Source organism: Labeo rohita, chromosome 2 (assembly GCF_022985175.1).
Source record: "Labeo rohita strain BAU-BD-2019 chromosome 2, IGBB_LRoh.1.0, whole genome shotgun sequence".
Taxonomy (NCBI): Eukaryota; Metazoa; Chordata; class Actinopteri; order Cypriniformes; family Cyprinidae; genus Labeo; species Labeo rohita.
Genome location: NC_066870.1, coordinates 18033403 through 18177581, shown reverse-complemented (window position 1 = coordinate 18177581; position 144179 = coordinate 18033403). Strand labels below are relative to the sequence as shown.

The 144179-nt window shown below is 36.9% G+C and overlaps 3 protein-coding genes across 4 annotated transcripts in view; all 3 read right to left on the bottom strand.

Moving 5' to 3' along the window:
* palm1b (paralemmin 1b) overlaps positions 1-5855 on the bottom strand; it is a 24592-nt gene extending 18737 nt beyond the window's left edge. The window contains exon 1 of one of the 2 annotated variants that reach the window (XM_051093368.1): positions 5433-5855. The gene's annotated coding sequence lies outside the window, so the exon portion shown is untranslated. The remainder of the gene's footprint in view (positions 1-5432) is intronic. The other variant, XM_051093377.1, reaches the window with a different exon arrangement.
* A 12369-nt stretch (positions 5856-18224) lies between these two features.
* plppr3a (phospholipid phosphatase related 3a) lies at positions 18225-34880 on the bottom strand. Its single transcript, XM_051097090.1, has 8 exons — positions 34505-34880; positions 29291-29394; positions 26357-26542; positions 25978-26107; positions 23606-23801; positions 23052-23109; positions 21012-21185; positions 18225-20273 (listed from the first exon to the last, which is right to left on the bottom strand). Exons 1-8 carry the CDS (start codon positions 34530-34532, stop codon positions 18957-18959), a joined length of 2193 nt encoding a protein of 730 aa, XP_050953047.1. The 5' UTR covers positions 34533-34880; the 3' UTR covers positions 18225-18956.
* A 15029-nt stretch (positions 34881-49909) lies between these two features.
* Positions 49910-115765, bottom strand: grin3ba (glutamate receptor, ionotropic, N-methyl-D-aspartate 3Ba). Its single transcript, XM_051125862.1, has 10 exons — positions 115213-115765; positions 84264-84901; positions 72665-73757; positions 69956-70101; positions 65692-65807; positions 60003-60154; positions 55377-55541; positions 52015-52085; positions 50517-51056; positions 49910-50403 (listed from the first exon to the last, which is right to left on the bottom strand). The coding sequence occupies exons 1-10, from the start codon at positions 115663-115665 to the stop codon at positions 50220-50222; spliced, it is 3558 nt and encodes a 1185-aa protein (XP_050981819.1). The 5' UTR covers positions 115666-115765; the 3' UTR covers positions 49910-50219.
* Between the last annotated feature and the right edge of the window lie 28414 nt (positions 115766-144179).

The following is a 144179-nucleotide window of genomic DNA, read 5'->3' as shown; positions in this document are numbered from 1 at the left end:
AAAATTTAAATAAAAACTGTACTTTACAAAAAAACATTATTCATTTAAAGATTCAATTTAAATGTATTGTGTTTTAACATTAATTTATATTTAATTTAGTGATTCCTCCGCATACCACTCATACTCATACCACACTTCGAAAACCACTGCTCTAGAGAATGCTAACCAGCCATTTAAATGTAAAGCAGCAAGCTCATTGGCTGCATTTTTAAATAATACGGTCACTTCAGAAAAGTAACGTGTTAGTATTGTTTTATTATCTGTTTCCATCACCATGTTTTTATGTGCATTTTGAAGTATCGCATCAGAAACAAGTGATGCAAACTCCATTTCCAACTCCAAATCCCTTAATTTGGTTGGCATGGCTTTGAATTTGTGCAAAAAATAATGGGTGATAGAAACACATTTACCGAATAAATTCCTCCATGTGCATCAAAATATTCATGTGACTTTGCGCTATTGGATGGCATAACCTGACTAACCAGTGGACCGATCTCGATGCACAGCATCTGAAATGTTATGGTCATTCTGAAATGCCCCAGCAAAGTGTGTCATCAAAGTATTTCTGTATAACTGCCTCCCAGTCTTACACGACTGCGTTCCCAAACAGCAGGCATCCACCTACGAAAGCAATGACTGCATTTATTGTGTTTCGTCTGCTCGCTCTGAGGCCCAAGTAATTTATTATATATGAAAATTATTATATTCAGTGGCTTCTCCTATTTTTCTTAATGCCATTTAGTGCCAGTTTATCAGGGAGTGACGATTTTGTTCACTTTGACTTGATGGATGGAAATGGTGCTTATTAGCAATTGTTTTGTGATATTCCGATTTTGCGCATAAGTTCAATTTGCAACTTGGATGGAAACCCAGCTATTGAGTTTTCAGAAAGCTGTTTTATAAATTAAACATTATTTTGTATTATTATTATTAATGACGATAAACAACATACATGTGATCTTACCAGTTGCTTAGTTGGGTTTATTCAACTAATCTGCAATAAATTTCACTAGCTCTAAAACTCTATGCAAATTAGTACAACACTGCATCAGTGGTTTAGGAATGGAGGAATGAGGAGAAACTCTTTGAAAAGTTTCAACACCATGCAGCCATTTCCTTTCGCCACATCTCATTGACAGCATTGGAAAAGCACTTGGGAGTCCAGGAAAAACACAACACTGGCCAGCATTATCCAATCTGTGAAGTCTCCACTGTGGGTGCACTTATCTTACAGCTTGTTTCCCCTCTCTAGTCCACTGCTGGGCAACACACTGAAGCCATGCTGTGACCTTTTCACTGGTTCACTCTCTGGCCAACAAAAGTGTTTAAAATGCCAAAAGTGACAAAGAGCAGCCAATAGATAATCATGGCTAGATTTCTATAGAGGAAATCGAATGCTTGAAAAAAAAGAACATAAACCAAAGGCTTCTTTTTGTGTGTATGGAATAAACTTTGGGGTGACAAAAATGTCAGGTCCTATTTATGCATTGCGTTCCAATTACAAATCACAATGACAATTACAACAAAGCAGGCCCATCTTCATGGTGATGTAAACCTCTCCTGAGAGTCCTGGTAGATTTTAATGGCTTGCAGGATATATAACTCAATTTTAAGGCCTGCTACATTAAGCAAATCATGCCATCTGAAGGGATTCTTGTTACTGCAAACTGCAGATGTTCAACCAGTTAATTTGGAGTGAAACTGTACAGCACTTTAGGAAAACAATCCAGGCTAATCTTTGAAGCTTTCTGGTGGTGATTAAGAAACAAATTAGGGGACATCTGACACTTACAAAATATGCGTGTTCAAAAAATCAAAACTTATCTTCTACGAGCTAAAAAGGCCACCCAAACTAACGTACAAACATGAATAGAGTTACATACTAAGTGCTATTTGATTGCAAGGAATGTGGGAGGGAGACCTGAGAAACTTCAACATGAAGATTTTGAGAAGGACCAGCTTGACTGGTAAAGGACGTACCAATAGTTTCACACACTCCCTTTTTCCTGAGACATGCCATGAGCCAGGGCCCAATCAACCAAGGGGAGAAAAAAAAGGAAGGGAGAATACTAACCTCCTAAAGCTGTTAGACCATGATACATATACATTGCAAACATATAGAATGTAGGTCACCTTTTTATAGCTGGTAACACTTCAATAGTTTCTCTTGCTGCAACCTTCTTTTTTTAAAAAGATGGGATTTTAGAAATTACTGTTTTACGATTCATAAAATTTAAGTGGATTTTCCACCCTAAGCAAGCGTAGTCCATAACCACTTTCCAAAATATTTAAATGGACATTAGCTGTAGTGAATAGTCTACTCTAAATTGGCCATTTGTGTAAAAAATGAGTCGTTAAGTATGCACTTGTGTTTTGTAGCAGTCATTAAGATATTTTCATAAGGGATGGAGTGAGCAGGAAGGGCTTGAGTAAATGAGGAGAGTCTGTTATGAGCTATTATCTGCTACAGAGTTCTGATAGAGCACGGAAGAGATATAGGTGAAAGGTTAAAACATCAGTGACAGTCCAGGGCTGTTCAATTTTAACCGTGCCAAATCACGGCAGCTGTCAGGAGTCCTTGCTGCTGGATGGCTACACCCATGAAGTGACAGACCCATGTGACCACATAACTACTTGCGTAATACCATATTTAATGTCATTTTTAATGCCATGTCATATTTAAGCAATGGTGTAAAATATATAAATGCACTGATGTCACTGAATATACATTGAGGGGGGATTCTTACATATAATACTGATTTTTTTAAAAACTGAAATGAATTACAGATTTTTTCCGTAGCACTAAAATCCTCCTCAGCAAGGAATGTGGGCTCGGGACCCTGGCAGATAAGGGTTGCTGTGTTGGAAAAATGGCATAGATAGTGTTTGAGTCTTTTTTGGAAGCCTGTTTGAAACTTAATTAAGTAAAATATTAAGTAAAGATCATGTTCCATGAAGATATATTCAAATTACCCTACCTAATTTTTGATTAGTAATATGCATTGCTAGTATCTTAATTTGGACAACTTTAAACATGATTTTCTCAATTTGTTGATTTTTTTTCCCCACCCTCAGATTCCAGATTTTCAAATAGTTGTATCTTTGCCAAATATTGTTCTATTCTAACAGTTTCAAAAAATGGACCCTTATGACTAGTCCCAGGTCACAATTTTGGTCTAATATTTGTGAGCAAGTTTCAGTAGCTATTAGTAGCATATTCGTATAAAAATACAGCAGCTTGACAGTTTCACAATTTCACACGTATTAAATTCTACATGCAGTACAGCCTGCAGCATTCCACAATATAGTGACAGCTATGAGGCAAAACACCTGTTTATCATATCACTGCACAACATTTTGGGTCATTATTGTTGTTGCATAGCAACATGTGTTACGTCAGGGACTACACTATATCTTATAGGGGAAGCATGGCACTTAAACCAACGTTAATGAATGAATATAACACTGTTTAATGAACATATGCGCAATGAAACGGAAGAAATTACATATTTTTTTCCGTATTGTGACGTACATCCGTGTATAAAGGATTGGGGTTGGATTTAGTTCAGTTCATCAGCAGTTGGGTGGATTTTGAGAAGTAAGTGTTGCACTCAAAAGTGGAGGTGGATGAACGCAAGCTTGCAGGGGTTGGGTTTTAACCAAATTATATGATTGGAGAAATCCTGCATATGTCAGACACAAGTTTGTCGTTTGCACCAGGTCAAGTTACAGCATTTTCTTTAAACATTGCGAGGTCAAAAAAAAAAAAAGAATAATAAAATAACATAAATACAATTTAAATGTAACATATGCTTCAACAAACTGTTCACAACAAGACCTATAACAGTTAATTAGAAAATAGAGAGGGTGAATTTTCATTCCATGCCAATTTCATTTTTTAATATGTTTCAAAGGGTTGCAGCGCTTGAAGTGTTAGTTCACCAAAAAAAAGAAAAATCTGTCATTAATTACTCACCCTCATGTCGTTCCAAACCCGTAAGACCTTTGTTCATCTTCAGAACACAAATTAAGATATTTTTGATGAAACCTGAGAGCTTTCTGGCCCTCCATAGACAGCGAGGGTCGCAAAGAAAACAAAAATAACTACTTTATTCAATGATTTCTTCTCTTTTGCAACAGTCTTCCACCATTAACAAGAGTGAGCGAGAGCAGAAAATATCTTCGTTTGTGTTCTGAAGATGAAGGAAGGTCATACAGGTTTGAAACGACATTGGGGTAGTAAACAACGACAGAATTTTGATTTTTGAGTGAACTATCCCTTTAAGTCATTTATAGCAATACCTGCATTGCTTCAACAAAAATGTGAAAGCCTCAAGCATTATCAACCACAGATCTTGTTTTAATTATGAATTAAACTATTCTAAACACCCATAAGAAATTCCCAAGGGCTTCTAATACTCTAATTCTAAAGCTGAATTAAATTAAGAAGGCCTTCCACAGAGCTTCTGTGGTTTTTCATAAACTACTATTGTACCCTAGGTGGTAGCATTTACAAAATTCATAATAATGCACTGTAACTTCTAGAGCACCATCCCTAATTGCAAAAGCACCTCATTGATTTTCTTTCCACAAATCTGCTTTGGTGGGTCCATTGACCTAGTGCCTCAAATGTTCATGGGAGCGTAAACTTGACTGACAAAGCTTTGGCATTGGATATGTACCAGGGTTGACATCACCGTCCAATTCCCCCTTCATGTGCGTCTTGTTATTCTCCACACAAAACAATACACTTTACACCTATCAAAGAGAATCTATTTTCGTAACGTGCATATATAAAACGCTTCACGGTTCCTATTTTGCCCTTGGCGAAAATAAAGCATTTCCAGCTGGGGAATGAACGCACCATGGACGCGGTGGGTGTGGAGAAGATTTGACACAGAAAAAACGCACCAGAAACCTGTCAGACATTGAAGCTCAACGTGAAGCGTATTTGATTCAACGCGCGGGGAAACAATTTCAGATTTGAATTGTTAAATAGCCCAAATCCAATTGAAAACAAAAAATATTTTACATCATATGCTGCTAAATCCAGGTCTACACGGCCATATTGGATCATCCCACCCATTTTCATCAGTGCATTACTAGATGTGGTTCTCCCACACCCGAGCACGTACACGGGGATGCGCTGCAAAACGCACCAGCGTGTTATTGGGCCACAGAAGATACTTTGAAACATATGATTAAAGACATAACCTTTACATAGCTTATTAACCCATCTGTGCTCTCTGCGAAAAGGTAAATGTAACTTATCTCGCATTGTTACATTGCAATCCTGATTGTTGCAATGCATTCAAACGATTTAAAGCGCCATCGCAATGCCAAGCCTTCAGCATAACAACAAAACAGAGATGTCAGGAACCTAAAACCAAAAAAACCCACAGGAATTTTTTTTTTCTAAAATGAATACTTACTCAGTGGTCAAAGCGTTCCCTTTTGATAGCGAATGTCTCTCTCGCGTCCGCTTAGAAAAAAACAAACCCCCGCTCGGAGGCGTAAACGATACAGGCGATCAATATGACTGGGCTACTACTATCTAATGATGGGCATTAATTCGGTTACTCTCCAGGGTTGCAAATACGGCTCTTGGCGGGGACGTGTGGTCTTGGTTGTTCCGGGGAGCGGCGCTCAACCCGACGGTGAATGTGTTCTGGCGTCCCTTTGCAGCAGCAGATCTCTCACATGGCTTCAGGATGGAGCGCCCGAATGTTGACTTCACAGCAGCCAAGCCTTTGTTTCCCGCGCGACAGTTATTCAGCGAGCGTGTTAAGGGCAATGTCTGGCATCTCCTCCTCCTAGTGAGAGTGAGAGGAGATGCTTGGATACGCCTCCCTCCGGACATTTGAGGGGCTGTATAAACGATGTAAACACGGGCTCAAAGCATACGCCAGATTCATTCTAGTTTTACAACTGTGTCGTAGCTTTACGTTATTGTGTGTGTGTTTTTTTAAATTTCCTGTTATTGTTTGTGTTTACAAGTTACTATTTTAACCGTTCACTTACCAATTCTCATTAACTCCTTATACAAGTATCTTTTTACACCGTTAATGTTATTAATATCATTCAAATTGTAAATTCACGCTTTCTGTTCAGTATTTACTAGTATTATGAAGTGAAAATACTTATATTTATCATATTTATCTCTTTACAATAGCTTTATTTGTTAACATTAGTTAAATGCATTACTTAATATGAACTAACAATCAAAATACTTCTAAATAATTTCAATATTTGCTAATATATTAAAATGAGAATGTAAATCAAAAGTTGTTTCTGTTAATAGCCTATTTATTAGACATGAGCTACACTACCAGTTATGTTTTTGAACAGTAAGATTTTTAATGTTTATTAAAGAAGTCTCTTCTGCTCACAAAGCTTGCATTTATTTGATTCAATGTACAGCAAAATCAGTACAATTTTGAAATATTTTTACTCTTTAAAATAACTGTTTTCTATTTGAATATATTTTAAAATGTAATTTATTCCTGTGGTTTCAAAGCTGAATTTTTAGCATCATTACTTAAGTGACGTGATTCTTCAGAAATAATTCTAACATTCTGATTTGCTGTTAAAAAACAAAAACAATTATTATTATGTTGAAAACAGTTGAATAGAATTTTTTTCAGGTTTTTTGAATAGAAAGTTCAGAAGAACAGCATTTATCTGAAATAGAAATCTTTTGTAACATTATAAATGACTTTATCATTCCTTTATCCAAAAAACAATATACTGACTACAAGCTTTTGAATGGTATAGTGTATAATGTTACAAAAGCTTTTTATTTCAGATAAATGCTGATCTTTAGATCTTTCTATTCATCAAAGAATCCTAACAAAATGTACTTGACTGTTTTATATATTATTATTAATAATAATAATAATAATAATAATAATAATAATAACTCAGCAAATCAGAATGATTTCTGAAGGATCGTGTGACACTGAAGACTGGAGTAATGATGCTGAAAATTTAGCTTTGATCACAGGAATAAATTAAATTTTAGAAATAGAAAAATAGAAAGCAGTTATTTTAAATAGCAAAAATATTTCACAATATTACTGCTTTTGCTTTTTGCTTAGGCTTGGTGAGCAGAAAAGACTTATTTAAAAAAAAAAACTTTAAAAATCTTACTGTTCAAAAACTTTTGACTGGTAGTGTAACTTATAAACAACAATTAACAGTTATATTTTTATTATTTGTTTACGTTAACAATGATGAATAGACACTGTAACAAATGCTCATTGTTAGTAATTAACTAATGTTAACTAATGGATTTTCTGAAGTGGAATACAAAACTGAGTTTGTAATTAAAAAGCCCAGCACACCCAGGAGTCGTGAGTGACTGAGCAAATATTCTGGGTCATTCACGGTTTAAAGTGATCAGATCATGAGGAATCAATGACAACACAGATACTGTTAGTCTTGAACACCAGAAGAGATAAAGATAAGAATAAAAGTTTAACTACCTTGTTCTATTCCTAGCTGTGAGTAGCTCCTGTTGGTCTCCGCATTTCCTTCTGAAGAATTCAGTAAAGGAACAACCAAATAAAAATCCCAAATCATTTCAGAACAGCATTAACTGTTTCAGCACAGTTTAAATCTAAAAACAATCCTGAAATATACAGGTAAAGTGCATCCATCAGTGCATGTGAAGAGAGTGTTTACACAGGACTTTAAAACAACATGTCAGTTTGGCTGGTTAACTTGTTCTCTTCAGCCCCTGCTGGTATTTACTGGAACTACATGATGGCAAAAAGCCTTTTTCTACACAGACACCCATTCAAAAGCTTGTGTTGTAAATAAGTATATTTCAGTGTGTTAACTACGCAGCTGCCACAGAGATTAACTGAAATGCTAAGGGATACATTACAGACATCCTTAAGCAGACCTGAACCAAAAGTGACTGCATGCACACAGAGCATTTCTGTAGGGTTCTGATTGGCTAAAAAATGTGTGGATGTAAAATAAAACATGCTTCTGTAGTTTAAAACATTTTTTCCAGGCTTGTCATGCTAATGTGCATTTGCATTCCACTGTAAACAGAAAAACAGAATGGCTTTGATTGGGTTTTAGCTGAATGGGACTCTGAGGTGCCGATTTATGTTTCTGCTGGTGGTTCTATAACAGCAGTTTTAAGGGATTAAGTTTTAGTTATTTTGCTTCCCCTCTTTTAACAGTTTTCGTTTTAATTATAAACCTGCCGATTTTAAACAAAGTGAACAGGAAAATTCTAATAATGGAGTATTGTGTGTATTACCACCCAATGTGAGATCCACCAATCAGAGAGCTTTCCAATCGATTTTTTGATTGGTTAAAATTAAAGGGGTGCTATTATGCTTTTTCACTTTTTGAATTTTAGTCAGTGTGTGGTGTGTATCTTTGGGAGTAAAAAAGATCTACAAAGTTACAAAGCTCAAAGTCCACTCCAAAGGGAAATATTTTGTTTTTTAAAAAAATATATTTCCAAGAACTACAATAAACAGCTCCTTTGGACTACAACGCTGGTTTTCCGCATGCAATGATGTCACAATGCAGTCTATTAGAATATCATTAAATTAAATCCCGCCTGCAGAAATTCTAATTGTTGGGGGGGCATGGGGGGATTATGTTTTCTGCTAATGTTAGGCTGCTTTTAGCCTTATGCTGGCGCTGGTTTCGGGCAATGAAACTAAGCATGTAACATAATTAAATAAATTAGCACGATAATGTCATGTATGTGCGATCTCACAGGGTGAGGATGGGACTCAGCACTACTGTAGCGTATTATTTACTTACCCTCCATGCATCCTAGGTGTATATGACTTCCTTCTTTTAGACGAATGCAATTGTAGTCTAATAAAGTCTAATAAAGTGCATCCCTCTATAATAAAAAGTGCCTCACACGGCTCCCGGGGTACTCCTGTAGCGAATCAATGCAAGGAAAACCATGATAAGGATCATCAGTCACACCCCATTTTCACGTTCAGATTAAATGGATAAAGTGATTGTTGCTGCAGTGTTGTAATTTTTTTTTTTTTTATTTATTTATTTAGTTTTCATCATAAAACATACTTATTTTGAGACACTGCAGCCACCAATCAACTGACTGTATCTGCTCCTTACAAATTCTAGACTTAGCCTACTATGTTTGTTAAAGGGATAGTTCAACCAAAAAATGAAAATTCTGTCATCATTTACTCACCCTCAAGTTGTTCCAAACCTGATTGGACAGTTCTGGAATCCACTGACGTCCATACAGTGTGTGCATAATTAAGCAAGTTGATATTCTGATCATATTAAAAAAGCACATTTTACCAAATTCAAACCACGCCAATCTTAATAACTATTATTAATTTTGTATCGATTCATATATAAGTGATATATAATTTTCCATGAAGGCTGGAAGAGAAAAACTCTTTATATTAAGATGTGCATATTAGGCAGGATTTCTTTTACAGATGAAATGAGCCAAAAAAGACATCAGACTGAAAAGTCAAAATTATTAAATGCCCATAAGAAATATTAAAATCTAATGCAATACAGAAATTAGAAATGTTAAGACATGACGATTGGATGGCAAAATGCTCATTGGGCCAGCACAGTCAGAAAAAATAGGTGGAGACAAAAAGGACACATGCAAAAGAATTAAGAAGGTGAAGAATTAGGTGTGAAACCTTTAGGAACCATCTAGTCCAGTGCTACCATTTTCCAAATCTGCAACCTACCTGGAGTCTCCAGAAGCACAAGGTGTCAGATTCTCAGAGACTTAGGAAAAAAAATTAACTATGACCCTCATTTAATTAAAATCACATGCTGAAATGTTGTGAAATATACGAAGACTGATTTTTGATAGGCTTTATGGACAGATAAGTTGAGAGTGACTCTTGAAGGACCAGCACCACATCCTCTTGTATCCCTCTTTCTAGGATTTATATTCCAGAATCTGGCAGTAAGTTTTGGGAGTTCATTTTTAGTCCATCTCCTATTCTGAAAGGTCTGTCTTGCAGAGATGGACTTAAAATGAACTCCCAAAACTTGCTGCCAGTTTCTGGAAGAAAAACTCCAACAGTGGTACAAGAGAATGTGGTGCTGGTCCTTCAAGAGTCACTCTCAATGTATACTTATCTATAGTAGTTATTAAGATGGACAAAATGCTTGGAAAAAATATGATCAGAATATCAACTTGCATAATAATTATGCACGCATTGTATTTTTTCCATACTATGGAAGTCATTGGGGACTGGCAACTGTTTGGTTACCCACATTCTTCAAAATATCTTCTTTTGTGTTCAGCAGAAGAAACAAACTCATCTAAGTTTGGGACAACTTGAGGTTCACTTTTGGTTTAACTATCCCATTAAGTTTGTGTGTTTATGTTACGATAAAATATCACCTGGTGAAAAAAATAGCATGATGTTAGCTATGTTTTGATGCTGGGATGCTGGTTAGGTATGTTTTGATGCTGGTTTAAGCTGGTTCTTAGCTGGTTTATGCTGGTCCTTTGCTGGTTTATGCTGGTCCTTTGATGGTTTATGCTGGTCATGTTGCTGGTCAAGGACCAGCATAAACCAGCTAAGGACCAGCATAGACCAGCAAAGGACCAGCATAAACCAGCAAAGGACCAGCATAAACCAGCAAAGGACCAGCATAAACCAGCAAAGGACCAGCATAAACCAGCTAAGGACCAGCTTAAACCAGCATCAAAAAATTCCAACAGTGGTACAAGAGGATGTGGTGCTGGTCCTTCAAGAGTCACTCTGAATGTATACTTATCTATAGTAGTTATTAAGATGGACAAAATGCTCTGAAAAAATATGATCAGAATATCAACTTCCCTAATAATTATGCACGCACTGTATTTTTTTCCATACTATGGAAGTCATTGGGGACTGGCAACTGTTTGGTTACCCACATTCTTCAAAATATCTTCTTTTGTGTTCAGCAGAAGAAACAAACTCATCTAAGTTTGGGACAACTTGAGGTTCACTTTTGGTTTAACTATCCCATTAAGTTTGTGTGTTTATGTTACGATAAAATATCACCTGGTGAAAAAAACAGCATATGTTGTTAGCTATGTTTTGATGCTGGGATGCTGGTTAGGTATGTTTTGATGCTGGTTTAAGCTGGTCCTTAGCTGGTTTACACTGGTCCTTTGCTGGTTTATGCTGGTCCTTTGCTGGTTTATGCTGGTCCTTTGCTGGTTTAAGCTGGTCCTTTGATGGTTTATGCTGGTCATGTTGCTGGTCAAGGACCAGCATAGACCAGCAAAGGACCAGCATAGACCAGCAAAGGACCAGCTTAAACCAGCATCAAAACATACCTAACCAACATCCCAGCATCAAAACACACCTACCAGCATATGCTGTTTTTTTCACCAGGGCAATCACAGAAGAATATGTAAATATTGTATAGCCCATTTACTGTATCCTTTGATTTATTGGTAGGCTATAAAATGCAAGTACAAAAGCAAAATCTTACTCCCTTTCTGCATACCCCTCAAAATGATTTTGAATTAGCGATATATTTAGCACAGCACAGAAGACAAAACTGCAATAACTCAGTCTCCTGTAGAGGGCGTAAAGGCTCCATTCATGAAACTCATATTTTCTCAACTGCAAGAGAGCATCCGTTTGCATACTTATAGACTATGATACACACGGGATTTGCCCTATGTATTTTCCTTATACTTAAGATTTATTTTAACTGAGCTCTGTGTTTTCAGTGTTTCGTGTTTCCATCAAAATACTGAATATGCTGCTGCAGATTTTGAATCCTAGAGGAAATTAATGAGCAAATACATTTTGTAATTTGCAGTGAGAACGAAATGCAAGGCGGTAGAAATACGCTCAACTGGGAATTTACAGTGGTGAAATTATGCAGTAAACGTAATCCATCTTTATCGCAATGGTTCTCATCCTCTAAAAACAATATTAATTACTTTTGAGGACAGAGTTTTGCTTTCTATAGTCTGCACATGCAGACAAAATTTCCAGAGCAGTTTTGTGAACGCACACTATTTCACTTGCCACTGCTTATGAAATTGTATTAATTAGCATTGGAAGATATTACTAAACATATGAGAGAATTTGTGTTTCTCTTTGTTCAACATGAATGAATTGCACCTTAACTGTGTTCTCCTGAGAGACTATGACTCATAAAGGCTGTAGCAACCTACATTTGTCTAGTTCTGCGTGCATTTGTGTTTATGAGCCAGCATAAATGTGAGGAAATAAAGATGTTAGTTATCCCTCTCATAACTTTAATATGAACCAGTCTGTTTCTGACATTTGAAGGTCAGTGCTTGAGCTCCACTATACAAGGCCAATTCATTTAGTCTCTGTTGTAAGAGGGAGGGGTAGAGGCAGAAGAAAAAAGAATTGAAGACTCAATCTCAAGCCTGTTAGTACTGCAGCAGCAGGAGTTTGCCATAGGGCTATCACACCTTAAGATCAAACAAGTGCTGTATCTGCTCACACTGAAGACTTATTTTGGAATAAATTGAGTTCAATCTAATGCTCAAGGTTTTTTAACGATGTGAGGGATTTGTTTTCAGCTTAAGGACACGTTCAGGGGCGTTTTAAGGTTAGAAAGATGAATGGTAGTTTTTGGTTGATAATTGCTGTATTACTATTATGGGAAATGAGGCTGAAACTGCTGCTTTGTAATTCATTAAACAGAAAGGCCTGCACAGAGAGATGAATGTAATTAAAGAAGCTTTGGTATTGCAGTCTGGAGGCCATCACTCTTCTCCTTTCCATAACACAGACTAGACTACAAAGAATACATGAAATTTGACATCCTTTGCTATTGTCCTTGTGAAAACGAGTGGTGTGTCATCCGGAGCACAAACTGTTGGCTTGCCTAGGACTTTTTTTTTTACCAGCTTTCTGCTATTTTCGTTCAGAGCATCTGTGCCACACAAATCACCTGGGTTTTGAGCTAGGAGAGGGTAGGAATCATGCAGTGGAGACCCAGTAGCAGATTTCAGGACAGTAAAATCTTTTTGTTTGTTTATTTGTTTTCATTTTTTCAGCATTTTTTAGTTTCCTCTTAATCACAGACCCATCTTAATTACTAGACGTGATCTGCACCCATTGAATCACTTAAAGTCCACTTCCAGAACAAAAATTTACAGGTAATGTATACTCACCCCCTTGTCATCCAAGATGTTCATGTCTTTCTTTCTTCAGTCGTAAAGAAATTATGTTTTTTGAGGAAAACATTTCAGCATTTTTCTCCATATAATGGATTGCTATGGTGCCCCGAGTTTGAACTTCCAAAATGCAGTTTAAATGCAGCTTCAAACGATCCCAAATGCGGTTGTAAATGATCCCAGCCGAGGAAGAAGGGTCTTATCTAGCGAAGCGATCGGTTATTTTTATTAAATGAAAATATCGAAAAACTCGCATTTTGTCCCTCAACTTCAAAAATCATTTCAAAATGATCCTACATCGCTGCAGAAGTACTGACCCAGTCTTTGGAAAGTGAACATGCAAATAAGATCGAACACCTTTAACAAAAAAAGGTAAAACAGCGATATAGGACGATTCTGAAGTTGAGGGAGAACATGAGATGGGAGTTTTTTGACATACCCTAACTGTCACGAATCGGAAAAAACTGCAGGCAGTGCAAGACAAGACAAGCGTTTGACATTAAGTATATAAATTGTATTATTTTTATGAAAATAACCGATCGCTTTGCTAGATAAGACCCTTCTTCCTTGGCTGGGATCATTTACAACCACATTTGGGATCACCTGAAGCCGCATTTAAACTGCATTTTGTAAGTTCAAACTTGGGGCACCATAAAAGTCCACTATATGGAGAAAAATGCTGAAATGTTTTCCTCAAAAAACAATTTTTTTACGACTGAAGAAAGAAAGACATGAACATCTTGGATGACAAGGGGGTGAGTACATTATCTGTACTATCTTTGTTCTGGAACTGGACTTCTCCTTTAAAGGGACAGATCTTTGTTCATCTTCGGAACACAATTTAAGATATTTGTGATGAAATCCAAGAGCTTTCCTTGTTTAGTCAGCAACACAACTATCACCTTCAATGCTCAGAAGTAAGGACATTGTTAAAATAGTCCATGTGACATCAGTGGCTCAACCAAAATTTTATGAAGCTACAAGAAAGCTCTCGAATTTCATCAAAAATATCTTAATTTGTTTTCTGAAGATGAACAAATGTTTGGAACCAGTAATTAATTTAAAAAAAATCATTTTGGGGTGAACTGTTCCTTTAATGATGTTTTGAATAAAATAAAAACTGTGTGATTAGAGAGGCCACATGTCTCACTCTCAACAAGCCAATTCATTGAAAATTAAATAAGTGCTGCAGACAATCCAGGCAGTATTTGAACAGTAGCAATACTGCAAGTGATGTTTAGGCCATTAATGAACAATTCACACTGACTTTTCCTTCCTTATTATCTGCCTGTGAGTGCAGAACATGAACACATAGACAAGCAAGCATACAGTATTCCCAATTATCTTTTGTAAGAACAGTGTAAGTGTGTCAGAGCGTCAGCCTGCAGGACATGCTCACAGCGATATTACCGTTTAGAATCTTCATGCATCTGCAAGCAAATTCAAATCAATTCACTCATGCTCAAATCACCCTTTAGACCGCCTACACTGCATATTATGACTGTGAGATGTAGTAGGCACACACATGTAAATGAGCGGGCCAAGTCAAGTTGCATTTTCCATTTTCAATTTTAGTCTTTCATGTTGTATACTTGTTACTTTTAAATAAAATGTATTCACTATTTGTTCTGAATAGCAATTCAGAAACTGAAATAGCAATAGAATGTGATGTTTCTCATCAATTATTTGAAGTATGCATTCAGCACACACTTGCTAAATAGGCAGTTGAGATGGTTTGAGAAATTTAGTTTTAGCTTCTCAGATGCTCACATTCACTACAGTGAGTGAATTTTGAATGAAGCCTTTTGTTACTGAAACAAAATGAGAGACAGTAAAACTTGATTAAGCCAATTAGAGTTTGTTCTTGCCTTTCCATCTGTGGTCATGTAATGTGTGCCAGCTTCTCCATTTGTGGCTTAATCTGTTCGAGTAAGAGGTTCTTCATCTCCTTTTGTTATTCTCTTCATCTGGTTAATGGTGAACCTGCATCCTGCAAGAACATCTTCAAGATAACAGTAATGCTCTATCCTATTAAGACTCTGTATATCACTGTGTCATTGTGGCATAGCGAATTAAACTGTGCACTGACTGACAATTTATGTAGTTAGTTTAGGACATGATTTGCCAAAATGACTTAAAATAACAGTGCAACCTGTAACAAAAAGTTACAAACATTAACATTAGCTGCTTAATCTTGGTTGATTGTTAGTTTCTTAACTTGTATTCATAATTAAGTTTTTAAACCTTATACAGTTGAGCTGTATAAAAATATTATGATATTTAATTCATAAACATGCATTTATAAATTAATATTAGACTATTAAATTCCATAAAAATAGTTTATTGTTGGTTTAAAGTACCTGTTGCATTAACAAACTAATTACAGCTTTTGGTAAAGTGTTGCTAATGACAACCATTAAAGGGATAGTTCATCCAAAAATAAAAATTCTGTTATTAATTACTCACCCTCATATGAGTCATCCAGACCTTCGTTCATCTTCAGAACACAAACTAAGATATTTTTGATGAAATATCGAGAGCTTTCTTAACTTTTAAACATTGTGTCCTGCAGGACAGTTTTGGTCTTGATTGATAGAATGAGTATGATCTTGACATGCTTAAGACACCGTTAGGATACTCAACTGACTTGATATCATCTTACAAATCTGACTGCTAGCCTTCCATTCTAGTCCAGAATGTCTTGCCCCACTGCTGTAAGTAGCTCAAGCTCTATATGTTTCTTCTTTTTGCTTCTTGTAATGTTGAATCACCACAAGGAGGTCAAGCCTGTGCTGTTGGAGCGCCACATACGAATCAGAGTCATTCCACAGAAGCCTAGGCTGCAGATCTTTTTATGACCCACTAAGGCAACATTCACTCTTTATGTGGAGCTGCAATATTGAGTCACAGGCTGACTTGGCCCAGGGCACTGAATGTTTAATGCACTATTCTGAAATGAGTATATGATTTGATCACCGTCTTTACAACAGGCATGTCACGCCATATTCTTTCCAACTCTTTTAATAAACACGGTCCTTTCCTTAAATAGCCACACGCTAGGCCTCTCTTAGGATACTTGTGTCTTCAGCAGCTTTGAATTATTCATTTGTAAAGATTAAAATCACATGAATTATGTTGGGTGTCTTTTTTAACAAATTCATTAAAGATGGCAGATACTGACCCATGTAGTAGTGATTTATAAATCTGAAGAGATACTTTCTTACAACCTAAAGCACACATGATTTATCATTCCTCTCATAGAAGAGCAAACATCACTCAAAACTGCATAAGTAGTTTTTTGTTGAATTCTCATGTATGATTTGAAACATGCTGTTGTGTGTCTGTTTAAATCTCACACAAAATTTTTAAAGAAATCCTGGCTTATCCACCTTTTTTCCTGAGTACTTGTCCGAGTCAATAATATAACGTTAATATTACATAACGTAATATAACGTCACTTTACAGTGTTGCAGTGTGTTTTTGCAGTAACTCACCTGTCATAGTTGAATGAGTGGGTAGGTGACATGAAGTGACGCAAGGATGCATTGAAAACAGATGAGGGCACATATACAGCTCCCGATGAGGGCAAAGTTCACGGGATTTCGTCCATGCTCATTTTCTTTTGTCATCGTGTATGCAGATTTGCGTGTACAAGTACTTTACAGGATTTCCTTATGCTTATGCACAGCTTTAAAATAAATGATTGAACATTGTTTAAAGAGCAGGTCATATGGGCTTTCGAAAAATATATATTTTTTGCAGTTTGTAAGGTTGCTATACTTAAGTGTAAACATTCTGCAAAATTGTTCATTAAAAAAGTGCATGATAAATAAACATATTGTCTCTCAAAAGAAAGAGTCAACTCAGAATCGCCTTAACGAGTCGTTATATTTTCAGATCTTCTGCCTGTTGCCTATTCCTCACTCTGTAACATATTAGCATAATCCCCGCCTGCCTGCTAAATACAAACATGACCTGCTGTCCACAATCACTAGCCAAAGTTAGTGTGTTTACATCATGTTGAGAAGACGATGTTTCACAATACCACAGCAATACAATTTGAACGTTTTGTTGTGTGCTCGTCATTTTACCGATGACTTCTTCTCTAATCTTGGCGAGTTCAACGCGGGATTTGCTAAACACTTTCCTGATAGCACACATACATCACAGAGATGTCTTCTTGACCTCTGCATTTACATCAAGAAGACATATTTTTTTAGAGTGTTTGCTCATCTGCAATACGTCTGTAGGACGTTTCCTATCAGATGTCAAACAGACGCCAATTAGATGTCTTAAGATGTTTATGATTAAGAATGTACGTAAAACTGACATCTTACAGACGTCTGTCTGATGTTTGTACACAGCAGATGCTTTCCAGATCAAGTGATCTTTAAAAGACATCTTGCAGACATACGTGTGATAGCAATGTGTAATAAGATAAGTCCATACTTTCTTTATTTGGACCAACAAGCGGCTATGAGCCACAACCTGTAATACGTTATGTGCTCAAAATATCACGTTTTTTGTGCTAAAATGTGATGTATACCTAGTGCAGCTTTAGGTTTCCAGTTAAACCACAATATTAGTATAAAGTGTATTGTTTAATCAGTTAGTCATGCTAGCACTCCGCTAACATATCCACCATTATGGTTTTGTGAAGTGTTTCGGACACATTGTATATGGAAAAGCCAATCACAAGAGACTTGGCCAGCTGACCAATCAGAGCAGAGTAGGCTTATGGTAGGGTGCGGTTTACAGTCCTTAAGCTCAGAACTACTTTAAACTAATCGTTTTGAAATCATTGCATTGTTTTATGACCTTAGATGCATTTACACCTGCTGTGGGGAAATCAAACACAATATTGGGACACTTTAAAATACCATATGACCTGCTCTTTAATATAAAATATCTATAATATAAAACCAAAACTGCCTGAATTTACATTTATGAAAATATAGAAGAATAGAAGTAAACACAATTTCACTTATTTTTAAAAAGTCTGAGAAAGTCAAGGATTTTCCCACAAAGCGATTATCAAAGCGATTATTCACTAGATTAACCGATTAAAAGCAGATAGTATTATTACAATTTTATTTTTCAAAGTTTGTTACAAAAACCTTAACATTGGGCAGCGAAATGAAACAGACCATCCCTGCTGATATGTAACAGTCCATCCAAGGTCAAGAAGACACATAAATAAACACACATGCAACACGTACAAACAAGCAAGAGTACTTCATATTTTAGTATAAAAAGGAGAAAGTGACTAGGCCTACTTAAAACTGATTCCATACACAGCAAAGTCATGAGACTGCTTTCCTGTTCATATTCCCAGGATAAAACTGTCCCCAATGAGTAAAGAACTAAAACACGACTTCTTCTTGTACAATACAATGTAAGTCTTTGTGTATGAATCAAACCTCAAATGTAAATATGGTTATGTTGTTATGTCTTTACTCAAGAGAACTTAGCTTCTTGAAAGGGGCAACATTTTCTGTACTTCAAATTTGTGAAGATGAAAAAGAACAGAAACTCTTAATGTATTAATTACAACTAGATTATGTATTTCATTTTTTGAGGTTTGTGGGTGATCTTTCCTCACAGACTGTGCATGTACACTCAACGGCCTCCTCAAGTCTGTGTGATCCTTCCGGTGCTCCACCGCACTAATCCACCCCAGATGCTCCATGTGAGATAACCAAAAAGGCTGTCCTCTCTCGCCATCCACTGAAAACACAATTATTCACATTGGGTTCCTTCCAAAGAAAAGTCTGTAGTGTCCCTGCTTTGGCCTACAGTAATATCTTCAGTCTTTAAAAGGTCTGTTTGTTTGCAAGTTCTTAAAGAAGTGGTCCGGCTCTGGGTGAGGCTGCCCAGGCTCCCAGTCTTTAGCTGAGATTGAGGACTTACGATGAAGCGAAGAATCTCGACTGAGACTGCTGTCAAGGAGCAGGTCAGGATGAGGTGGCGGAGGCAGGATCCCTGGATCAGGATCACTGGTTGAGGAGCAGAGGGAATCTGTTTTCATAGGACGATAATCACGGATGCATTCCTGCCTGGGCAGTGTCCGGCTGGTCTCGTGGACCTCAGTGCCGCCATTGGAGGTGCTCCTCCAATCCCAAGTGTTCCCGTTGCCTGAAGAAAGACGGACCACTGGGTGATGTGGAGCATGAGCGTCTACTGTGACAATGCTGCTTCTGTCTTGCTCTGATGGGATGCGGTAGTACGGAGACTCTGAGCCAGTGCTGGAGGTGGCACAGGATGAGGCGGTCTCGGAGGACTTTGGTGTGGTGATGCTACCCGGACCGTGTTGCTTAGACATGGCAATAACCTGCATAACTCGTGGCTGGTTGGGTAATCGTGGAGGTTCTGGCGTGGCAGCAGGTACCGGACCTCCTTTCTCCGTCATGGACAGCCATTTAGCCCGTGTGGTGGCGCTTTTAGGAGACACCGGTGGTGGTCTGGTGGCTTCCTCTGGGATATGAACTAATTGCGGGGCGCCAGGCCTCTGAGGCATCATCGCCCTGGCACCTCCTGCTGTTGTTGTTGCTCCTCGGTTAGCTTGCACGGTAGGATAAAGAGAGGACGGCATGCCCAAATCCTCTGAAGCTTCTCCCTCCACTCCGTCAATTCCTTCTGCAATTGCTTCTTCCTCCTCTTCCTCGTCTCTCAAGCTAAGACTGCGCATTTCCATTGATTTCTGCTTCCATTCGGACACCAGTTGTTTCGACCGCTGAGAATCCATTGGCACGTGGAAGGTCATGTGACGCTGAGCAGGCTCCTCCATAGCATTGGTGTTAGCACGGGGCAGTGTGTTACTGAAGGTCACCATGGTCTCCTTCCCCATTGGGCTGCGAGGAGCCAGGAGTTCGACATCTGCACTAGCTCTCTTCAGGCTGCCCATTGAAGCCTTCTCTCGACGCACCTTGCGGTTCAGGCCAGCAACATGTGCCGGGGCCGATAACTCATCGTTGCTCTCAGAAGCATGGGCCTTTTGGTACACCGAGTCGTGGCCTCGCTGTGTTAGTTCTCTCAGAGGATCTTTTTGTGGAGGAGGTGGCTGCTTCAGTGGCTTGGGGGAGGACTCTTCATTGGACCTGAAGTTCCCCACTGCATATAGTGCCTGGAGTGTGAGAAACAGGTGTTATTGTAAGGTTAATGAAATTCCACTAATTAATCAGAGATTTTTACCTCATGGAGAGAAACTAATTAGACTGAACGCATACACTAAATGTATTTGCACACTATACTCAAATGTGCTTACTGAACAGTTCATTTTAGAACACTGGCCATTAATAATTGAGAGTTGGTTCTCATTTGCATTAAATTTCCTCATGCTGTTCCAAACACATAAGAACTTTGTTCATCTTCGGGAACACAAATCAAGATATTTTTGATGAAATCCAGGCTTTCTAACCCTGCATAGACAGTAAAACAACTACAATATTCAAGGCCCATAAATGACATAATTTTCATTTTTGGGCGAACTATCTCTTTAAGTTTTATTACTTTCACGTTTTTTTTCTGCTGACTTTTTCTTTTACTTATTTACTATTGTAATACAAATGACATTTTTTCAGAAATTGTTTTAACCCAGAGAGATTATAACACAAAAGCATATCTGAGGAAAGAGACAAAGCAAAGAGATGACATGGAGAGAGTGAAAAGGAGCTGTGAAATTGTTCCTGATGAATCCTGCAGGATTTCTCTTCCTCTAACAGAAAGGAAATCCTAAATATAGAGCTTGCAGTCGGCAGATTATAAAACAGTGAAAAGAGGAAGATAAATAAGTCTTGATATCCTCTGCCAACCCAAAATTCTAGCTGTCAAAGCAAAAGTTGTTCTAAAAACGAAGACTTACTAGATAAACAGCAATGCCAGCTCCAATAACAAAGCCCACGTAGACGTCAATCGGGTGGCTCCGATACTGGGTGATTTGGGTCAAGCTTGCCAGGGCTGCTGCTATGGCGAACGCAAACACCAGCACAGGCTTCAAAAGCTTGGTGCTGTCCGATATGGTGGCATTGAAGTACATCTGAGTGGAAAAACATAAGTTCACAACATGAAACAACTGCTCTGGTAAAAACCTCATAAATATGAAATGAAAAAAATGTGGGTTTCGCTGTTCTGTTGTTCTGATCAAGCTGATGTTTCATTGTAAACCCTAAAGTTTTCCTTTAAACTTCTTTGGCTTTAAAGTCCATAAAATTAAAGGGATAGTTCACTCAGAATGAAACTTCTGTCATTAATTACTCATCCTCATGTCATTCCAAACCTGAAAGACCTGAAAGACACATTCAAGGTCCAGAAAGGTGGTAAGGACATTGTTAAAATAGTCCATGTGACATCAGTGCTTCAACCATAGTTTTATGTCGCTATGAGACTACTTAATGACTTTATTCAACTATAGAGTGTTCTCACGATGTCATCAATTGGCCAAATTGGCCATTTTTGCTGATTATTGCTGCTTAAAAAAATGATCAATTATTGTTATGTTTTTGGGATGTACTAATCGGTCAGAACGGGAAAAACATTTGGAGTATTTTTTTGGACTGCCAAAAATGATAACAAATCAAGGAGAAGAGTGGAATAAACTGTCTGAGGAACAAAAGGCGTTTGTGGTTGGCCAAACTGAACCAGGATTTCTAGGGCAAGAATCTTGACAACATTTGTGTTTGTTCCCATCATTTCCAGACAGGTAGGTGAAATATTAGGCTAATATCTTAATTAATACTGTTCATACGTATATTTACCACCTATTAATTTTAATTTGTCAAAATATTGCAATCCTTCCTGTTCTTTTCTATATGATTTAGCAGCTTCCACACATTTTTTCCATGGTTTGGACAGCATAAATTAGCAGAACAGCATATTCAATAGTACATGAACCGTGCAATCCATGCTGTTGTTTACATCCAAATATCGCCAATATGGCCACGCATCCGGGTCACTGACCAAACTGTGATGTAAATGTAAACCCTCTATTTTTCTTTTCCGTGTCAGGCTCCGCCACCATTCATGACAGTACGGTTGAACCACTGATGTCACATGGACAATTTTAATGATGTCTTTACTACATTTCTGGGCCTTGAATGTGGTAGTTGTGTTGCAGTTTATGCAGCATCAGAAAGCTCTCGGATTTAATCAAAAATATCTTAATTTGTGTTCCAAAGATGAACGAAGATCTTATGGGTTTGGAACGACATGAGTGTGAGTAATTAATGACAGAATTTTCATTTTTGGGTGAACTATTCCTTTAATAGAGGTTGTTTCTTTTTGATTATTGTTGTTTTTATTTCATCAAGCTTGTTCAATGACTTTGTCCAAGCATAATTTCCCTTCTATTCCATATGCCATAAGATATTTTTAAAATATAATTTAGAATTTAGTTAAGTAAAAATAGTGATACTTTAATCAAAGAATCTAAGGGTTAAATTTAGTTCAGCCACTTAATTTTACTGATATGGTTAAGTTTGATCTTTGAGACACACATACAGGATAACACTAATTCCAATAAGAACTACCTAAAATACTCCGAATGTAGTTACAGCAGCTTGACTGTCTCTTAACTATCCAGAGAGAATGACTTCATTAACAGTTTGAATCACACATTGAGTTCAACGAGGCATAGCTAACAAAAGAAGACTAATGAGCATCTCAGACTCTACGGCTGCGAGACACCAAGCTGGCTGTGGCCTATATATTCTGCACTTATTAGGAAATCAGCAGAGGTCAATCAGCAGTTGACAAGTTTCTGCGCCACTTAATGCTGATGCTGGATCCTTCTAATAACAGTGCTAGCTCAGTGATCACAGTGGCAGGGTTTTTCAAATTACAAGTATTTTGCGTCAGATCATTTTTAAAACAAAGTTCCCTAAGAAAAGTAAAAAGAAATGCTTACCGAGATGTAGACGGCGGCGAAGCCAGACAGAGTGGCGTGTTGGGAGGGGAAAGTTTTCCTGATAACACAGAGACAGACAAAAAGAGGAAAAAGTGTCAGTGACTTCAGTAACACATCACTTGAATTATCACAGAGCACAGCCGAGAGTTTTAGCATGTGAGGAAGAAATGTAAATGAGCCGAGGAAGAGATGCAGGAGGAAAAGTACTGTGCTTCAGTGAGCAAAACACCATTTCATATCTGTTTCATAGCTTCCTTGTTTTGTGTGTTCACCTGACAAGGATTTGGGGCTAAAAGAGAATCAAATCCATTTGTAATCCTTGTAGGGAAACACTGCAATGGGATAGAAACTAAAATCTTGAAATAAACATAAAGAATATCTATTTTTCATCCTGTTAGGTCCACACATTGTATATACAACACATTTGGATTGCATCCAAATGAACAATACTATGTGTTTTAGCATGTATATATGCAAATATAATATGCAAATCAGGTAACACAACAACAAAATGGCATATGTAAGAAAGCATGGTGTTGTTTGTGTGTATTCACCTTGCTGACAGGATGGCATACTGGTCCCGGCCTGAGCAGATGTCCTGGGTTATGTAGGGGTTTTTATCGCAGGCCACGCCCGGCAGCGTGTAGTTGGGTTTGCATACGGTTAGGAAGAAGGGAGCATGATAGCCAGTGGCCAGCTGGATAACGTCAGTCACCAATGCAGTGGCGCACAGCCCGAACACATGAACACCTGCGAGGGGACGAGAAACTGTCAGTGTGGAACCGTGTGAACAGAGCCAGACTTGTTTTTGTTTGTCTGTGTGAGTCTTACGTAGCCAACACTCGACCATATGCTTCTACCAAAATAGAAAAACCTTTAAAAATGTCTGAATGCTGTCAGTGTATGAATAATGAATGTCAGAAGAGGTCCCAACTCCTGAGTATTAACACTGAGAATAAGAGATCTAGTGGACCGTCAAATTGTTCTCCTCGAATACCACTTAAAGCATTTTTGTGTGTACCATACTAGTACCATACAAATATGTATTATTTGCATATGTATTTTAATTACGTGCATACACTGTATTTTTGAACTTTACCCTTAATCTCCTTTGTTCCAAATATTGGAAATTTGTTTTAGATTTGTGTGTGTGTGTGTGTGTGTGTGTTGTCAGGTCAACTTAAGAATGTTTCTGTAATCATAAAGCATATTTATTGACCAGTTGTGGGATGGTTTTTTATGAGTCAGCTCAGAAATAAAATCAGTAATGCATGCAATAATGACTAAGACACACCTGAAATATCTGTGTAGATTTGTCATTATAAAATTATAGAAGGCCGTTTAATAAAAAATTTAAAAAGGTAATTGCAACTTTTTTATCTCACAATTCTGACATTTTTTTTTCTTGCAATTATGAGTGTACATTTTGCAATCCTGGCTTTTTTTTTAATTCTGACTTTATAACTCAATTGCTAGTTTTCCTCAGAACTGAGTTTTTGTATCTTGCAATTGTGACTTTTTTTTTTCACAGAATTGTGACATAATCTCGGAATTGCGAGTTATAAAGTCCAGTTCTGAGGGAGAAAAAAAAGAAGTTTAAATCTTGCAATTCTGACTTTATAACTTAATGGCTAGTTTACATCTCACAATTCTGAGAAAAAAGATGTTAACTCGCAATTGCGAGTTATAAAGCCAGAATTGCAAGACATAAACTTGAAATTGTCTGAAATAATATTTTTTTCTTAGAGATGTGATATATAAACCCACAATTCTGACTTCTTTCCTCAGAATTGAGTTTCTGTATCTTGCAATTTTTTTAAGAATTGCAAGATATAAACTCGCAATTGTGAGTTATGAAGTCCAGTTCTGAGGGGGGAAAAAATTAAGAGTTTATGTCTCACAATTCTGACTTTATAACTCACAATTGTGAGTTTATATCTCACAATTCTGAGACAAAAAAAGTCAGAATTGTGAGATGTGAACTCGCACTTGAAAGATGTAAAGTCAAAATTGTGAGTTATAAACACAAAATTGCGAGAAATAAACTTTTTTCTTAGAATTGTGAGTTTATATCACAATTCTGAGAAAAAAAGTCACAGTTACGAGATGTGAACTTGCAATTGCGAGTTATAAAGTAAGAATTGCAAGATAAAAGTGAAATTGCGTGAAAAAAAAAAATTCTTAGAGTTCACATCTCGTATCTTGCAATTCTGACTTATTTCTCTAAACTGTGAGATATAAACTTGCAATTGCAAGTTATGAAGTCCAGTTCTGAGGGGGAAAAAAGATTTGCGAGTTTATATCTCACAATTCTGACTTTATAACTCACAATTGTGAGTTTATATCTCACGATGCTGAGAAAAAAGTCAAAACTTTTTTGTAATTATTTTTTATTCAGTGGCGGAAAAACAAAAATATAACTGTTAAACGTGAAAATAGATATGGAAGATTTATTTCATGCAAGAATAAAAGTTTAACTTATAGTATTAATACATTATTACACTACCAGTCAAAAGTTTGGGGTCAGTAAGATTTTTTTGGACATTTATAATTTTAAAAATTACTTCTATTTTAAATAAACACTGTTCTTTTGAACTTTCTACTTATGAAAGAATCCTAAAAAAAGTATGTCTCACGGTTTCCACAGAAGATACTAATCAGAACTGTTTTCAACATTGATAATAATAAAAAAAATATTTCTTAAACCCAAATCAGCATATTAGAATGAGTTCTGAAGGATCATGTGACACTGAAGACTAGAGTAATGACTGCTGAAAATAAAATACATTTAACATATATTAAAATCAAAAACAGTTAGAGCATAAGAGTGTTCTTTAAAAATGTTTAAAAATATGTCTGACCCCAGACTAAATATCATTTAATTGTACAGTTTCCCATTTCAGCGCTTAAGTATCTTTTAACATACCCACAAAGCGCACTGTTCTGCGTAAGAAGGAGTTGAAGTTGCATCCTCCTGCGTTTATACTCCCTTCTGAACCAGAGTGAATCTTCAGTTTAGACTGCATACAGTACATCAAGGCTTCACCCAGCATGATCTAAGCCAAAAACGCACAGAAGAATGAGAGCTGCCTGAAGCAACATTACAGAAATCCAATCTGTCAAGTGTTTAATTATGCTTTATGCAAGATGTTAAAACTCAGTCCTTGACCATGCAGTTCACTGGCCATGCTGTTACTGTCCACATTGCATCAGTGAATAGAGTAACAGGATTTTGTGTAATATTCACAGTAGCAACAGTGAGATAAATAGGTTAGGCCATTTATGAATAGAGTATGAACACTCACAGACGCTGCAGGGCCAGCAAAGGCCAGGCTGAGCAGCATGAGCAGAGGGATGAGCTCGTCTCCCGTTTCCACATAGGGCATGCTCAGTGTGCGGTCATGGCAACGGAACCCAACTTTGGCTGGCTGTAATATGTCTGTCAGCTCCAAGAAGTAAAGAGAGATCATGGAGGATGCCACTATTGGCAGCTGAAAGGGAAGAAAAAGAAGAATAGTTGGGTTATGGGAAAGGTGGCACAGGAGAGGATTACAGAGCGAGGAATCAGTCAATATTTACTGCATGGACACATTTATGAACTATTCATGCAAGCAGTTTTAGGCATACAGTGGTCCCAAAAATATTTGAACACTTAAGCCAAGCTCAAAAATGTATGAATGCCTTGGCTTAAAATAACAAAATATAACATTTGTGTGAAAAAGTATAAACATCAAATAATTATTATTATTTTAAAAAAATACATTCTTCAAACTTTTTATTATTTTCTTTTTGAACTTTTTTAGACTATCAAAAGTGAAAGGGATAGTTCACCCAGAAATGAACATTACCCCATTATTTACTCACCCTCTCAAGACATCATAGGTGTATATGACTTTCTTCTCTCAGACTATGCAATCAGAGTTATGAAAAATGTCCTGGCTCTTCCAAGCTTTATAATGGCAGTGAATGGGTGTTGAGATTCAATAGTCCAATAGAAGTCCAAAAAAGTGCATCTATCTATCATAAAAAATGCTCCACACAGCTCCAGGGGATTAATAAAGGTCTTCTGAAGTGAATCGATGTGTTTTTGTAAGAAAATGATCCATGTTTAAAAGTTTATAATCCATAATCTCTAGCTTTTGTTGTCGTCTGTGCATTCACGAGAGAGTGGCATTTCAGCAGATGACGTAGGATGTAGGCGTAGCGCAGGCTCCAGGGAGAATATGCCAGTCTTGCTCGGCGCCAATAGCCTTGTGGTTAGTGTGCCGACATATCATGTGCTCACGACGACCCAAGTTTGAATCCTGTCTCGAGGTCCTTTGCCAACCCCACTCCTCTCTCTCCGCCCAGTACTTTCCTGTCACCTCTCTACAGTCCTGTCCATTAAAGGCACAAAAAAGGCCAAAAAATATAACTTAAAAAAAAAAATGCTAGTCTCTAGTCTCCTCTTGGCTTATATTGAAATCCTCTGACATTCTCCTTTACAAATCCTCATCTTGTACTTCTAACTCAGTCCTGTGTCATCAGCTGGAATGCCACTCTCTCCTAAACATGCAGACGGCAGCGAAAGCTAAAGATTATGGTCTGTAAAGTTTTAAATATGGATATTTTTCTTACAAAAATGCATTGATTCACTTCAGAAGGACTTTATTCACCTCCTGGAACTGTGTGGAACTTTTTTCAATGATGGATGAATGCACTTTATTGGACTTCTATTGGACTATTGAATTTCAACAGCCATTCACTGCCATTATAAAGCATGGAGGAGCCAGGACATTTTTTAATATAACTCTGATTGTATTCGTCTGAAAGAAGAAAGTCACATACACCTAGGATGGCTTAAAACATGAGATAATTTTTGTTTTTGAGTGAACTATCCCTTTAATTTTCATAGAAATGTTTAACTACACCTGTGGTAACTAACTAAAATACCTATGTGAACTTGAGAGGAACTGACTTAACACAACACATTCAGACAAGTGTGATGGTATTCTGGCAATTTAAGTGTGACTTAAGTATCTTAAAATGTGTATATTGTATGCCTTCACTTTTTCTACTCTCTCATTATCCTCTATCCCTTCCTGTCGTAGTGTTTCTATTTTGAACAATGACTGAAATCTTGTATAATGGGCACTTCTGGTCTTTGTTGCCACCTTATGGTAAATCAGTTACTGTATTACTCAAATGTAAGTTGGATAAAAGTGTCTACCAAATGAATGGCCAAGTAAATATCATAACGTGCCAGTAACAGAGATCACATTAACCAAAAACTGTCCGTCATTTTGACAGATTACAAAGAGGGTGATCTATTATAAATTGTAATTGTTAATTCCCATCCCTGTCCAGCTGGTGGCGAGTGCGCTCCATTGTGGCAACAGAGCGCGCGATCCAGAACAAAAATGAAACTGTCAAGATTGTTTTGCTATGCATTTGATTATGCACAGGCGAGTATCCAGTTTTAAGCTACAGCGTTCTATCACGCCACATTAAAGAGCACCAAAACGGTATTTATTGTTTGAATTTCCTAATGAAATGAACAGAATTTGAAATCTGAGACTTTGTTTCATATCAAAAGTAGCCTATTTTTTCTTTGCCATCACTGCTGGGTGTGGTGTTGAACATGAAAAGTGATGCAGTCTCTGTTCATTTTTTCTCATCAAAATCAATAGATTATGACAGAATTTTTAAGACCCTGTCCATTAAAACGACAGACAATGTTACAGCCTAATGCAACCTCTGAGATGTAATTAGTTACATTTTCCTTTCACGTTTCTCACTGAATAGAAATAAAGCATTTTAAGCCCAAATAATCCTTTGCTGAAATCCTGTTCAAACCTCTTAACCCTGGTTAAAACATGTACTTGACATCACCTACACAGGATAAGAGGTTGAGCTTTCCCGTATGCCGCTTATGATTCACTACATGTCAAATAAATGCCATCTATGGTGTTAAATATCAGTTCTGTGACAACTTCATATTTGTAAATCATTTTAAATCACTTGTTACACAGCTAAGATCCACATTTCATTTTACAGGCTCATATGTTTCATCACGTCATTATATTGTAACTCAAAGTGACATGTAAATGGCATTCTATGCCGATGACTCTCCGCATAAGATAAGCCAGTGGTGCGTAACATGTCAAGTTATTCTTTAGGCAGTTCAACGGCAGGATGAAGAAGCCTTGTAGAGATTGTCAAAGCTTCACCATGACAACTGAAACACAGTGAGCTCATACCTCCACAAAGTAGAAACATGGCAGGAGTGTCATGCTGTCTTTGGGAGGCTTTTTCTTCGGCTTGTCTTTCGGAGACATCATTTTGGGGTTTGGCCGAGTAAAATCTGAAAGTAAGAACAGAATAAGATCAAACACATGATATTTAATAGATACAGTTGAGGTCAAATGTTTACATACACCTTGCAGAATATGCAAAATGTTAATTATTTTACCAAAATAAGAGGGATCATACAAAATGCATGTTATTGTATATTTAGTACTGACCTGAATAAGATGTTTCACATAAAAGACATTTACATATAGTCAACAAGAGAAAATAATAGTTGAATTTATAAAAATGACCCCTTTCAAAAGTTTACATACAATTGATTCTTAATACTGTGTTGTTACCTGAATGATCCACAGTTGTGGTTTTTTTTTAGTGATAGTTGTTCATGAGTCCCTTGTTTGTCCTAAACAGTTAAACTGCCCGCTGTTCTTCAGAAAAACCCTTCAGGTCCCACAAATTCTTTTTTTGTATTTGAACCCTTTCCAACAATGCCTGTATGATTTTGAGATCCACCTTTTCACACTGAGGTCAACTGAGGGACTCATATGCAACTATTACAGAAGGTTCAAACACTCACTGATGCTCTAGAAGGAAAACAACGCATTAAGAGCCGGACGGTGAAAACTTTTGAACAGAATGAAGATGTGTACATTTTTCTTATTTTGCCTAAATATCGTAACTTCAGAAGCTACAGAAAATACTTTCATGTTTCCTAGAAGACAAAATAAGTGAAATTTACCCTGATCTTCAAATTCAAAATGTTTTCACCCCTGACTCTTAATCCATCGTTTTTACTTCTGGAGCATCAGTGAGTGTTTGAACCTTCTGTAATAGTTACATATGAGTCCCTCAGTTGTCCTCAGTGTGAAAAGATGGATCTCAGAATCATACAGTCATTGTTGGAAAGGGTTTAAATACAAAAAAATCCTGAAAAACCAAAGAATCTGTGGGACCTGAAGGATTTTTCTGAAGAACAACAGGCAGTTTAACTGTTCAGGACAAACAGGGGACTTGTGAACAGCAACAAACACCTGTGGATCATTCAGGTAACAACACAGTATTAATAATCAAGTGTATGTAAACTTTTGAACAGGGTATTTTTTTATAAATTCAACTATTTTCTCTTGTGGACTATATGTAAACATCTTTTATGTGAAATATCTTTTTCAGGTCAGTACTAAATAGAAAATATCATGCATTTTGTAGGATCCCTCTTATTTTGGTAAAATAATTAACATTTTGTAAATTCTGCAAGGTGTATGTAAACCTTTGAATTCAACTGTACGTTACAGATCTTAATCAGGTTAGATGCCAAACTGAATGTAACACAGCACACACTGTGTAGAGGTTCACATAATTTTCACAACTCACAGCTTTTTTAAAAATGTTTGCCTACTAAAATTTTTTTTCAAACCTTACCCTGACTAAGATCTGTTGAAAGATAAATATATCTGTGCCTATGCTTGTGGTATTAAACATCCTGCAACTTTTATTTGGCTCAACCTCAAATGGTCTCGGAAGATCTAAGTAGCCTAGTAAATGGATCACTTGTCATGCTTGTAATTTGTATTGCTAAGCATGCATATATTCTGTGCATCTGATGTGGATAGGTGGACACAGGGAATATAAAACTAATACACCCATTAAAGCCTCATTAGGGATAAAGTTACACATTTTATATCTGTCTCATTACAGTTTACTTTAAATGACAGAGTATAACAAACAAATACAATGTATGCATATTTATTTATTTTTTGATTGGCCTTCAGAGAATTAGTTTTTTTTTGTTTTGCGTTTGGAAAACATTTTTTTTATGTGATACAGTTTTTTTTTTCAGAAGCGATGATAACAATTGGAAAGCAAAGTAGGCTGTGATAAAAGGCTCATCAACCATATCTTCATGCATGTAATAAAATACACTGTTTTTTGGGGACTAAAAATAATTTGGGTCCTCTGATGTCGGCAAGGAGAGTAATTTGTATTCCATGACCACAAAATATCATCTGTTCAAGATGTTCTGCAATGTCTAACGGTACTGCTTTCAAGGGGTTCAGAAACAGAGCTCTATGACAAACAACTGCAGTCCAACCAGAAATGTTGAGATTAATGGTTTTGGGTGATATTACAGCATTGTGGTGGTATTTGATGAGGAAGACTGCATAGCCAGTCAATATCAGCATTCAATACTGCTGCTTAGTATCAGATTAAAACCCACGCTGTAATTATTAGCACTGTAAATGTCCAGTTCTAAAAATGCCTACGTAACCGATTAGTGACTAAGCTTCCTTTACTAGAGTTACCTTGTGGAATTCAGTATTGACTTAGCATGCAATAGGCTGAATAGCCTCATCTCTCTCCAGGCGGACAGCTAATGAAAGTTGGGTGACACATGGTGGCCGTATCGGCTTCCACGCCTCACACTGCACAAACAAAGAAGGCTCTTTTCAGGGGAGAGGGGACTATTTATCCAGCGCAACTTTGTTTGTCTCTGAAGAGAGAGGGGGATAAGGAGAGAGTCGGGAATGAACAGACTCAAGTCTGTGCTGTCAAGGAGTCTATTGGCTGGCAAATAAAAGGAGCTTAGCAATAAAGCAGCAATCAAGTTGGTCTGTGAGTCTCTTTAGCAATATGTCAGAGCTGGTGGGAAGTTGGTACTGAATAAATACAGACTAAATGTAGAGAAAGTGAGAGATTATTCAACTCATTGAAGTGTTCGGCACAGAATCGTACCTGTTCTTGACTCAACATTGGAAAAAGATGTTGGAAAAGAACTTGAAAGAGAGTCTGCAAACACTAGGATAAAATAAAATGTCTGCACTAAGTAGTATAAATAGCATCTAACTAATATTACAATGTGTCATGCACATTTTCTGCTCGAGCTGAAATTTGTGCCGAGTTTAAAACTTGTGCGGAAGGTGTGATTGAGGCAAATATTACCCAATTTGTGCAAATTCACATCTGTTCACTTTGTATGTAATGTACTTGCGCAATAATTAATTTAGTTTTTGGTGTCTAGTCTAGTTCATTTAAAGTCCCAATTTTCCTTTTGTCTTCTCTAAGAATGAATGAATTTCCAAAATTTTAAGAAAATCACAAGCAACAATTGTTGGTTTTTTACTGTGTACTCAAACAGAAACTGGTGAAGTTTGGACTTTTTTCTTTAGAAAGTTGTATTTGGGTGTTTTACACTTCCAAATAAAATTTTGTCTACATACAACATTCCCCAAGCAAGTGCTTACTTTTTAAAGCATTCAGATTGGATGAGCGGTATTTAAGAACAATAGTTATTTTTAACCGTGGGTGGCTGTCTAGGTCTTTAAGGGTTAATGACAGGATTTTCATTTTTGGGTGTACTATCCCTTTAAGTCTCTAAATTTTGGATTTTTTTTTATTTCTTACTGTATATTTATATTGTGTATAATGTTTGCATATTATGTAGATTCAGAAATGTGCGTTTGTTATTTTTACTTTTGACTTCAATATCCTACAGGCATTTTAAACAAAACACCTTTTCCATTATGGTTTTATTGTTAAAAACACAATATGTAAGTTCTCACTGCTAGAGGGTGCATATTCAAAACAAACAAAGAAACGAAGGCATAGTGTAAAATCACGGGAGTTGTTGTCTTCATTCCCACAGCTGATACAGTCTGTGATACTCGGGCAGAAATCATGTCCATGAATGAGCTAATGTACTAAAGACTTGTTAAGGCCACTGTAGTATGAAGTGGGTCGGGCTGAAAGTCGTGGAAGCGAAACAAGGATGCTGGAGTGACTGCTAATGAAGGATGAGTGTGATACACGGCTCAAATGCAGTAGAGCTTTTATTAGGCCACAATCGACCGTTTCCGCTTTTTCCGGTCTTGTAGGAAAAGGCAGTGCTGTTTTATCATACTAGATACTATAGTTATAATGCTACTTCTGTGTGTTCGTAACATGTCTAATAAAATGCATAACATATTAAAGTGCCTTTGAGGTTTCCATGATTTCTACAAAATAAAACCAGAAAATCAAGGGTGTATGACATCATTGGCAGGCGACGCAATGACACAGTCTGTTACACTAGGTAAAATTGCTTATTTCTCTGGATTTAAACATTCCGTGAAACATTTGGGATAATATAAGTACACAAGTCAGCAAAATATATTCTAGTGTTTTTTGGATATTTTAATCCAAAAAAAAAAAAAAACACTCTCAGTATCATTCCTCTGTGTTCCGTTTTCGTTATGGACTAATAAAACTAGATTATTGAATGATTATTACAACTTTATAGTTATCCTTCTCGTCCTTGGTGTGAATGGACCTTTATGCTTCCTCCATGTCTAACTTGAGCTACATAGTACTGTTGCTATGGTTACTTGCTGGGTGAAAGCAACTTCTGATCCTGAGCTTCTGTTTAGCGCACTTTTATGTTTTTAGCTTTGGTTTACTTTTATCTGACTTTTTGGTGACTGAAACATTTACAAATTCTGATGAAATGTGTATGTATCTTATTATTAATGAAAACTAACAGATTGTTTTTAGGGCCCCAGTCCCCCCCAAATCTATTTTAAATCTATTTTCTGTGTGGGAGGGGGGAGGGTCAAGATTCTGTCCGAACACCCCCCGCCCCCCTACAATTCCCACCCTTGAATCACTGATCTACTGTACCAGCTGCGCCGCTGTCCACTACATGGTACTGAAACTGCTGTGACTGAGCAGTGCACTTACACATGGCTGCAACCGAGATGTAACATTACAGGAGGATGAAGGGGGTCATCTGTGCTGAATAGAGCACACACGATTTCACGGGACAATTTTAATCTGTTTTTAGCGCATATAGCATATTATAAGAAAGCCTTGCTTAAAGTAATATATTTATATTTTCATTTATTATTTTTTTCCCTCTCGCAGAATTGGCATTTCAAAATGTCCTCGTGGTCAGTTACCATCTCACATACACCTCTCTCCTCTCCTGAAATGGTGTCATGAATTTTTCTGGGATGTCGTACAGAAATAGCCAGCCTAATGCTAAAAATGAACTTTTTTATATTTAATGTGCATTTCAGAAAATAAATATACCAACCCGCTTCTAAATCCTGATTGTGCATGTCAGGTTTCAGCATGTCTGCTTTTTAAGGGTTCCCAGGAACAGGCTCGGTCACCATCAGACACTGATATCTCACCTCTTTCTCGTTGATGTTGGAAATTCATCGACTCCCTCCGACCCCTTCGCCGACGCTTGGTTCGTCTGTGGTGCTCCAGCTTTCCTCAATGCGACTTAATCCATTTCACGCTTGTACAAACTATCTTTGTGTTCACTTCCCCCTGTCCACAGAAGGTAAGTGCACGGATAAAAAAAGTATGAATGGAGCTGGACACTCCACTTCTATTTCCTCAACGTAGCAAAGTCCCAGAAGTAGATTTGAGTAATTTCCTCGCAATCGGGCCACTTTCTCATGGGGATCTCAAATACAGACCTTTCGGATGAGCGGGTAGTAAACGAAACAGGAATGCGGTGACTGTGTAGGGCACCGTGAACACAAAAGGCTACTGGGAAGGGGGTTTCTTGAGGGAGGGGACAGAAATGAGGGAGGAGGCGGTGCCCTTTTTAACACAAACACGCGGAGAGCATCTTAACCCCCGCTTATTTCCACTCATCAACCCGTAATGTGTAACAAAAGAGATGTAGAGACGCGACAGATTGTACGGGAGTTCCCTTCACGACCGCAAGGGTTAATTCGCTTGTCTCTTTGTGCATGTGCATCGACTGCTCCATCATGCTGCATCTCTACTTTTAGATACGGACCAATTATCTTACGTGGACCCACGTTACACAAATATGAAGTTTAGGGTCTTTGTTTATTTGTATCGGGTGGGGCTGCTTTTGGACCATGCGCTCCTTTGTGTCTAGGTATGTTTCCCGTCACAAGCGGACAGCAGCACATGGCGCAGCACGCCTCCACTGAGAACATGTCAGCGCGTCATCGCAGACGCACGCCCGCTCCGCGCTTGAGTGAATCTCGCATCCTCCAAGAATCATAGGGCGACCATCAGTGTTTCTGGTCTAGGATTAATTTGTGTTTTCTGCAGCATTTTTGTAATTTTGTTCAACATTTCCCTATTTCAGATTCAGTCTTTAGCTTTATTAGGAAGACAGAATTTAAATATGACATAACATACTCATATCCTCATCCTATCCCTTACGAAAATTAACCATGGTTTTATTGTAGTAAAACTGTAGTATCTGTGTTGTTTTTTTTTTTGTTTTTTTTGCCGTATTAATTACCATTTGTATAACCACATTTACTACAAATACCATGATTAGTGTAGCAAAAAAAAAAAAAAAAAAAAAAAAAAGTGTTAGGATGGTTTAACTTTAGTAGTAGTTTTTGTTTGTTTGTTTGTTTGTTTATTTGTGGTAAAACCATAGTTAAATAGCAAATATGTTTATTTAATAAATGTATGTATGTAAATGCTTTTTTTTGTTTTGTTTTGTTTCAGATGCACGTTTTTTTGTTTATTTGTGGTAAAACCATGGTTAATTTTCATAAGGGTTAATTTGGTTAATTTTCATTTATTTAATAAATATATCTACATAAATGATTTTTTTGGATTCAGATGCAGTTTTTCAGGTTTTTCAGGCTTGGTTTTTATTAATAAATACCAGAAAATTATGTTTGTTTTTTTATAAATCAGTGAATCACTGACAAATAAGGATGTTGGAGATGATAAACAGTGGAATGTTAATGTTATTAATTTATTAACATTGATTAATAACATATTAATGTTAATGACTATAGTATTATTAATTTAAAAAACGTTTTAAGGTAAATAATATTGTTACAATTATCATTTATTTTTCATAGTTATTCAGTTTGGAACAAAACATGCCTTTTTAATAAAATGATTAAAATATGTAATATTTTTTAAAACTGTAATGACAGTCATGATGGTTTAAACGGGGGTCTCTATTTTATGAGTTTCTTGTGATAACAAAATGTCATCCTGTATGTTCCTTACGCCACACTGGCAGACAAAACATTACAATTTAAATATTATAATAATATATTTATTTACAATAATAATTACAAAACAGACTAACTATTTGTGACCCTGGACCACAAAACCAGTCATAAGGGTACATTTTTTGTAATAATATTTGGCTGAGATACAACAATTTGAAAAACTGGAATCTGAGGGTGCAAAAAAATCTAAATATTGAGAAAATCACCTTTAAAGTTGTACAAATTAAGTTCTTAGTAATGCATATTACTAATCAATATTTACGGTAGTAAATTTGCAAAATATCTTCATGGAACATGATCTTTGGCATAAAAGAATATCGATGATTTTGACCCATACAATGTATTGTTGGTTATTGCTACAAATATACCTGTGCTACTTACGACTGGTTTTGTGATCCAGGGTCACATTTATGGAAGAAATGATTTTACAATATCAGCCTAATAATGAGACATTATTACAACCATTTCCCACAAAAATATATAAAATGTATTTAATTCAAAATGGAAAACAAGTAATTTTTGTATGATTTGTAACGTATCTCTAAATAACTGAAATCCATTGTTAACTGACAAGAAATAGGACACTAAATACAAACACAAATGCAAAACTACACTGCAAAATCTGTGCTCCATTGCTCCAAATGTGCCATACCAGAGCACTGAAGCAAGGGGTAAAAAATAAAATCAGCTCCTCCCCCTATTTCCCCCCTCTCCCACAGTAGAAGAATAGGGGGTCTCGTCTCAGCAACGCGCTTACCGTTAGTTTCCCAGGAGACTGTATGAGGCCTCTTGGGCAGTCCTCCTATACCTCAGGATTGGGCCCAGCTGCAGGGAGTTAATAAAATCATCAGTCAGCCATTCAGCCTCACTCCTCACGTCCTCTCTGGCCAATTAGTCGCACACTCTATGTGGCTTGACTGCCTTCACAACATGTTTCACGCTCTCATCAATTTCATACAGACTCATTACAGACTCAAAATGGAGGATGAGGTGCTGCTGAACCTTGCAGCTTCTCCAAGTCAAAGTATTCAAGAGCTTCTTTTTTGAAAAGACCTTTCTGGATTCATCTCAGTTGAATGCTTTTGGGATCGGTTTGTATTCTGACAACTGACCTAATTATTGCATCCAAATATGCCGCTCTGGTCTCCCAGGTTGATTTTATGGACTAGCACTTCATGATTGTATCATGATTGATTTTTTTACCAGCTCTCGCTTCAAAATACATCTCATATGGCCATGTACTTAAAATAAATATGAAGTGCTGTTTAAATGTGTGGTGAGGGACCAGCTCATATGTCAAGGTGTAAGTCCACTGGCATTTTCATTCTTTCCAAGAGCACCGGGCTCTGGCTGTGTGTCCTGTTTTGGCGGATGCATGACATCATAGTGGCAACATTGCTGATAAGATTAAGGAGGGATTTGAGTTGAGGTAGACAGAAAGGGAGAGGGAAAAATAGACCTACTGCATCTCTTGAATCACATGCACAAAACTGTGGAATATTATATAGAGGCATTTTATTACCAAGGCCTGTTCACGCCAAGGACAATAACTACAATCACACCACAACTTTATCAACACAGAGTTACAGTTCATCTTTTTCAGCTGATGTACGACTGAAAAAAAATTGAAAGCCAATACATATCTATCTGACTTTAAAAAGCTCAAGCATTAAATTTAAGCATGTGCTTATAGAGGCTTTGCACTCACATTGCGATTTGGTCAGTTACCCGGATGCACGGCCAAACTGGCGATGCTTAGATGTAAACAACAGCATGGATTGCACGCTTAATGTACTACTGAATATGTTGTTCTGCTAATTTATGCTGTCTAAACCACGGAAAAAACGTGGAAGCTGCCAAATCATATAGAGAAGGACTTAGTGCCCACATACACACTCCAGCTAAATTCATTTGTCAGTTCACCGTTTACTCCTTAATCGCGTTTTGTACACACATAATTCACTAAAATACAGGAGTGACAACCGCATTTGATAACTGAATTAACTCCAAAAAAATACGGCCAAGTACACACTGCAAGTTTCAGGAGTGACAAGTGTGGAGTCCTGTAAATTATCGTTCCATGTGTGAACGGAACAGAAGTCACTCCTACATTTGTAACCATAGCAACATTTTGCCATCTTGCCGGAGTGAATAAGAATTAAGCCAATTGATATTTGCCATTTTTTGGCTACATACTTTTTGTGCATAGATTTTAACTAAACTACTGCTGATAGACGTGCTGTGTTTTGTTTATGCTCGGGAGGCTGCTTTAGAGAGCGCTGACTTGCAGTGTTGCCATATTTACAAGCACTTTTAGGCATCTAAAATCTTAGCTCATAAGACAAGGCACTTTATAGAGTTAATAAAGTGGTCTGTTGCAGATATGAGATATATAATTTTTTAATAAAACTTAATGCATTTGGGTGTTTTAGTGTTTTTTGTGCTTGTCCTTGATTGTTGTTTTTTCTATGAAGATCTGGCAACACTGACACTTTACCACAGGGCTTGTGAGCGGAACTAGCCCCATGTCAAAATGTGCCAAGGTTAAGACATCTTTCACTGTTATTTTCTTTCATCTCATACAGACAAAGACACACTTCTGATGTGCATTTAAATACGTCTTTAACAACTAGTTGTTCTGTTTGGTTCCGTACACACTGCGTAGAATTTCTGAAATACAAGTAGCGGTTGTCACTACCTGTATTTTAGTGAATTACATGTGTACAGAACGTGATTATGGAGTAAAAGGTGAATTGGCAACCGAATTTAGCTGCAGTGTGTATGTGGTCTACAGGTAGTGACAACTGCATTTACAGAAATTCTATGCAGTGTATACAGAACTGAACTCAACAACTAGCTGACGTGTGTAAACGTATCAGAAATATGTCTACGTCTGTATGTGAAATGCAAGAAAATAACAGTAAAAGATGTCTTAGACTTAGCACATTTTGACACGGGGATAACTGCGCTCACGAGCCCTGCGGTAAAGTGTCAGTGTTACCAGATCTTCATAGAAAAAAACAAAACAACAACAACAAAAAACAAGGACAAGCACAAAAAAACCACTAAAACACCCAAATGTTTTGAAAAAAAAAACAAAACATTTATCTCATATCCACAACAGACCACTTTATTAACCTAAAGGGCTTAGCTTTATGAGCTAAGACCAAACAACATGCCTAAAAGCGCTTGTAAATATGAGGACATGGCAGTCTCCCGAGCAAAAACAAAACACAGCATGTCTATCACAGTAGTTTAGTTAAAATCTACACACAAAAAATATTTAGTCAAAAAATGGCAGATATCAATTGGCTAAATTCTTATTCACTCCTGCAAGATGCCAAACTGTTGCTATGGTTACAAAAACAGGAGTGACTGCTGTTCGATAATTTACTGGACTCATTCCCACATTTACATGCGGTTGTCACTCCTGAAACTTGCAGTGTGTACGTAGCCAATAAGCAGGAAAGGGCACAATACGTTTTTACAATTTGAAGTTAAAGGGGTCATCGGATGCCCATTTTCTACAAGTTGATATGATTCTTTAGGGTCTTAATAAAAAGTCTATTATATACTTCTACTAAAAATTCTTAATGGTAGTGTAAAACAACACTCTTTTTACCTTGCCAAAATCAGCTTTGCAAAAATCATCTCATTCTGGTTGAGGCTGCTTTAAATGCAAATGAGCTCTGCTCGCCCCTCACCTCTCTTCACTCTGTGGAGTGACGAGCCTGTTTACTTTAGCCGCATTTAGCCACGTTTACTCACTAAACTTGCTAACTAGCACATTATCAGGATAAGTGATCGCAAAGATTCATAAAAAAAAGCCTTATACTCACTTCTGCTGTAAGTGAAGCTGGATCATGAATGAGTTGCGCAAACATAGACATATATATATGTAGATCAGAGGTGCATTCCCTTCATAAACAAATGTAATCCACTGCATCTTCAGCGGTTCAGATGTCAGGAGTAAATGCTGACATCTATGTTTATTATTACATCAAGTAACACAACACCTCAATCGCTCAATTGTTGTCTAACTTACATCCCTGCACTGGCATCAAAACATGGAGGTTGGACTGATACAACTGATCTGAGGTAAGACGCTCGTGTCAATCAACTATCGTGGGAGCGGCCTCTTTCGGTGTGAATCCACACCGACAGGCATCTGAGAACGGCTTGATTTGAAAAAGGGAATATTATTTTTACAGATTAATTAAAACCATTGTCAACGCTGTGTGGCTACTGTTCCATAAGCGCCACCTGCTGTCAGAGGGTAAATTTGCGTCTCATTCAGCCTGTGTGCTGTTTTTGTTTCAGGCAGTTATGTGTGCATATTATTTCACAAAGCTAATGTCCATTCTATTTTTACATAAAAACTGCTCATGCTACATGTAATTTTTTTTATTTTTTTTGGAATGTGATTAAAATGCAGCAGGGGACATGAAGAAAAAAACGTGATACAGATTTTTGGTCAAACTGCCCAGCACTACTTTATAATTATCATTCTTGGTGTGAATGGGCCTTGATACAGCAGTGTGATTTTTTTATTCTTTGAATCTTAATTCTGTAATTCCTTTGGGAAATAGGCTTCTACAAACAAAAAAGGAATGGCGTTTCATTCACAAGCTCGTATTTAGACAAAACCTTGACTGTTTTTAGTCTCAGTACTACAAAACAGCACTGGAGACCCCTTGTGGCAGAAGCCTGCCGTCACAGCTCTCAGTCTCAAGCGAAATCCTTTAGGAGCCTTGGATTTCTTCCTTTTGACAAATGCAGAAGTCATGCAATTACATTTAAATTGTTTTCTGGGGGCAACAATTCCGTTAATGTGATTGAGAAACCAAACCAAACATTCCATTAGGTTTCCATTATGTTTTCATGCATTGCAACAGCGGAGGAGATAAGTTGTAAAACTGAAAACCAAATGCAATGTGCTGCATCCATTATCATAATTTGCAATATTATAATACGTTCATATCCCCCTCTGTCATTTTTGTTGAAAGTCAGACAAATAAATAATTTGAGCGTGCAACATTGTTTTGGAATCAGTCAAAGAACCCAGTGAACTGAACTACAGACATAACAGGGAAATTGGAAACAGGAAAATAAGTGTCGCAATTATAGGAGGCTAAATTGTATGGCATTGTGTGAATGCTGAACATTTGCATTAACAATGGTACTGTAATTTATGCTTTTACAAACTTTTTATCACTTAACTGAATCAATCAATCAAAAGCATCAATATTTAATGTCCTCTATATTAGGTATACACCACCCTGGTGAAAAAAACAGCATATGCTGATAGGTATGTTTTGATGCTGGAATGCTGGTTAGGTAGGTTTTGATGCTGGTTTAAGCTGGTCCTTAGCTGGTTCGTGCTGGTCCTTGACCAGCAACATGACCAGCAAAAACCAGCAAAGGACCAGCTTAAACCAGCATCAAAACCTACCTAACCAGCATTCCAGCATCAAAACATAGCTACCAGCACATGCTGTTTTTTTCACCAGGGCAAAAGTGTTTCTGGTGAGTGAAGCAACATATTGAAGAATAAAATAATATATTTTAAATGGTTTTAAGCGTAAGTGCACTCGTTAGTCATATTTAGAAGCGTTTACAGCAAACTTTCGTATGACCTTTATGTCTGTTCTATGCGATGTTGAATCACCGGGCTAGCTGAAAAGATGACAAGCTCTGTCTCCGCTAGGTTGAGTTGAAGGTGACCGTTCTTTCACTCAAGCTGAGACGTCTGCCAAGAAAGCATAGATCCGTGCAATGCAGGTCGTCTAGCTCTAGAACTAGATGAATAGCTGCATGTCATCTGTGTAGCAGCTGAAGAAAAATCCATGTGTCTGGATGTGTACAATCAGACATATTTAGACAGGAGTTAGACACTGTGCACAGAGATACTCTAGCACGGGTGTCAAACTCACCTCCTGTAGTGCCACAGCCCTAACCCTAAGACCTAATGCACTGATACCATATTGACAGACATCCAATTTTTTTTTCAACTGTTGGGAGAACACTTAAAGACATAACCGGCTGTTTGTGAATGCTTGTCAAGATTGCCATTTGTCACAATTATTTGTGTATTTAACTATTTAAATACTGATCCATACACAAATGTTTTTTCCCCTCTCTCTAAACTTTAATTTGGTGCAAGAGATATGCCTACAGCTCCTGGAGAGCCAATGTCCTGCAAAGTTTAGCTCTGACCTTGTCTAAGACACTGGCCTGAAAGTTTTTAATAGAGGTCCTGAAGACCTTGATTCATTTTAGGTGTGTTTAATTAGGGTTGGAGCTAAACTCTGCAGTACACTGATCCTCTGGAAGCAGGATTGGACACCTCTGCTTTAACTGTATCTTATATATATCATAGGTCTTCAACCCTACTCCTGGGGACCCACTTTCCTGCGTAGTTTTGTTCCAAACCTAATCAAACACACCTGAACCAGCTAATCAAGGTCTTCGGGATCACTTGGAAAGTCACAGGCCAGGTGTGCTATAGCGGGTTGGAAAGAAACTTTGCAGGACAGTGGGTTGAACTTTGATTGCAGCTGATGCAATCTTACCCAGAGCAGGTTAATGTTACCATGCTGATTAAAAACTATCTTGAACGCCCCCAAAAATTCAGAGTTTGGTTAAACTAAACCCAAACTACCTGGGTAGTCACTGTAACCGGCTTTGTTTTGCAAAGAACAGGATGTATAAAATGTTGCTTTTCATTTCCGTGCACCATTCGGAAATCTCATAAAGCTAGAATTTGAATTTCTCATTGTGACTTTATTCCTCACAGCCACAGGCTTTTCATCTTTTTACTGCAAATGATATTTCATTAGAACTACACAGGTGCTTGCTTTTGGTAAATTAATCTGTCATGGCTTTTGTGCTACAGGCTCTGTATTCTTTGTCTATTTTTTTGAGGATTAGAGAAGTACAAACTACACAAATTATGGACTGTGGATATAGTTTTCTGAGAAATTATATTCATAGTGTTTATTCTTTCTGTTTTCTGTGTACGTTTTCAAACGTATAATTAAACTGATGTATAAGCTCAGTTCTATAAATGTGTCTCTAGACATCCTCTATACTCAATATAGAGATTGAATACCACATTAATAGAGATATCTACCAAATTAAAGATAATCAAACCAATTGCTCATTTCTCTCTTCAGCTGAGCTCCATCCCCACAAGGTTTACGTTTTAAATTCTTTATATAGATTCATAACCTATTAATAATCACACCCACTTGCATATACACTTGGACTGATCATTTTAAAGTGACAGGTAGTGTTTTTAGTAGTAGTATTAAGATTGGTATATTGTGATTTGAGCTATAGCTGCTACAGTTATTAATAATGGACAGATTTTTCTCCAGAAAGCATTCGGTGTCAGGCTGTGTGGGGTATGAAGCATCGACATATGGCAGCTCTCGCTCAGGTCATGTTGTGTAAACTGTAGCAGCAGGGTGGCACTACAGCTAAGGGCTACAGCATGAGGCTCACGAGAATGACAAGCAATGATCACAGCGGAGCTACAATTGTAAGACAAAAACTGACACAGTGACTTCATCAACAACGAAATAGTATTGTAATAGAAAATGTATTGTAATACTGTATGTATTGTGAAAAGCGCAATACAAATGAACTTCAATTTAATTGGCTGGCTGTTTTAAAGGTCTAAATTAAATGTAGATTTTTTTTTTTGTCAAAGATATTAAGTACTCAGAATATTGTTTTAAAATTACATTAGCTACTTTAGTAAAGTACAGCGTCCAAGTTGTTTACTCATGATTATGATTGAATAATCTTAAAGGTATAGTTCACCCAAAAATGAAAATTTCCACATGATTTACTCACCCTCAAGCCATCCTAGGTGTACATTCAGACGAATGCAATCAGTGTTATTTTAAAAAATGTCCTGGCTCTTCCAAGCTTTATAATGCCAGTGAATAGGTGTTGAGATTTTGAAGCCCAAAAAAGTGCATCCGTCCATCATAAAAAGCACTTCACATGCCTTTAAGGGGTTAATAAAGGCCTTCTAAAGCGAAGCAATGTTTTTGTGTAGGAAAAATATACATATTTAAACCATAATCTCTAGCTTACGTGTGCTCAAGAGAGTTTTGGTTTTAGAAAATATGGTTATTTTTCTTACACAGATGCATCAGTTCTGCTAAGAAGACCTTTATTGACCCCCAGAGGCATGTGGAGCACTTTTTATGATGATGGATGCACTTTATTGGACTTAAAAAATCAACAGCCATTCACTGCCATTATAAAGCTTGATTGTATTCATTTGAAAGAAGAGACTCATGCACACCTAGGATGGCTTGAGGGTGAGTAAATCATGAGGTAATTTTCATTTTTGGGTGTACTATCCCTTTAAAGCTGTCATCGGATGCCCATTTTCCACAAATTGATATCATTCTTTAGGGTCTTAATGAAAAGTCTATAATATACTTTGGTTAAAAATTCTCAATGGTTGTGTAAAACAACACCCTTTTTACCTTGTTTTACCTTTTATCATCCCATTCTGAGAGATTGTTCCTTTAAATGCAAATGAGCTATGCTCGTCCGCCCCTCTCTTCTCTCTTTGGAGTGAGGTGCTGCTCTGAGAGATTGTTTACTTTAGCTGCTAAATTTGCTAACTAGCACGTTATTAGGAAAGGTGATTGCAGAGGTTCATTAAAAAAACCCTTATACTCACTTCTGCTGTAGGCTGGATCACAAATGATTTGCGTGCACATAGACACATTTATGTAGATCGGGAGATGCATTCCCTTCACAAACAAATGTAATCCACTGCATCTTCAGCGGCTCAGATGTCGGGAGTAAATGACGACCACTATGTTCATTATTACATCCAGCAACACAACACCCTCAATCCTCAATCAGAGATATTGTTGTCTAACTTACATCCCTGCTCCGGCATCGAAACAATGGAGGTCGGACTGTTACAGCTGATCTGAGGTAAGATGCTCATGTCAATCAACTATCGTGGGAGCGGCCTCTGTGGGTGTGACGCCACACCGACAGGCATCTGAGAATGGCTCGATTTGAAAAAGGGGATATTATTTTTACAGATTAATTAAAAAGCACTGCATGGATTTTTATCATTATAGGGTAGATGTGTACATACACTGCCAACACACATTAATGTGCAAACAACATGTAAAAGTGAACTTTGCATCCGATGACCCCTTTAAGGGTCTAAATTAAATTGAGTTTTAATGAGTACACAGGGTATTGTTTCAAAAGTATTTCAATTATTTTAGTAAAGAACAGCATTCAAGTTGTTTACTTGTGTTCATGATTTAATAATCTCAACATAAAAAGTTGTTTTTGAGATCTCGATGTGACAAAATAGTTGAAAATAGTCTAGTGATCTCAACATAAAAGATTTCTCATGATCTTGACTTAATTTTCTTATAATCTCATGATAACTTTAAACTAAACTTTAATTAAACCTGATAATGATTCACCACTCATTCTGAATTGTTTTGATTGGTAGACACTTTTTCATTTTGCCTTGTTTACAAATCAAAGTTGTTGCATTGATTCAAACAAATAATTTAGCCTGAATCACACTTGAGCTCCAAGACTAGTAAAGACTGCCAAACACTGCCACTAACCTTTTTATCAAACTCTTAATACCCAGCCAAGCATGCTCACTCTGAAAAAAATAAATAAATAAAATAAAAAACACAGCAACTCAACATAATGAGGTCATTGTTCATCAGCGTCCCAATGGAAACTGGCTGCTCGTCTATCAGTCTGACAGTCTCCTCCTCAGTCCCCTGAGTTCTCCCTCAGACAGTTTGCTCTAAAAACTTTACTTTGAAGTTTGTTCTGAAAATGAATGCAAGAACACAATCATCTTGCAATAGTGAAAGAATCTGACAGCTACAACATTTCAACATTTTAGACCGTTAACCTAGTTTAACATTGTTTAGTAAACCTTGATTTTATAAAATTGGCATTAAATCAACCATAAAGGGCAACAAGTGACATTTTACAGAAATAATACCTAACTAAAATAACTAGCACAGATTAACTCAAGTACAAGTGTTGTATAATTGTAACTGATATCTTCACAAATCAACTGTTGCAAACCAAATGCTAAAAGTGAAACTGATTTCACTAATAAATGTTTATTTGAAAATGTTTATTAATAATAGTAAATGCAATAACTCTTTCAGACTTTATAACACTTAGATTATATATAGTCCCATGATATTTGAGGATCAAACATCTCAAACAGAATCATAATTTTATCACAGTTAAAACACACAAGCAAACGATATATTTATTTAAACATTATAAGTGTGGAAAAAGTACACCACAGCAAGACAAGAAGTGGTTTGATTAAAATTTAAAGTTTGGTCCATGGCAGCTTATTTTGGCCAAGAACCGCCCACTCAGACAGGAAAAGGCCACCTGACTGACATGTAAAATGACCAACCACAGTCCATTTCGTTTTTACATGTCGTTTTAGGACCACAGATATCTGAAATAGAATTTATCATAATGATAGTGATAAAAGACTGGAAAATGTCACATGATATTATGCAGAAGAAAACTTGTTCGCTTGTTGTAGTAAATTAAAGTTAATTTGTTTTCTTGTTTTAAAATTAAAGAAACAAATTACTACAACATGGCCACACTTTACCCAAAACAAGGGAACTAATTAACAAACCATGGCCACAGTTTAACTAAAATGAGGGAATGAAAATGAAATAAAACATCATAATTTGTGGGAATGAATTCTTAATTCTTGTAGCCACAATATTTATTCTGTAATTCAAATTCATTTATTCATTTCTCACAATTACCATCAATATATGTATAGAAAACACCTCAAAAATAGCAGAAAAAGTGTACAGACTACAGATTTCTGTACAGACATAGTTGAATATGGTTCTGTGTGTGGATGTCTAGTTAACTTGCTACTATGTGCCTCAAGCCAAACCCTGAAGTTATTAACCTTGCAAACTTTGGCAAAAGTGATTAGTGCTTCCCCAAAAGTGTTCATTGTATCAACCCTTAACGGATTAGTTCACTTCCAGAATAAAAAAAAATCCTCAGAATTTAGTCACCCCCATGTCATCCAAGATGTTCATGTCTTTCTTTCTTCAGTCAAAAAGAAATTAAGGTTTTTGAGGAAAACATTCCGGGATTTTTCTCCATATAGTGGACTTTAATATGAGTCAATTGGTTGAAGGTCCAAATTCCAGTTTCAATGCAGCTTCAAAGCAGTGTTGCCAAGTCTGCACTTTTTTTTTTCTGCAGAATTGGGATACTTTAACATTGTTGCAGCCCACAGCCCCGAACACTTCTGTTTTGCATTTCAAATAGGGTTGCCGTATAATATATAAGAGAAGCATTCCGTATGAAAGCTATACAGAATGAACATTGTCCCGTATTTGCAGGCATATGCTGTATGACAACCCAGACCATACAAATAACAAATCATTTTTATTTCACGAGTAAACAACTTTATACAGTGTTTGACCAATTTATTGAATAACCGGCGTGTATCGGGGGGTTGGAGTGGTAAGGGGGGCCCCAAGGTGCGTTAGCCCAGGGCCCCGCAAAGGCTTAACGTGGCACTGGTTACTGTGGGTTGTTTTCATGTCTGCGGGTTAAAGCACCCCAATAACACGGAACATAAATACACACTCAAATCTTGTGAAATTCTCAGAACAAATAGGTTCTAAGAATATTCAATACATGTATTTATTTAATTGTTTTACAATTATTTTGTTTTCTTTAGGATTCCTGCAAGCACTTTATTTGTCATTGATATTAAGCAGATGTAATTCTTAAGTTCAGATCAAAATGTTATGACATTCTCCCCCGGTTTCACAGACCAGGCTTAAGCCTAGTCCTAGACTAAAATGGGAGTCTGAGCAGTTTCAACTGAAAGAAACTTGCACTGATTGATCTTAAAACATGCCAGTGCCTTTGTATGTTACAATTGTAAACTTAAACTGTGAAAGCAGGGTCTAAAAATACACTCTGTTTATAAAAGCTTACATTTTATACATTTAATAACTAAAAAATCCTGCAGGCATTTTATTTTCCCCTTTTACTCGTCCTGCGCAAAAAGCAATTCAATAAGAATGTTACAGGGACGGATCTTTTAAACTTTTTGAACTGAACTTTTTGCTAAGGTTTGCATATGGTGGTGTGTACAGCTTTCCTTAAAGTATATCCTATTCTTAAAATAAGAAATATCCCAATATATCGGCTTGTTTACAGTATTGCAGTGTATCGCAACATATGGTATCGCAACCCCTGTATCGTGATACGTATCGTATCGCCAGATTCTTGGCAATACACAGCCCTAATTTAGCCCCTGTAATGTGAACTGTACCAGGGGAACGCCAAAAAACGTATTTTACCCCCCCGATTTTTACTGGGGGACCCCCCTCGAAATTCAGTTGGGCTGGTTTTGAGTTTTGTTGTGAAAACCTGGCAACCCTAATTTAAAGGGCTCTGCACGATCCCAGCCGAGGAATAAGGGTCCTATCTAGCGAAACGATCAGTTGTTTTCTAAAAAAAAAAATTCTAAATTCATATAATTTTTAACCACAAATGCTCGTCTTGCACTAGCTCTGCGATGTGCATCCGTGACTACATAAGCACATTCGAAAGGTCATGCGCAGTTAATTTTCCTGTGTACTCCAGTGCAAAAAGTTAGGGTAGGGTAAAAAAAAATATCATTTTCTCCACAAACTTCAAAATCGTCCAACATTGTTGTCTTACCTTTTTTGTAAAGGGTGTTTGACTTTCTTTGCACGTTCGCGTTGAGCTAGTGCAAGATAAGCATTTGTGGTTAAAAAGTATGTATGTTTTTTTGTTTTTTTTTAGAAAATGACAGATCGCTTCACTAGATAAGACCCTTAAGCCTAAAATATACTTCACTTTTTATGCGTACGTGAGGGACAGCATACAGTGGGCGTGACACGGATTTTGTCATCAGAATTGTACGCACGTATTGTACGTGCACCACGTGATTTTTGTAACTGCACATATGCATTGAAGTTATTTTGCAGTAATCAGTTGTTCCACAGGGTGGCAACACTGTCCTGGGCCATTGTTTTACAGTAGAAAATGAAACTAAAGAGACAGAACAACAACAAAATAGCGGAGACAACAAAAGACAACAAAAGACGCTCACACTGACAAACGCTTGAGTTTTCAGCTCAGCTTTGGTTTAAAAGAGTTCAAAAATATTTGTTATTGGTCATAACTTATAGGAGAATATAGAGCAGACACTGGACATGGATGAAGATTTCCAAAGGGTTTGTGTTGAACATCAAATGGAGTATACTTTGAAAGGTTATTTATTCAACTGCACACACTAGCGTACAAAACAAAGCACACTTTGGACTTTATTCCTTGTCTGGGATTGTGTAGAGTTCTTTGAAGCTGCATTGAGACTGCAATTTGGACCTAAAAACCCACAGGCCACCATTGAAGTCCACTAAAACCCTGGAATGTTTTCCTCAAAAACTTAATTTCTTTTCGACTGAAGAAAGAAAGACATGAACATCTTGGATGACAAGGGGGTGAGTAAATTATCAGGAAATTTCAATTCAGGAGTGAACTAACTTTTAACTTGACCATGATGACTGATCAAACAAACCTTTGTGCCTTTATTCCTAGAACTTGCTAAACACCTGCCAATCATATCATAACTGGAGCTGTTATTTGTGTGTGCAATGTGCATCAGGCGGTCATTGAGGGGACTGTGGGCGGTCCATTGGCCTGCCGTGTGTCACATTGTTGCTTATCCCACTAAGTAATCCCATTGAATTATTTACAAAATGAAGCCATTTTCATGCTGGACGTCTGTGGAGACAGATATTCACCTTGGCCAGCAGTGAATGGTTGCATTAGGTGTCTGTTCTCTGTCCAGTTGCCTGGCTTTAAACGCACACACACAGATAAATGCTTTCTCTCTGGAGCTGGAAGTCAGCCAGACTGCAGGATTACAAGCTGAATCTCCATCACAGAGTGTTTCATCCATCACTGCAGCACTCCAGCAGTCACTGAGAAAGGAGAAGGCGGAAACAGCGTGGCATGACTTCTCAGATGAGAGAAGGTCCCGTATCCCCTCATACTCACCGCCTTTGTAAGTGTCCTAACACATAGCATACATCACCTCGCCCTGTTGATGTCTTTGGTCAGGGTGTTGGTGGTGGTGGTAGTCGTGGGATTAGCTGCCGAGCTTGTTTGGGATTGACCGAGCCGTTGTCTGACCAGGGTCCGCTGGAGCTCGGCTCGCCTGGCCAGGGCGGCCCTGAGCTGGCCGCGAAACTCTTCGATCCTCCCTTGCAGCTCCCGCAGCTCTTCTTCCCATGGTGTTGAGAGTCCAGAACAGGCCGGGGGTGAGAGCACCAGGCTAAGACTGGGATTAGGACCGCCGTTGGAACACAACTGGGTGGGCGGGCTTCCCACCAACCCCCGCCGGCTCCTTTCCGGCCCAGTGGGCGGAGCTTGGAGTTGGTAGCTGTTGAGAGTCTCCAAGTTGAAGTGGACACGCTTGTTATGCTCTTTGGCCTCTCGACCGGCCTTCGCGCTCTGATTGTTCCACTTGGTTGTAGAAGTGGAAGGGGAAGTTGAGGAGGTGGAGGGCGGAGGAGAAGAAGCGGAGGGCGGCAGGCGGTGGAGATTACAGTTCTCTGACAGGCACAAGGTGGGACTGAGAGGAAAACACACCAGCAATCAGCTTTACAAGATGCAGGAACACAGCACTTCACAAACTGACCCCACAATCAATGGAAACACAGAGACTCTTCAATATGCCATTAATGAAACAGTAGCTACTCGCTTTTTACTGAAGAGTCCAATATTGATTTTTGTCCTTTGTGTTATAATTCCTTTCTTAGGGGTGTTTTTTTTTTTTAACATAACACTAATTGCACAAATTAGTTCAAAGCTCAAACCAATACTGTTATTATACAAAGTATGCAAATTGATAGTGTACAGTCAACTGATCATTACTGCAAAATAAAGGGTACATAATACATAATAACCCTATAAAGCCTACTGTATCATATTTAATATTACATGATTAACCTGTTTTGCACAATTTATTACATGCCTTCTGTTGTCTGTTTGACAGTTTTTACTTTTTTAGTAAGTAAAAAGCATTTATAGTATATTTTCATATATTTATTATCCTTTTAACCTCCTTCTCCACTTCATACTCATGTCTTTTTCCAGTGAAATGTTTTCCACTTTTTATAAAATAAATGCAAAAATATGTTTTTATTGTATAGAAATATATAACCTGATCTAATAAAATAATCAACAAAAATATAAGCAAACTTTTTAAACCTATTTTGTCTAAAGTTTAATAAACTGTTACATTTAAAATTGTAAATATTTTTCTGATTATTATTTTAGATGTCTTTATACATTACATATTATTGGAAATTGCTTGCCTGTGACAATGAACAATTATATCATTATTGTTCATTATAAAGAAATATTTGATGACTAGCCATCAGAACAGGCCCATTCCAGAATTTCAGAGAGCGATTTAACAAATTGCTGTAATTTAACATTAGTCTAACTGTCAATGAGGAGAATTATGACATTCAACTCCACTTTCATTTGGTAATTTGTCAATTTATTATGCAATAATTTTAACTTACCATCTGTCACTGCTCTCAACCTCTGATTTCCTCTCATCACCACAACCCATATTTAACGCACGGTGGATTTTCTGTAGAAATAGAAAAAAGACACAGAACAAGAGTCATATTGAGTATACTTAATCAAATACAACAGTGGTTCTCAAAGTGTGGTACTCAGGCTCCCTCTAGTGGTACACAGAGGAATCACTGAATTAAATATAATTTGATGTTAAAACACAATACAATTTAATTTAATCCTTATTTTTATTACATCTTTTCTTACATTTACATGTACAGTACAGTTTTTATTTAAATTTTAGGTACAACATATTTTAATTTTATCATTATTTAAGTTTTTTATTTACCTGTTTGTGAGTACTGTGCAGTATTAATGTTCAAATTGTGTATTTACAGTGTTAAAGTGGCTGACAACGATAAATATTCTTATTAGAAGTAAATCTGCCTTGCTTTTGAACTGTGCAGAGCTGTAGCTGAAATAGTTAGGCGTACTATGCTATTGTATTTTAATGCTGGTCATCATGGTGGTACTTGGAGAGGCAAATATTTTCTGATGTGGTACTTGGTATAAAAAGTTTGAGAACCACTGAAATACAATATATGCAGTGGAGATCAAAATTAGAGAACATCCAGCAATTTTCTGAACACTTACAGATACCTCCAAGTTATTGCCGTTAAAAAAGAAGTCCACTTCCAGAACAAAAATTTACAGATAATTTGCTCACCCCCTTGTCACGCAAGATGTTCATGTCTTTCTTTCATCAGTCATAAAGAAATTGTTTTTTGAGGAAAACATTTCAGGATTTCTCTCCATATAGTGGACTTCTATGGTGCCCCCGAGTTCAAACTTCCGAAATGCAGTTTAAATGCAGCTTAAAGAGTGCTAAATGCTCCCAGATGAGGAAGAATGGTCTTATCTAGCAAAACGTTTGCTTATTTAAAAAAAAAATTACAATCTATCTACTTTTTAAATTCAAACACTCATCTTGTCTAGCTCTGTGTGAAATTTGTATATTTCGGTTCATGTCAGTGGTGGTGGTTTGAGGAGATTCCCCGTTCTATGTAAAGCGCTTTGAGTGCCCAGAAAAGCGCTATATAAATGTAAGGTATTATGACAGTTAGGGTATGTTGAAAAACTCCCATCTCATTTTCTTCAAAACTGTCTTTCAAAATCATCCTACATCACTGTTTTACCTTTTTTTGTAAAGGGCATTTGATGATCTTTGCATGTTCACTTTGTAAACATTGGGTTGGTACTTCTGCAGTGATGTAGGACGGTTTTGAAGTTGGAGGAGAAAATGAGATGGGAGTTTTTTGACCTACCCTAACTGTCTTTAACCAGAATACACAGAGTTGACGCAGAGCTAGACAAGACAAGCATTTTAGGTTAAAAAGTATATGCTGTCAATATTTTTTTTTGAGAAAATAACAGATCATTTCACTAGACCCTTCTTTCTCAGCTGGGATTTTTTAGAGCCCTTTGAAGCTGCATTTAAACTGCATTTTGGAAGTTCAAACTTGGGAGCACCACAGAAGTCCACTATATGAAGAGAAATCCTGACATGTTTTTCTCAAAAAAAAACAATTTCTTTACAACTGAAAAAAGAAACACATGAACATCTTGGATGACAAGGGGGGTGAGTACATTATCTGTAAATTTTTGTTCGGGAAGTGAACTTTAATCTGACATCTGGAGCTAATTTTCTTAATTATATGACAAAACCTATTTAACTGGAAGCATTCCTCCAATTTTCACTGAGATTGTAAAATGGCAGGCCGATCTAAGGTGACTGAAACTCTGTGACAGTAGGTTGTCCAGATAAAGGTCAAAGGGATGACACTTTCGGCCACTGCAAGAGATGTTGGTCATTCCAAATCTATGATTTCTCAAATATCCAGGTTTACAATGACACTACTTCATTCAACTCCCCCCAAAAGGCTGGTCATCCACGCAAGACAAATGCACGAGAAGACAGGATAATGCGGAGACTCTCAATGGGGAATGGGTTCAACACTGCAGCTGGAATTGCTTGCCAGTTCAGCACTGAACAGTGTAAGGATCTGTCTCGGGACGTTTAAGAGAAGTCGGATTGAAAGTGCACTCTACAGTGATCAAACCTCTCATCAGCAGAAAGAATCGAAAGGCTAAGCTCAACTTTGCTGAGGAGCATGTTGTGTGGAGAGAAGTGAACTGATCCAAAGTTCACTTTATTTATGAGAGCTAGTTAAATTTTTTGGGTCTGATGGGAAACATTAAGTCCGGCATCAATCTGGGGAAAGACCAAAGCCCAAATGCGTAAAGAAGTCAGTGAAAGGTGGAGGAGGAAGTATCATGGTTTGTGGGAATATTTCTGCAGCAGGAGTTGGGCCTATTATACAGCTACATGGCAGGGAGAATGCAAATGTTTATCAGAACCTCCTTCAGAAAGATGCAAGACAATGCTCCCCATCACACTGCAAAACAGTTAAAGGGTTACTCCACACCAAAATGAAAATGTTGTCATTAATCACCTACCCCCATGACGTTCCAAACCCGTAAAAGCTTTGTTCATTTTGGGAACACAATTTAAGATATTTTGGATAAAAACCAAAATATCCCACTGATTAACCACTGATGGCAGATGGACTATTTTGACAACGTCTTTCATACTTTTCTGGGCCTTGACAATGGTATTTACCTGGCAGTCAATGGGACAGTCACAAACCTCCTGGTTTTCATCCAAAATATCTTAAATTGCGTTCCGAAGATGAACAAAGCTTTTATGTGTTTGGAACGACATGAGGGTGATTAATGACAAAATTTTAATTTTGGGGTGGAGTAACCCTTTAAAGCCATTCCTTGAAGCTAAGAACACTGAAATAATGAAATGGCCACCCAGAGTTCTGATCTAAACCCAATTGAAAATCTCTGGAAGATCCTTGGCAAAACTAGTGATGTCCTGCGGCCACAGATGTGCTGAAGTCATTCAAAGCAAAGGCCTCTACACTTCCTACTAATTCCTGACAGCTGTAACCTTCCAAAATTTTAGTTGTAATCTTCCCTCGTGCTACAGCAGTTGTTGTTCTCTAATTCGGAAAAAACAAGTATTTATAGATTGTTTTCTAATCTTGATCTTTACTGTATACCCTACTGACTTGTGCTTTCAGCTTCCTAACACTAGAGGGAGCACATGCACCTGTGTTTATGACAGCAGCATGCCTTTTATCTCCAAAAAGGAGATTTAATAAAAGATAGAAGTGAAAAAGTAATTTCTTTAGTTAACTGGCACGACATTAGCATTATCAGCCTTTATACGCTTATCTGTTTTTGAAGGTTATTTAACTATGTTTGTCAGTTGTAGCATATGGAGGCAGGCACTCACCTGACTGGTGTGGAGCCAGTATTTGAATCTCTGCTGGTGGCGGAGGTGAGGCAGGATGAATTTGAAGAAAGTGTGCTCTCCCAGCAGAGTGAGTAAAGCACCTGCGACCCCCACACACAACAGCACGAACAGCCCCGAGAAATGCTGAATACCCATCTGCAGAGTCTGCACACACATGAACATTAATAAATAAAATCACAAGAGAGGATCACAGTGTAATAAAGCTCTGTTGCTGACTGCACCTATTGCCCAGAGAATCAATCTTTTATTTTTATTTATTTGTTTTTTTTAATGCTGCACAACTATTTTAAACATTGATAATAACACGAAATGCATATTGAGCACCAAATCAGCATATTAGAATGTTTTCTTGGGTTTGGTTCCATTGACAGATATATATATATATATATATATATATGTATATATATATATTCTGCAAGCAACCTGTATATCACCAATACTTCATCTCATACTACAGCAGATGTTTTACCAGCACTCACTATTTTTTCCTTCTTAACAGTTTAGCTCTCTCCAGGTATTATAGACCTTCCAGTGCCCGGCCCAACGTTATTTTCCCCTCGGGTGTTAGAAGTCCCAACGTACACAAAGGAATCCATCATTCCCCTGCAATGGCTTTGATCTGGAGTGAGAAGGAGTCCTGCTGACTAGAACTAATCACGATTTTATAAAGTATTGCTGTTATAATTGAAATGAAAGTCATGCTGACTTGGGGTAGTTGAAGAGGGGAAAATATTCCACTTTCCGTCCCTCATATGTGTCGCAATATCAGACACTCATTGGTCATCTAACACTGCACAGAGACTGCAGTCCTATGTTCACTCCATCACACCTCTGCTGTGGGTAAGTGTGTTCATTCTTAACACATAACAAGATTGGCTACAGCCCTTTATCATGATGTCACTTTCCAAGAGAGTGTTATAGGGGGGATAGTGGCTAAATGCACATGCATACATATGCATACATGCTACCAGCCAGATGAAGTGCTCACGGCACCACATGCTGGCTGCTCTGGTTTCATTAAAATAAAGCGATAACAATTTACAGTAAGGTTCTATATGTTAAGTTTAGGGTTGCATACATTTAAGTTGTATAAATTAAAATTAGTGTATTTTCAACACATGTATTAAGAAAGAACAATAGTACACTTAGAAATGAACATTAATCTAGACTAATTAATTAATCTAACTTTATAGTAAGTGTATTAACCTTTTTAATGAATCATTTGATACAATAAATTTACTGTACGTTTGTACAATTTCATATAAAAAACACTTGCATGTAACTATATTTGTAACTAATTTTAACCAACTCTAAGCCAAACCATACTACAAAACCTGTCCTTAACCTAGTAAAGGCACCTAATATTAAAGAAGATTATTAAATCCTGTAAAAATGCTCATTGTTTATTGTTAGTTCATGACTCTTGTGAAACAACTTTAGCATACTTTTAAAAAGGGCACATATAAAAGAAAATAATGGTAACACTTCACAATAAGGTTTAATTTGTTAATATTAGTTAAGGGTTGTATAAGTATTGTAAAGGCTGTAGAAGTATTGTTTATTCTTAGTTCATGTTAACTAATGTTAACTATTGAACCTTATTGCTACCTAATTAATTAATGCACTGTGAACTAACACGAGCAAACAATGAACAATTATATTTTTTACATTAACAGTAACAAAGATAATTAGTTACACTTTACAATAAGGTTCATTAGCTAACATTAGCTAACTAGTTTATTTAACATGAACTAAGAATGAACAATCTTCTACAGCATTTATTAATCTATTAATCATTTATTAATATTAATTTCAACATTTACTAATGCATTAGTAAAATCAAAAGTTGTGCTTGTTAACATTAATTCATGCACTCTGAGCTAACGAACTAACAGTGAATGACTGTATTTTTGCACTGAATTAATGCACTGTGAACTAATATACAAAATGAACAATTATCTTTTCACATTAAAATTAACAAAGATTATTGGCAACATTTTACAATAAGGTTAATAATTTAACTACATTAGTTAACGTGAACTAAGAATGAACAATACTTCTACAGTATTTATTAATCTGAATTAATTTCAGCACTTACACATGCATTATTAAAATAATAGGTTGTGTTTGTTAACATTAGTTAATGTACTGTGAACTAACATGAACTAACAATGAACGACTGTATTGTTATTAACAAACACTAACAAAGATTAAGAAATTAAGTGCAATAAACGTATTGTTCATTGTTCATTCATGTTACTTAATACATTACTTAACATATGACACCTTATTGTAAAGTGTAACTGATATAATAAACTTTAAAAAAAACATACTTAAGTGTGAACTACATTTAAACAGCCTCATACACAGACAGTTTCTGTTGAAACTTGTATATCATGATATTAAATATATTTGTAAATACAACATGAAGTTGCAGTTTAGTATATTTCAAAGGGTCATCGGATGCCCATTTTCCATAAGTTGATATGATTCTTTAGGGTCTTAAAGAAAAGTCTGTAATATACTTTGGCTAAAAATTCTCAGTGGTAGTGTAAAACAACACCCTTTTTACCTTGTCAAAATTAACTCTGCAAAAATCATCCCATTCTGGTTGAGGCTGCTTTAAATGCAAATGAGCTCTGCTCGCCCCTCACCTCTCTTCTCTCTGTGGAGTGACGAGCATGTTTACTTTAGCTGCTTTTAGTCCCATTTAGCCGCTAAACTTGCTAACTAGCACGTTATTAGGAAAGGTGATCTCAAAGATTTATAAAAAAAAAAACCTTATACTCACTTCTGCTGTAAGTGAAGCTGGATCAGGAATGATTCGCACGAACATAGACGGATATATGTAAATCGGGAGGTGCATTCCCTTCACAAACAAACGTAATCTACTGCATCTTCAGCGGCTCAGATGTCGGGAGTAAATGACGGCCACTACGTTCATTATTACATCCAGCAACAGAACACCTCAATCGCTCAATTGTTGTCTAACTTACATCCCTGCTCCAGCATCAAAACATGGAGGTTGGACTGTTACAGCTGATCTGAGGTAAGACACTCACGTCAATCAACTATCGTGGGAGCGGCCTCTGTGGGTGTGACGCCACAACGACAGGCATCTGAGAACGGCTTGATTTGAAAAAGGGAATATTATTTTTACAGATTAATTAAAAACCACTGCATGGATTTTTATCATTATAGGGTGATAAAAAATTGGTACATACACTGTCATTGGTACATACACTGCCAACACACATTAATGTTCAAACAACATGTAAAAGTGAACTTAGCATCCGATGACCCCTTTAAAATATTACATTTAAATGTAATATTGGATAACACATTACAGTTAAAACTAATATAATCAAGTACACATGCTTTAGTATGTTAGTCAACAGATCAAAATATGTGTCCTTCTTCAAGGATTATTAAAATGAAAGGTGTACTTCACTTAAGTACACTTAAGTGGCCTTTTATTTTATTAATATTATCTGAAAGTACAGTTATATATATACTATGAAGATTTGAAATGCATGTTTGATACCATTATACATAGCTTAAGGGTGCACTTAAAAGCATTATCCTTTTTGTAATGCATTACCTTCAATCCTGCTATATTAAAAATAAATTAAAAATACTCTCACATAAAGGTTAGAAGGTACTCTTTAAGACAAACACGTATTTGTTGTTGGCTTTATACACTCTGTTGGCACAAAAACCAAAGAAGTGCTTTTGCTGTGAACAACAAAGTAGTATTAAGGAACAAATTTTGGCATTTGTTTATTCATAATTTATTTATTCATTTATTTTGAGAGTACGCCAGACGTAGGACTTAACGTAGGATTGTTGCTTTAAATTCCCCATCGCTTTCAACCCCGCATCTTTGTATCTGGCTACAACCCAAGATGCTGTTTGAAGAATTCTGACTAATTTAATTAAGACTGAATTACGTTGAGGAGATAAAATGCTGCTTTTGCATTTGAAGCTCCTTCTATAAACAGCTCCAGAATAAACATTCAAAGGGAGGCGACTGACTGCGAGGACCTCACAGTCGATCCTGTCCGCTTGTTTGGAGAATTTATTGCACGGCAAAGTAGTGGTTTTACAGCATGGTGTCTGTGGTGACAGGACAGCTTGGCTCCGGAGCAGGAGAGAGAGAGAGCGTGAGATGAGTTCCAGCTGGCACGGGGGCCGAAAACAAATGTCATTGCTTGTGCTCATGAAGTCACCCATTCATAACCACAGCTAGGTAATGAAGCCAGACTGTAAGAGACAATGTCTTACAGGAGCGCTACAACTCCTGGGAGGTTATTGACTGAGGATCCATTGATGGAGTGCGCTGGCGGCTGCTACTCACAGCCTCAGGTGTGCGGGGCGGTACGGCTGACATGCAGCCCTCGGGAATGAAAATGGATTGTGGTGGCCCGTTGTCGCTCTGACAGAACGGCTATTAAACTGCAGGAGACAGTAATTCCAAACAAAAGGATTTTTCAGGGGAAAAGAGCTCAAAGAGGAACATGGTCAAGGGCAGTAGCTGCTCGCGAACAAAAACACACACGCACACATATTCTGCACACTCTCAGACTGTCTTTTTTGATGGCTCACCTCTGTCACAGCAAAAACCCTCTTTCCACAGGGAACCACTTTATACCACTTGTCGTGCAGCATGTCCATGTAACCGTCAGACTTGTAGCGGCTGACATATTCAGACACGTTGCGAGTGAGAGGGGAGTTCTGGGGCAGACCGATCCCGTAACCTGAAAGAATAACAAAACAACAACTTTACACGTACAGCTCAGCTAGAGCAATGCACGCTGTGGGGTTTTGTTAAAGAAACCATCCACATTCTAGTGTGAATTGATTCTTCTATTGTTGACATGTCAGAGAACCTTGAGAAGGAACAAACATGTTATTCAGCACCTAAAAATAAGTGTACTTCTTGGACAACAAAGCTTTTTAAATGATTTCAATTTTCTTTAAAGAAAAACTTTCAATTTAACATTACTAAAAAAAGTATTTAAAGGAACAGTTCATCCAAAAATGTAAAAAAAAAAATGCTGAAAATTTACCCTCAGACCATTCTAGATACTTCATGAAAACAGATTTGGAGAAATTTAGCATTACATCACTTGCTCACCAGTGGATTCTCTGTAGTGAATGGGTGCCGTCAGAATTTAAATAGCTGATATAAACAGCGCAATAATCCACAAGTAATCTACACGACTCCAGTCCATCAATTAACATCTTGTCAAGTGAAAAGCTTGTTTGGAATAAATTTATCATTAAAACACTTTTTTCAAACAGCTGCTTTTGGCAAAAATATGAGTCCTCCATCCATAATATAGATTTTTTTTTTTCAGGAAAAACATAATCTTGTATAACTGACGAGAGAAGCACTGATTCCAAGTGAAAACAGTCTAAAATGATTCTAAACAAATATGTCGGTGGATTTTAAAGTGAGATGGGATGCAATTATTCACTTATTCACTTATTATGGATTATGGACTCGTATTATGGTCAGAAGCAGTAGTTTTAAGTTAAAACACCCGCATGATGGATTTGTTTAATACAAACATGCAGCTTTTCACTTCACTAGGTGTTAACTGATGGACAAGAGTTGTGTAGGTTTGTGGATTATTGTGATGTTTTTATCAGCTATTTGGACTGTCAGTCTGGTGGCACCCATTCACTAATTAGTGATGTAATGCCAAATTTTTACAAATCTTTTTTCAATTAAAAAAATAATAATAATAAAAATAAATAAATAAATAAAAACTTATCTACATCTTGGATGAAGCAAATTTTCAGCAAATTTTAATTTTGGGGTCAACTATTCCTTTAAAGTGATAGTTCACCCAGAAATAAAAATTCTGCATTTAAAAAAATGCTGGGTTATTTTATTTTTTTACCCAAATGCTGGGTTCAGCTTGTTGGGTCATTTTATTGGGTTGTTTTTAATATTTTTACCCAGGTGCTGTGTAGTTTTTCTGCACTCTAAAATATGCTAAGGTTTTTTTTTTTTTGACCCAAATGCTGGGTTCAGCTTGTTGGGTCATTTTATTGGGTTGTTTTTAATATTTTTTTTACCCAAGTGCTTGGTATTTTTTCTGTAAGTAAGCTTCTGGGTCATTTTTTTCTACCCAAGCGCTGTCTCCAACGAAACAACCCAGCTGCTGAGTTACAGTCAGAGTGCAGGCTTTTTGAGTTCTCTACAGGAGAGAGCGTTTCTCAGCTCCGCCAATTTGGTGCAGTTCTTCAGCGAAATAAAGTTTTATATACATTCAGTTTCATTTATAAAATCTTTACTGTGCTGTAAATGATATTATTTTATGCAGTGCAACAAGGAGAAGATGTTTCGCATGATGGAAACACCTTTGGCCTTGCATAACAAATTGATTTTATTTGTTATAATACTGAATTTGATGTTAAAATATGTTCTCTAATCTCAGTACTGTTTGTTTATGGGCAGGTAATGGAGTCAGTCATGGCATCTTTCAGCTATGAGTGAAACGCAAGGTCACGCTCTGAGGTTCGTAGTTCCCCTGGCAAACAGCAGCCCATCACCGGCTCAGATTTCTGCGATACAACACCAGCATGAGAGTTAGCACTGTTTTGGTGAAAAGTGATAACAGAGAATGGTTGAATACACTTAAATTAAAATGTTGCTTTTAAATGTTACATTTTTATTTCTAAAATGCTTGTTAAATGCATGTAATATTGTAAACTATGCTGTATTCACCCAAATAAATTCAATTTGTCTTATATTTTTGTCCATGGGTGTTCTGTCTTAATAATAAATGTTCATCTTTTAATTATTGCTGTTGCCTCTGCAATTCTGAGTGTGATGTTTAATTTCCAGCCCATTTTATGTCAGCAACATAACAATCTTTAATAGATGACTTAAATAAAACAACCCAGCATGTTGGGTAAAATCATTTAACTCAACCAGCTGGGTCAAAATAACCCAGGATGTGCTCTGTCCAATATTTATCCACTGCTGGGTTGCCAAATAACCCAAGTTGGGTTGTTTTTAACCCATCATTTTTTTAGAGTGTGTAATTAATTACTAACCCTCATGTCATTCCAAACCTGTAAGACCGTTGTTCATCTTCAAAACACAAATTAAGATATTTTTGATGAAATCCGAGAGCTTTCTGACCCTGCACAGACAGCAACACAATTGACACGCTCAAGGCCCAGAAAGGTAGTAAGGACATTGTTAAAATATGTGACAATCCAGCGCTTCAACCATACTTTTATGAAGCTACAGTACGAGAATACTTTTTGTGCGCAAAGAAAAAAAAACACCTTGTTTACTCTCGTGAACTAACATGGAAGAGATAAAATTGTTGCAAAAAGTTTTAGTCTCTTTGTGCATAAAAAGTATTCTCGTAGCTTTATAAAATTACAGCTGAACCTCTTATGTCACATGGACTATTTTAATGATATCCTTACTACCTTTCTGGGCCTTGAATGTGTCATGCAGGGTCAGAAAACTCTTAGACTCCATAAAAAATATCTTAATTTGTGTTTCGAAGATGAACGGTCTTACGGGTTAGGAACGACATGATGGTGAGTAATTAATGAAAGAATTTTCATTTTTGGGTGAACTGTCCTTTTAAATGTGTAAAAAAAAAACTCTCTTTAAGGACTTTTATTTAATTAATGATGTATTAACTGCAAGTACATTTAAAAAAAATTAACTCATGAGATTTAAAATACACTAAATGCACATTTAACTCAATTGAGTGTACTTATTTTTCACAAGGGGAAATCTAATGCATTAAATAATATTAACAATTTGAACCTGTTAACTACTTTGGTTAGAACATCAAAACGACGACTTTACACATACAGCTCAGCTGGTCCAATGAATTCGGCAGGCTTTTGTTAAAGAGACCATCCACATTGTGAACTGATACCTCTATTATTGATATGTCAGAGAGCCTTGAGGAGGAACAATCATGAATCTTTGGCACCCCGTGCCAATGCACCGTAGACAGAACGTCTGTCATTGCGGCGTCTCTGCAGCCAGGCAGCCGGAGAGATACGAGCGCAACACTGACATCCACAAATTTCATCAAAGCTCTCGCCGCACCGGCAAACCCACACATCATTCCTGGCAAGCAATCCCTCCCCTCCTTTCAGCACGTGGCACAACATCTCTTGCATCCTGATAAACTTCTGTCCTCTCCTACAGAGTTGCACCGCTGTATTTTACTCAGTCCTCTATAGCCAATAAAAGTGTGCTGTTGAACACTTTGAAGAGGGGGCACCGGCGGGCTGCTGGAATACTCTTAATGGAGTGGATCCAGGCAGTCATAAAATGTGCTGTGGAAACTAATACAATAAGGGATTTTCCAGCAGCGTTAAAAGAACATGGTCCACTCAGAAGACACGGTTTCTACTGAAGTGTGTTCTTTCAATTTGAGCAAAGCCTATGAATTGAACTTATGCCTGTGGGGAATGTAAAAAGTACCATAATCTATCATCTATCTAATTACAGACAGACAGATTAGAATAAAATATTATCTAACTATTAGCTAACTGTTTAATTGTAAAAACTTAAATTTAGTTAATGTCTGACTTTTATCTTTATGAGATTTCTCTAAATGTTGTAAATTTTAGATGCTAAAATCCAAAAAATCCATCTGTATCTTAATTCTTCGAATACAAAGACAGACAGACAGACAGATATATAGACAGATAGACAGATAGATAGATAAATATTTAAAATTGTTATTGATAATATATAATTATATATTAATATTATATATTGTAATATAATTATAATTTTAACATGTATATAATATAAAAAATAATATAAAAAATATAAAAAATAATTACAATTACAAATTGTATCTATCTATCTATCTATCTATCTATAGACAGGCAGATAAGAATGAAATATTATAAAACTATAACTATTTTTAATTGTAATAACTTAAATTTAGTTAATGTCTGTATTAAATACTTATTTTATGTTTATATAATCTCTAAATGTTGTACATTTTAGATGCTAAAATCTAAAAAATCCATTTATATCTTATTTCTATGAATATAAAGATATATATATAGATACGTAGATACTATAGATAGATAGCTTGCAGTGCTTTTTAATTGTAATAAATGTAATGTCTGTATTAAAAATATTTATTTTATATTGATATAATCTCTATAAGTTGTAAATTTTAGTTGTTAAAATAAATACTTTCAAATCTAAAAAAAAAAATTCAGATTACAAATTGTATATACTACTGTATCTATCTATCTATCTGAGTTAGACTATCTATCTATCTATTAGACTGATAAGAATTAAACTTATAAAACTATAGAATTATATTTAATTGTAATAAATAATTGTGTGAATATAATTATAGACATATCTAGATGATAAATAGATAGTTAAACAGATAGATACATTGATATTGTGTTCTTTGCTCGCTTTTTCTATATGATTTATTTGTTGTTTGAATAACCATGGAAATGAAATCATTACAATTAATAGGCCTAACTTGTTGTTTTTATTAAAGTGTGATCACGTTAAATACAGTTTCCGTCTTATTAAAAACATTTCACCCATTATCCGGTACTTGCCTAAAAAGACAGGTTTATTATGTGCATTGACTACTGCTTTTTTCAGTAATCAATACCGCTGAACTTTCACAGTTCACAAGACCAATTTCCACACTGCCACAAAAACTAATAAGCTACTGAAGACACTTTTTATTGTGACAACCTTGAACGCCTGACTCCAGTTTTTCGCCTGCATGGTTTGATTATGCACCTCGCTGTTTACAGGTTTTACAGACCCTGACGGAGATGTCCATTTCAGGCCAGCAGATGTGATAGCAATGGTTTAGTCTTGATCATCCATCTAATAAAAAGCTGGCTCAAAGGCATAAAAAAGAAGCTTTTGGCAGATAGCAGGGAAAATTCCTATGCATGCAGCAGGAGATAACATCCAGATGAGAGGTGCGGACACGCCTGGGTGACTGCCATGAAACCCATCTACACCCTGTAATAGCTTTCCCTTATGAAATGACATGTGTCAAACTTGACTTGCTTCGATTTGGAGGGTAATTACAACAGCCTTGAGGTGAATTCATGGACGTGTCTTAATGTGGGGTGGAATTCTAATAGTGTATTTGTAGAAAGTGTTAGAAACACCCTGTGCCCTTTCAGAGAACAACTTCACAGGCTTCTGTAAGCTAATATAATTCAATGCGGCATGGCCAGAGGTGCTAGACTCCTGAAAGACAGCAATATGTCTCGGTGGCACAGGGGTCCTTACCTTCAATAGCGAACGGTTTTCCTACAGTCAGGAGTTTGCAGTCTGCATCTATGGACACCTCGTAGTCCAGCAAAGCTTTATCCATGATGAAGGCATCTAGCTGAGGGGGATCTGTCCTTCAACACACAGAGGAGGATAGTCAGAGCCAAACAAAACAGACACCGCCAGCCAAACTTATGCTAATTGCTACTGACTTTAAAAGTTGATTACAATAAGCCTGAACCAAACCCAAATCCTGTAGCTATAAACTGCTTAAATCTTCTGGCTTTAGTCAGATTTACTAAATAGAAAGTGCTTTTTTGTGTACTGTGTGTGTAACCCCCCCCCAGACTTCTTTTTTAAAGCAATCCTTGAGTAGTTTGCTCCTGTATTTTGTTTCTTTATAGAAGCTTACATTGCAAAGATTGTTTCTATAAAGAGGCTTATAGTGTAACCTTTTAATAAGGGAAACAAAATAAATACATGCTGCTTTATCTAAAAACAGTGGCTAATAATAATGTTTAATGAAGCCAATTACAAAAACTTTGCAAGTATTACATCACCCTGAAATAAAACAATAATTCCCAAATCTGTCTCATAAGACTGTGTGTTTACAGCTAGTAAGAGTCGGAAATATGACTACAATCTTATATCATGATATGAGTAATCTTATTCCACGGTAGCAATAAATATCACAATATAGTTATTTTCGCTTTAAATAGGGGGTTTATGATATAAACATTTTTGATACCATAAAGTCGTAATTCTTGTCAACAGTGTCAATATCACAGATAACTAATACCAACCTAAAAAAACCCCCTCAAGATCAGGCAAGTAAACATTTAGTGATTAAAAAAGTCTAAGAAACTAAATAGGACATAAAACTACAGTAGTACAAATAAATAAGAAATGCTACATATGCTGTATAAAGTAATCAAATGTATAAAAACACTGCATATTCTTCACTGTATTCTTCACTGTCGCTATTTGTCAATTCTTTTCGAGTATTCGATTTAAAAAAATTTAATTTTGCTTGCGTCGAGTAACTGGCAAAATACCGGAAGTGGCGCATTTAACGATGAGAATCCATGAAACGCATTATTAGACTGTTTTCCAAGGCTACATGATACATTAAACACATTTAAAAATCATAATTTAGCAAAATTGTGTGGAGCGTGGAACTCCATCTCTGCATGTTGTTGTAAGTTTTTTCTTTTTTTTGTTCTTGTTGTTGTTGTTGCAACGTTCATCTGTAAACGCAACGTGCGCCATTTCTTCAGATTTGTAAGGTAAATCATTTATGAACCTTCGCAAATTCAGGAGGATACATTCATATCTTTCTCATTTATGCTAACTGTTCATCACGATTTCAAAATAAAAGCTCAAACCCTCAGTCTGAGTTTACACATTTTGTTGTCCACATATTCATTAAACTGCAGTGGCAATCACTGCGATTTTGCGTCGAGAGAGCAGTTTTAAGCACCATCGAATTGATGCATTTCTTCGGTAAAAACAGGTTTGTGTACATTTTATTTCATAAAATAATTACTGTGCTATATATTATTCAATTTCATGCAGAGCGGTCTTAGCCGTGAGAAGTTCCCACCAAACACGACTACAGCTCGGGCACGAGAGCCAGCGCTGGTACAGTTGAAACGGAATAACACTAACAGACTGGTCGATTACACATGAATTACTTCTGTTTAATGTTTAATTTGTACTTTTAATGTTCGTTAAACAAGTTTAGATAGGCAAATGTATACATTAAAATGATAAACAATGCTGTAAATGATAAATAGAGGAAAATAAAGAAAGTTATCATGCAAACCAGTGGTTGTGTGGAGTATTTTACAAAAGTTTAGATGATTTAAGTTAATCTGTAAACATTATTTCATGTATAAAGTACAAATTAAGCTATATTACAATTAAAATGAATCAACCCATTAGCTGGGTTAAATCAACCCATTATGATGGGTTAAATAAACAACCCAATTAGCTGGGTAAAATTAACCCGAAATGTGTTCTGTCCTATATTTACTTAACCAGACTGGGTTGTTTTTGATCCAGTGTTTTTTAGTGTGTACTTTAATGGTTAAATTACATTTTATTAGTCAAAAAGCCTGTCTAATTAATTGAGTTTTACAGTTTTATTTTTACCAAATTCTGTGTTTTCCATTACTTTTCTGGATTCCATTTTAATGTTTCCATTCAATTTTAATAATCATAAACATCTCCAATTAACTGATTTTATTAAAAATAAAATGTTTTTAAGTAAAATTGTTGATTTTTTGTGAAAAATTAATTGTTTAGATTAATCGATTAATCGATAACTTAGTCGATAAATTAATTGCTATATAAATAGTCATTAGTGGCAGCCCTGCTTCACTGTGTAAATTAAATATATATTTCTTCTTATTAAAGTTACAAAAGAGATTTAGTCAAGAGCAGTGAGAGATTTTCTTTCTTTTGTTGTTTGATTAACATGAATGACAGACCGCAGGAAACCTAGACTGCTGTCACTTTAAGAGCTGCCAAGATCCAATGCTGTTACACATTTGTTTTCTTTCTCAGCTGCTTGCTTTCACTTAAGACCTAAATTACTGTGTTTATCAGGATACTTGCAAAGATGGGTATTTTGACACATACAAGTGTGTGTATTTAACCGTTAAAGACCTACAAAGCAGCATTCAATACTCCCACACTTTATGAGCACCAATTTCACACAAAACAGAATCCCAGACAGCGCATGCATAAAGCGAAATGAGTTATCTTTCGCTGCTGATTGCATCTCAACGGCTTAAAATCCCTTTTTTTTTAATCTGCACTGCTTAAAAACACATGCAAACATTTTTGTGACAGCGTAGCACAGCAACGTCAGTGTGTAACAACGATACATCCCACGCCTAATAGCTATGCTCAAAAAGTTTGCTTTTACATGCAGAGATCCAAATTTTATGAACCTCTGACCTCTGAATGTGGATTTGTCATTTTTTAAAAGTACTATTTGTTATTTGTGAGTCACTATTTATTAAAAACAAGACCCCTTGAGCATGACATCATATTCCATTAGTTGTTTATCGCTGAAGAAATGTTGAATGTTCAATATCTTGTGTGAGGCGATGCTTACTCATCAGCTGACCTCTATTTTACCTCAAGTGTGACAGAAAATAAAGTGCCGGAAAATTTTGAAGGATCAAACTAAGGCTCTTATGCAGCGTCTTTTAAAGGAAAAAAAACTGTCCGGATGCTTTTCTAAAAAAAGAAATAAATAATAAAAAAAAAACAAACGCAAGGATGGCTCCAAACTATGGTTGCAATCTAAACTCTAAAAATGCTGACCATGTAAGTTATCTCCTGTGAAACGAACAGAAGAATTTCTGACATGGAAGAAAACCGCTGTCAATCATAAAAGACAGGAAGTACAAAGTAAAACGCCACACTATGTGGGAGCCTGAATCTGAGGAAGAATCGGTGTGTGTGCGTTTGCGTACGCCTGTAAGCGTACACTTGCCGGGGGAGTTAGCTGTTGTCTCAGAAGAAAACCTTTGGCCTCATTCAGCAAGTTTAGATTTGACTTGAGAGTGACTGCCTCTCTTCTCAGCTTGGAGTCTGCAGCATTCCCTGTTTTTTCAGGGATGAATGGAAACCGAAACTACAGACAGAAAGCCTGGAGAGCAGACACTTGTTGCTGTCAACTCCGTTTGTTTAAATCGAGCGAGCTGGATGGTGCGCATAATTCCTCATGAAAGAGGAATAATATTGACAGTGCATAATACAAAACAGATCCACAGCGTAGTCAATAGCTCTTGAGGGTGAGAACTGATTATTGGCCTCTTATTGTGACCCTATTCATTGTTGTAGTATGTGCCTGCAGCCTTTGGGCTGCTTGTTGTCTGTGTCTCCAGCAGCACCATGCAATTACTGAGCTCTATTTCCCTTTAGACTTTTTTTTCAAAATGCCCTTCTACTTTTAAAGCTTTATTTGTTTTCTGCATGTTGCGCTCCTGCTCAGCACCACTTGATTTTATTGAGTTAAAAGAATATGAATGTGTCTATGTGAGTGTGAGGTTTGAAGATGATAGCTTTCTAAATACGCTTTATTGCAAGTGTTTTTCTTTCAGACGAAAAAGGCTGTTTAGAAATTCAGTTTGATCATTTCATTAGATTTACCACGCTCTCTCTCTCTCTGCCTATTTTTTACCGTTATCTTTTCATTGGGCTTTCCACTACTGGTATGTTCAATTGCCTGTTATCTTTTGTTTCTCTCCTGGGTCTAAACACTTACTTGAGTGTAGAGACTCCATCCGGAGTGGTGGGCTTGTTGAAGCGCCTCATGTACTCGTGCATCTCAGGAAAGCTCTTTTTCACATAGTCCTCAGCACTGCTCTCTCGAACTGTGCCGAAGCGAAACCCTAGAGACGGGTGATGGAGCTTGAAAAGAGCAATGAAACGTGAATCGATTGTGTGAGAAAGGTTTAAAAACATAATCCCAACACTTGCAAAAAAGTTCCATGGTACTATCGTAGTCTGAATCATTGTGCAACCATGTTTTTGTGGATACATACTATATACACTACCGTTCAAAAGCTCAGGAGTCAGTAAGTTTATTGAGCAAGGATATTACTTCTTTCTAAAGGATCAGGTGACATTGAAGACTGGAGTAATGATGCTATAAATTTAGCTTTGCTATCACAGGAATAAATTACATTTTAAAATATATTAAAACAGAAAACTGTGGAAGCCTGTTTCTTAAATAAAAAAAAATTTCATTTCACAATACGCAACTGACCCTTTTTAAAAACCCGTCCTCCTTACTTACTGTTCCTATGTCTGACAAACAGCTCTCACACCACACATCATGTTGTAACCCAGTGAAAAATACATCACACAGCAAAGAGGAGACTGACAATGCGCAGATAGACAAGACAGAGCAGTTTACTTCTGGTATGAAACAAGGTCTCAGCTTTAAAATGTAATTTTTTAAAGAAATTCAAACAATAAATACCGCTTTGTGGCTCTTTAATGTGCCGTGACAGATCACTGTATTGCCTTATTAGATTAATGACACGTGAACCAATTGTCTTCTTTATTTAAAGCACAAAAAACACATGAATGGACATTAGAACGCATTTTATTTCAACTGCAGAAAGACGTTAGTACACACAGTTTTTAAAGTTTAAGTCCACCGAAGTTAATCTTCTCTCCTGTCTGTTTTGTTTGTTGGATAGAATGGCGATTCGGTGTTATGATTGGTCAGATCGCCTGTCAGTCAAGCTGTTTGTGAAGGGTCAGTTGCGAGTTTTTTTATTTTTCACTAGAACTGCATGGTATAAACTCACAATTGCAAGTTATATATAATATATATTTTCTCAATTCCAAGTTTATATCTCACAATTCTGATTTAAAAACTTGCAATTCTGACTTTTTGTCTCAGAAATGCATGATACAAACTTGCAATTCTGACTTTTTTGCTCAGAACTGTAAATTATAAACTTGCAATTATGCCTTTTTTTTGCAAATGCAAGTTTGAGTCTCACAATTCTGAGTTTTTCTCAGAATTGTAAGATATAAACTTTATATCTTAAGATATAAACTTTTAAACTTTATATGTTTATATCTTGCAATTCTGCCTTTGATTCTCAGAATTAAAACTTAATTTCTCAAAACTGTTTATATCTGTATATAGACAGAAAGTCAGAATTGTGAGAAATAAATTTGCAATTCTGAGAAAAAAGTCAGAATTGTGAAGTTTATATCTTGCAAATCTGACTTTAATTATCAGAATTAAAACTTTATTTCTTAGAACTGTTTATATCTATATATAGAAAGAAAGTCAGAATTGCACGTTTATATCTCACAATTCTGAGAAAAAAAGTCAGAAAAAAATGTGCAATTCTGACTTTATTACTTGCAATTTTGAGTTTATATTATGCAATTCTGAGAAAAATAGTCAAAGTTTATATCTCGCAATTCTGACTTTATAACTTGCAACTGCGCGTTTATATCATGCAATGAGAAAAAAAGTCAGAATTGTGAGATAAAATGTCCCAGTTACCTTTTTTTTATTCAATGGCGGAAATAGGCTTCCATAGATATCAGATATTTTCAGCTGTAATAATATTTCAGCAATTTTCATATTACTGTTTTTACTTATATTTTGTTCAAATAAATATAGCCCTGTTCAGTGTTAGGGGTAACACATTACAAGTAATGCAAATTACGTAACTAGTAAAGTAATGCGTTATTTTAATCCCATTTATTGACTGAAAGCTCTCCTGTCCCCATGTTGAGGGAAATCGAAAGTGAGATGTTACTTTAGTTCTAGAGTAAATGTAAACATGCATTGATTCATCTCACTCACAAAAAAAAACAGATTTAGTATTCTTCAAAATGAATAAAAGCATTGAAATGCAACTCAGAATATGAGGCAAACCTGCAATGATTAAATGTTAAATAACACAAATATCCTTTATGTATTTAATCACATTTTATCAACGAGTGTCTTTGCTGCTAAGCTTCAACGATCCAATTGTACCATACTAATAAGCAAAAATGACTCAAGATAAAAGAGTGCTGAAGAGTGTTGAACTTTCTTCTTCTGCATTCTACTATACAGACTTGAATTTAGTTTTCCTTCAGCCAGAGGCTTATGGTGAAAAAGGGTTTTTACATTAGCCAAAAATAGAAATCTTTATATTAAGCAAGCCCTGCCCAGATTTAAAAAGTAACTAAATGTATTTAGTTGCTTTTTTAGGGAGTAACACAATATTGTAATGCATTGCTTTTAAAAGTAACTTTTCCCAACAGTGGCTCTGGTGAGCATAAGAGACTTCAAAAACCTTCAAAAGCCTTCAAAACCTCCTCCAAATTTATAAACGGTAATGTCTGGATATATATTTACAGCATTTTTATTTTAAGGGATAGATATTTAGCCAAATTACAGTACAGTTTAAATCAGTCATTAAACAAAAATTGTGTATTTGCAGTGTTTTACCTTGACGTCATGAATCCCTGACACTTCCTCGAAGGTCTTCTCCCCCACCATGACAGCTGCTAGGTTGGCTGTGTAACTAGACAGAACCAGCAGGCAAAATATGGCCCAAAGGTTCATGAGGAAGCGGCCGGTCCAGCACTTTGGAGTTTTACTGGCGACGGTCCGACCGAACAGGATGGCGTAGCAGAGATTCAGGGCAGAAGAGTAAGAAAAGACCCTGATGCGGTTGCGCCCGTGCGGGGTCATGCCAAACGGACTGTTCCACTCGTAAAGTGTGATGAAAAGGGCTGTGATATGCAGTGCCACAAAGATGCCCACCCACATGGACCAGTGAAGCGGCCACATGAAGGCACCGATGGGTGCAGCCGTGTCCTTGCTGCGCACCAGGATCCCAAGACTGGTGGAGAAGAAGGGGCTGGTGAAGTCTACCACTCGACTCCGAGCGGAGTTGATGCTAAAGCTGGTGACGGCCATGTCCGCCACGCCACTGAGCAGGTCGCCCACCAACCCAGTCCATCTACCGCCTTTCCAAGCCCCGTACTTCCCATCGCCTACGATGTAAAGGTCAAACTGGAAGTGCATATCCTCAGCTAACTTCTCCAGCAGATCAATGCAGTATCCATAGCAGCATTTCCTCATGTCATTTGGCAGTGAACTGCTGTTGGTTTGCTCCAGCTCTCTGAACAGCTGGTTGAGGACTTCCGAGCTGTTGGTTTGAGGGTCAAGGCACAGCTGACCCGCCGGACATTGGCCCTCTTCATCCACCTCCCGCGTGAACACAAACGGGTGCTCGACCAAGGTCACAACCCGCAATCTGCTCCCCGCCACTGGGAGTCCCGCTTGCCAGCGGCCGCCGAGCCTGATCTCCGGGCCGTCCTCCCGGTGGTGTTGGGTCATGCCTGGCCACAAGCCCTGCTCTTCCAATTCCAGACGGCCTGACTGCCAACTTGCCACGGTCACCCAACTTGGCTGGCCCAGCGGGTCTCGCTGTAGACTCCATATGTGGAAGCGCTGGGAGGTAAGAACCCTGGAGAGGGAGCGCTGCACTCGCACCGGGCCTGTCAGCCCCGAGAAAGAAGTGTTCGACAAGAACCTGAGCACAGCAGGGACATGAGCATTGTGAGAGGAATATATATGCATCCAGCAAAAGCAAAGACAGTGATGAGATGACAGAGCAAAAAATTCTGCTGAATCTCTAGCGAACTGAATCCTACACATGAGCCAAGGGAGATAACTAGTGAAAAGAAGTCAAAGGAATAAAAGTAGTATACAGAAGTGATACTACATAGATAACAAAGCAAGCAGTGAAAATAAAAAACAATTTTAGCTATTTCAGGCCTGTTATATTATTGATTATTGACGATTGATTTTAATTGGATTACATGGATTAAATACAGTAATTTCAGTGTTGCCGACTGCATTAGTTTCACATCAAATATGACAAAAGAGATCATTTATCCTTTGTAATTACCCTGTACTGTAGCATATTTGATACACAAATTTCTAAGGCCTCTAAATTATTAATGTGTTTGAAACTTTGATGAAAAACCTTTTATACGCAATCTACTACTGCATATGCCTTCTGCACTTCTCATACTTTCCTAGTAGGTACAAGGCCTTTTAGTATAGACCAATTTGAAGTAAACATCACAGTTACGTCACTTGCAGCTGTGTGCGCATTAGGTTGTAGAAAAAACACTGGTAACAAGTGGAGGGTAAAATCCATGGAATAAGAGAAAAAAAATTGCTGTGCCTTTGGATGTCAGAATTGCAATGCAAATGATTTTTATAGAATATTGTAGTCAAAGATGCTATTTGAAGCTAAACGGAAATGTTTACATGGACAGACTTTTGATGAAACCTGCTATGATTACTAAATTTGATTTAAACAGTCGGTCTACATAATATTTACATATGCAGTTCATAGGGGACATATTGTATTAGCTCTACAGTTACAGCATAAAATACTATTTAAACATATAACATTTTTGACTATTTTTCTTGCAAATGCAGGTTTATATCTCCTAGATCCAACTTTATAACTCGATTTAACTCAACAATGGAGAGTTTGTCAATTCTGAGGAAAGAAAGCCAGAAGTATGGGATAAACTCGGTGGGTGAAAACTTTTTGAATTTGAAGATCAGGGTAAATTTAACTTATTTTGTCATCTGGGAAACATGTAAGTATCTTCTGTAGCCTCTGAAGGGCAGTACTAAATGAAAAAAAATTATATTTAGGGAAAATTAGAAAAATGTACACGTCCATTCTGTTCAAAAGTTTTCACCCCCCGGCTCTTAATGTATGTTTTTTTTTTCTTTTCTTTTCTTTTCTAGCATCAACAAACATTTGAACCTTCTGTAATAGTTGCATATGAGTGTCTCAGTTGTCCTCAGCGTGAAAAGTTGGATAAAAGTTGGATATAAAGTCGGATCAAAATCATACAGTCATTGTAGGAAAGAGTTCAAATACACAAAAATGCTGGAAAACCAAAGAATTTGTGTGACCTTAAGGATTTTTCTAAAGAACAGCGGGTAGTTTAACTGTTCAGGACAAACAAACTCTTGAACAACTAACACTACAGAAAAAAACTGTGGATCGTTCAGGTAACAACACAGTATTAAGAATCAGGGGATGTAAAACTTTTGAAACGGGTCATTTTTATAAATTCAACTATTATTTTCTCTTGTGGACTATATGTAAACATATTTTATGTGAAATATCTTTTGCAGGTCAGTACTAAGTAAGCAATAACATGCATTTTGTACGATCCTTCTTATTTTGGTAAAATAATTAACATTTTTAATGATTCTGAAAGGGGGATGTAAACTTTTGACCTCAACTGTATATTTCATACTACATAAGCCATAAAAGTCTTATCAAATATGATACTCAACCAATTAAAACAAACAAACAAACACATCTAAACTGCCACAAAAAATAAATTTTCTTGACTATTATTTCATATGTCAGGCTTTACAGGGTTAAGGCCCACTAAAACTGCAGGTAATTCATTCGGAACCATTCATGAGTTAACTTGTGAATAACTGTTTGTATGTTTTAATGCATTTCAAGCATTTTACATAAATTCCATTCATCAAAACAAGACCAGCTAATAGTTCAAAATGTCAGCCTTGTGTGAAAATGCTATTTGCTCAGTCAATTGCATGCTTAAATACAGCAGCAGAAGCAGCACAGGAACTCAGTTTGCACTCAGCGCTCAGGGAATCTGCATCTCACAGGCACGGCACGTTTTGTTGAACGACAGCCTCTGATTCACAAAACGTGTGGTGCAGTTTACAATTTTTGAGTAACTGATGATTTAAATCCATTCATCACTGTATATGAATGACAGAACACATGGAACACTGAATCCACATAGCAACAATATGGTCATCAATAAGGAATGATGTTGCTTCATTAAAATATTTATAATTAGGCAATGCTGTAATTATTATAGTGAAAAGTAGGAAAGAACTGAAATAATGTTAACGTATTTAATGTGTCCGTAGGTTCAAAATGTTCATATGAAAATGTCCATAGACTGAAAATGCTTGGTGATCACCATGGCTATCACGATATAATATAAATAAATGTGTGTGTGCATGTTAAATAAGGATTTGAACCCAGGTCCCCCTGCATACTAAACGAAAATTACACCTCTAGACGATCTTGTCTCGCTGTCATAGAAAGAAGTGCCACAACTGTCACATTGAGCCCTCAGAAAAAAAAATGAGGCGCTAAGATTTAAATAATTATATCTTGTTCAAGAGAACCAGCTTTTCAAACGAACATTCCAAAATGTGTAATTTTGAATTCTCAAACAATATTTTTCACAGCAGGGGAATAAGAATAAGAACAGATGGAAATATAGATCACTCTTGAAGCATACTGAAGTTCAAGGCTTTCTTCAAAGGCATACGGACAGAAGGGTAGGATTATGACCTGAGTAACCTGAATCACACTAAATCTTTTGAACCAATATATGACCTTTGACAGCCCACGTATTTAACCGCTGAGCTGCCACCAGATCAGTACTGTTAACATCCATCAGAGAGTAGTAAACAATCAAATAAAAAAAATGCGGCACGGTTTATAGGTAAATAACCCTCTGTGCCGCTCCAGATATTATGCTCTTGTGTTGTTCTGTATAGATCACATAATTGTGATTCCTTACGCAGACTAGCCACACTGCCTTTATGGCAGAATATATACCATGAATTAGTTGAATGATCGATTTTCGTCAATAAATCAGCTGGGGATGTAGAGTAGTCAAAGGGCTGCTGAGCAACGTCTGGGTCACGGAGGGAAGATGAAAAATCCCGAGTGAAAGAGGCTTGTGATGTGTGGCTAAATGAGGCCGTAAATGATATGCACTCTGTGTGACCATAACTGCACACTTCCATTAAAACAGAGCAGAACAGAGAAAATAAAAGCAGAAAAAATTGATTGCCTGGATCATTAATTTCTCCTGATAGCCCTGAGTTTGACCCGTTGAGAACACTTGATCTGGTGTGAAAGCAGAAGTTAAAAGACAGGAGATAATGTGTTAGCCATTGCAACAAAGCTGATTTCCTTGCTGAGATTTCCATCCGTGTGACCATTATTAAACTTTCCGAAAGCATTAGCACCGCAGAGGAACAATAATCCCTGTGCTGTGCTGTTTACAGCTTCTCGCATGGAATGCGTATAGACCTATTGCTTGTGCTCCAGTGCTACACATTCATTTCTCAGAGCAAGTACGTTTCTCAGTATGGGGGTGGGGGGGAGTCTCGCACTGTGAGGTGAATATTAAAGATTACATCACTGCTTTCAATCCACTGGAAAATCTCAGGGGTCCTCTGTCACACTTTTTTCATTTTTTAAAAAGTTTACTTATCTGAGCAAGACTCATATAACACTGGCACTTTAATCTTACATCTGAAGGTGCTTTGCACTTTTTTTAACCATAAAAAAAATCTCATTTGTGGAAGTGAGCAGATAGGTAAGGCTTCTCCCAGCTTTCGGTGATAAGAGTTCTCCAACGGTGTGCACAGGGACTTGATCACAATCCGAGAAAACTCTACCATTTGTTTTACAGTTACATACACCCAAGATTTTTTTTTTCAAAGTGGAATGTCAAAACTCTAATTCCTAGTACACTCTAAAACAAAAAAATATGGAAAATGAAATATGGACAAACAATTGGGTTGTTTTAACCCAGCGGTTGAGTTCAATGTTTAACCCAATTCGCTGGGTTTTAAAAATGACTATATTTCTTGCTTAAAATTAACCCAAAATAGGTTGGAAATGGTATGTTCAATAAACGAATATTTATTAATAGGTTGAAAAATAGTAATTAAATAATAAACATTTTTCGAATAGTTTATTAATAAATGTTTACTTTTTGATTATTGCTGATGCGTCTACACTCCCAAAAAATGCAGGATTATTTTTTTTTAACACAAAAAGCTGGGATCAGCCTATTGAGTCATTTTATTGGGTTATTGGGTGCTGGATAGGGTGACCACCTGTCCCGCTTTACATAGTACCGCACAGCATTTTTACCCTCTGTCCTGCACGTCGCATATTAAGAAAATGTCCCGCATTTTCATCAGTCCGTTGGTTTTAAATTATTATATTAAGAAAACGTCTGTGTGTTCTTTCGCCTTTTTAAGAACGCTTTTTATTTATTCTTTTTGCGGCGTAGTTTCTGCGCAAAGGATGCGCGGACCTCATCAAGTGATCCAGCACCACCGACGGAAATGGTCGAGCGCACAAGGAAAAACACAATATTCTCCATTCATTTTAACCAATTATCGAGGCAGCTTTCAGACGCGACTTTCTCTTTATTTTAATTGTTTGGTTGGTGCAGTTTCTATGGCATTATTTTAGTGACAAATGTCCAGTAATGCGGGAGTGCATCATAATGCGTCAGCACAAATCTTTTCTCTGGCAGGTGGATTCTCTTAACTCTCAATAAAAAAAAGATGTGCTTTCTCTCGCTTGCATGTGTCCGCTCAGAACCATTAATCAGCGTATATGACAACGGACGTAATCAGTATTTACATAGCATAACAGCAGAAAACACATGTGTCCCGCATCGTCCCGCAAAATCACATCTATGTCCCGCAACAGATCTATTGCCAGGTGGTCACCCTAGTGTTGGGTAGTTTTGTCTGTGTCATTTTTAACGTTGGGTTATTTTTTTTCTACGCAACCGCTGGGTTGAGCCTGTCCCTGATGAAACAACCCAGCTGCTGAGTTACAGTCATAGCACAGGCTTTTTGAGTTCTCTACAGGAGAGACCGGTTCTTAGCGCCGCCGATTTGGTGCATTTCTTCACCAAAATAAAGGTTTGTATACATTTTATTTAATTTATAAAGTCTGTACTGTGCTGTAAATTGTATTATTTTACGCAACAAGGACGAGATGTCAGTCAGCTGCATCAGCAGCGGTCACTTCGCATGATGGAAACGCCTTTTGACTTGCATAAAATGAATGGAATTTATCAGTTATAGTACTGAGTTTAACTTAATTTGAAGTTAAAATAAGTTTTCTAATGTCAGTGTTTATGGTCAGTCATGGCATCTTTCAGCTATGAGTGAAATGTGAGGTCGCGATCTGAAGTTTGCAGCTACACCAGAGAACAGCAGCACTTCACCGGCTCAGATTTTAGCGACACACCGGCCCAAGAATTAGCGCTATTTTGGTAAAAAGTGATTACACAGAACGGTTGAATACACAAAAATTAAAATGCTACCTTTAAATGTTACATTTTTTATGTCTAAAATGCTTGTTAAACGAGTTTAAATGTATGTTATATTGTAAACTATGTTGTATTCACCCAAATAAATTCAGTTTGTCTTGTATTTTGTCCATGCGTTCTTGCTTAATAATAAAAGTTCATCTTTTGATTGTTGCTGTTGCCTCTAGTAATTCTTTATAAGTTCCAGTCCATTTTAAACCAGCAATAAAATAATTTTTAAACAACAGTTGACTTAAATAAAATAACCCAGCATGTTTGGTAAAAACATTTAACCCAACCAGCTGGGTCAAGATAATCCATGTGCTCTGTCCAATATTTACCTAGCGCTGGGTTGCCAAATAACCCAAATTGGGTTGTTTTTAACCCAGCATTTTTAGAATGTAGTAATTGTGTGTCTGATTTTTAATTTACAACCTATTTTAAGTTCATTTTTAGTCAGCTATATAGTAATTTTTTAAACAATAGTTGAGTTAAATAAAACCACCCAGAAGGCTGGGGTAAACATAACAATTACTAGAGGCATCAGCAATAAGCAAAAGGTGAACATTTATTAATAAATTATTATTTTTTCAACTTACTAATAAATATTCATTTGTTGAGCATATTAAAGGATTAGTTCACTTCCAGAATAAATATTTACAGATAATGTATTCAACCCCCTTGTCATCCAAGACGTTCATGTCTTCCTTTCTTCAGTCGTAAAGAAATTATGTTTTTTGAGGAAAACTTTTCAGAATTTCTCTCCATATAGTTGACATCTACGGTGCCCCTAAGTTTGAACTTCCAAAATGTAGTTTAAATGCAGCTTCAAAGGGCTCTAAACAATCCCCGCCGAGGAAGAAGGGTCTTATCTAGCTGGGTCTTATTTTTCTAAAAAAAATAAAAATGAACATACTTTTTAACCTCAAAAGCTCATCTTGTATAGGTCTGAAAATAAGTAAATAGAAAAAATGAAGGGGGTTTTTCGACATACCCTAAACAGAAAAAACAGCGTTCAAGCAGACCTAGACAAGACGAGCGCTTGAGGTTAAAAAGTATATAAATTGTACTTTTTTTTTTAAAATACCTGATCGTTTTGCTAGATAAGACCCTTCTTTCTTGGCTGGGATCTTTTAGAGCCCTTTAAAGCTGCATTTAAACTACATTTTGGAAATTCAAACTCAGAAGCACCGTACAAGTTCACTACAGAGAGGAATCCTGAAATGTTGTCCTCAAAAATATAATTTCTTTACGACTGAAGAAAGAAAGACATGAACATCTTGGATGACAACGAGGTGAGTACATTAACTGTAAATTTTCGTTTTGGAAGTGAACTACTCCTTTAATTAATGTTATTATCCAACCTATGTTGGGGTCATTTTAAGTAAGAAATATATAGTCACATTTAAGAAATAGTTTAGTTAAATAAATCTACCCAGAAGGTTGGGTTAAACATTTAACCCAAGTTGTTTTTAATCCAACATTTTTTAGAGTGATATCGGATATTTTTAAAGCTGCTTTACAGCAGAATTTGAATTTGTCTCTTATTTGATGAAGTTTACATCATTAATTCTGTTATTTTTAATTACTGTGAAACTGCTTTGAAACAATCTGTATTGTATAAAGTATTGTGACTTGATACATTAATCAATAAAAGATTTTTATTATAATAAATTCTACACAACAGTCTCTGTATTCTAATAGACTAGTGATTCTAATAGACAAGCCTCCCACAGCCTTCTCCACTAACATAATGCATCAAGCTGAGAGGCAGTGGACAGCAGGCTCTGTGAGCTCTTGACATTGAACAGGACACTGCCATTGAAGATGAAGAAAGAGCCTGGCGACCTGAATGCAGAAAGGTTTTTGTCCTGTTTATGGAGGTCAGTCAGTGAAGAGGACGTAGAAGTGTCACAAATGGCTTCCACATTGCTGCGAATGCATCACTGTGTAACTGCTAACTTGACGGCTTATGTAAATGCACACCGGGATATGGTTTTGATTGAGGAGGTATGAGTGTATGGAAAATGCCCGAGTCAGTTAATTGCATTTTAAAGTCTCCGGTGGCTCCATCAGGAAAATAACTTTAAGATATGAGGCTATACTGTGGCCGAGACCGAACATTCCTGTAACTTAATACTAGTGGCTGGAATACTAATACAGCCATTTTCCTTGGAGAGTATTTACTACCTTATAATTCCCTTAATGTAAAGCATGCCTAATATGTCTGCACACACTAATGACTAAAGGTGAATTTAAAGCTTGATGACTGCACTGCGTGATCAGATAACTAATTAATTCATGATTACGAGATAAGATAACATTTTAAAATACTGACAGCGTTGGAGAAGCTAATTTTAAACTGTAGCTGGATAAGCAAAAAGATACACATAATCCACAACAGTTAAGCCACATTAAATCAACTCTTAATAAAACAGTATAGCAAGCATACAAAAAAGAAATACTGAAAATAATTCTTCAGTATTTAAGAAAAATCCAATTACATATTGTATATCAAAATCCATAATGTTTAGAAGAATGCATGAGATTAAAAAGCTTTATACCGAGTTTCACATAACAGTTCTATATAAAAAAAAGAGGCCTGTATTAAATGCAAACCATTAGCAGTGACATTTCACAGCAAAAAATCTTCCACATTATACGTCTGCTCACTGCATGCTTAAATTGATGTGTCATGACACAGTCCTTTAATTTTCGGTTTGCACACAATAGTGTGACCTATGATATTTGACTCTTTGAGACACATAAATGTTAATACGATTAATATATGTTAATAAAATGCACATGATGTTAATACATAATATGTAAATCCTCAATTGTTGCCTTCACTAATGGCTAATTCTGAGACAATCTCCAGATCCCCTGTAGATAATTGAGACTGAAAGCCAGGGATCCATAAGTGTCCATAAGTATCACACATGTGTCACTTGCAAATTGCACATTAATCATAAATGTAATACACGGTAAATGGGGTGCAAAATATGTGCTTTTTAATTTTCAATTTGAATAGGCTGCATACACATGTATAACATGTGACATCTGACTCTTTAAAGGAGTCATGAACTGCCTTTTTTATTATTTTGTACTGTTCAGGATTATCAGGGTTAAAACTTCAGAATTTAGAATTAGTAGACTATTTTCTGTCTTGTTTTGGCCATCCCCATCAAAACGCTCTGTTTGAATAGGCACAGCGGATATTAGACTCGGAAGTTAACATCCACTGCTATGATTGGTTAGTAGTTGTATATGTTTGACAGCCTACATCCTTCATAGATGGATTCTGCTGTGATTTAGGTCAAAAACGCATAGAGTACATATCAAACGATCTGTAATAACAGACAAAGCAATAGTGACTACATATTAAAAGCAGTTACTCACACTTGTGCATTGCAACATTACTGTCGGATCCAATACAGTCGGCATAGCATTGTCTTTTAGTTTCAAATTTTTCTGAAAATCATGTCGAATTGTGCCTTTTTTGTAAACAAATTCATGGTAAAATGAAGTGAACAAAAGACTGAGTTACTGACGCAGTCTGGAACTTCATTAGAAATAAAGGTTATCCACTCCTTCCTAATTTTGGGATCAGAAGGAAGGCAATACAAAGACAGCGTTTTGTCTTCTGAGCCATCTTTATTGTTTAATTTCTGCATAGACCTGTGTTTGCCTCTCGTTATTTACACTACTTCCGTGAAACGGTGTGCAACGGTGTGCAGGGCTAAACGGGCAGTGATTTAGAAGCAGGCGTGGATCTTGTTCTGTGAAGGCGATGTTTAGCCACACTATTACATCATAAAGTGGCACATTCCACAATCTGTCATTTTGGCAGACTGGTTTTAATATAAGCTGTTTTTAGTCTCGCGAGAAAGTTTTGAGTGAAACTTGGATGTTTTCATAGTACAATGGCCTCTTATATGTCAAAAGATCAAGGGATCTTGATTTTGATTTCTCAGTTCATGACACCTTTAAGACATAAATTTTAATAAATAAGACCATGCATAGATGTTTCTTTTGCTAACATCCTATTGTGACACATTATCCAGCCTTATTGTGAATAACTGGACTTGAATGCAATGGGTTCATATATAATGGGTTCATTGTCACAACCTTACACACTAATCAGAAATGTAAAAGATGGTAAATGGGCTAAAACTCATGATACTTGACTCTTTAAGACACATCAACTTTAATAAATAAACCATGGATTGTTGGTTCCTTCACTAATTTCCTATTCTCCATCTACACAATCTCCAGCTTAATATGAACACCTGAGTTCAACCCATGGGTTCATATAACCCGCATATAAATATATATCACACTAATCAGAAATGTGAAATGTGGTAAATGGGGGGAAACGGTGCAATATGTGTGCTTCAATTTTCAGTCTGCGTAGGCTGCGCACATTTGTGTAACCTATGACATTTGACTCTTTAAGAGACATAAACTTTAATAAATAAACCATGCACAGTTAGTTTTATCGCTAATGTCCTATTCTAAAAACAATCTCCGGCTTTATTGTGAATAACTGAGCTTGAAGGTCATGGGATCATATAACCTGGACAAGTGTCACATGAAAATTGCACACTAATCAAAAATGTGAAGCCTGGTAAATTGCACCTGCACCTGTGCACAGTGCAGCCTATTAGTTATAATGTGACATAAACAACAGCGATGTAACATCATTAAACACTACATCACTGCTGTTTATGTCTCATTTAAACTAAAATGCCTTGTTACTGGAAAAATAGCTTGTTACTGGAAATTGTACTCTGTGAACAGTGGTACTGTTATAAAATGTAGTTACGTAGTAGTATAACCTACTTAGCTGGAAAATATTATACATTTATGCTTACCTGGCTAGGTATTGTCCAGAGGAGGGCAGCTCATGTTTATTGGGCTTGTCGAAGCAGTTGACCATGTTCTGGATGAGAGCCAGGTCTGGTCTCACCATGGTCGCAGCATATACTGCCCTGCCAATGAGCTGCAGGGTATCTCTAATGTAGAAATTCAGAGGTTTGCGATTCACCTCCCCATAAGCCAGAAGACCCAGGGGGGAGCCAATGGAGTGTAGAGAATCCAGAGTAAGTGGATATCCCATGATCCACTGCATTGGGGGCAATGCAACGCTCAACTGGTGGGCGCTGCGCAGCACCCTGGCTGTACATTCAGGGTCGGAGCCGAAAAGCACCACGGAAGATGCCAGAGCAGAAGGAGTCCTGCTGAGGAGCTGTGAGAGGAGCTCCATTACCTTGTCTTCGCTCAAGTTTTCCTCCAGTCTGGACAAGTTAAGTGTCTCCCACAGATGCCAGTGGGCTCCATTTATGCCCAAATGGCCCCGCTGTTCTAGCTCTTCCAGCATTCCTGTGTTCCCACCTCCTGGACAAAGAATGGCTGCTCCGCCCTGCCAGCCTCCCTTCAGCAACACCGCCAACAGCAGATCCGAAAGCCCTGAAGGGGGCGTACGTGTCATCATCTGTAAATGGAAGCGGTTCTGAAAGCAGAAAACATACATGGTTAGGTCTAGGGTGAAATAAAACAAAACCGTGATAAGTCTTGTAATATGCAATTATCATGCAATTACGATATGCAATTATCAAATTGTAGAAAGTGCAATTTAAATAAATATATGCAATGCCTGTTCCAGTGTGAAGTGCAAACACAAGCAGCTCATGATCCTTTGTTTTCAGTGTTTCAAAACAGCTTGGTTCAAAGGAAATGCTGTTTCACATTAAGTCAGGGTTTTGGTTGCTTATAATGTGCATTTGGAGATGCAACATATGCCTACCATCTTTCCAAACTTGTAATAAGAAGTGCCTATAAACCAGATGGTGTCAACAAAAGAGAGGCCCTAAAGCATGATTTCAAAACTCAGTTCCTGAGTTCCTGAAGGTCCACAGCCCTGCAGAGTTTAGCTTCAACTGTAATTAAACACACCTGATTCAGCTAATCAAGTCCTTCAGGCTTATTTGAAAAACACGGTATGTGTGTTGGAGCAGGACTGGAACAAACAAGCATAACAAGCCTGGAGCTAAAAAAGGCATTTTAAATTGCAAATATAACTTTTATTAGAAACCAGGGGTGAGCGATATGACCAATATGTTATATCATGATACAAGTCATTTTAAAATGAAAAAAACAAAACAAAACAAAAAAAACTTAAGCACACTTAAGTAAACAGTCAGCGATTAAAAAAAGAATAAGACTCACAAGCAAGAGGACATAAAAATAGAGTAGCACAAATAAATAAGAAATGCTACATACATTGTATAACGTAACCAAATGTATAAAAACACTTCACATTCTTCACTGTGTAAATTAAATATATATTTCTTATTATTACAGTTACAAAGGTTATTTAGTCAAAGCAGTGAGAGATTTTCTCTCTTTTGTTGTTTGATTAGCATGAATGACAGACAGCAGGAATATTAGACTGCTGTCACTTTAAGAGCTGCCTGGATCCAACAAACTGTTACACGTGTGTTTTCTTTCTCAGCTTTTTGCTTTCACTTAAACTTAATTTACTGTATTTACAAGGCATTTTGTCACATACAAGAGTGTGTATTTAATCGTTCATTTAGCGAAATAAGTTCTCTTTCGCTGCTAATTGCGCTTCAACAGTTTAAAATAACTTATTTTTAAACTGCAATGCTTAAAAACACATGCAAACAATAAGTTTTCATGACCACGTAGCACAGCAAAGTCACTTGAGTGTGTAACCGCGCTAGAGGCGATAGTCGAAGATCTCTATCGGTCAACAAATTTCTATCGGTTAATTGTGTCTACCAGTATATCGCCCACCCCTATCAGAAAGAAAGAAAAGAAAAAAACAAGCACACCTGTAGCTTAAACACACACACACAAACACACATTGTACACTGCAATCACAATTAAAAAGAAATAAAGAAAAAAAAATGGCAATAAGATCATTTTTACCCTAGTTAGGTCTTCACACTGACTCATCAAACAAAAAACAACCCCCACCATAAAATACAGATATCTTCAGGCTGCAAATGCGTATTGTATTCCCTAACGACTTTACGTTTGAATAAGTAAGAGGGAAGTCTGGGGAGAGTGTTAGATCTCCTGTGACTTCCATCACCTAAAGCTGCCTTATAGGCAAATAGAGGAATATATTACTTACTCTGAACTCATGATGACCTCATCCTCAAGAACACTGAACACAACACTTGTTTTGATGCAATCTTGGAAACATTTGAATCACTTGAATAAAAACCAGACACTAAAACAGTGAGGAAGAGCCGTCAGCTCTCATGTGAAATAGCTCCTGGCCATCTCTACACAGACACTGCTGTTTTTGATGTGGACTGACAGGGAGGCGTGCATGAATGTGCTGTGAGAGTGAAAGATTGGATGCTTGGGTGTTCTGAGGGGGAGAGCGGCTGTTTGAACCTGGTGGGGGGCTGCGAGCGAGCAGCACGGCGCTGAAGAGGAGTCCCCACGCAAAGTTAAAACCTGTGTGACTGGAATAACATTACCGCCAACGGCTCTGACACGCGTCCCTGTGACTTTCACCGCTACTTAGGGCACACGAATTAGCACGCATGCTGACGACTCCATGCGGCGAAGCCAAAGCGGATGAATTTGAAGAAGAAAGATAAAAACACGCCATTCATTTGGTCTCGAAGTGCTGAAACAAAAGAATAGGGCTTCAAAAAATAGAAATGGACCAAGGGGGTCCCAGGGTTGCGCTGCGTACATATGGGAGCTTAGATAAGAAGAGAAAACGAGGGCAGGCTTATCTTTTATTTACCAGTAAATCCAGGTGATGCTAGGTGAATAGCAAACAAACAAGCAAACAAACAAACACCTTCTATGTGTGAAGGCAAACTTTCAGCCTTGAGGCCTCTCATTGCTCAATCGATCTGAAAACAGCTGCTCCTCCAAACAATACCTATGCCCGGTAGGACTTTACCCTTCTCTCGTCTAAATGGATCCACAAGCTGACAGCATCTGAGCAGCGCGAGCAGTTTGATTTGTTCTCTCCATCTTGGAAGTTTAGCGGGAAATGTCTGTTTCCATTTCCACTTTTCCCACACCTTGCGAGCAATTTTCACAATCTGTCTTAACGCTGGAGGGAAATAAATGGGAGCTGTTTTTTTTACCTGGCATCTCATAAATGCCCCAAATGCTGTAGAGTAACATTTCATTAATAACTAATACGGCAACATACGGGTTTTGCAGAGTAATACAAACAGTAGTTTGGTCGTCAAATTATTGTGCAGGTGTGGAGACGGACTTGCTGAATCTATCTGTCACTCTCACACAGCAACGGCACCTGATCCATAAACAAACCATAATTGAGCAGAGAAATTGGAAATTACTGTCTATCTTCCTGAAACAGACAGCTAAATTCTAGTAAAACCCAATGATTTCTGCTCCGATATGTGATGAGTTTGTGCAGCAGGCCTACCTAATTTTGAAATTATGGTCTGTTTTATACCTTCTGCATTTCATTTTCACATTATGAAAAACGTGACTGATGATTCAGGTACACCCCTAAATAGCAGGGATGTGCAAAACGACATATTTTCATAAATTACTAATCCGTGTTTTGACAGAATGACTAATTGACTCATTTACTCACCTATGTTGTTCCAACCTGCAGGACTTTCTTTTGTGAAAAAGAAAAAAAGAAACGCTTTCGGTTACTTCCATTGTATAGACAAAACCCTGAAACATTTCTCAAAATATCTTCTTTTATGTTTCACAGTAAATTAGGACAGCTTTTTAATTTTTGGCTGAATTAATGCAAAGAAATTACGTTTTTTGAGGAAAAAATTTCAGGAATTTTCTCCACATAACGGAATTCAATGGGAGCCAGTGGGTTGAAGGTCCAAAATGCAGTTTCAATGCGGCTTCAAAAGGCTCTACATGATCCCAGCCGAGGAATAAGGATCTTATCTAGCGAAACAATCTGTCATTTTCTGAAAAAACAAAAATGTGTATACTTTTTAACCACAAATGCTCATCTTAATCATGTTGGTAATGTCACCTGCAGTCAGTTCTTTGTACTTCGGTTAAAAAAGGTTGGGTAGGGCGAAAAACTCAAGTTTTCTCCTCCAACTTCCTTTTTTTGGAAAGGGCATTTGACTTTCTTTGCACATTCGCTTTGTAAACACTGGGTCGGTACTTTCACCTACAGTATGTCACACGTGCGTGAATATGTACTGCGTGAGGCCGAGCTAGTGCGAGATGAGCATTTGTGTTTAAAAAGTATATAAATTAGTACTTTTTTTGGAAAACGACCAATCGTTTCATTAGATAAGTATCTTTATTCCTCGGCTGGGATCATGTAGAGCCCTTTGAAGCCGCACTGAAACTACCTTCAACCCGTTGACCATCACTGAAGTCCACTATATGGAGAAAAATCCTGGAATGTTTTCCTCAAAAACCTCAATTTCTTTCTGACTGAAAAAAGAAAGACATGAACATCTTGAATGACATAGGGGTGAGTAAATTTTCATTTTGATAGTGAACTTCTTCTTTAAGAAGACCCTGTATTATCTGATTTTGGGTCATTTTTCCACCATGTGGGTTTCTTACGGCACTGAAATTGACACTGGTTAATTATCCTGAGCTGTGACATGGAAAGGCAGAAGATAAGAAAAATCCCACAGGAAAAAGTCAATTTCACACGTTTAAGTGACCTGGTAAAATATCTACCATTTTATCAGAATTGAAGGCTAATTTCGAAAGGCTATTAATGGTGAAAGGTGTTTTAAAGAACTGGATAGTCTATGAAAACTAGCAGCATGGGCTAACAGGGGCATGTTAACCACCCAAATCTCAAGCCCTAGGGTCTTGCTTTCAGAAACAGCCTGAGGGAGCATAACAGAATGAAACAGAACTCGGGTGTCAAGACGTGTTTCTAAAAGCAAAACTATTTTTAACTTGACATGCCACATCAAAAACACAACATTTGCGGTGCAAAACATGACGCAACAGCCTAAAATGTCTATCTGCATGTGTACACAGACTAACATTTAAGATACTGCACAGTCCATGGTAAATGGTACTGCAAATGTCAGATATTCAACAAATAATTAGGCTAAATATCCATAACCTTTAATTCCACAAAAATATCAGCGTCAACACAAAAACGGCGACCTTGGGATTCTTCTAAATAATGGAACTTTGTTCACACCAAGTGATCTGAAGCCTGATAGTAATTGTCTTGACATTTATAGGTGGACTTGTTAACAGAAGTGGTGTTTTGATGCAGTGCTTTAATAGAGATGAAGCTAAAGACTGATTTCCTGAGGCAAGATTTTTGCAATGCTAAAATCATGCTCTGAGAAAAAAAAAAAAAAAAAATCAAATCTAGACGTTGTCGACTTTACTAATTCAATAATTGGTTTGTGGGCGACTAGTCAACCATCCTGACTCATCCCTGCTCTGTAATCATCTTTCTGTATTTTTTTTTCCATCTTCTTTTGGCACGTTGTGCCAAAGTGCTTTAACGTCGTAAAAAAATGCTTATCTTGATATAAAATTCTGCCTCACAATGTTTTGGGGAAAGAAATATGATGGCAGAGAAAAATGTGAGGGAAAGATACATCAATACTGCTTCTCCTCTATTAAGAGTGACAGTAAGTTAATTAAGAAAGACCACTGTGGAACCGGTAAAGACTTGCCAACGTGAATAATTTTGAAATACCTACACAGGCTTGCAAAAAACAAATGTCTAATTACAGAATAAAAATGAGGCTTTTTTTGGGTCTCTGACTGACGTCTAAAGAGGATCATGTTGGGATAAAGAAGTGATTTATGCAATATATCATTATACATATAAATTGTTGGGATATTATGACTTGAGGAGTGATTTACGCTCATGTATCTACACTTTTTATGCAAATGAGTCTAGAAAAAAGGATTTAGCATAATTAAAAGGGGTGAGCAGCTTATATATGTGATGTCAAGAGTAGCTATCATGCTTCATAAAGTGTTCATGTGGTTTGAAAGCGATGCTTAAATACTTGCTCAGTCTGCCATACTGAGTGACATCCCCTCTGTGTTTAGTTAGCCACATCATTAGGCATGAGCGCGTCTTTGCAAATGTGACATCCCAAGTCTCAAAATGCACCCGAGGCTCACTTCAGCATCAGATAAGTAAAGAGATGGCAGCTCTTCATAATCTCTGCATTATCATCAAAGTGCTCCATGTTTTGTTTTACATTTCTGATCTGCTATGATAATTAAAAACATAAAAGAAAAACTTCTAATGCATGGGGGTCCACTACAAAAAATAATTTTTAACCCATAATATTATGATGTAATATCAAAAGTCAGCATGGCCAATGACCTTTGACCCATAATGTCCCGTATGTCTTTCGATTATACATACTTCCCTACAATATGAATACAATAAGAATGTTCAAATTCACAGTATTCATAAAACAGTAGGCAAAAGTACCTGGGATTATCTGGTACTTTAAGCGAGAATTTTTGAATGGCAGTGACACTGTACATCACATGACAGTATGATTCATACTATATGCAATTTACTTTTTTAACAGTTGCAAAGTAAATACATATTCAAAAGATTTACCTCGATTAAAGTAGTGTAGAGATGAAGAAGTGAACGGCAGTAGAACAGTAATTATCAGTACAATATCCACCTTTGTTTATACCAGTGTTAGGGTAACACTGTAATGCGAGTTATGTAATCAGATTACTTTTTCAATTAACTAGTAAAGTAATGCATTACTTTTACATTTCCAATGAAATATCATTACTTATCTTTTTCAAATAAGTAATGCAAGATACTTTGTTTTTCCACTGAGAGAAATTGGGAGTAAGTGCAGAAGTACACGCACTTGCTTCAGCCTGAGGCTTATTAATTTCATTTTACAGGCTCCCAGAAATACTTTTGTTTTTGGTTATTAAAAACCAAATAAGCAACAGGGCTCTATGCTTACTTTTCTTTTTAGGAGCACTTGTACTCCTAACTTACAAATTTTAGGAGCACCTTCTAATCAATAACCTAAAAATCTGATAAAAAATTAGCCTTCCCATTACGAGGTGATATTTGACTCCTTACAGCGATTTACAGGGGAATTTATGTCAATGTTTATGTCAAATTTTTAAAAAAAATATACACTGACCAAAATTATAAATGCAGCACTTTTTTTGGCCCCATTTTCATGAGCTGAACTCAAAGATCTAAGACTTTTTCTATGGGATCTTATACTTATCTTTTTAAAAGACCTATTTCTCTCAAGTATTGTTCACAAATCTGTTTAAATCTGTGTTAGTGAGCACCCCTCCTTTGCCAAGATAATCCATCCACCTTACAGGTGTGGCATATCAAGATGCTGATCAGACAGTATGATTACTGTACAGGTGTGCCTTAGGCTGGCCACAATAAAAGGCCACTCTAATACCGTGAATTGAATGTTCATTTCTCTACCATAAGCCGTCTCCAAAGGCGTTTCAGAGAATTTGGCAGTACATCCAACCAGCCTCACAACCACAGACCACGTGTAACCACACCAGCCCAGGACCTCCACATCCAGCATCTTCACCTACAAAATCGTCGGAGACCAGCCACCTGGACAGCTGCTGCAACAACTGGTTTGCATCAAAGAATTTCTGCACATACTGTCAGAAACCGTCTCAGGGAAGCTCATCTGCATGCGTGTCGTCCTCATCGGGGTCTCAACCTGACTGCAGTTGGTCATCGTAACCGACTTAAGTGGGCAAATGTTCACATTCGATGGTGTCTGGCACTTTGGAGAGGTGTTCTCTTTACGGATGAATCCCGTTTTCACTGTACAGGGCAGATGGCAGACAGCGTGTATGGCATTGTGTGGGTGAGTGGTTTGCTGAGGTCAATGTTGTGGATCGAGTGGTCCATGGTGGCGGTGGGATTATGGTATGGGTAGGCGTATATTATGGACAACAAACACAGGTGCATTTTATTGATGGCATTTTGAATGCACAGAGATACCGTGACGAGATCCTGAGGCCCATTGTTGTGCCATTCATCCACGACCATCACCTCATGTTGCAGCATGATAATGCACAGCCCCATGTTGCAAGGATCTGTACACAATTCCTGAAAGCTGAAAACATCCCAGTTCTTGCATGGCCAGCATACTCACCGGACATGTCACCCATTGATGTTTGGGATGCTCTGGATCGGCTTATACGACAGCGTGATCCAGTTCCTGCCAATATCCAGCAACTTCACACAGCCATTGAAGAGGAGTGGACCAATATTCCACAGGCTACAATCAACAACCTGATCAACTCTACGTGAACTAACACAGATTTAGACAGATTTGTGAACAATATTTGAGAGAAACAGGCCTTTTGTGTACATAGAAAAAGTCTTAGATCTTTGAGTTCAGCTCATGAAAAATGTGGGCAAAAACAACTTAAACTTAGAAATAATTTCTCTCTCTCTCTCTCTCTCTATATATATACTGTATATATATATGTAGCGCTGTCAATTAAGTAATCACACATTTTTTCTTATATTAATTGTGATTAATCCCACTTAACATTAAAGTTTTTAAATATACTTTTATATTGCAATAATTTCACATTGAATCTTTCAATATATGTAGAAATAACAGTATATTTTTAATATTTGTTAAATATTTTTTATGACTGAAGGTCAGTATCACTGATACCAATATTTACTGATGTCTCTAAATTGTTAAGTTATTGATTTCCTCTTTTTTCTTTGTTCTTTGATTAACAGTCATCATAGCAGCTGGGTTATTAGGTTATTTGGCCGGTATTACTTTAAGAGCTGCCGCTGCTGAATGTGACACGGATATGACATGCATGCTCGTAGTTTAATTTGCGCTTTAATATGTATACAGTATAACAGTATAAAGGCTGACCAGACATGTAAATTCGTATTTACTGACATATGTCCTGACAACATCTCATCTGATCACAGTTCACTGTTGTTCTACTGAAGCTCCTCGTCACCTGTACTGTTTCCGCACTCCTTTGAATAGTGAAGTTGGAGTGCGTGTCTGAAAAGTCTCCCATTTGATGTGGTCGTCAAGACGTTCTGCAACTAAAACGCACTTCTTGTCAAGAAAAAAAGAGACAGAAGCAGCAGTTGTGAGTGAGGTGGCCAACCCTAGCCCCTCCTCTGCGTTAACTGCGTTACATATTTTTAACGCTGTTAAACTGAAAAAATTAATGCGCTAATTTTGACAGAACTAATACATATTGTAAAATTCAGTGCTTGCATTTCATAGAAACAGAGCAAAAAAAGGATTGATATATAGATTCTTATATACTTTTTATGGTAAAGAAAGATTCTTTTTTGTAAACTAATAATTTATGCATCATAAGGTTAATTGATTGCTTTAGGGATTAGGCATGATTTGGGGTAATCAGTTGCACAGAGATCAGAATGCTAAAAATGCTATGTCAAAAGCTGTGACTAAACCTGCACTTTAATTTTCTTATCTTAACTGTGCATATGTGGTACTGGAATCAAACCTTTATATGGTATAATGATGAAAGGAAAACTAAAGCCAAGAAAGCCAAAGCTCAGCTCTTTTAGCAGCTGCCAGTGTGAGCATTTTGCCCCAAACTGTGATTGTTTTCCTCTCCAAGGGCGGAAGGTGCTTTTTTCCCTTTCTTGTTACTGCTGCTTGTTACATTTTTTGTGTATATCACTACATCACTGTCCTGTGTGCACTGCTGCGCCCAGTTTGCATCTGAAGTATAATGGCATTTCTGTGTTATTAAATGTTAGCTGCCTAGACTCTGACCTGTTATTAGTCTTGATAACATTTCCAAATCTTGTTTGCCCCGCAGTGACCCTAATATGACACTGCAAAAATGTCCCATTCGTGAGTGAAAGAAGGAAAGCCCATAAATTTATAACTCCATAGGATAGAAAACAGCACTGTAATGAGGCTTTGAAATCAAAATATTTTTTTTTACACTTTATAATAGGAGCGATCACTCACATTAGGCCTGGTGAATAGTGCACTGCGCACTCCCACTGGGCGATAAAGTAATATTTGAAAATGAAAGCCATTTGGGGAAATGTGAGTTTATGAATGAGGTAATTTACCAAATGATCCTGTCCGAATTCACCAGAACAGAATCTTAAACATCTAGCGGCGCACGCCAGAGGAATGAGTCCTCGGTAGAGGTGCGAAAGCTGTCAGACAGCAAAACATTGAGTTTAAACAATTCTTTGGACGTTAGTTTGATGTATTATTCGAGAAATTAGATTACTATCATAAAGCTTCATCTATTACTTTTTCATTAAGTGGGAACGGCTACAAAAGGCTGGCAGAATATGCGTGGCTGCCTGCTTGGGAATTTGATATACTATTTCAGATATTCCAACCCTGAACTTTAAAACTTCTTAGGGATAAATTTTAGGAGCAGCTTTTCACGCAAAGAAAGTTACACTTAATTGCAAAGACAGTCCTTGAGGAGCTGTGATTTAGTGCTGTGCTTAAGGCCGTAATGTTGACAAAGCAGGATTGCGCTCTCAGTAACTCTCAAAGGTCTGGGTCATCTTCACAAGGTTTAGTCACAGGTTCTAAAGTTGTATTTAAAGAAGTATGTTATTCAGCCTCCATGCACCAAACATTAAAATATATATTGCCACCATTTGCCATTGTTTGGACAAACAAGTAGTCCCATTCCAAGCACTCATCACTGGTTGAATCAGAAACAACAATTTTCACACTTTTTTTGAACCACTTATTGATGTGTTTGCAAATTTACTTGGGATAGAAACTTTTTATCCTCTTTAACAACATTTTTAAAAACACATTTTACAATTTCAGGACACTATAATAGGAAAAAAAGTACTTACAAAATAGATTTTACGTTTTTAGTTCTATCTTAATTATGTAATGACGCAAAGTTAAAATTTAATATAACAGAACACTGATAAAAATTAATTGGATGTATAAATATCATAATTAGATACCTCTGGGAAATTTATCTAAATAATTATCTAAAGACAAAATAAAAGTATAATGAAATTCTAATTATGTGTTCCTGCAGCTCATCCAAAAAGTTCCTACTTAATTGCCTTTTGTTAAAGTCAGCCTGATAAGAAAAGGTTAACTTTAACTTTTCTGTTTAATTGTAACAAAATTTGACTGCCATTAGTTTTCGGATGGCCAGGTGAGACCTTTTCACTGAATGTAAGACAGACACAGATTAGATGCCTTCCCACTGGCCTCTGACACCATATGGGTGTTTCCTTCAAGGAGGCAAGTGAGGCAGTGTCTCCTCAAAATATTGGAAGAGAAAAAAAATTCAAAGTATAAAAATAGAACACTGTTACAGCGGGAGTCCGCAGCTCTCTCGCCTCCCCTGAGAACATTGAGTTTTAACAGACCCCCTAAATCGAGTTGTGAGTTTGGTGGGGAATAATTGAGAATGAATGGGAAAAATTCACAATGCCTCCATTGCAGTATAATTGGATATGACTGGTTATGTTCAGCTGTGATTGGTTCATGTGATAAATCTCGCTGCTTGTGCATTACGCATTCACAAATCAGTCTGAATGAACAATATAATACAGCAAGATAATAAAATTTCCCTTACCTGGCCTATCACTTGAAGCAAACATCCATCCCTTCTAATAAGTGATAAAAGAGAGCTGCCTGTTGTGCCATTTAATTGAGCCAACAGCTGTAGCCTATATCCAGCTTAGGCGCGTTCTTCCTTTATTTTTAATTTGTATATGTATACTGTTTGAATGACAGCTTGGTAATTCTGTTGGCGATCAAATATTCAATATCGCTACTCATCATAAGCGCTAAGCGCAGCGGGAGACATTTAAACTAATATAACGTAATTTACCTCTCTATGATGATTGGTCAATATACCAGAAGGGAGGCTAGCCTCCCCTATGAGATTTTTTTTTCTCAACACTCCTTTGCACTGAAAGTAAACACTCGATGGTGATTGGCTAATTGTTTTGCCAACGGAGGCACGAGAGCTCAGCTCTTACTTAGCGGTTGCATCAGCAGATTTGGCACATTTGTGATAGAAAAGCAGCGATTTCCAACTTTAGTAACATTCTATGGTATTAGAGCTGTGAAATTACAAACTAAAAAATACACATTATGAGACATGAACTGACATTAAACCGTCCTCCTCTCATTTTTACCTCAAATATTTTGGGGAAGCTGTGCCTCCCCTGCCTCCCCCGACGAGCCGCCACTGGATAAGACTTAAAATGGCATGAAAACATGATCTGTGGGAGTTTTTAAGTGAGTAATCAGCTTGGTGAGATTTGAAGTAAACTAACGTGTCTGTAAACAATATTTACAGAGCTCTGATGACTGATGTTCTGAAAAATTCAAAAACACTTAAAAGTTAACTATTAAAAAGATCAGCTGAACATAAGTTCACAAATAAAATATATGTGATGCGATCTAGGAAAACCCAACACAGGGTGAAATTTGACCTTTTTTAGGTTTTGATGCCATATGAAAGCCCTTTCTAAATGGATAAAGTTTGAATGTTACAAAAGTTATGGCTATCTTATGTTAGCTAATAGCTATGATATGATTTTCAGGAACTGAATTTTGAGGAAAAACGGGTTTAAAGTTTAACGAGAGCTGTCTGTCAAGTCAGGAGTGCTATACTGCATCATTACACAAACAGACTAACATCCTGTTTTTATCATGGGCATTGTCACACCCCTGGACTATTTTGTATTGGTTTTTCCCTCATGTGCCCATATATGGTTGTTCCTGTTCATGTCCTCCATGTGTCATTATTAGTTAATCACCAACACCTGTCTGTCTATCATTTGCCACCCTTTATAAGTTGTTTGAGTTCTATGCTTTGTGTCCAGTCTCGTCAATGAATACGTGTGTTCCTGTCTTCCTTTTGTGGATTTACCTGTGTGGATTATATTACAGACTTTACATTGCATTTCACTGTCGTGTTGCGCCTTCCTCCTCAAGTGCTGTGACAGATAGTCTCCGAACTTTTGATCGCCCCTTGTATGTTTAGATAGCACGAATAGTGTACCTTGTAGTTTACATTTAGATGAGCGCAACTGTTTGTGCACTGTGCATATAACATACTGTCATCAAACTCCTCCTCTTTAGTAACTTCATCATCCGATCCTTCATCTCTGGTTATGAAATAGCCCATTATAACATTGTTTAGTGCACTGACATCACCAAGATTGAACAGACTGAGACAGCTACAGTGCTTTAGACTGCTTGTTGCACTCCACCTTCTCACAATATTAAAAATAAATAAATAAAAAAATTTGCGTGCCGTAGTTGATATACCTTTAGTAAATTGTTAAGAGAAAGCACCTTCACTGCGCATTCTTAACCTAAAAAAGACAGTCATGTCATTTTGCAGTCATGTCATATTGCAGCAAGCAAACAGCCATTTATTGCAGTTTGCTTGCTGCAATAAATGGCTATTTTTCTGCAGTAAACAAGTGAATTTTGCCGATACATTTTCAGAGATGACAGACCAGATGTTATAGAATAATAATTTAATAAAAACCTAATTTTGACAATAAACTGACATTAGACTTATTTTTCGAATTTCCTGAAAACGTTGCAGCACGGCATTCGATGGGTTTTCCCAGATCGCATCACAAATTGTTTAAATTGTTACTGCCTTGAGTTATCATTTTGGAATAACTGTGAGATGCTTAAAAACACTAACTTGATGAGATTCATATTTGGTTTTAATAAACAGAATATTGATTACATTGTTAATATAAAAATATAGAAAGAAAATTGAAGAAAATTGTTCCTTAGTTACAGTAAACCCACAAATGCTTGGGTGCAATTTGTTCAAACCAGCTTGGTTTGAATCCTAAATTCTCACATTCTTTGGAACAGTGTTCGAAAATCCTTTTAACTGTGATGTAAATAAATGTACAGAGCCGTGTTAAACTTTCGGATCGCTAAGAAGTTCATTAGCATTACTTCCGCGAGGCGTGCGCTGCGTTTTGTTCAATTAGCAAGGAAAGCACTAGGCAGCGAGAGCTGCCATCCACAGTCAGCCTGAAGTGCATTGAAATCCTCTCTCTGTACAGCCTGGCATATGCAGCCCGCTCGGCCCGGCCTCATCTAGACGCTTTATATGCAAAGCTGCTCTCAGAATGTTGACTGATAGCATTTGAAACGTGCAAAGGACATCACAAGTAAAGAGTAATCTTTTCAGGCTTTATGCAGAAATATCTTCACTGAACCACACTATCTGATTTAAAGCCAGGCCCGCGGTAGGCATGCTCCACGGTGGGCTGAAAAGATCCTAATATATGATGCATGACACGTAATGTGTCCCAGGATTTATGACATGATTAATTATCCATTAATAATTGATAAAATTTTAATTAACTTGAGGGTAAATTTATGATTTAAGTAACCCTTTTAAGCCTGACCCATGAAACATGCTACATGTAAGTTGATGGTGTCACTAAGAAACTATGATATAAAAGATATAAACTGACTTTATTATTGCTAATGGCTGAAAAGCCAATTATGATGATGGCCTGTGATAAAATGAGAGGATTTAACAAAATATTGTTCCTTCTGTGGATGTCTTTTACACCAGCTGCTTTTAATTCCTCTATTTTGGAAAGAGCCATAGCACCTCACAGTTGTCATAACTGAATTTCCCTAATCCAAAGACTATTGGTCTGTGCTTTGCAGATAATGATGATTTCATGCTTGGATCAGTCGTCCCTTTTCAAGTTTTGGTTGACATTTACATGGTCTCTGCTCAGAAAGAATAACATTTTGCAATCGATGTCTGAACACGACAGGCCTGGATCCTCCCAGGAGGTCAGGATGCCAAAAAACAGACTCTGTTGGTGGGTGGAAATTTATCAGGCTGAGGCTAGATGAAGGCTTCTGGTTGATGGCTTTTGGAAGAGTATAAAACTCTGGAACAGGACATGTGAATGTGGAGATGATGTAAAATTCAGAAAAAAAGATAGTGGTTTTCTAGGATATAGGTGATTTGATGGATATATTGCTTTGAGGCCGAAGGCAATGAATTCCAGAGAAGGTGTATCATTTGGGACTAAAAGCAGGTAGCGGAAGAGCTATAGTTATCTTTGTAGTAAGTCTTCCGGACTGAACAATGTTCAATGTGGTTTGCAGCCTTTTTTTATGCCAAGAACTCACAGACATGATTATGCGCTTAACAAATACAAAGGCAGCTATTAATTAAAATTTAGAGTTGTCGATTTAACATGTTCATTTGGTGTGATTAATTTGGAAAAAAATAGTTCAGCCAAAAATGAAAATTACCCCATGATTTACTCATCCACAAGCCATCCTAGGTGAACATGTCTTTTTTCAGGCGAATACAATTAGAGTTATATTAAAAAATGTCCTGGCTCTTTCCAGCTTTATAATGGCAGTAAATGGGGGTCAAGATTTTGAAGCCTAATAAAGTGCATGCATCCATCATAAAGAAAAGTAGCTCCGGGGGGTTAATAAAGGCCTTCTGAATCAAATCGATGTGTTTTTGAGAGAAAAATATTCACATTTAATACTATATAAACTGTAATCTCCAATTTCCCCTAACTGTCGTATGCACAATTATGAGAGAGTGGCGTTCCAGCGGATGATGTAGGTGTAGCGTACGCTCCAGTGAGAATATGTTAGTCTCATGAGAAACAAGTTTTGTTCACAGAAAAGGAAACCAATCTCCTCATGGCTTGGATGCACTTTATTGGGCTTCGAAATATCAACACCCATTCACTGCCATTATTAAACTTTTTTTAGGCAAACTGTACTTAATTTGAGTTCTGGGAAATTTGTCCTCCGAGGGGCAGTACTAAATGGAAAAAATTCTATTAAAACAAAACTGAAGAATCTGCAGGACCGTAAGATTTTTTTCTGAAAAATAGTGCTCAGTTTAACTCTTCAGAACAAACAAGGGACTCATGAAGAACTATCACTAAACAAAAAACCATCCAGGTTACCACACACAGTATTAAGAACCAAGTTTTTTTTTTTGTCTTGTGGGCTATATGTAAACTTTTTATGTAAAATCTCTTACTCAGGTCAGTACTAAATTAAAAATAAATGCATTTTGTATGAGCTCTCTTATTTTGTTAAAATTATTAACATTTTCTGCAGTGGGTTTAAAAATTTTGCATGCCACTGTGTACCTAGGATAGATTAAGGGTGAGTAAATTAAGGGTTCATTTTCATTTTTGGTTGAAGTATCATTTAAAGTTATTAACTCATTTTAATGTGTACGTGTTCATCATCTTGTTTTACATTGACTTCCATTGCTGATGAATATGATCCAGGACAACGACTGAGTGTGTGATGTAGCCTGTGTCTCTAAAAATCAAGATATGCCCCATATGGTTTATTAACATCACTTGAGCTAGAATGCTGTTTTTTTGTTGTTGTTGTTTTTTTTCAACAAACATCAGCACAACTGCAAACTGTATTACAGTTTATTACACAAAGATTTAATACTGTTACATGTTAGATGCAATATTGGCTGTATTGGCTGTTTTTGCTCAATTTCAGCAATTAGTAGTTTCAAACAAAGCTGCAGCAGAACTGCTGTGCCCTTTCTGAGCAACACATAGCAGTAATTCATTACTGAATGAATCTTTAGTTTTAAAAGTTTTAAAAGTTGTAAAAATCGACAGAGCCATTTGCACTTGCCTCATTTCTGAACAAATCAGCCGTTTAAATGAATCAGTTGAACAAATTTGTTAACACACCTACTGCTAAAGTTTCATATTGAGAGTATAATTTCTTTTGTTTTGTAAATCATTAATATTTCAAAATTACTTTTTTTTTTAAAACCCACTAAATCCTCATTTAAATCTCATTAATCTCATTTCATTATTTATGCAGTTCTAATTTCACCGTAAATGCATTCATGCCACCTCTAAACAGTCTGTGTAAATATACCTAAATGCCACTTCAGATGCAGCTTCTGTAAACAATGTTATGACCACTTTGTAGACCTAAAAGTTTGTTTGTAATAAATTAGATTTTTCAGCATTTTTTTCTAAAGCTACTTTTAAATTCTGTTTGACAGCCCTTATTAAAAAAATATTTTAATGTATAATGTATATACAACACTATCTATCACTCTCTTGCAGACTCCAGTTTGAAAACCCCAATTAGATACAAAACCCATATCATATGCAATGTCTTGTCCAATTTGTCTAATTAAAAAACTGGTGGTTTGTTTTTCTATTCTAACAAGAGTAAAACCCAAACCAACAAATAACAAAAGGACAAAAGAAGATATTACATGCAAGTTATTTTCCCTGGAACATCTTGTCTGGTTTACAAAAATGTTTTCATCCGCAACCCATTCGAAGTGGTTGGTGGTTTGATAGATTTCCAGTGGAATAAAATATGATGGCTGGCTAATAAAGAGTCGAAGGCTGTGATATTTGTTTGGCATTAAACGTAAAATCTATTTCTAACTGCAAAAGGCCATTTTAAAAGCAATAGTTTTACCTGTCGAGGATTTGCATTATCCTTGTGCAGGGCATCTAAACCCTCATTAAATCATGATGAGACAGTGATCCATTATTAATGGCCGATGTTCCAGTGTTTCATAATGCCTTTTGGTTTTAAAGGTGATGCTGTAAATAAACAGGGGCAGTTGATGTCTGCTCGCTTTAGTCCTTTGTGTCATCTATATGAGGGGAAAACGATGTTATTGGAGATGTCAAGGCAGTGCAGGTCATGTTTTCAGATTCCCTTGAAATGGCAAACGGTAAACGAAAAAAAGATGAAAGTTAACAAGAATTCTGATAGCCAAGCAATGTGCATTTAGGGGGCTGGACAACCTTGCAAAAAGGTGCAGGGAGGCACAAAAGGTAATTCAGCACAACGTCTGCAATCATCAGCAACACACAGCCAACAGTAAGTGAGTCTGACAGAGCTGAATAAACACTTCCACGCGGCTGTCTCTGCGTATCCCCGGTTAACACGGCGAGTGTCTTTGGAGACAAGCTCCGTATTGCACTGTAACTGCAAAAACATTAAAAGCCTAAGGTCGACCCTGCTTCAGGCATATTACATTACTGGGAAAACATTTTTAGGTATCTGAATGAGGGCGGATATTAATGAATCTGTAGGTGAAAAGTCTGCTGCTGTCAGAGAAAAACTGTTCATTTCTCCTTTCTCAACTGGCATTAAAAACAATAAAAGCTTTGACAAGTGATATAAATCCTACAGCTGCTCATAAAAGATGTAGATCTAAAAATGCCGTTGGTGTTGGAAGGAATATTCTGGGTTCAATACAAGTTAAACTCAATCACAAGCACTTGTACTATAATGTTGATTAACAATTAATTGCCTTAAATTAACTTTATCCTTTTAAAACAGCAAAAATCTAGGTTACACTGAAGACTTACAAAGGAAGTGAATGGGGCAAAACCACAAACAGCATTGTCTTTTCGCAGACCATGAATACGTGCTTCCACAGTTATTAACATCGTAAAGCTAGCAATGTTTTTTATGTTTTCATTTAAAAAAAAGGAAGAAATAATAATGTACATCTATAACATTTTGCATTGTACTGTATTACTTTGACATTTAATTATAGAAAACTAATAAACACTGTGTTTCTAATACAACAGCCAAGGAAGTGACAGCAAATTTGACATCTTTCTTGATTGATCAACGTAATCAATCTCTCTGTATTTGTTGCTCTTTTGTAAAATCTGATTTTTTTTTATTTTGCTAATGCAGCAAATGGAAATGCAAAAATTATATTTGATGTAGTTTCCGTTCACTTCCAATGACAATTTTCGTTTCTGAGAACCCCAGAAATTTGAAAAGGGTCCACTGTAGCCACAAGATTTAAATAACGTGTGTGCTAACATGATTTTAGTATGACAAAAACTACTTACTAACCTTTTCTTTTCTTTCCAGATTTGTTCTCTGGTTTTAACTAAGGGCCCTATGATTTCCACGATAAAATCATAAAAATGGAATTTACTGTATAATGCAGAATGTCATGGAATTTGCCCAATTTGGGTTGAATAAATCAAAAATAGGTCAGTACACTTAAATCAAAACACGATATGCACTAGTGTCTGTGAATATTAAGACGCAAAAATACTATTTAAATATGAATTTTGAAGCTCTTAGTGGGTGGGAGTCGGGCGTCGCCATCTTGGAATCGCATCACCGCACATCACTCCTGGATAACCGAAAATGGGCAAAGAGGCGGGACGTGGGTGGAACTGGTTGCTGAAACCACGCCCGCCTAGCGTGGCAGTGGTGACAGCAGCAGCAATCCACCTGTCACTCAAGTGGCCACGCCCTAAATTATGCAGAACTTTAAAACTGCAATTCATCGACTGGCCGCTAGAGACTGGCTGCAAAAGGGAGTCAATCCCATAGACTCCCTATGTTAAAATGCCCAACTTAACACCAGAAAAAATATGTTTACAGCCTGGAACAAAAAGTGGTTTTGGTCTATATAGCTAATTGTGCCCTTCATGTCAACTGGGAGGGGGGTGATTTTTTTTTTTTTTTTTAGAAATCATCCGTTTCAATTATATTAAGCCTTAATCACTTCCGTGTTGTCGGGAGACCGGGAGGTTGCTGCTTGAGGAGAATACGTCATTATCTTTCTCAATAGGCTGTTCATCACGATTTCAAAATAAAAGTTTAAACCCTCACTCTGAGTATACATGTATTGATGTCCAATTACAGTGGCTGTAGCTTTCCTATCATAAAGAAATGGCCAAATATTAAAGACTGTGGACATTTTAATTAAATGTTGTTTTAGTCAATATTAAACACAGATTAGATGTAAGCAGTAAAGTGTAAAAAGAAAATCGCCAGGCCGTTGGCACCCTCTGCAGGCATTTGTTACAATGTAATGTACAATAGCTCTATTGTTTATAATACATGTATTTTAACAATTTTGCTCAATAAAACCATATGATTACTTGCTTTTGATACTTTATTTGAACTAATTATTATTGCCTCATTGTTATTATATATGTATTTTAAGTAATTTTAAAGGCTGTTGTTCACTTAGGTCTATTTTTAGTGCTACAAAGAAAATTATAATTATCAGATTACTTGATTAATTATCATTATAATCAACAGATAACTCTATTACCAAAATAATCGTTAGTGACAGCCCTAACTCAAGTGTGCGTGACACTTGCGACCAGTGTTTTCAGCTTCAGCCGCCTCAGTATACAAGTACATGAACACACAAGCATATACTAGAACTGTGCTGAGAGTCACTCATAAACATCTAACAGTTTCTTTAAAAAAAAAAAACAACTATTGTCATAAAGGTATTCACAGCAAACCGTCAAAATAAAGGTTTGGTTTAACTTGAAGAAACTGTGACAGAAATATATTACTTTATGTAATTACAGTACTACTACTAATAATAAGATGATAAAAATATTATTTTTAGGGAATGTTTGCCAGAAAAATTACAAACTCGATTCCAAAAAAGTTGGGACACTGTACAAATTGTGAATAAAATCCGAATGTAATGATGTGGAAGTTCCAAATTTCAATATTTTATTCAGTATAGAACATAGATGACATGTCAAATGTTTAAACTGAGAAAATGTATCATTTTAAGGGAAAAATAAGTTGATTTTAAATTTCATGGCATCAACACATTTCAAAAAAAGTTGGGACAAGGCCATGTTTACCACTGTGAGGCATCCCCTCTTCTTTTTACAACAGTCTGCAAACGTCTGGGGACTGAGGAGACAAGTTGCTCAAGTTTAAGAATAGGAATGTTGTCCTATTCTTGTCTAATACAGGCTTCTAGCTGCTCAACTGTCTTAGATCTTCTTTGTCGCATCTTCCTCTTTATGATGCACCACATGTTTTCTATGGGTGAAAGATCTGGACTGCAGGCTGGCCATTTCAGTACCTGGATCCTTCTACGCAGCCATGATGTTGTAATTGATGCAGTATGTGGTCTGGCATTGTCATGTTGGAAAATGCAAGGTCTTCCCTGAAAGAAACAACGTCTGGATGGGAGCATATGTTGTTCTAGAACTTGGATATACCTTTCAGCATTGATGGTGCCTTTCCAGATGTGTAAGCTGCCCATGCCACACGCACTCATGCAACCCCATACCATTAGAGATGCAGGCTTCTGAACTGAGCGCTGATAACAACTTGGGTTGTCCTTGTCCTCTTTAGTCCGGATGACATGGCGTCGCAGTTTTCCAAAAAGAACTTCAAATTTTGATTCGTCTGACCACAGAACAGTTTTCCACTTTGCCACAGTCCACTTTAAATGAGCCTTGGCCCAGAGAAAACGCCTGCACTTCTGGATCATGTTTAAATATGGCTTCTTTTTTGACCTATAGACTTTTAACCGGCAACGGCGAATGGCACGGTGGATTGCGTTCACCGACAATGTTTTCTGGAAGTATTCCTGAGCCCATATTGTGATTTCCATTATAGTAGCATTCCTATTTGTGATGCAGTGCCGTCTAAGGGCCCGAAGATCACGGGCATCCAGTATGGTTTTCCGGCCTTGACCCTTACGCACAGAGATTGTTACAGATTCTCTGAATCTGTGGACGATATTATGCACTGTAGATGGTGATAACTTCAAACTCTTTGCAATTTTTTGCTGAGAAACTCCTTTCTGATATTGCTCCACTATTTTTTGGCGCAGCATTGGGGAAATTGGTGATCCTCTGCCCATCTTGACCTCTAAGAGACCCAATCATGTTGCCAATTGACCTAATAAGTGAAAAATTGGTCCTCCAGCTGTTCCTTATATGTACATTTGACTTTTCCAGCCTCTTATTGCTACCTGTCCCAACTTTTTTGGAATGTGTAGCTGTCTTGAAATCCAAAATGAGCCAATATTTGGCCTGAAATTTCAAAATGTCTCACTTTCAGCATTTGATATGTTATCTATATTCTATTGTAAATAAAATATAAGTTTATGAGATTTGTAAATTATTGCATTCCTTTTTTATTCACAATTTGTACAGTGTCCCAACTTTTTTGGAATCGGGTTTGTATTTACAGAAAAATGTAAACAGGGTAAATGTGATTTGCCCTAAAATGTAAATACACAACACATTTCTGAAAAAAAAGAAAGAAATGATATAATACTTTTTAAATAAAATAAACTAGAGATGCTTTTGATTATTAAAATATAATGAAACCATTATATTGATTTCAGAAAATGAATGGCAAACAAAGAATTTGGTCAAATAAAACTGAATTTTAGGGGAGAAAAACATACTTCAAAGGGCCTTAAAATTTTTTTGTTAAACTTTTAATACATTACTGTTAATTGTATACCTTTCATGATTTCAATTAATCAGACATGCTTTTTGATTAATATTTTTAAAAAATGAATTTGGTAAAAAATAAAACAGATTTCATAGGGCCCTATTAAGTACAGTGTCAACCATTTTTGTATAAAATTATGTCCAGTTTCCATCTATAACCCTAAAACGACCACACAAATAACAAAAACAACTTCACAGTTCAAATAATATATTTTATAAAAGGGCTGAAAGGCTTGAAAAGCCTTTTTCAAAAAAAAATAACATATTTTTGTGGTAGACATCATGCCACAGATGCTGTTGATTGACCTTAACTTGTTCTACACCCTGAACATTCCTTTAAGTGCAGGAGTTTGTATTTTATGAACCGATGCAAGTTAAATAAGGCCGGATCTTTCCCAGAAAGTGAAATCCCTCACTTACAGCTTAACTGAGGCAGAGGCATTTTTATGTGGATGGGCGGGAGTCTTTGCTCTGATCAGAAGTGCATGCGCAGTTATTAATAAGCATGATAGCAGAGCTGCGCTTGTGTGCCTCATGCATGATGGGAACGGTTGTCACATCTTCTGTCTTGTTATCCAGCCCAAGTCTTCTTTTTTTTCTATCCCTTCAAAAAAGGGGGAGATAATTGAAACACACTCATGAGAGAGTTGGTTGAAAGCGATAAGACAAAACTAATGGAAATAAAAAGAAGAGAGAGACGAGATGGAAAATGACTTACAGAGAGACTCTGACACACAGAAGGGAACTTTGCATCAAAAGTACCCATAGTGCTAAACTGTAATACCCGCTTATGCAAATCTCTCCTCCATTCAGAATAGATGCCGTTCGCAGGTTCCCATGCCAAAGCGAACAGACGCTGCTGTTTCTCTGGCTGTGTGTTTTCTCCACCATCAAAGCAATCAGAGAGGCTATAAGATTGCAGATTGAGATACAGACCCCAAGCCGAGTGAATCCTTCAAAGGAAAATTGATTTAAAATGCCAGTTAGATAAAACCGATAAAAAGATCAACAGACTGTTCATTGTTTCACTATGAACAGTGAAGTACGCTATGATTAGCACAATGAAAACAGCAACAAATATTCATTCCAAAACAAAACAAGAATTAGCCACTCTGGAGAGGCGTCGTTGGCATCAGTGCAGCCTGGTCAGCGCTGTGCCCACCATAATGCTGCCAACAGCCAAAATAAAGACAATGAATCATTTCTGTCATGAGATCTGAAAGCCAGTGAGATTCGTTCAGCGAGGCGCTGTATTCAGAAGCAAAGTGAAAACTCAATCACCTTATATTGAGGGATCAGGCACCACTTCAAAGCTCACCTCGGGCAGAAAGAGGGTTGAATTTTCAAAGACACACATTTGAGAGCGGAAATAAGGTATAAGGTCGGGGAAAAAGTCATAAGTACCTCGGGCACAGTTGTGCCACTTATTGGAAACATTTTTAGATTCAATTAAACTCCTGCATATTCCTGCAACCGCATCAAATCGAGAAAAACTCATTTTTTTATGAAACAGATACCAACCCTACAGAGTCCAGAAAACATCCCTAAGCTTACTTGCTCAATTAGTTTTGATGGGTCAGAGCATTCTCGGCTTACAGTATATGGGCATTAACCCAAATCCAGACGGTATTAAACCACATACGCGGCTGTGTATTAAATCGTATGAATGTGCTGGGATGCTGTAATGCTAAGTGCCTGGCAACACTGAGCCATCTCGGCCCCTTGCAGCATTCTTCCTCACCTGGCTGATGCACCACGCTCTTTCCGCATCCTTACTGTCACAGACCTCAGCGGCCCATCTGCTGCTTATCTCAGCCCTGCACATGTGGGAGATTACAGACCATCTCCTCCAGGTATTTCACACTTTATTTACACCCTCGGCCTCCATAATGGAGCGATCCAGGATGCAGACAATCACAGCAGCAATGCTCCGATGATCAGCATTGTTCCGGCTGGGAATAGGTGGTGACTTGCATGCACGTGTGCATGGCATTGTATCAACAGAAGGAGCGTAGACCACCTCTATGACTAATAAGTGCTTGCTCGCCAGGTGCTTTTAGAAATATTTATTTTGTGCAGTGCACAGAAATGGGTAATGTTGTATGGTTTATTTCAGCTATGCATTTTATATGCTACACTGCACATGTAAATAACAGACAAGGAAGTTTTGTGCTCATTTTCCTTAAAATTCAATTTCAGCACAATATGATGGCACTTTACAATGCGAGTTCTGATAATGCATTTACTGTTGCATCTATTTCTTTGACTTAGGGGCCATTTACACCAGCGGCATGCAGTGGGGTTCTGAAATGAGGAGGCAAAGTCCTCACAATTTTTTTTTAATCACATGAACCAATCACAGCTGAACATAACCAGTCATGTCCAATCATATCGCAATGGAGGCACTGCCTTCTCTAATGTGACTTTCTCAATTCATTCTCAATTACCCACCACATGCTTTGGGGGTCTGTTAAAACTCAATGGGCTCAGGGTAGGCGAGGGAGACGCGGACTCCTGTTGTAACTTTGCCTGTTGGTGTCACTGTTGGACCGTTTCAATTTAGAAAAACAAGTGATTTATATGCTTTTTTGTGTCATAATTTGTATTTTTGTACTATAAATTTTTCTTATCCAAGGAGACACTGCCTCTCTTGGAAACACCCCTGATTTACATATAACATGTATTAGCATTCTATTGCAATGCTTTTCCACCATTCCTATGTAGAGTAGGGCTGCAATAATTCCTCGATTCTATTCAAGTATTCAATATTAAAAAATCCTCGATTGCATTTTGCCCATGTCAAGTAATCGTAAAAATCCCGGAAGTGGCGCATTCCACATATTAAAACTATTTTGAAATCATAATAAAGCATGATGCTATTAAGAATTCACAAACACTACGATTTAATTATATAAATATTTGCGATGCAGGTTTAATATATGCGCTTTAATTATTCACATGCGTGTAGGTTAAGTACGTGCTCTCAGAGCGGCTTCATTCACAGTAAATGCTGCTACACAAACTGTTAGCATTTACATGAGAGGAGCGTCTCAAATTCTATCTCTGCATATGATTTTGTGAGTTTGGGTTTATTATAACGTTCATCTGGTAACATAACACACCCTATTTAATCAGATTTGTAAGATAAATCATTCAGAAACCTACACAAACAGGAGAATACATCATCTTTCTCAAAATGCCAACTGTTCTTTGCAATTTCAAAATAAAAGTTTAAACCTTCACTCTGAGTTTTGATGTCCACATATTCAAGGCATTACAGCGGCCGCAACGTTTATATCATGAAGAAATGGCCAAATATTAATGATTAAGTGGACATTAAATGATGTTTAAATGTGAATTAAATTATGTTTAGTCAATAATTAAACAAGGATTAAATCACTCAGTAAAGTGTAAAAACAATTGTCAGGCCATTGGCATCCTCTGCAGGCATTTGTTATAATGCGTAATGAACATTAGCTCTATTGTTTATAACACATTGTGCATTTTCAGTTTTGTTCAATAAAACCATATGATTACTTGCTTTTGATCCTTTATTTGAACTAATTATCATTGCCTCATTGCTATTATAAGTCATTTTAAAGGTTACTGTTCACTTAGGTCTATTTTTATTACTACAAAAAAAAAAAAAAAAATATATATATATATATATATATACACACACACACACACACACAATTATCCAATTACTTGATTAATCATCAGAATAATCAACAGATTACTTTTTAAATAACAGATTACTTACATTTTAAATATGGTTGTTCTTCTTACAAAAACACATCGATTCACTACAGGAGGCCTTTATTCACCCCCCGGAGCTGTGTGAGGCACTTTTTATTATGGATGGATACACATTATTGGACTTGTTTTGGACTGATGAAATGAGATGAGAAACACCTGTCAATGCCATTCTAAAGCTTGGGAGTGCCAGGATAAATAAAAAAAAAAACTCTGATTGCATTTGTTTGAAAGAAGGAAGTCATATACATCTAGGATGCATGGAGGTTAAGTAAATAATACAGTACATTACAGTAGTGTTGGGTCCTATCGTCAGCCTGCGAGATCGCCAATACATGATATTTCATTTAATGATATTCTAATGGACCACGTTGTGACATCACTGCATGCAGAAAACAAACATTGTAGTCCAAAGGAGCCGTTTGTTGAAGTTTCTGAAAAGGGATTTTTTAAAAATGAAATATCTCCCTTTGGAGTGGACTTTGAGATTTGCAAAAAGTGAAAAAGCATAATAGCACCCTTTTAAAAGAAGTTCAACTTTTAACATTTTTAAATGCAAAAACACATTCTGTGATTTTGTACAGTTTGTATGACCTCACTTGTCTGTGTTTGGGTGTTCCAGACATGCTGTGTATAAGTGGTGGAGACTTTTTCAGGTAACAAGTTAGTGTTTTTATGAGTACTTTATTGGGCCCTATTTTAACAATCTAAGCGCATGCCACAGGTGCACTTAGGATGTGTCCAAATCCACTTTAGCTAGTTTAACGACGAAAAAAAGGTCGGCGTGCCAGACGCATGGCCCAAAAGAGTTGTACCTATTCTCCTAATGAGTCACTGGTGTGTTTTGGGCATAATGTGCAATAAACCAATCAAAGTGTCATCTCCCATTTCCTTTAAAAGCCAGTTGCACTTGCACAATGGTGGATTCACAACAGCAAAAACTGAACGCTTCTCCAGTGACAAAAACGGATCTGCTTGTGTGCTCGTTTTAATATTCAGCATGTTTGTGTGCTGTCTCTGTGTGTGTAATAAGCAGAGTGTAAGCGCATTGTGCACCCGCCTATAGGCGAATATTACTAACGTGCCCTTTAAATAAAAAAATATATATATACTGTACCATTGACTGTAGACCAGGATTTAGTTGGTCAATGGTGCAATCATTTTCAGTTGCCTCAAAATAGCAATGCGTCAACAATGTGCTTGAACACACCTCGTTTTCAGTCTGTCATCTCACCTGGTGTCGTATTGCGCCTGATGTATGATAGGGCCCAGTGAATCATTCATCCAACCACTTCAAAATGCTGGTTCACACCAAAACAAGCAACTCTTTTTAGGAATGAACCACTGAATCTTTCACTTAACCAACTTGCTTATAAAATGGATTCATCCAGGAATGAAACAAGTGACTGGCTCCATCAGAAATCACATACTCTCTGAATAGGTCATTCTTTTTTGAAAAAGAATTAAAGTAATAATTCACCCAAAAATGAAAAGTCTGTCATTAATTACTCACCCTCATGTCGTTCCAAACCCGTAAGACCTTTCATCTTCAGAACACAAAATAAGATATTTTTGATGAAGTCAGAGAGCTTTCTGACCCTGCATAGACAGCAACGCAACTACCCCATTCAAAGCCCAGAAAGGTACTAAGGACATCGTTAAAATAGTCCATGTGACATCAGTGGTTCAACTGTAATTTTATGAAGCTTATTGTGTGCAAAGAAAACAAAAATAACGACTTTATTCAATAATTTCTTTAAAAAACAAAACAAAAAAAGTACCATGCTTGTGTGTGGTGCTGCTAACACAGGAGCTGTCAGCTTCACTGCCATTCACAAATACTCTCCTGTGGCCTTATGGGATAGCAAAGTGTCCATTCAATACTCACTTCAGAATCTTGGCAGAAAAAGGACATAAGGTATATTTTTTTGCCTACTGTTTTATGAATGCTGTGAATTTGGACATAGCCATATATAGTAGGGAGGTATGCAATTTTGGATGCAGTCACTGTCTTTATGAGTGAGTCATTGAATCGTTCAGTCAAATAATTTGTTCACAACACTGATTCATTCAGTAGTAGAGCTGCTTTACATCTGAAACTTAATTTGTTTCATAATTGATTCATTTTACAACATCTGCACTATTATTTTCCTGTTTATTAATATTAACCTGCTTTGAAACAACACAGTATGTACGATATGCACTAATAAATTAATGACTTGACTAGCTTGACTACTCTATGTTGTTCAGAGGTGTACAACGACAGATTCTCCTTTGGCTTTGTTTGAAACTATTTTCATTATCGGAGTGAAATACACAAAGTAACTGAAAATATTATGTCTGAAACATAAGTTATTCAACATTATCTTATTTTTTATTGAAAGTGTTGTACAAAATCAATATCGAACTGTCTGAATATATGAATATTCATCTGAAGACTGGTTCTCGGCCCTGGTTTACAAACTCAAAACGTACACTGTTAAGAAACCACTGGTCTGTGGTTTCAATTTTTCAAAGGTTACTCTTTTCAGCAATTACTGCAAGACTGCAATGGCAAAAGGTCATGCTAATAACATAATAAGGGGGGCATCTACAAGATTACAAAACGTTAGCTTTTCACAAATTAACGTCTTCATTTAGGTGTACTCGAATGAGGTCGCTCTCAGTCCACTCTGAATGTTACGACCTCGAGTTTAACCAAAAATCAACATTTGGACAGTCTCGACAGCCCTCTTGAATTAAGGATTCATTAAGCTTAATAACCTTCCAGTGGTTGTCCACTGGTGAGCTAACAAAGGGGCATAATTGAGAAAGGCCTTCGGATTAGAATGTGATTTCATTCAAAGGGACAAAATGAGTTTTGCATGTGCTAATCTTCCTTTTGTGCTTGGGAATATTTGCTACAGAAGGGAGACAAGTTAATGAGCATTCAAGCGTAGATGAGCAGAAGAATTTTCACGAACGAAACAGGCCCGGCATATTTGGTCAGCAAACAAAATTATTTAAGGCGTGCTAAGAATATGGTAATCTACCCAGCGTTTGATTGACTCTGGGCCAAATATAGTCACGGAAATAAAAAAATATTTAATGGGAATCACTCAAATTGCAAATTCAGACTAGTGCTCCGTAAAAGACACCAGCGGATGGCTATTTCATCCGTAGAGAGCCGAAAGGAGAGGTTATTCACCAAGGATAGAGAATATTGCTTTTGAAAAGCATTTCAGACAGCATAATATCCCGCGTCCTAAAATATATGAACATCCTTGCCCCTCATGCTGCCCACAGAAATTTATAGCTTCAAATATATCTTTTAATTTGTTAAAGTAATTTGGAAAGTTAACGACTTCACAGTGATGGCACGAGCCAAACCTCGCACTGTCAGGAAAAAGATGGGCACTAATGATTTCACACTTCCTGAGGGCTGTGTCAAAACGAAGCAATCACAAGCATTTTGCTAATAATTTTCATTAATCACATAAATGGCCTTGGTTATGTTTTTGCCCCGGCTAAGAATAACACTATACACGAAGCTGCTTTTTACAAGCAACCAGGCTGTAAATGTACAAGACACAAAAGCCTCTTGACTGACACTTTATAAGATGTAGGATAAATCACGCTGTTATGAAGGAGCATCTTAAAAGATGAGTCTCTCTGCTGACCCGCTGTTCACGGTTCTTTATGCAAAATCAGGGGTGCCTTTGTTCCTTTGTGTCCATATGCTGGCAGAGTTTGACTGGAGGAAAATCTTTTGAGGTTTCCCTGCCAGGAGAAACCGCTGCAACTGGCTGCACTGCTGGAGACAGAAACAACTGGTGCGACTGGCATCCGCTCTGTTTGCTGCTTAGAATACTAACGAGAGTCAGCGCGCCTCAACCCTGAGCCCTAAACAGTGTTAGGATTGTTCCATTGGAATACATCAGGATGTCTGTGTCCGGCCCCTGGACAAAAACACCTGTAATACATGCCACAGCTCTAACCCCTCCTGACTTAAGCCTCTCTATATGTTCCACTCAACATATAAAATCTGTTTTGGGACAATCTGATAACTGTCAGCTTTCTGCCCAGCAGCCTCCTGAGTTAACAGCAGAAACTGTAAACCTGTGTGTGGCAATATAGAAGGTTTACAGGACAAAAGACTGGCTTATAATTTCATAAATGACAAAACTGGTATCATATGGTGTCTATCAGCAGGTTCTCTTGTTCTTTTGCATCTGCACTGCCTATCAGAGTGACTTACACATATACTGTTTTATGTTTCTAATTCTGTTTGCTGTTTACCATTTCAAGTCAGAATGTTTAACAGGAAATACGCTTTTGAAGAAGGTCTAATAATTAATTTGAAATTATCAATTTGTTTACATTTTTCTACATTTGAATGCACAACCAGTCCATGTTTTAAATTGGTGGTGACTACATCACTCGATGTACCTGAGATTAATATACAGTTTATGGATAAACTGTAGATTTATAACTGCTTTATATGTTTAAGACTCATTTGGAAACATTATATCAAAGTTCGACACATACAGTGAAAAAAAGCGCGGAAACAAAACACTTTACGGTTGTCACGCGCTTTTGAATTATGTTGATTATGCCTCAATAAGAACAGTGGCAGCTGTAGCGGAGACTATAAAAGATGTGATAAAAAATAGAAACAACCATTATCAGGAAAATGTACATCTAGACCGACAACACGACCGACTTACACAAGACCGACGCCGGAACAGTTAAAGAGCGCTTTGGATAAAAGTGAAGAAAACGAGTTTGCAGCTCACCTGTGTCTTAAGAGGTTCGCCCTGTTCAATGATGCTGATGAAAGGTATTTCCAAAAACGAGGACATGAACTCCACTTGTATGAGCTCCTCGTGGCTCTGAGGGAACGCAAGCACAGCCGAGACTCCCTGAACAACGATATCCTGACACACGCACCTGAACATGGACTCTGGGTCTCCATTGAGCGGTTCTCGGGACAATACTTCCAAGCTCAGGTTGTACGGCAAGAAGTTGTTCCCACTTTGCCGGAGGTGGACGAGGGCGCGGTTGAGGGCGCCCTGTATCCTGGACTGCTGGCGGGTCGGCAGGAGTGCACCCAAGCGCACGGTGTGCCCAATCCGTGCCAGGATGTGACAGGGCTGGGGATGCAGATGACAAGGGTAAATAAACATCTGGAGCGCGACCTGGAGCCCGACGTGAAGGTATGCCAAGAATCTGGAGAGCACTAAATTCATCCTGCTCCTTTCGCAACTGGATTGAGGTTTCGTCACAAGATGGCATCGCTCTATTCTTGTCCAGTTGTTCTTGTCCTTAATGGTTTTACGCGCACGCGGATACAGCCTCGGTTAGAACGCAAGTAGTGCAACCATTCCGTCTACTCCAAGTGTTGAAGGCGAGGAGCTGCTGTGCGCGCAGTTCAGGGAGGAGGTGCTGTGCCACTGGAGATCTTCTCAGCATCACCGAGCTCGGAGGGAGGACAGTTGTGGCCACGTCAGGTTTGCTAAAAGATCAGATTAAGAAGAGCTGAGCTTTCTCAGGTCACTTACGAAATATTAAGCTATTGAATGTCTTCAAATCTTCACTTCATTTAAAGGGGCACTCAGTAATTTTTGCTTATTGAAAAGTTTTACACAATTAAATTAACAGCATTTTCGGGGAGGAGAATCGTTAAAAAAAGATTGCAACTTTTCCAGAAAAATATTTAATTGTCCGTGAAGCGGGTCGCCCCCTCTTGGCCGCTGCCATGTTGACATCACATGACCAGTTGCGTCATGCATAATACATTTACTTTATGTTGCGTTTTCAAAATTGAATCAAGTACACACAATGGTCACAGCCACAGCAAAATGCCTTTTGTATATTAGACCGAACTACCAACAGCATTCAAAAATGTTGATATTAAATTCAAGAGCGTCCTAAGTATTGATATTAAAACAACAGATTCCTGTTAGTGAAGTACTTTTCTGCATTCAGGCTGCATCCGGATGTTAATATGAAGTCAAAATCCGCATCTATCGGGACAAGGGACCAGCTAAATGCAAAGGTAAAGCAAAAACTCCCAGAGTGCAGCTTTAAGTTGAGATAGGTGCAAAATCCTCTACGCTCCAGTGGCTGCCAAGCCAAATATTTTTTTTACAGTTAATGATTTCAGTGAAGTCTTAAAAAGAGATGAAGAGGTGACTGAGGCAGTAATTGCCTCCTGAATTCAGACGTTTGGCATAGTTCAAGGACAATACCCTATTCATAAATTAATTAAATAATAAATCCATGGAAACACGGATGCTCTGTTCAGTAGAATTAATTTACAGTGGCCTTTGTTTGCTATAGAACAGTAATCCAAAAATATTAACTTGTCACTCTGTTTGAGCGCAGGACTGAAACGCAACGTAATAGATTTTTCTGTTCATCAAAAACAAGGCTAACAATACAATCCTTTGATTTAGACCATTAGTTTATTTGAATAAATTTCACATTTAAACATCCCAAGACCCCTTTAACAGAGCATTTAAATTTAATACTGTAGTCACCGAAGGCATTTTTCACCACTGGGTGGTTAATATGTTGCAATAAGCTCATTAAAATATTCTTTTCTCCTTTAGTAATTAAACAGAAAATATATATCTGCCATAAACTTCTCATTACACGATGCTACCGTAACAGGATTGGAGTTTAAAGAAAATGATGCGCATAAGCATTCAACTGAGCAATGAACATGTGCCAGGGTCATAAACGAACTTTTATATTAAGGAGCAATATTTTATTATTATAAAAACAATACTATGTTGTCTTTAATGTCAAATACTTAAAATTACCCAATTACTTTAATCAATATTTTAAACTGTTGTCAATAACAATTGTTTAAAATTGTATCTAAATTAGGCCTACATGTAAAAACAGGAGCTCACAGGTCTGAAATATTATGACAAAAATCATTATTTATATTGTAATAATGATTATTAACATCCATATAGAACACAATATAAATGTTTGTTTTGTTTTGGGCACGTCACATTCTGCATTCATAGACAAACATCTCAGTCTATGATGTTAGCCAAGTGTAGCACATTATGCATAAACTCCCATTATAATCACTAAAGCTATGAAATAATCTTTAATTTACAATGTATCTGCACTGTGTTGTTGATGATGAGGGAATTTGTGATGGTGCGAAGTCATCAACGGCTCCAGCGTTTTCAGCGCAGACTAATCTAAGCACCTCTGATTGGCCAATGCATTCTGTAGTTCAACAGAAGCGCGTTTAATTGGTTTTAAGACACAAAACAATGTGTCAATTCACAAAAAATTCCGTGAATTGACACTTTTCATTCATTTTCACATTTCATTTCATTTTAATTGTGTAGGGGCATTTTTTGCCTTTTGTCTTGAATTTATGGTGCATTTTTGTTCTTTTTGGTGGCATTTTTGCCACAAGCCCTCATTAATTTATGATCCTACAAGTGCCTTTTTCACCTCTGTGAATGAACACTAGAAATATGAACATTCAGGGGTTGGGCAATGAAACTGAAACACTAGCCAACATATTGTTGGAGGTTTCATGGCTATATTTGTGCGGCCTGGTGGCCAATCTTCACTGATTGCACACTCCACCAGTAAGAGCGAAGGTTGTGAAGGTTGACTATGTGCACCCAATGGTTCAAACACAGTACCCTGAAGGTGGTGCCATGTATCAAGATGATAATTCACCAATACATACAGCAAGACTGGTGACAGAGTGGTTTGATGAACATGAAAGTGAACATCTCCCATGGCCTGCAAAGTCACCACATCTGAATATTATCGAGCCACTTTGGTGTGTTTTAGAGGAGTGAGTCAGAAAAATTTTCAGAAAAATTCAGTTTCATTTTCCATCCCCTGTAGTTATGTTTAATAACATCATCAGATTATCACTACCAGTGTTGGGGAAAGTTACTTTTAAAAGTAATGCATTACAGTATTGTGTTATTCCCTAAGAAAGTAACTAATTAGATTACTTATGGAAATAGAAGATCTATTTTGGCAAACGTAAAAGCTCTTGCACACCAAAAGTGAAATGAATAAGCCTCAGGCTGAAGGAAAAGTACATTCACGTCTGTACAGTAGAACTTAGCAGAAGAAAGTTCAACACATTTCAGCAAAAGAAAAAAAAGAAGCACAAATGTTTATCTAGAGTAATTTTGCTTATTAGTATGGTTGAATTGGATCATCGAACGTCAGCAGCAAATACACTGGTTAATAAAATAGGATTAAATACATAAAGGATATTTGTGTTATTTAACATTTAATTATTGCAGGTTTGCATTTCACTGTTTTTATTCATTTTAAGGAATACTGAATCTGTTTTTTCTGGTATTGGTAAACAAACTTGCTGTCCTTAATGGAGGCTCAAACCCGAGGCTCAGCTTGAGCATTGAGTTCAACCCCCCCCATTGTGATATTACCTAGAGGAAGAATAACAGAAATAGAGGAGGAGAAGGGGAGGTGGAGGGATGCCGGAAAAACTGACGCTGGGACGGTGCAATGAGAGCTGCTTATATAGGCTCGTAATGATGATTGACAGGACTGAATGATTAGGCTCCTCCCAAAACTAAGTTTGGAACTTCATTTAATGCATGTTCACATTCATTCTAGAACTTCAGTAACATCTTACTCCTGATTTCTCTCAACATGGGGACAGGAGATCTGTCAAACAATAAATGAAGAAAAGTAACTGGCATTACTTATTTGAAACGGTAACTCCAATATTTTACTGTAAATTAAAAAGTAATGCGTTACTTTACTAGTTACTTGAAAAAGTAATCTGATTACGTAACTCAAGTTACTTGTAATGCGCTACCCCCAACACTGATCACTACAGAATTTCAGTGCATTTTTCTTCCATGCAACTAGTTCATTTACTGTCTGACAAGAAACATATTAGCACTGCAATGCATGAAACTGTTTTTAAGCAATTACTTGTGCATTTCCGAAAGCCTCGCACCCTCAAATCCATTTGCTGGTAATAATAGCTTGGATGTCAAAGACTAATTGAGGATTAGAGACCACTGACTGAGTAAAAAGCATATGAACCATTTCAAAACTCCAGCAACATGTTCTTTGTGCAGCAGTACTTTTGACAGTTTATATGTTGTACAGACATCTCATAAAAATGACAGTTTACTCTATACCGCCCATACTGCAGTATACAGTCTATTTCAGAAACAAATCTATCATTTAATCTCTTTTCCTGCTCTAAACCACATCTCAGTTAGCGTCACCAAAAAACCATTTGCGTTTCCGCCTAATGGTCGTGCACTATGATGTCTGACACTAACATGTAACCAGCGATGCTTGCTTGATTGTTTTTTCAGCTTCACCGCATACAAACCCACATTTCAGGATATTTCAGAGATGCAGGTGATTTTGAGGGTAAATCAAAATTTCACAAGACACCTACGCAACTGTCCTGTCCTGACACATGGATCGCTTCACTTGGTTTTCAGCAGAGCTATGCGATTGTCTTTTACTCACCTTCAAGCTGACTCAAGCGGGGCAAATAAATATTCATATATGTCCTCGCGATTTTCTTCCAGACAGCTCGTATAACCGGACCCTCCCTTTAGTCAATTGTATTTTGTTTGATTTCATATATAAATTAATGGATTACACTTTAATCAGAAAACCAATTAAAACAAACGTTTATCTTGGAGGGATTACACCCACCTTATTTAACACATGTGAGCGCACATATTGATAATCCTCCTCAGTCTCTCCCTATGACTTAACTTAGTTGTGACATACGCATACATTAGACATTCCTGCATTTACAATGCAACAGTTGAGTTAATGAGTTCTGAAATTGAATTTTGAGAGGCACCTCAGAAAAAGCCTCTTGAGCAGAAGAATCTGCAATTACAGCATGGATAAATGTACCATCAGTGCTGTTTCTGTCTAACCGCTTGTCGCAGCACTCCATAATCTGCCATAATGCTCTACAGAAGTACTTGTACAGGAGAGCGATGCTTTTAAATATCATTGTGCGACATCTACATTCTCAGCACATCCTACGTGACTAATTTTCAGCACAATCTTTTGTGTCCAGCAGACAGTCAGCAGCGCACTGGATGCTGCGTGAGAGGAAAGGAGCTAAAATGGATAATTCTATTAAAATCTGAAGTGCTACATACTCGTATATTAGAAGAGAATTTGCTGGAGGCAACACAGTTGATTTTCCTTACTGTGCTAAAAAGATGATGTTCTCGCTTGGCACAGTCTTTTATTTCAAACCCATGACTTTGTGAAAACGGGAACATTGTAAACTTTCACCCTCCCCTAAATTTGTGCCGAAGACTAATTTGGACTTCAAATTAGGGTTGGGATGCATAAATAGTGAGGGGAGGCCGGTTCACAGCGGGAGGGTATCAATATGAAACCTCATTTCATTTGGCCAAACACTCTACAACCCCTCTCTGTTTTATCAGACTGAACAAACACAGTTCTGATAAAAAACTAATGAGTTTCATGCGGTTAATTAACTTAACATCATATTATTAAGGTGTTAAGTGCTGTGCACATTTGCTAGTCCCTAAGAAGTTAAAAGCGTTTGTGAAAACTCAACATACCATTTAGTAGTGCACAAAATATCGAATACAATATGAACAGAGAAGCACTGCAGATTTGACTTTGGTTTAATATGGGAAATGTCTCGTCCCTGGTTTTGCTTTTTTCTTTTTTTTTTCTTTCTGAAACGCAAGTTGTGTTCTGTGCGTTAAAGTTTAATGAAGGCCAAGGTTCTGTATTTCAAGGAAAATTTTCGTACATGCACTATGTAAATACATACATCTCACCCTGCCGCAGGGTAGGCTAGTATTGCTGAGCTGGATTTATTTTTTACCATGGTTCAGACATACTTATCAGATCCACAGAGACGAACCCTCACTGCTTGTAGGCTATGTGCATGTCACATTTTATAGCCACCATCATTTGAAATAACCTGTTCGCTTCCCATTTTTCTCTGTAAGGGTGCAGGGAGCTGGAGGAAAGGCTATACTGATTTAGTTATATGTACCTCATGGACAATGTTAGGCAGAAAACATGGTTTACCCTATCAGTGATAAGTGAATTATCACAGGGCTACTATTTAATCATGTGTAGAGGTGCTGTGTAGCGTCTTATTTTGCTGATTGTGTTTGTGTAGCGAGGAATTTCAATCCTATAGTCTTGGTTTGGCAGGTCATTGCTGTTTGTGTTGTAAGGTTGTTATTTTTTTTTAATTATGAGGAATTTATACAGCTAATGGAGTCATTAACTCTATTCCAAAACTCACGGAGTTGTTACATCTGAAAGAGAAGCCTATTTGTAAAGAAACTCCGTAAGTGACTGATTTGAAACATGCAGCAACTTCACATGGCAAGCAACTATCACTCCACACCAGAAACACAACTCATAACTGATTTGCTAAGCTAAGAGGGAGGTTTGAAATACATGGCATACAAACTGTATTATTAACTGATTATTTTTTGACCCAAAACACTATAAAGTGGCCCATATGACTTACACTACTGTTCAAAAGTTTGAGTTCAGTAACATTTCTATTTTGGTTTTTTTTTTTTGAAGGAATTAAAACATTTATTTAATACAGATGCATGAAATTGGTCAAAGTGATAGTAAAGGCATTTGTAATCTTACAAAATATTTCTATTTCAAATAGTTTTCTTTTGAACTTTGTGTTCAAAGAATCCTGGAAAAAATGTTTCCATATGAGTTTGAGAGAAAAAAAAAAAAAAAAAAAAACTATTTTCAACTTTGATAACAAAAAATGTTTCTTGAGCACCAAAGTGGGTTTCTGAAGGATCATGTGACACTGAGGACTGAAGTAATGGCTGCCTTCAAGAGAATAAAACCTTTTTTTTCCCTTGTACATTAAAAACTAATTAGAATGGTAGTATACTGATTATTTAAGGCCTATGGAAGTCTGTTTCCACCACTGAATAAAAAATAAAAAAGGTAACTGTGACTTTTTTTTTCTGACTGCAAGTTCACATCTGACAATTCTAAGAAGAAAGTCACAATTGCGAGAAAGTCAGAATTGCGAGTTTATTTCTCAGAATTGCAACTTAATTTCTCAGAATAGTGAGTTTATATCTTACAATTCTGACTTTTATAACACGCAATTGCGAGTTTACATCTCGCAATTCTGACTATTGTTTCTCAGAATTGTGAGATGTAAACTAAATTCACAATAATGAGAAAAAAAAAAGAACTGTGAGATAAAAAGTTGCAATTTTACCTTTATTTTAATTTGTAGTTAGTGGCAGAAACGAGCTTCCGTAAAGGTACTGTGGAATCTATTTTTATTTTTTTCCAAATTCCATTTATTTAATTTTTTCCCCTTTCAAATTCCGTTTTTTTCCATTTTGATTTTTCTGGACATTGTTTTAATGGTTAAATTAAGGTTTTCAAAAGGCATGTCTTGAAATCATGAAACCTGTACAATTTCACAGCTTATTAAAAGTTTAACAAAAATGAGGGCCTTATGCAATACACTTTATTTTTTTATTTTCGTTTTTACTTTCTGGTAATCAAATGCATAAAATGTTAATATTAGTTTTCTTGTAATCCAATGAAATGAAGTCCTTTCGATTTACAGCATACAAAGTGCTGCACAACAGGTGTATTGTTAAAATTGTATGTAGTTTTAATAATAATTTCATTAGTGGTATAATTATTACATTAAAAAAATACATTCTGTCGTACAACAGTATATTTCTGTCACAATTTCTTCAAGTTAAACCAAACTTTTATTTTGACGGGTTGACGTGAAGATTTAAATTTCTGTGTGTTGATATGATATATTTTTCAAAAATGAAACGGTAAAATGCTCATGAATTGACTCTCAGAGAAGCTCTGGAGACAATGTTCACAGCATTCAGAGGCTGAAAACACCTGGGGCGTCACACGTGCTTCAGTGTGTATGAGTCAAGCCAGTCTCATAAAAATCCGTACCACTGGGTACTTTTCTGCAGCAACGTTTTACGTACCTTACTGCACGTTTCAAGGCAGTTTCAAAGAGAAATGTCCACTGAATGGCACTAAAACATAGGGTCAATTCGTGAATGTACCTACGATGATATAGCTACGTATTGCTGTGTTTTTGTTACGTTGCTTGAGGTATGTATTGCAGCGGTTCAGAGTTCAAATATCCGAGGACTGTCACCTTAAAGTTAATGCTCGTGTTGGAAATATGCCCTACACCAAACCCAACCCTAAACTTACCCGATAGTGTTGACAACTGCAAAGCGCATTTGTTGACGCAAACGTGCCATTTGAATCTTCCAGGTGTGCAGATCTGAAATGTTTTGTCGAACCGTAGTTATACGGGATTTATACCTTTATCTCTCAAGTACATCTCCCCACTGCGTGAGCTACCGACCAAACCTACCGGCTATGAAAACCCAGAGATATGAAGCTGCATATGTGATGAACATTCAAAAGCATCAGTTTTCCCAACATATTAAAAGTCATAGCATAATATTCTTCAAGTAATTGTGTGAAAATTAAAAATAAAAGGTGTCAGAGTTTTACTGCCTCTAGTGTTCATTTCTTTTGGAAACTGCAGTGATATGTACTTAGTGGTACGTATTAATCGTCTCGTGAAAAAGTGCCCCCAGGTACGTTTTTGCCACGAGAACAGGTAGGTATGAGTAGTAACCAAAACTGTGTGTCTGCACCATTCATTCACACAGAGACACACATGCAGGATTTATATTTAAATAGTCTTGCAACTAGTTTTGCAGCTTAATATTCACATTAGTCCATTTCAAGTGTACTGACTTAGTTTCTATTTACTGGTCCAAAATTTGACAAATTCCATGACATTTTATCGTTAAGAGTCTGAAATTATGCATTTTTTGGATTATTTGTCAAAATTCATCATGCACAGAACCTCCTGGTGGCTCAGAATTGTCAAAACACCAATCAAAATACTTGCTACGGATGCGAAAAATACAGACAATTGAACCCAATCTGCATTTTTTTATGACAGACAAAAGTTTCGGAGGCAGTGTATAACACAACATGAGGTCATATTTATTTATTAACGTGCTAAAGTGTGTAAGGATCTTTATACTGAAAATTCCATTTTTTTATGACTGAATTCCATGGTTCCATCCGCGTTTTCTGCAATGCAGAAATCATAGGGCCCTATATATTGTAAATTATATATATACGCAAGTCTTTACAACAGACCGAAATTCTGTAACTAAGTTAAGTAGCAATGTCTGATTCATGATAAAATTATTTCAATGATTCATAAAACTAGTCTGAATTCTGATTCGTTTATTAAATGGAATGCTTCAGTTCTTGACTCACTGACTCAGTTGTGAATGTATTTTCAGTCTGTTCAGCACCCATACTTACAAAGCTTTATATATACTGTACCATACAAGCCACACAGACTATTTTATGCTATTTTTATGACATTTTCACCCATTCTTCATTATAGTTTTATGGCGCTTTTGCTCATTCTTAGTAAGTGCATGGAAAAGAACAACCAATACATTATTAAAAATATATCGTATATTGCATCAAGCCATATGGGTTTTGAGACTACATGAGGGTGAATAAATGATGACCGAATCTTCATTTTTGTGGTGAACTATCCCTTTAAAACCATGTTCTTCATTGACGCATATCTGAGAGGCTGCCCTTTGGATTCAGAGGTAATTGAGGTCGGTGGTAGCGCGCGTGAAAACAGAAGCTCCGCTGCACATGAATCTTGAAATTTCGCTGAACCTTCTCAGTCTTATCATCCTCGTTCCCTCTAATAGGGCATTTCTCAGTGATCTCATCAAAGTGAGAAGCCGAGCATATGTAGCTTTTGAGATGATTAGCCCACCAAGCATTTCATTAACCCGACCTAAGTGATTAAAAGGGGCAGATCCATTGATCCCCTTTGTAGTTCATGCATTATTACTTGGAGACCGTCTTCATGCAACAACTCTGATTCCCCTGGCCTTCATATGATGATTTGCAGTCAGTGACCTTTGCAGATTCGGAGGTGTTGAGAACGGCCAGAGCGTTCATGCAGAACGCTGGCACGAGACGAGAGACGCCAGAGTCTAGTCATGCCTGCTGCTCTGCTTAGCCGACCTTTCCTACCCCCATCTCGCGTCCTTGGCTCTTGTGAGATCACAGAGAGGTGAGGTGCTTCCTTCTAATAAATCGCACAGACGAAGAAAAAAAAAATCTGCTCCGTGCTACATTATGCTGCCTTATGCAAGTATAAACCAAAAGATGAACAATAACATGCTTTGACAGAGCTTGACATAAGCCTTTTTCATACAGTACTGAAAAGCTAATGAGTGGTATAAGAGGACTGAAAGAGCCCGTAATAATGGATGCTGTCTGCTTTAATGCTTTTCAGGTGCGTTCAGCGTCTAGCTTTCACAGAGAAGCTGGAGTCTTGCTGGCATTATAAAGAAAGCCGGAGAGCTATAGATTTTATGACAAGCATCAGTCTTCCAGTCCTAAATAATGGTGGAGCCGGAAAGCTGCTACAATTCTTTGGAGATATTTTCAAATGTTTACCTTATGTATGCTTTCTCACTGATGCTATAAACCTGCTGAATCCCAGAAGAAAGTCTTTCCATACATGACTGCTTTACACAAATGAGCTGTCAATTAATTGCTAACATATTAAAACACTCAACTTACTACTTATGCTCTATCGATATGTTTATAAATAAATGTCAGTTATTTATTATGATTTTTAAATATGTAAATGTCAGTTTTATTATAGTAAACTAAAACCAAATCTAAAAATTCATTACTTGAATAAAAATTAATTTTATTTGAATAGAATATATAAAAATCTTAATCTTAAAGAATATATAAAAATAAAAATACACATGATTACCAAAACTTTAACTAAAATGAAAACAGAAATATAAAATAAAATATATATATATATATATTTTTGACATTTTAAAATATTAATAAAAACTCCAATAACATCTCTAAAATAACACTGAAAATGTAAAACCTGACCTAATCTCATTTGAAATTGTGCATTATATATAGTTCTTATTTGGATACCTGTTTAAAAAAATAATAAAAATAATAATAACAAAAAATGTAAATTATATTAAATATGACCATGTTCAAATCGATACGTGAATATAAATGTAATCTGTCCCATTTCAAATGATATTATGTCTTAAAAATTTTGTGAAACTGAATGGACTACTCCGCAATATTTATTTTACAAACTATGAATCAAACATTGCTATCTCGTCCTTTTAGGTCAGCAAATTTAATAAACTTGGACTGCTACAGCTGATTACATTTCTTATTAATGATGATCAAGCGGCAGATGCAGCACGAGGCCGGTATATCTGCCTCTGTAGCGCTTCATCTTGATTTTTTTTCCCCCCTGCTAATGCTTTCTGAAATCAAATTAGGAGCAACCTGATTAATCTCAACCATTATTTCTGTTTCATAATTTCATGGACAAAAAACCTGGAGTTGTCCCAAGACAACTGCTTTATTAATGAAAGGACAAAAATACAAAAATAGTTTCGGTTACGTATTTCAGGAGCCTGAAGAATTAAATGAATAAAATGTAATCACAGAGCCAAGGTGAATGAATGAATCCTTTACTTCAACCTGAACCTCTGCCAAAAAAAAATTCCAAATGAACAGATTTACCAAATTACCAAAGTCATTTTAATAATGGATTCCGTTCCAAAAAAAGAAATCAATTGTGCATTTTGCCACATCTACTTTTTATGATGGCACTAGACTGGAAGTAGGGCTCATAAAGATTGTGTTTGATCTGCGTTGAGTCATTTTTTAACGCATAAACATCTTGAGAGCCTATCACTCCTCTTTCTCTATGCCCAGAGACCAGAGCAAGAACTCTGCAGACAGCATTTGGCTGTGTTTCTTTCGCCGCTCTGCTCCCCAAAGTCTAAGTTCAAGTAGCACATTAAGCGAGTCCTTCAAATTTTCACGAGTCAAAAGTTTCTGCAGATTTCAATGCCCCAAGATGTTCCATTTGGTTCTTACATCCTTAAATATCATCACTCGCTGCACTGGATCACTAAATCATCTGAACTGCCTAATCATCCAAAAGGAAATTCAAATGACTTGAATCAGGCTGGCGAATCACTTCTCCGGAGAGAGCAGTCATGGCCAAGTCTGACATAGCCAAGCTTAACTGATGGCATGGAATCAGACACAGCATGAACCTAGCAAAAAAAATGATCTGGCTTCTACGACCTTGCAGGGTAAAGTCATCCTAACCTTTCAGAAGAAAGATCAACAGAACAGAAATGTGTTAGAAAGAGATGGATTCTGCTCCAACATCCTGTATTAAAAGAACAGCTCACAGATAAATCATTTTGTCATCATTTTTTTTTCACCTTCATATTGTTCCAAACCTTTTTGATCTTCAATTACAACAATTTTCAATTACAGTAAATGGGTACTGGGGCTTTCAAGATTCACAAAGGATGCAAAACCACTCCATTAATCATATAGTAATTGCACGGAAAGAGCAAACAGAATGTTCTTCAAAATACTTTCATTTTCTTTTTTTGTTACACTGAAGAAACTCAAATATATTAATTCTGTCAAAAATACACTACTATTCACAAATTCGGGATCAGTAAGCCTTTTTAAGGTTTTTCAGAGTCTCCTGCTCACCAAGGCCTCATTTATTTGATCAAAATGACCATAAAAATGGTAGTATTGCGAAATTTACTGCAACATTAAAATTTCCTAATAATCTACTCACCCCCATGTGATCTAATATCATGTCTTTCTATCTTCAGTCGCAAAGAAATTAAGGTTTTTGAGGAAAACATTCCAGGATTTTTCTCCATATAGGTGACTTCAATGGAGATCAATGGGTTGAAGGTCCAAATTGAAGTTTCAGTGCAGCTTCAAAAGGCTCTACATGATCCCAGCTGAGAAATAAGGGTCTTATCTAGCGAAACGATAGGTCATGTTCTTAAAAAAAATTCAAATTTATATACTTTTTAACCACAAATGCTCATCTCGCTCTAGCTTGACTTTACGCATTACGTAATCTTGTTGGAAAGGTCACGTGTGACGTAGTCGGGAAGTACTGAGCCAGTTCTGATTAGTTCACTCCAAAATTAAAATTTCCTAATAGTTTACTCACCCCCATGTGATCCAAGATCATGTCTTTCTATCTTCAGTCACAAAGAAATTAAGGTTTTTGAGGAAAACATTCCAGGATTTTTCTCCGTATAGTGGACTTCAATGGGTGGAAGGTCCAAATTGCAGTTTCAGTGCAGCTTCAAAAGGCTCTACAGCTCTCAGCTGAGGAATAAGGGTCTTATTTAGCCAAACGATCGGTCATGTTCTTAAAAAAATTCAAATTTATATACTTTTTAGCCACAAATGCTCATCTCGCTCTTGCTCGACTTTATGCATTGCGTAATCTTGTGTGGCGTAGTCGGAAGTACTGAGCCAGTGTTTAAGTGAACGTGCAAAGAAAGTCAAACGGCTTTTACCAAAAAAAAAAGTAAAACAACGATGTTGGATGATTTTTATATTGGATGAGGAAATGAGATGGGAGATTTTCGCACTACCCTACCTTTTTCAACAGAAGTACATAGAAGAAAAACTAACAAAGTGTGACCTTTCCAATGTGATTACATAGTGCATCAAGTCAAGAATGTGCATTGTAAAGCTAGTGCAAGAGCATTTGTGGTTAAAAAGTATAAAAATTCTAATTTTCTTTAGAAACTGACCAATCGTTTCACTAGATAAGACCCTTACTCCTCAATTGGGATCGTGTAGAGCCCTTTGAAGCTCCACTGAAACTGCAGTTTGGACCTTCAACCCACTGGCCACCATTGAATTCCACTATATGGAGAAAAATCCTGGAATGTTTTTCTCAAAAACTTTAATTTCTTTTCGACTTAAGAAAGACATGAACATCTAATAACATATCTATATTTTAAAATGTAATTAATTTCTGTGATCGAATTTCTGAGAGTTTTTGGTTTTGTAGAAATTAGAAGTATTCCTGCAATGAAACTGAGACTGTAGAGGAAGAAAGAAAGTAGAGGAAATTTCATGGAACAGGATTTACATGCAGTATGCTAGCTAAACAAGTGCACAGGTTACAAGCATGCACACACTTCCTGAGATAAGCACCTTAAAGTATATGAATAAATTTTCAATGTTCCCTTTGATGTCACTCTATCTTTGGGGTAAATGTTGTTTGCATACCTCAGCAGGTTTGTGTCAGTAGGGGTTCTTAACATGCAGCTTCTTTTTTTTTCCCAAGCAGCATGTTTGTTATGCTTGGCATTGCCCACATCACGCCACAGTCTCCAAGTCCTTTGGTGATTAGCCCGCTGATATCAGCTGCTTAATAACTTTCTGTGATTGTGTGGGACCTGAGAGGTGTAGATTTAAGCTCCTGACAGTGGTGAGGGATGGATGAAGAGATCAAGAAGCACAATTCCTCAGCAGCAGAGTGCTGCGTCAGGGGATTGCACTGCCAAGGACAGTCAAATGCTCACTAACAATACCAAGGCCTTGATTTATAATGTCAAACTTACAATGTAAATCCAGAGGTTTGGTGACCCTTTTAATGGGTTTAGCTCATTAATGTCTTTACAAAGATGATTCACTTTATAGAAAATGAATCTCAAGAGATACTTTATGGTCCCAGAGGCAAAAATTCTTTGAAACTTTTTCTAGAGAGATAAATCACTACGATGCACATAAGCAATTGATGCACATAACAGTCCTACTCATATAGCAATCCCACTCCTAAAAATATTAATAAATCTATAATACTTAATTTCTTCTGAAACATTGTTAATCTTCGTCACTTGACAAAATTTCCAAGGCTTTTCAAAAAATAAATAAAATGGTTTTGTGGAAAACACAGTGATCAAAATTAGAGAACCACTGTAGCATAAAAAGATCACAACCGAACAACTAAAATGTTGGAGGGTTACACCTGTCAGAAATTAGTAGGAAGTATAGAGGCCCTTGCTTTGAATGACTCACACTGTGCTGTCTTCCACTCTTTTCCATAGTTCGGTAACTTTAGTGGGTTTCTTAGCCATAACTTTGCCACCAAGGATTTTCCAGAGATTTTCAGTTGGGTTTAGATCAGGACTCTGATAAGAGGCCAAAGTTCTGCTGCAGAAAACATCCCCCAAACCATGACACTTCCTCCTCTTTCACCTTTCACCTGTTTGACGCAGAAACAAAATTTTTCCCATCACACCCAAAAAAATTTAACTTGCCCTTATAACTAAAGTGAACTTTGGACAAGTTTGTCTCTCTCTACGCAACATGCTCCCCACCAAAGGTGAGCTTAGCCTTTTGATTCTTTCTGCTGATGAGAGGCTTGGTCACTACAGAGTGTGTTTTCAGTCCAAGTTCTCTTAAACGTCCCAAGACAAATCCTTACCCTGTTCAACTGAACTGGCAAGCAATTCCAGCTGCAGTGTTGAACCAATTCCCCACTATGAGTCGCTGCATTGCCCTTTCTTCTTGTGCATTTGTCTTATGTGGACTTGAATGAATTATGCCGCTTTTCCACTGCATGGTACGGCAGGGTTTTCCATTGTGTACAGTACCTGGTAAATGGTACTTTTCCAGTACCAATTCGGCTGAGGTTCCAAGCGAGCCGTACCGTCACCAAATGTGATGCGTAAACCCTACTAATCAACCAGCGAGAGTTGAACTTTGAACTTGCGACATGTAATTTTTTAACGAATGCAACTGTTTTGAACGAGCACACCTTGTTTTTTCTTAACAACCAAAAAATTGCAGTTTCGTGATCTGTTGAGGAAGTACAAACGTTCCTCTTGTTGATAGCTGAGGAGCAGATCCAGGGAGAGTTTTGAAGCGGCAATGTGTATAATCCCACCCACTCTAAAGCGGTACGAAACTGCAGTGGAAACACAAATCGAGCCGAGCTGAACCGTACCAAGCCATGCCGAGCAGAGTTGTACCAGGCAGTGGAAAAGCGCCATTAGTGTCATTGTAATGCTGCAATATTCAAGAAATCGCAGATTCGAAATGACCAACTTCTCTCGCAGTAGCTGAAAGTGTCATCCCTTTGGTCTTCATCTGGACAACCTCCTATCACAGGGTTTCAGTCAACTTAGAGCAACTCGCCATCTTACAATCTCAGTGAAAATTGGAGGAATGCTGGCAGTTTAATAGGTTTTGTCATATAATTAAAGAAATTAGCACTAGGTGTCAGATTAACACCAATAACGTGGAGGTATCTGTAAGGCCTTGTGCACGCTAGTATGTTTGCATTTGAAAACACATTTTTTTTTCTCTGTTTTGGCCTTCTGTCCATATACAGTCATGTGAAAAAGTTAGGACACCCTATTGAATTCCATGGTTTTCTGTATCAGGACATAATAAAAAATATTATCTGGTCCTTGGCAGGTCTTAAAATTTAGAAAATAAATCCTCAGATAAACATCATCTCGTGACATATCACACTGTGTCATTATTTTTATAACAAAAATAAACCCAAGATGGAAAAGCCATGTGTGACAAAGTTAGGACACCCTATAATTCAACTGCCTGTAGATCCACTTTTAGCAGCAATAACTTGAAGCATTCATTTTCTGTGTGACTTTAGCGGTCTCTCACATCGTTCTGGAGGAATTTGGACCACTCTTCTTTTCAACGTTGCTCCAGTTTATTGAAATTTGTGGGCATTTGCTTATGCACAGCTCTCACCACAGCATTTGAGTCAGGATGAGCTCTGGACTTGGACTAGGCTATTGCAACACCTTGATTCTTTTCTTTTCAGCCATTCTGTTGTAGATTTGCTGGTGTGCTTGGGATCGATGCCCTAGCATTTGACTCTAGAATACTCTGATATACAGAGGAGTTCATAGCCAACTCAAAGACTGTGAGGTGCCCAGGTCCTGTGGCTACAAAGTCAAAATTATCAGCCCTCCTCCAGCATTCTTGTCTTTTGGGTATGAGGTGTTTGTGCTGATATGCTCTTTAGGTTTTCACCAAACTTGGTACTGTGCATTATTGCCAAACATCTCCACTTCGGTCTCGTCTGTTCAAAGGACATTATTCTAGAAGACTTGTGTTTTGTTCAGATGCAACTTTCAGACCTAAACTGTGCTGCAATGTTTTTATTTTTTTGATAGAAGAGGCTTTCTTCTGCAAAGCCTTCCAGACATGCCATTTTTGTCCCATATTTTTCTAATGGTATTGTCATGAACTTTATCATTTAACATGTTAACTGAGGCCTGTAGAGTCTGAGGTGTAGTTCTTGGGTTGTCTGCCATTTCTCTGAGCTTTACACGGTCTGATCTTGGGGTGAATTTTCTGGGACGTCCACTCCTGGAAGGAGAGGTGTCTGTTTTAAGTGTCTTCCACTTGTGAATAAACTTCAAATTGTTTGGAAATGGCTGTATTACTCTTCTCAGATTGATGGCAGCAACAATTGCTTCTTTAAGATGATTGCTGATGTCTTACCTCCTTGGCATTGTGTTAACACACACCTGAAGGCTCCAGACCAGCAAACTGCCAAAGCTTATGCTTTTATAGAGGCGCTCAGACTTGCTGATGATCAGTTAATCAAAGGTATTTGATTAGCAGTGCTTGACTGTTATTTACCCGAAATTTTAAGACCAGCGAAGGACCAGTTTTTTTTAATGATGTCCTGATACGGAAAACCATGGAATTCAATAGGGTGTCCTAAGTTTTTTACATGACTGTAGAGACGGCGTTTCTGTTAAGAAAAACTGAGCTTTTTGAAAATGCTCAAAGTGGCTAAATTCGAAAACACTGTTTTTGCATTGTACTGTGGGCTGTGAAAACGGAGGCTTTTGAAATCAATGATGCATTTTTAGTCATGTGATGCATATTGTACCAATAGACACCTATGTTAATGCCAGTAATTGTGCCCATTATGTGCTATTCACTTTCACACTGTTGCTAAAGATATATACAGTGCTGCTTGAAAGTTTATGAACCCTTTAGAATTTTCTGCATTTTTGCATAAATATAACACAAAACATCATCAGATTTTCACACAAGTCCTAAAAGTTGACAAAGAGAACACAAACAAACTAATGAAACAAAAATGCATTTTGTCATTTATTTACCGAAAAACATGATCCAGCGTTAAATATTTGTGAGTTGCAAAAGTATGTGAATCTTTGCTTTCAGTATCTGTTGTGACCCCTTTGTGAAGCAATAACCACAGGTAACATATTTTGCAACCACTGATCAGTCTTGCACAAGAGCTTGTAGGAATGGAATTTTAGGCCATTCTTTTTTTCTTATTCCAAACATAACACTTCTCATTTAAACCCAAAAAGTTTTGTTTTGGTCTCATCCGTCCACAAAACATTTCTCCAATACCCCTGTGACTTGGCCTCATGATCTTTAGCAAACTGCAGACCAACAGCAGTGTTTTTGTTTTTATTTTTTTAAATGTGTTGTGGCTTTCTCCTTGCAACTCTGCCATCCATGGTTGTTCAATGTTCTGCTGATGATGGACTCATGAATATTAATATTAACCAATGTGAGAGAGGCCTTTATGTGCTTAAAAGTTACCCTGAGGTCCTTTGCAACCCTGCAGACTATTACAAGTCTTGCTTTGGAGTTATCTGGTCAACCACTCCTAGGGAGAGTAATAGTGGTCTTGAATTTTCATCCATTTGTAAACAATCTGTCTGACTGTGGATTTGTGGAGTCCAAACTCTTTAGAGATTGTTTTGTAACCTTTTCTACCTGGATGAGCAACAAAAACACTTTCTGAGGTTCTCAGAGATCTACTTTGTTCATGCCATGGTTCACTTCCACAAAAGATTCCCGTTCTTTAATTAAAACAGGGCAAACACTGGCACCCGATAGTCATCCTATTGATTGATAACACATCTAAACAAATGGACTCTAATATCACCTTAAAATTAACTGCTAATCCTAGAGATTCACATACTTTTGCAACTCACAAATATTTAACAATGGACCATTTTTTTCAATAAATAAATGACAAACTATATATTTTCATCTCATTTGTTTGATTGGGTTCTCAATATTCAGGACTTTTTGGTCATATTTAAGCAGAAATATAGAAAATTCTAAAGGGTTCACAAACTTTTAGGCAGTACTGTACTTTGTACACTCTTCATATTACAGTCCTAAAATGAGGTCAAAAACTTACAACTGCTGTTCTGCGACAAAACATGAGCACTGTAAAAAATAAAAAACAATTTGTTGAGTCATCTTAAAATAATTTGTTACCCTGCTGCCTTAAAATTTTGTTCAGTCAACTCAAATAAGTTTAGTCAACTTGAAATGTTTAGCTGTATTTAGTAACAACTTAGATATTTGTGTTTGCTAAACTTAACAGATGGGTAAGTAACCCAGCTGCCATAAAATTTTAAGTTGATTCAACTCAAATATAAGTTGTCACTTAGTATAATTTAACATTTTAAGTTGAATAAACTTTTTTTGAGTTGACTGAACTTGAAATTTTAAGGCAGCCAGGTTACAAATTATTTTTAGTTGACAAATTGTTTTTTTTACAGTGAGGGCAGTTGCATTTTCGATCCAATATGAGTGAGCGCAACATAATTAATGATGAGATATTTACGTAAAAAAAAAATGATCCTGCAAGAAGAATTGCATAAAAAAGGCCTGTTCATATTGCAACCTAAATGACTGTTAATTTTGATCAATGTAGTGCATCCTTGCTGAAGTATTTTTTATACTTTAATACTTTTTAAATAATTGTATTAATTATTTTAATACTTGTTCCTGTGGCCTTCTGAGTGGCCCCAAACAGCAAAACTGACACAGAATAAAAATATTTCTAATTATTTCATATTTACAGAAAGTGGGTATTTACCGAAGTTGGAACATTGTGTTTTTAACAGTGTATAATTATCTCAATACATTCCTAATGAACTCTCCATGCAGGAGAAGATAGAATGTGCCATTTCAGTTCACATTCTGAATTGTTTTTCATTTCAAGAACATATTGTGTCCTTTGTGTACTTCTTACAATATACACTTGCATTACAAGTGAAACAATTGTTATCAGTAGAGAAAAAATGTACACATGTTGGTTAAGTTTTCAGGCAACACGAGTTAATTAATAATACAGAGCAGCAGCGGAAGGAGGCAGGCAGTGTAATTTGAGTCTAATCTCTAATGTGAGGAAGTGACATTCAGCGTTATTCTTACCTCACTGTTTCCATCCGCCTTCGACAGGAAGCTCAGAACTTACTGATATTAAGTCTTTCTTTTTAAATGACTTAGAGCCTTGTGTTACAAGTATTAAATATTGATGGGTTATATATTAAAACAAGAATATAGCTAAAATAATAAATCTCTTAACAACCCTTTGGTTACAGGAAGCCAGAAGAGGAACCCCTTAAGAGCAACACACATACGTCAGAACGGCATGAAAGATTTTCCAGACGGTTTGATATGCTTGAGGAGAGATGTAACTTTTTTTCTTTGATCCGAGAATAACTTTAGTGTTGACAAGCGGGTAATGGTTTTAGGTTTGACTATGACAAAATGAAGTCACATCATGCTTTCATATTGTGCCAGAGGCTTTGGTTTTTCCCTCAGCTTCGTACGAGTTACCAAAGCAAGGATTACTGTCTCTGTTGCTGACAGTAAAATATTTCAACCAGACTTACTGTATTGTCGACTACGGATACAAACCTGATACTAGGGAGCTATCGCTGAAAACCTGATGCAATTGTTTTGTGCCTGTCAAAGTGAGGAGAGCACCAAACCTGCGCTGTAAATGCTTCGTAGGATCTTCTCAGATTACGATGTCACAGTACAAGATGAGAGAACAATAAATTGCAAATAAAACACTTTCCCACAAATAAAAAATAGTGACAATTTGCTTATCCACTCTCTGCTGGCAAAGATGTATAAACAGACATGTGGATGTTAAGAAGTAGAGGATACAGGCATGGGAATAACTGTTTAGTTATCCATGGCATATCCACAGCGGTTTGTTGTCTCGCGCACTGAGCGAAACAAATCGCTACATAATATTCAGCGGAGGATGGCAGCGGTAAATCTGAGGCTTTGAGAGAATGATGAACACACAGATGAGTGAGCACAGCCTCAACGGAGGAAGTGCATCTTGGGGTCTGTCTCTAAACGCCCACTGTGCCCCCCATTAGCAATGAATTGTAGTTAGTGTTCATTAGGGTACAGATGCCTCTCTGTGGGTTGGTGGGAGCCACTAGTCGAGCACATTGATCACAACGTGTTTGGGAGCTGCTACCTCCAGTCCTGCCCTCTACCCACTGTGAGCTGTAAATGTGACTCTGGGAAAATCAATCGTCTGAATTATTTTTTTACTATTCCTGAGAAGGATTCCAAGCAAAGGAAACAAAAAGGTAGATCCTAAGTGGTAAAACCTGAACATAGCGTTTTGTTTAAAGGGGTCATCGGATGCACATTTTCCACAAGTTGATATGATTCTTTAGGGTCTTAATGAAACGTCTATAATATACTTTAGTTAAAAATTCTCAATGGTAGTGTAAAACAATACCTTTTACCTTGCCAAAATCAGCTCTGCAAAAATCATTTCATTCTGGTCAAAGCTGAATGAAATGCAAATGAGCTCTGCTCACCCCGCCCCGCCTCTCTACTCTTTGTGGAGTGACAAGCATGTTTACTTTAGCCGCATTTAGCGGCTAAACTTGCTAACTAGCACATTATTAGGAAAGGCGATCGCAAAGATTCATTAAAAAAAACCTTATACTCACTTCTGCTGTAAGTGAAGCTGGATCATGAATGATTCGCGTGAACATAGACAGATATATGTAGATCGGGAGGTGCATTCCCTTCACAAACAAACGTAATCCACTGCATCTTCAGCAGCTCAGATGTCGGGAGTAAATGACGACCACTATGTTCATTATTACATCCAGCAACACAATCGCTCAATTCTTGTCTAACTTACATCCCTGCTCCGGCATCAAAACATGGAGGTTGGACTGTTACAACTGATCTTAGGTCTAAGACCCTCATGTCAATCAACTGTAGTGGGAACAGCCTTTGTGGATGTGACGCCACAACGACAGGCATCTGAGAATGGCTCGATTTGAAAAAGGGAATATTATTTTTACAGATTAATTAAAAACCACTGCATGGATTTTTATCATTATAGGGTACATTTGTACATACACTCCCAACACAATGTTAAAACAACATGTAAAAGTGAACGTAGCATCCAATGACCCCTTTAAGACCAGACTGAAGTGAAGCAGAAATCTTTGTAAAAGACTGCCAATGGAGAAAGTTGCAAATACACGGTCTACTTATATTGTGCCTAATGAAGATCATAGGTACATTTTTGGAGCTGATTTTTTCTTTGTTTACTATTAGTTACAAAATCTAACATCTTTACCCCTTGACTACAACCAACTACAATACAAGTCTTAACTCAAAAACCCAGCTGAAGGAGTTTAATAGTTAGCTAGCTAGTGGCAACAAGCCTAACATAACTTGCTAACTAGCTGATAGCTAGCGATAGCCTACACAAACATGAGCACACTGTGTTTATTTCATACATTGAGCTAAATAGTTAACAGATTTCATTCACAAACGTCATGAAATTAAATTTTTACTTACAATAAACTATAGTAAAAAATCGCGGTAGTAACGTTAACTTACTTTTCACGCCATAAGTTAAATCCTCTTCACGCTCTGAAGATACTCCTGTTTTTTGCTCATTCTGTGTTAGACATGAACAAATTCCTTGACGTTTTCGTGAATTGTTGAAACACGAACTGCTGCAAACGGAGCAAACTTGGTACAATGAATGCATCGTTCAGTACGATTTGTGAACTGATTCAGATTCACTGAAAAGAATCTGGTCGAAAAGAATGATTCGTTCACGAATCGGACATCGCTATCGCGTTTCACAAGTGCTCTTCTATGTTTCCTCAGTTCTCTGTTTCTTCAGAAGTGGAGTAAAATTAAAACATTTGGAATATAGCAAAGAAAACGTTTCCCAAAATAAATCAATCATATAGACCTGCTCCTGCGACAAGATTCTGTCAGTGATTACTTGAAAACAGTAACATTTTTATCATTTGAATGAATCGTTGAGTGGGATTTGTGGACTGGTAAATAAATCTGTTTAAATTAATGATATTGCTGTTGCGTTTCGATCTGGGTCACAATTTGTTCATTTAGAATAAACTAACACTTATGAAATCGGTGGTGACTCGAAAACAGCTGTCATTGGATCAGTCCAGATCAGTTCAATTCGCGAATGAATCGTTCAGTGGTATTTGTGAACCGATTGCGCAGGTTCGCCACAATAAATCTGGTCAAAGAATTAATCGCTCACGAACCAAACATTGCCATTTATTCATGTTTCTTCATAGCTCTCAATTTGTCAACTTAGAAATAAAGACAAGTAGGAGTAGTAGTCTAGTAGTATTTTAAGTGACTTAAATATGAATGCACACAACCAGTCAAAAGTTTGTGAACAGTAAGATTTTAAACGTTTTTTAAAGAATTCTCTTTTGCTCACCAAGCCTGCATTTATTTGATCTGAACTACACCAAAAGCAGTAATACTGTGAAATATTTTTACTACTTAAAATAAAATAATATAGTTTAAAATGTAATTTATTCCCGTGATCAAAGCTAAAGAAATAGAAATTAATGATTTTATTTAGCAAGGATGTTTTAAATTGATCAAAAGTGATGATAAAACATTTATAGTGTCTCAAAAGATTTCTATTTCAGATAAATGCTGTTCTTCTGAACTTTCTATTCATCCGAAACCCGAAATATTCTACTCAGATGTTTTCAACACAATAATAATAATAATAATAATTACTATTATTATTATTATTATTATTATTATTTGAGCAGCATCTCAGAATATTAGAATGATTTCTGAAGGATCATGTTACTGAAGTAATGATGCTAAAAATTCAAATATATTCAAATAGAACAGAGATTTTTTAAATAGTACAAATATTTCAAAATGTTACAGTTTTTGCTGTGCATTAGATAAAATAAATGCAGGCAGAAGAGACTTATTTAAAAAAAAAAAAAAAAACATTAAAAATCTTACTGTTCAAAGACTTTTGACTGGTAGTGAAAAGCTCCCAAAACTAAAATATTCTAAATACAGATCACTGAAAAATATAAGTACATAAAAAGTCAAATAAATAAAACACATTTATGTCCACCACTGTTGCTTATAACCTATATAATGTGTGTGGCAAACACATTTTGTGTTAGAGTCAAATAACCTTCAGCTAGAAGGGAAGAGGTCGGACACAATAAGCAAATGCTAGTGTCCCATCACGAGAGAATATATTTGAATATAATGAGAGACAGTGCATGAAATTACACATTTATTTATAGGAGGACGCCTAGTGTCTAAATGCCATTTCGTTTGAATAGAGCCTAAACTAATGTGCTCTACCCATAACATAAGATGAATTGCCAGCAGCGTAAAATAGATCAACATTATGTGCGATGCTGATTGTTTAATAAATCTCCTCGATGACTGGTTATGCTGCTTTTGATATTGAGACTTTACAGCTTACATTTTCAAGTGCACTCGAAACCACGCTTTAGATACTCCTGATGAAGATGGTGAACTCTATCACTGAACACCACATCAGCGGTAAAAACCACATCAGTGTCAAGTCAATAACAGCAGTTTGGATGGTCCCAAAATCAATCACTGCAGTGCAAGTGAAGACTAGTGTCTGTATCTGCCTGAGGAATATTCACAAGCTGTTACTGACGTCTCCCATCTGCTCTCAGCAGTCTTGGCCATATATAAGGATTGATATGATGGATGTAATTCAGTGATAGGGATAAAAGCCTTAACGATTTGATCACATGTCTCCTGTTCAGGTGATATAAAGATGTTCGGGTCCACCCAGCGAGGTGCTTACACAGCACAACTCAGTTATGCAATACATTTTGATCATCATGCAATGTCAGGCCGATGTCAGGGCCCATTTCATTAGCTTAATTTTCATATTTCAATGCTGCCATGTTCCTGAAGCAAATGATGAATTGCCTGAGATATTTGTGAGGTGATTTCTATAGAGCCCCTCGAGGATCAACTGAATGACTGATATAGAGGAACAAGAGTGTTTCTGACAGCTTATTACATCCACAAGCAGGGGTCTAATAAGGTAAACAAAAGGAGACCTGCATTTTCAGTGAACAGCCATGAATGCAGAAAATACCAGATGTTATCCACTTAATTCATTCCTGATTAGAAGGGGAAGACTTTTAAAATGATTATTAAACTGCTATTGTTATTCAGGTTATGGAACGTCTCCACAACAATAAGGTTAAACGGCAAGGAGTGAAGCATACACTAAAGATTAGATTAGAACACGCTCAGAATATTTTGAAGAGATTAACATAAATAAACAGAGGTCAAGGTCTGTCATTCAAGCATGTCTATATTCTAGACACACTCACAGCATACTGCTGTTCTTCAGAAATCTTTCAGGTCTCACAAATTCTTTGGTTTTCCAGCATTTTTGTGTATTTGAACCATTTCCGGAAATGACTGTATGATTTTGAGATCCATCTTTTCACAACAAGAACAAATGAGGGACTCATATGCAACTATTACAGAAGGTTCAAACACTCACCGATGTTCCAGAAGGAAAAAACAATGCATTAAGAGCCAAGGGTGAAAACTTTTGAACAGAATGGAGATTTCTTATTTTTGCCTAAATATCATATTTTTTCACTTAGTACTGCCTTTCAGACGCTACAGAAGATAGTTACATGTTTCCAAGAAGACAAAATAAGTTAAATTTACCCTGATCTTCAAATTCAAAAAGTTTTCACCCCCGGCTCTTAATGCATCGTTTTTCCTTCTGAAGCATCAGTGAGTGTTTGAACCTTCTGTAATAGTTGCATATGAGTCCCTCATTTGTCCTCAGTGTGAAAAGATAGATCTCAAAACCATACGGTTATTGTTGGAAAGGGTGCAAATACACAAAAATTTACTGTTTAACTGTTTAACAGTTTAACTGTTCAGGATAAACATGGGACTCGTGAACAACTATCACTAAACAAAAAACACAGCTGTGGATCATTCAGGTAACAACACAGTATTAGGAATCAATTGTATGTAAACTTTTGAACTACATTTGGTAGATTCTGCAAGGGGGGTGTAAACTTTTGACCTCAACTGTATATACATTTATGTGTGTGTGTGTGTGTATGGGAGGCTTGAGACATCAGTATGCTTGTGGAAAAATATTTGAAAAAATGTAAATAATTTGGCGAACTAATATGAGACTGTAATGCAGTCGAAACCTGCCTGAAATTGTGTGAAAAATAATGACGCCTTTTAACTTCAGCCAAACAGAATCAAGAATCAAGCATTCAGCCCTGTAGTATGAATAGATATTTTCTGTTGTGCTGTGCTTCTATTACTTTTTATAACTTTTCATTCACAAATAACTAGCCAACCCAGGAAATGTCAATAAGATGAATAGAAATAAAGGATAGCTTCCAGGTATTATAGGCATCCTTGGTGCTTTGTAAGTCAAACGAGTCCCCCTAGTGGATGAACAAAGGACACATACTAATTTCTCACTTTATGCAGAGCATACAGAGTATGCTAAATATTATTTGACCTTGGATTATTGCTATGTGTATTTTGAAATTGATTACCACGTTGTGTCACATTCTTTACAAGGAAGAAGCCCCAAGAGAATGTACTGTACATCACCAAATGTCACGTATGAAACATTCAAGAAACAATTTGCCCAGCAACCCTAGTGTGGAAACATATTTACAAGCAGATACAGATCAAACAGACACTTCAAAGACCAGCCTCATATCTCTTTTCTTTAACAAAAGCCCTTAGGCTTCAGAAAAACAAATTAAATCTAGGGTGGCTCTACAAAGGGGAAACTAGTCTCTTTGCTGCAACCAAAACACTAAGGTCATACATAACACAGCTTCAACTCTGTTCTACTGGATTTATCAGCAGCTTTCAACACTGTCAACATCCACAATGGCAGTGATATCTAAGCCAGCTCTTTGTTTTGTCGTCTTGGAAAACAGATCCTACCAAGTCAGCAAGATAACTCACCCTTGACCACCTGCATCCTTAAACACAGGTATACGGTACTTCAGGGATCAATCCTTTGACCCCTTTTTTTGACCATCTAAACCAGATCAGACAGAAAACTCATCCATTTCCCAATGGAATGCTGATATCTCTATTTCCAGTGTCCCCCTCTGTTTTTTCATTTGCAATCTCAGACAGGATCGCTGCATGCCTCTCTGATATATCAGCCTGGATGATTAACTCAAGACTGCAGAGCTCTGATTCCCTCTAGCCAGGATGTCCTCTATATTCGTCAGAGGTCACACAGTCAATACATAAGCGTTTCAGAGCTCACCTTAAGTGACCACATTACAACAACTGCCAGGTCCTGCCACGTTATGCTTCATAATATAAAAAGTAAGGTCACATTAATATCTTAATGGAATAGTTCACCCCAAAATGAAAATTAGCTGACATGTTATTCCCTCTCAGACCATACAAGATAGAGATTTTGTTTCATCTTCCAGACAGTTTAGCATAATGTTGGTTGCTCACCAACGTATCCTCTGCAGTGAATGAGTGGGTGCCGTCAAAATGCGAGTTCAAATAGCTGATAAAAAAATCACAATAATCGACAACTAAAAAGCTGTTTGTTTGGACGAAATAAATTCATCATAAAAGTCAAGTCTGGCCGAAAATACCAGTCCATAATCTATAAAAATTCTTTCTCTAGTAAAAAAAATTAAACTACTTCACATCGAAAATCCACTAACATATTTATTTTGAACTGGTTTGGACTGTTTTGCTTGTAAATGATACTTGGTCTGTGCATATTTCTCTCCTGTTTCAGAAGAGACAACTTATTTCACTGATATGTTTCACTTTTATAACCAGAGACAACAATTTGATGTTAAAAACATCTTAATGATTAATTTGTTTCTTACAAACTTGCAGGTTTTCAGTTTACAAGATGTTAATTGATGGACTGTAGTCGTGTTGATTAGTTGATTAGTTGTGGATTATTGTGATTTTTTTTATCAGCTGTTTGGACTCTCGTTCTGATGGCACTCATTCACTGCAGAGGATCCACTGGTGAGAAAAAGATTTAATGCTAAATTTTTAAGTCTTTCTGATGAAGATAAAATTCATCTACATCTTGTATGGCCTGAGGGTAAATACATTTTCAGCAAATGTAATTTTTTTGGGTGAACTGTTCCTTTAAGTAACTAACATAAGTTCAAACTGATTTTTTTTTTTAATCTTTTAAATTTAAATAATTTAATATTCATTTTAGATACACATACAAATGTCGACTCAATCCAAACTATATCAGTGTATCCACCTTTAAAAATAGCTACGGTATATTTTAGATACATACTGTAAAGTATACCAGAAAAACAATGAAAACAGCATCAATTTTCATTGAAATTTTAATGTTGAATTGCACTTTTTAATGTATTATGATTTCAAATACTATTTTAATGATTTTATATACTATAACATCAGACTGGATATTCTCAAGTATTAGTTAATACGATGTTTGCACTTTATTTTTATCAATCTGGCTAGAGACTGTCTTCTAAAACATTTTTACTTTGTTCTCATATAAACAAATGATCCACACATCTAAGAATTCAGCCGCCAGAGGGCAGCATATATCACAAATCCAGCA

Excerpts from the sequence above, each read along its gene's own strand:
- plppr3a (XM_051097090.1), bottom strand. The coding sequence starts at position 34,532 with ATGAATTTCCAACATCAACGAGAAAGAG. Across the intron at positions 29,395-34,504 it reads CCAACATCAACGAGAAAGAG|ATTTTACTCGGCCAAACCCC; the intron begins GTGAGATATCAG and ends TCTTACTTTCAG. Across the intron at positions 26,108-26,356 it reads TTGCTGGCCCTGCAGCGTCT|ATCATGCTGGGTGAAGCCTT; the intron begins GTGAGTGTTCAT and ends TTTTTGGCTTAG.
- grin3ba (XM_051125862.1), bottom strand. The coding sequence starts at position 115,665 with ATGAATTTAGTGCTCTCCAGATTCTTGGCATACCTTCACGTCGGGCTC. Across the intron at positions 70,102-72,664 it reads CAGGGATTCATGACGTCAAG|CTCCATCACCCGTCTCTAGG; the intron begins GTAAAACACTGC and ends GCTCTTTTCAAG. Across the intron at positions 51,057-52,014 it reads GTTGAGAGCAGTGACAGATG|TCCCACCTTGTGCCTGTCAG; the intron begins GTAAGTTAAAAT and ends TTTTCCTCTCAG.